General features: G+C 62.6%; 6 protein-coding genes across 27 annotated transcripts; 5 read left to right on the forward strand and 1 right to left on the reverse strand.

Moving 5' to 3' along the window:
- Positions 1–9,460: 9,460 nt before the first annotated feature.
- On the forward strand, positions 9,461–11,973 carry SYT8 (synaptotagmin 8). Of its 2 annotated transcripts, XM_047774076.1 has the most exons (8): positions 9,461–9,978; positions 10,084–10,250; positions 10,538–10,636; positions 10,761–10,928; positions 11,002–11,169; positions 11,251–11,356; positions 11,452–11,585; positions 11,684–11,973. In XM_047774076.1, the coding sequence occupies exons 1-8, from the start codon at positions 9,885–9,887 to the stop codon at positions 11,915–11,917; spliced, it is 1,170 nt and encodes a 389-aa protein (XP_047630032.1). In that variant the 5' UTR covers positions 9,461–9,884; the 3' UTR covers positions 11,918–11,973. The 2 variants fall into 2 exon arrangements, with proteins under 2 accessions (XP_047630032.1, XP_047630031.1); XM_047774075.1 differs by having other exon boundaries at positions 9,827–10,250.
- A 1,327-nt stretch (positions 11,974–13,300) lies between these two features.
- Positions 13,301–15,702, forward strand: TNNI2 (troponin I2, fast skeletal type). The gene is made up of 8 exons (XM_047774077.1): positions 13,301–13,380; positions 13,979–14,008; positions 14,206–14,212; positions 14,670–14,711; positions 14,791–14,919; positions 15,007–15,096; positions 15,194–15,370; positions 15,512–15,702. The coding sequence occupies exons 2-8, from the start codon at positions 14,001–14,003 to the stop codon at positions 15,605–15,607; spliced, it is 549 nt and encodes a 182-aa protein (XP_047630033.1). The 5' UTR covers positions 13,301–13,380; positions 13,979–14,000; the 3' UTR covers positions 15,608–15,702.
- A 7,074-nt stretch (positions 15,703–22,776) lies between these two features.
- On the forward strand, positions 22,777–57,240 carry LSP1 (lymphocyte specific protein 1). Of its 2 annotated transcripts, XM_047774923.1 has the most exons (12): positions 22,777–22,829; positions 23,795–24,034; positions 47,202–47,339; positions 48,307–48,468; positions 50,144–50,318; positions 50,640–50,729; positions 50,949–50,992; positions 51,146–51,227; positions 52,178–52,312; positions 52,587–52,664; positions 52,777–52,879; positions 56,634–57,240. In XM_047774923.1, the coding sequence occupies exons 1-11, from the start codon at positions 22,792–22,794 to the stop codon at positions 52,864–52,866; spliced, it is 1,272 nt and encodes a 423-aa protein (XP_047630879.1). In that variant the 5' UTR covers positions 22,777–22,791; the 3' UTR covers positions 52,867–52,879; positions 56,634–57,240. The 2 variants fall into 2 exon arrangements, with proteins under 2 accessions (XP_047630879.1, XP_047630881.1); XM_047774925.1 differs by lacking the exons at positions 22,777–22,829; positions 23,795–24,034 and adding an exon at positions 34,616–34,790.
- Positions 53,326–60,447, reverse strand: PRR33 (proline rich 33). The gene is made up of 2 exons (XM_047774922.1): positions 58,789–60,447; positions 53,326–55,607 (listed from the first exon to the last, which is right to left on the reverse strand). The coding sequence occupies exon 2, from the start codon at positions 55,596–55,598 to the stop codon at positions 54,234–54,236; it is 1,365 nt and encodes a 454-aa protein (XP_047630878.1). The 5' UTR covers positions 55,599–55,607; positions 58,789–60,447; the 3' UTR covers positions 53,326–54,233.
- Positions 60,448–60,711: 264 nt separating this feature from the next.
- TNNT3 (troponin T3, fast skeletal type) lies at positions 60,712–79,056 on the forward strand. 19 transcript variants are annotated; one of them, XM_047774946.1, is made up of 17 exons: positions 60,712–60,797; positions 63,717–63,749; positions 63,851–63,864; positions 64,264–64,281; positions 65,667–65,705; positions 65,861–65,902; positions 66,958–66,978; positions 67,183–67,197; positions 69,969–69,987; positions 72,861–72,906; positions 74,826–74,942; positions 75,043–75,120; positions 75,371–75,484; positions 75,564–75,673; positions 75,746–75,836; positions 76,775–76,815; positions 78,877–79,056. In XM_047774946.1, exons 2-17 carry the CDS (start codon positions 63,733–63,735, stop codon positions 78,929–78,931), a joined length of 837 nt encoding a protein of 278 aa, XP_047630902.1. In that variant the 5' UTR covers positions 60,712–60,797; positions 63,717–63,732; the 3' UTR covers positions 78,932–79,056. The 19 variants fall into 19 exon arrangements, with proteins under 19 accessions (XP_047630902.1, XP_047630882.1, XP_047630885.1 ...); XM_047774926.1 differs by lacking the exon at positions 76,775–76,815 and adding an exon at positions 77,411–77,451 and having other exon boundaries at positions 60,714–60,797; XM_047774929.1 differs by having other exon boundaries at positions 60,714–60,797; positions 65,688–65,705.
- Positions 79,057–109,409: 30,353 nt separating this feature from the next.
- Positions 109,410–115,535, forward strand: MRPL23 (mitochondrial ribosomal protein L23). 2 transcript variants are annotated; one of them, XM_047774954.1, is made up of 5 exons: positions 109,410–109,465; positions 111,132–111,254; positions 112,044–112,126; positions 112,643–112,719; positions 115,334–115,535. In XM_047774954.1, exons 1-5 carry the CDS (start codon positions 109,449–109,451, stop codon positions 115,487–115,489), a joined length of 456 nt encoding a protein of 151 aa, XP_047630910.1. In that variant the 5' UTR covers positions 109,410–109,448; the 3' UTR covers positions 115,490–115,535. The 2 variants fall into 2 exon arrangements, with proteins under 2 accessions (XP_047630910.1, XP_047630911.1); XM_047774955.1 differs by having other exon boundaries at positions 112,646–112,719.
- The last annotated feature ends 456 nt before the right edge of the window (positions 115,536–115,991 follow it).

Below are 115,991 nucleotides of genomic sequence, written 5' to 3' on the forward strand. Positions count from 1 at the left end.
AGGACCTACCGAAGATGAAGGCGGACCTCAGGGCCTGTGTGACACACGGGAACGTCCCGGGTCCAACACGTGACAGCCCGGTCGCCGTGGGGTGCCGCGTACGAGGAGCTGACACACGTCGTGGCAGGGGCACCTGGCGGGAGCCCGCCCGGGGGCCTGTGACTTGCTTCCGACTGGCCGGCAAGGGCAGGGGCGTGGGATTCTCGAGGTAGCGGGGATCCCGTGACCCATCCAGGGCAGCTCTCCTGGTGGCCTGGCTGGTCTGGGCGCCAGGCCTCCCCTGGACTCAGAGACTCAAGGCCGTGGACGTCTCTCTGGGGCTGGCTTCGAGGGAGCTCTGCCGCCACCAGGCCCAGCCGAGCCGCCAGACCAGGGCCCGGCCCTCACGCACCTGGACCTCGCCCTGGGAGGCCCGGCGGACAGGGTCCTGAGTCACGCCTCTGACCCACAGAAAAGCCTGATCGAAAAGGCGTGTGGTTTTAGTTCTTTAAGCTTGTGCTGAGCCTTCATGATAAAACCACCCCATGTGTGAGACATGTTTAAATAACATATTTAAATAACGAGTTCATAATTCTCTCTCTATATATAAATGATCCATATCTTTCTACTTTTTCTACCGTCTCTGTTCCAAATACGCCATGTGGGGAAATGCGTCTTTACAGAATTCTTTTTTTTTTTGCCTTTTCAGGGCCACAGCCATAGCATATGGAGGTTCCCAGGTTAGGGGTCAAATTGGTGTTACAGCTGCCAGTTTGCGCCGCAGCCATAGCAACTCAGGATCCAAGTCTCGTCTGCGACCTACGCCACAGCTGGATCCTTAACCCACTGAGCAGGGCCAGGGATCGAACCTGCAAGCTCATGGATGCTTGTCAGATTTGTTTCTGCTGAGCCATGACGGGAACTCCTACGGAAGAATAGTTACAGAGAAATGTGGAAGAGCTGCTCGGTTTAGAAAACTGCCCTGGAGTTCCCGCTGTGGCAGCAGGAACGAATCCAAGCAGTGTCCATGAGGATGCAGGTTCGATCCCATGCCCCTCTCAGTGGGTTAAAGATCCGGTGTTGCCGTGAGCTGTGGTGTAGGCTGGCAGCTGTAGCTCTGATTCCTCCCGTAGCCTGAGAATTTCCAAATGCTGCAGGTGCAGCTCTAAAACAAAAACAAAAAAGAAAAAAGAACAAAAGCAAACTGCCCTCTGCAGGCCTGAGGATGTAACGTGTGTACGCCCGCAGTACGCAGGCTGGGGCGATTTTGTCCCCAGCACGACAGCGATCAACACAGGAGACATTTTTGATGCAATAGAGGGGGTGCACCTGGCACGGGGGCGCGGGGGTGCCGATGGACACCAGGGGAAGACAGTGACGTGCCCTGTGGTGGGCGGGTCCCAGACCACTCCTGACCCCGCTGACGCCTCCTGTAATCCCGCCCCTTGGGAAGGGACCCCTCATCTTCTTCTTGCAACAGAGAGCGGCTGGAGGATGGGGTCACTCCTGTGACCAGGTCTCACTCCTGAAGGCGCTGGGGTCACCCTCTCTCCTGCCAGCCTCGCAGGCGGCCTGTAGGGGGCCACGCGACCGGGACCGGTGCCCGGGGGAGGCGAGGACCTCCTCCCGCGACCCCGAGGGACGAGGGACACGGAGGTAGACCCTCTCCCCGTCAAAGCGTCCAGGTCGAGCTGAGCCACAGGGTCCGTGCGCAAGAATCGCCCGTGTGAGCTCTTAGCCACCAAGGGTGCCGTGGTTTGTCTCAGCCCCGAAAACGCACACACGGGCCCCAAACGCCCGCCGCTCGTGCTGAGGCTGAGACTGATCTCCAGCGATTTGCTGTTTCTGTCAAGAGCCGGATGTAAACACCTCCGGCTTTGCTGGCCACACGGACTCTGTTGCGACAACTCGGCCGGTTGCGGTGTTGCCTCTCTGCCATCATCTGACAGACGACCAGGGGTCCAGCAGCCCAACAACCCGTGTGCGTTAACTGGCTCGCGGTTCGCAGGACCCAGGTCTGGGCCATTCCGCCAGGATCCCCGCCCGGGGACTCAGGGGCTGGAGTCAAGGTGGGCGCCCCTGCAGGCTCAGGGCTCAGGGCCCATCCAGGCAGCTGGCAGAGCTCAGCGCCCTGTGGTGGCAGGACCGAGGTCCCTTTCTCCGGGCTCGGTCATGGTCGGCGGGGCCCCTCTTGGTGCCTCCCACGCGGCCCCTGTGGCAGCCGTGAGAGCCCTCCCTCCTGCCAGACCTCTCTCGCTTCCACTCTTGCTGACACCAGCTGGAATTCGCTTACACCCACCTGGGCCTCTGTCGATTTTAGAGCCGAATGATGAGTAGCTGTAGTTTCACCCTCGGGATCCTTCTTGCAGGAAAGTAACCCATCTCTTCTGCATATTCCCAGTTCTGGGGATGAGGGCAGAAGACCCAGACAGGCGGGGTTTCTTCGAATCCATCCCACCACGGTGATCAGACCACAAAAGAAGCCACAGAGAGTCCGTGGACCAAGGATAGGCCGTGCTTCCGTGCAACTTAATTTACAGAAGCAGGTGGCGACTGGGTCACCGTGGCTTGCCAACGCCAGTCTAGCAAGGGTGGACCTAAAGGCACGGGGACCTTGACGGCAGGTGGCCTTGGCTGGCACCCATCCACTGACCCACCCGCTGACCAGTTCTTGGGGAGGTCATGCCGGCCACCACACGCCTCCTGCCCTGGTGCCACGGGACGTGCCATTTCCACCTGCAAAGCGACCTCGCCCAGAGACTCGACCTCAGACCAGTGAGGTCTAACGAGAAAGACAGAGCGTGGAAAAACGTGGGGAGAACCATGATATCCCCTAAAAGAGACAACCTAATCCTTCACCAGAAAACTGCAAGGATTAGGGGAGTACTTAGCGTCAAAAGGGTGGCTTCGGAGACACAGCAGCGATGCCTGTGTGAGTTCTGCGTGGGTTCCGCTGGAAGAAGTCACCCATAAGATCCACTTCTGAGACTGCTGGGAAAATGTGGACCTTGTCTGCATGTTTGATGCTGGGACAGAGCCAGGGACACCTTTTTAGGTGTGGCAATGGTGTGGGTCTTTTAAAAAAGACTTCGTGTCTTTTAGAGGCAGGGGCTGCCGACACCATTGAAAGACGAAGCATTCCTGGGTGAGATCGCTTCCAGTAATCCAGAGAGCGAGTTAGGGTGGGCGCAGAAGATGCTAGACCGGCCGCTGGGGGTGCACGTCAGATGCGGGCAGGAGTCACGACGCTCTCTGTGCTTTTGGACCTGGACGGAATTCTCCCAACCAGGCTGAGAAGACAGCCGCCTTCTGATTGTCCCATAGGTTTCATAGGTACCTTCTGACTGCAGCCTAGGTTTCAAATGGACAGGCCTGGGTGGGGAGGAGAGGCCCTGGGAGCTGCGGGGGAGCTGGGACCCCAGGGGAACCGCAGCAAGGACGCCCTGTGGCCCAGCCGCTGGGCGGGCAGCCAGGATCCAGGGACCCTCGCGACGCGCTGAGTGTTTCTGAGCTGGGGCAGCGTGCGTCTCGGGACTGTCGGTGGCCGTGAGACCCTGGCCCTCCGCGTGACCTCAAGGGGCACTGTCCCTGTTCCCAGAGACCCAGCGGGCCCTGAAGTTCGCCACAGTCACCCTAGGACACGGGGCCCAGGGTGCTGGGTGAGAGCCAGCGCGAGCCTCCTCCAGGGCCGCCGGTCTGCCTCCCCACTGGCCTGCGTGAACTCCATGTGGCGGGAGCTGCCTCTACGTCCTGGCGACGTCCCGGGTCACGAGCGGCTCTGGCGTCCCCTGCTCTCCCAGGGGCTGGCTGGACCCTTGACCGATCTTGTCACCTCCCACCCAGGTCCCTTTCGGTGCACAGCGCTGAGATTCCGAGGTGCAGGAGAGAAGACCCTCGGGTGCAGGAGCCGGAGTCAGCCTGTCCCCCGGACCTGGGCTCTTTTAACCCAGAGTCCCAGCTGTAGGGTCCCAGGCACCCTGATGCCAGTGCTGCAGCCGAGCTGCCCCTGGGCCAGGCAGAGGGGCGCCGAGCCCTCAGTTTCTCAGCCTGACGGGTATAAGCTATCAAGGTGACAGAGGCTGAGAGCGCTGGGCGACGTAGAAGCCACCCTCTTCTCCGGGGAATGGGGTGCAGGCCCCAGGACCCCAAGGACAGACTTTGCAAGGGCTCCAAGGCGCGCTCAGGGAGGTGGGCTGGACAACTCAGCTCTCCAGAGGCGTGGAATAGGGGTCCGGGGACCCCACCCATGGGGTACAGCACCCAGACCTTCAGAATAATGGGGACTAGGACCCGGACTCTCAGAAAAATGGGGTACAGGGCCCAGGCACCCAGAATAATGGGGTACAGGACCCTGACCCTCCGTTGTCAGGGTTCAAGACCAGACACTCATCCTAATGGGTATAGTCCAACACCTAGACTAACGAGCTGCAGGACCCACGCACGTCTGGTTTGGGGTCCAGCTCCAGTGAAGCGTGGGTACTGCCCCAGACACCTGGGGCGGGGCGGGCAGGGACCTGGCACGGGAGTGAGGAGCCCGTAGAACTAGGACATGGGTGAATGGGACACACGCCGGCGGGGAGGGGTCAGTGGGGCACCAGGCCTGCCAGAGCAGGGCCATGGGGCCTGGCCTGGCACTCACGCCTGTGTGGCCCATGCCCGAGGGGGATTTAGGTCCCCAGGGGCCCGACAAATGGGTACAGGCTTTCCAGGAACTGGGCAAGCACAGAACAGAGACCCCGGTGCCCAGACCAGTGGGACGCGGGCGCCTGGGCTTGGCTGTGAGGGGAGAGGCTGCCCGGAACCTCAGATGGTCGGGTGTGTTCCCAGGTGTTTGCAGGAATGGGGAAAGGCCAGGACGGCAGGGGTTCCCTGATGAACAGGCGCCTCAGAGGACATGAAGGGGCCCCAAAGCAGCAGAGGAGCCAGGTCCCAGCCAGCGGGGTCCCAGAGGCCCCTGGAGATGCGGTCAACGGGCCTGGGGGCAAGTGGCCCCTGATGCCTGGGTCCCGGAGAACACCCGTCCTCCAGTGTTCTCTGACAGGCCTGGTGAGTGGATCACACACGACAGGTGCCATCAGGGACGGTGTGTGTTCCCGCGGGCTCCAGTGGGTCTCTGTGAACCGGGTATAATCCACCCAGATACTCCAAGAAGCCGACCCTTTGCGTCCCACGGCGGTCCGACCTCCAGCCGCCATGCACGTGCTCACACGTCGGGGAGAAGCTCCAGGAGCCGTCACCAGGGTGCTGCTGCTCGGAGGGGCCGCACAGAGCGCCACGCCTGCTGGGGGAGCATGCAGGCTCCTCGGGGGCTCCTGTCCCCCAACGCAGGGAGGGTGAGGTGCAGGCTCCCTGGATATTCAGATGATGGGGTGCAGACATCCAGATGAAGAGGCGGGATGACCGGGGCACCCAATCCACAGAGGACTGGCGTGCTGAGTGCCTACCCGGTCCTCAGTGTGGGCCCAGCCGACCTGCCCACAGCAGCCAGTCCACACAGGCAGGGTGCACGTGTTCTGTCCCGGCACCGCCCACGGCTCCCTGCCAGCAGCTCCTGGCTCCCTCAAGAGCCCCCCAGGCCGGCGACTGCCACGAAGTCCAACCTCAAACATTCCCAGGCAACCTCAAAGGAAGCAGCCCTGTCCAGGGGCCCCGCCAAGCTCTCCACGTGGCTCCTGGCTGCCGAGCTGCCGTCTCAGGGGCCGCAGGGCTGGCCAGGGGCTGCCAGCTCTGTTTGGTTTTCCCCTTCCCGCCCTGGAGCCTCAGACGCCTGTCTCGCTGTGGAGGCACCCGTAGCCTGGGAAAGGCACCAAGGCCCTTCACACTCAGGCTGGGGAGACCCGCACGCAGGGCAAACGCGCAACAGTCTTGCCCTGCCCCACGTGTGCCCACATCGCGCCCGCCCACGCAACCTCGTGAGCCCTGCTGCCCCCCCAACAGGCTTCCTCTGTGGCCCCAGAACGGCTTCTTCCAAACCTCCATCCCTGGGTGGGACCCAGCCTTGTGCAGGAGGACATGTGCCCAAAGGGACAGGCCCGCTCCCTCTGGGCCACGAGCCTCCAGAGCCATGCGTGACCAGCCTGGGCACACACGGCCACATGTGTGTGCACACATCTCACCTGCCGTGTCCCCAGAGCAGCCTCCGAACCTGGGCCTGGTCTCCTGGAAGTCCGGCCCAACAAGCGCAGCGGGCTGGCTAAGCATTAACCAACTCCACGATAATGAGAATGGGTTTGGAGAGACACCCCGGCCTGGGGGGGCCACTCAGAGCTGGGCCCAGGGGAGGGCCCGGATCCCGAGTGACCGGACCAGATAAACCGGCCCAAGGCGGGGGGAGCTTGGATTACAGGCCCTGCTGGGCCCGCCGAAGCAAGAGGTACTCAGGGGAGACCAGAGCAGGACTTCCGCCCACAGGCTCCACCAGCCACGGGCAAAGGCGTGGACAGAATGACCTCCAGAAGGTTCTCTGGGTTCCGGAAGCCCAGGTCGTTGCCCAGTGAGAGTGGCGCCCGGCCAGGCTGCCCGCCGGCACACACTCCCTGCTGGGTGCTGTCCCAGTGGCTCCCCTCCCGACCCAGACGTCTGGTGACTCAGGACACCCTCCGGGGGTGCAGAGCCTCTGCAGATCAAGGCCGGCCTGGCCTCCCTCCCGCTGCCCCCATCCAGGGTCAGTGCAGCTGGGCCAGCACCTGGTCTGGCAAGGCCTTGGGAGGACTCCGGCCGCCCCTGCAGGTGGGCCCGGGCCCAGATGCTCACCCCTGGGTCTTCGGGGATCCCTCCCCGAGGGGAGTTCCCGGCTCCCAAGGGCCAGCATTTCCGGGCTGAGGTGGGGCTCCCCGAAGCCCTGCCTCCTGCACCCCCTCCCTCTCCAGGGAGAGTCTCCCGGTCACCGCAGGCTGAGCAAAGTTGCCCTGGCCGCGGGCTCCAGTGCCCAGGGTCCTAGGGAAGGCCCGGCGGCGGGCGGGCGTCAGGAAGCACAGGCATCAGGTGAGAGAGTGTGGCACCTGGGGGCTGCCACTCCTTCCCTGGGGGGATCTTGCTTTTTCGGGGGGAGGCCCAGAGAAACCCTGGCCCATCGAAGCATAGAAAGTTCCAGTTCAACCACAGGTGGGAGGGGTCCATTAGTCTGGCTTTCAGGGCCGCCTGTCCCCCTGGCTGACAGGGAAGGCCTGTCCCCCAGGAGCGCTGGCATTCTGACTGGGGTGGGGCGGGGGCGCACAGAGTGGAATCCAGCACCACTGCCCGCAGTTCTGAGGGCTGGGAGTGACCAGGGAGGGCTTCCTGGAGGAGGTGGGGCTCACCCAGGTCTCGAAGGCCCAGTAGGATGGGAATGGGGTCGGGGAGGGCCCGGAGGAGGGGAGCAGGGCTTGGCAGTGCAGGATGTGGTGAGAAGGAGGTGTCCTGCCCGGAAGGAGGGAGACGGGAGCAGCAAGGCCGGGAGGGGGCCCCGGGGAGGCGGCGGGGCCCAGGACTCCATTTAGGAAGGACGCCTGTCCCCTTTTGCTGGGAAAACAGCCTTAGCACCTGGAGAGGGTTTTCCTCAGCTGGGCCACAGAGGGAGGCGCCTGGAGGGACTTCCCGCCTTCTGAGAGGTGGGCAGAGGTCCCGCCCAGGGGCAGCCGGGCTTCCAGAGGCATGGCATAGGGGCAGGGAGAACCGGGCAGTCCGCACAGGCCTGGACGGCCGCCCCTGGGCCACCTGCCCACCTGGGGCTCCTGCCAGCTTTGCCCAGGCACCCTGGGCCCAGGGCGGAGACGCCTAGCTGGGGCCAGTGGGGGAGATGGCGCCACCTGGTGGCTGTGTGCCAGCCGGGACCCTCACCACCACCAGACCACCGTCCTGAGGGGCCCCGTCGCGGTCGCGGATGGTTGGTGTGCTGGGGACCCGGGACCTCTCAGGCCAGCTTCCAGGCACCCCTGTGCTTCTGGGCTCAACCAGGCTGACCCAGGAACCTGCCAGGCCAGCAGCACCCAGTCCCTGTGACGTGACGCTCATCCTACGCCCGGCAAAATCCCAGATGAAGAGGCCAACGAAGCAGGGGTGTGGGGAGAGGCCCGCGCAGGCACCCACGCACAGTCACAGGCGCGTGCGCACGAGCAGGATTGCACACACACGCGCGCGCGCACACACGCACACAGGTGGAAATTCTACGCTGACCGCTGATCCCGCCCTTTCAACCATAAACGTCTCCAAGGAAGCTGTTTTAATTCCAGAACCCTCGGAGGCTCTGACAGTCAATGATTTTAAGTCCCACACGGGAGCCAGGCCTCTCTGAATTTGCCCCCAAACCCGTGCTGCTCCAGGGACCCCGACGGACCCTCAGCTCTCCGGCCAGCCTGTGCCATCAGCTGCCACCAGGGGCGCTCGGCCAGCCACGTGGGCCGCCCCGCTGACCTGGAAGTGACCTTGGGAGGTCGTGGAGGCAGGAGAGCGGGCCGGGGTCAGAGGGGGTGTAAGGCCTGTGAGGGTCCCCTGAGCAGCCCTACCTCCATTTCTGGGGGGTCTCACCCAGCAACTCGCCGCCCAGGACCAGCTCCGTAACTGGCGGGGCCCGTGCGGAAACCAAGCAGCCTCTTGTTCCAACGTGGTTAGAATTTCAAGTCGGCAGCGGCGGGCACTAGGAAGCAAGCAGGGCCCTTCCTCCTGAGCACGGGGTCCGGTGTACGGCTGCCTCCAAGTCCCTTCCTCGGGGTGTGTCTCCCCAGGCCTGGCCTCTGCCTCGCTGCCAGCCTCAGACCTCTCATTGGTCTGTGACCTCGTAGGGACACCAGGGTAGGGGTGGGGGGACAGAGCAGGGCCTGGGAGGCAGAGCCCTCGGGGCCTGGACACCCACTTGGAGCCGTGGCCCTCCTTGGAGCCGGTTGGGTAGCTGGGAGCGGGACTCTGAAACCTGTGCCTTGTGGGGGGCATCTCTGAGATCATTGGGGGGCTCCCTCCTCTCCCTCCCCATGCTCGGCACCTGCATGGGCAGGGGTGCAGAGTGAGGGGAGACGGCTTGGACGCCTGATTATTCCTGGAGGGGGTGGGCTGGATCGAGACACAGGGGAGCCCCAGGTTTGCAGGAACCGTGACTCCTGCTGCCGATGCTCCCAGGAGGTCGGGAGGCCAGCAGGGGCTGAGCCAGAGACTGCACGTGGGCCTGGGGTCCCAGGGTGGTGGACCCCCGGGGCCCTGCTGTGGGAGGGACGAGCCAGCCTCCTCGGGCCCCAGGCAGGTGGGCTGAGCGGGGCCCACCCTCCCTCCCACGAGCCGGGAAGCGAGAAGTGTGGCGAGGCAGGTAGGCAGGACTGTTCTGTTTGCCAAGAACGTTCCGGCCGCTCCCAGCCACACCCTCCCCCTGCGGGCCCCCACCGCGACCTCCTCCTCCACACCGGGAAGGTGCCTTCAGCCCCGACTTGCCCAGGCGAGCTCCCACGGGCCGCCACCCCCAACTCCCCGCCCGCCCACCCCCCCATGACCCCAGCAGACCCCCCCCCATCCCCAAACTCCCTGGTCCCTCCGGGCCCGGGACCCACAGGTGTATACCTGATCCACGTGTGTCACTGGCAAACCATGGTGTGCCCAAGGTCAGGGGCAGGGTTGAGACTCCAGCAGCGACCCCCAGGAGGGCCCAGGGGTGGGGGGAGGCCAGGTGGGAGGGGCTTCCTGGAGGAGGAGGCCCTGTGGTGAGGACCAAGGGAGGGCTGGACCCGCTCGGCTGTGCAGGGGCTGGGGTAGGGGGCCAGCGCCCAGCCTCACCTTGGCTCCGCTCAGAACCCTCGCCCCCGGCCACCCCAGGCTGCCTCCTGGTTCCGGCAAACCCAGAGCTGCTGCTGGGCAGGTGGGATGGTGGGCAGGGGCCCCCGGGGCCGGCCTCACCAGCGACCTGGCCACCCCGGCCATTTGTTCCAAGCCAGCAGGGCAGGGAGATGGGGCCCCCCCCAGCACCCCCCAGCGCCCCAGCCCCGGCGGGCACCACGGCTGTACCCGGGCTCATTCCAGACCTCGTTGCCCGGATCCCCTGTGAGTCTCGGGACCTCCAGGAGGTGCGTGGGGCTGGCCCGGCCGGTGGGAGGCAGCTGCTGCCCCCAGATGCCGCTCAGGCCTGTCTCTTCGCCCCGCCCCCAGGGCCCCGCTGGGCACTGGTTGCCACCGCCGTAGTGGTTGGGGTCCTCATTATTTCCTGCCTGCTCTGTGTCATCTGCTGCTGCCACCGCGGCCGCCACAGGAAGAAGCCCAGAGACAAGGAGGCCGTGGGCCTAGGCAGTGCCCGTGGCACCACCACCACGCACCTGGTGAGAAGCAGGCACGCAGCTCAAGCTCCAGGCTTGGGGGAGCGCTCATCCGCAGGAAGGGGGGGGCCATGGACAAAGGTGGGGGAGGGCCAGGCCACGGGAACCACAGAGGTTCTGGAGGAGGGCGGTGGTGGGAGAGGGAGAGCGGGGGACTAGAGCCTGGCCAAGGGCGCGGGCCCTCTGGCCGCCTGGCCTGGAGGTCTGACCCACCCTGGACCCGCTGCCGGGGCTCGGATGGGGGCACGGTCCCAGCAGCGCCTGTCACCAGCCCCTGCCATGCCACCCAGGTGCAGCCCGATGTGGAGGACCTGGAGGCTGACTCCGGGGGTGCCCAGCAGTGGGGGCGCCTGCTGCTGTCCCTGGCGTATGACTTCAGAAGCCAGGAGGTGAGGGACCCGCTGGCAGACCTGGGGCGGGGGGCGGGGTGGGTGAAGGGCGGGTTGCTGGGTGGAGTGGGGCAGAATGCTGACTGGGGAGGGGCCCCTGGCTGAACCCACCCCTGGCTCCTAGATCAGGGTGGGCCTCAAGCAGGCAGCAGACCTAAGGGCTGGGGACAGAGGCGGCACGGCAGACCCCTACGCCCGCGTCAGCCTCTGCCCCCCCGCTGGGCACACGCACGAGACAAAGGTGCACCGTGGCACACGCTGCCCTGTGTTCGACGAGACCTGCTCCTTCCACGTGAGTCTGGGCCGGGCGGCAGGCTGAGGGGGTGGCGGACGGTGGGGCTCTGGGCCTCACGCTCTCCCTGCAGCTGCCGCCGGCGGAGCTGCCGCGGACCAGCCTGCAGGTGCAGGTGCTGCACTCCCGGCGCGTCTCCCCGCCCGAGCCGCTGGGCGCGCTCAGCCTGCCGCTGGGCACCGTGGACCTGCAGCACGTCCTGGAGCTCTGGCACCCGCTGGGCCCACCCAGCGCCCCCGAGGTGAGGATCGGATTGATGGCGGGCCTCAGCTGTGCCCCACCCGCTGTGCTGGGGAAGCTGAGGCCCCTCTCCCTCCTGCAGCCCGAGCAGACGGGCGACCTGTGCGTCTCACTCCGGTACGTGCCCGGCTCCGGCCGGCTGACCGTGGTGGTGCTGGAGGCCCGAGGCCTGAGCCCGGGGCTGGCAGGTGAGAGCCAGGCCGGCCCCTCCACGGGGCCAGAGGGGAGCCTGGGCTCGGGCCTCAGACCCAGACCGCCCTCTGGTCTCCCCCGCTTTGCCCAGAGCCCTTCGTGAAGGTCCAGCTTGTGCTGAATCAGAGGAAGTGGAAGAAGAGGAAGACGTCGCCCAGGAAAGGGACGGCCGCCCCTTACTTCAACGAGGCCTTTACCTTCCTCGTGCCCTTCAGCCAGATCCAGGTGGGCTGCCTGGAGGAGGGGGACAGTGGGCCCGGGCTCAGGGCCAACCTGACTGCTGTCCTTCTCCCCCCCACCGCACCCTGCCTGCCTCTACCCAGAGCGTGGATCTGGTGCTGGCCGTCTGGGCCCGGGGCCCTCAGTTCCGGGCCGAGCCCGTGGGCAAGGTTCTGCTGGGCGCCCGGGCCTCTGGTCAGCCCTTACAGCACTGGGCAGACATGCTGGCCCACGCCCGGCGACCCATTGCCCAGTGGCACCGCCTGCGTCCGGCCAGGGAGGTGGACCGGGCCTTGGCCTTGCAGCCCCGCCTGCGCCTGCCCCTGCCAGGCTCCTGAAAGCAGTGTCCTCGAGGGTGCAGGCCGCCCCGGGGACCACACAATAAACGCCTTCTCCCGCCTCTGCTGTGTGTCCTTCCTGAGCCTGAGGACACAGTAGGGTCAGGGGCTCCACCACCACGTCCCGGACCCCTCCAAGGACAAGGAGGGGGGGTCTCCCCTCCAGACTCAGCCAGGCCCTGCGGCCTCTGACCAGTGCCTGACCCTGAGTGAGGGTGAAGGGGCCCCTTCGGGCCCACTGGGGACGGCACTGGGAGATGGGGAGCCCTCCCTGGCTGCGGGGGCTGGGGGCCCATGGGATGGCCCCACGCAGACATGTTGGGCAACGGGGAGACATCTGGGGGCGGTGACAGTGTTGGAGGGGACCTCAGCCCCAAGGACCACCCCAGCCCCCTGCCAGGCCCTGAAAGCCTCGGGCTGAGGCCTCCCCTGCTCGAGCAGCAGGGGGCAGTAGATGCCTTCCGAAGCCGCCCCAGGCCTTTGGGGGCTCAGCCTGGCCCGGAAAGCGGCGCTAATCCCCGCACATCTGGCCGGCTCCTGCTCTCCCTGACCCTCCCCACGCTGAGAGGCCAGCGGGGCTGGGGCCGCGCGCCCCCGGCTCCGAGGGTGCCAGGCCCTGGTGGGGTCTCCATGCCTCCGCTGGGTGGGGGGCCTGGCCGGGGGCGAAGGCCCAGGCCCCAGGCCCCTCGGGTCAGGGAGAGGTTCCCAGGTGGGTGGTGCCGAAGTCCGAAATCTGGGGGTTGAAAGACACATTCCAGGCCGTGCAGGGAACTGGCCTGCAGGCAGGGCGTTCCAGGCAAGGCAGCACGTCCCTCCGTCCCGGGGCCCCCAGCCTGCTCCCCAGCAAGAAGCAGGGACCACGCCCGCGGAGGGCAGGCGGCCCCCACCCCAGAGACCCTGGCTGCTGCCACAGGCACCAGAAGCTGCGTTTGGGGGTCCCGACTTGTCCCAGTCCAGCTTGGAGCTGGCCAAGCTAAAGAGGCCAGTGAGCACGGAGAGGGGCTGTTGTCCCCAGGGGGCCCTGGGCCCTGGGGAAGCTGACCACGGCGGGGACCTGAGGCAGGGCAGGTGGGGCTGGGCTGCAGTGACCCCTCGGCTGACCTGAGCTGCGCACTGTGGCCGGCGAGGCTGGCACACTGTCCTCAGGCCTCTCACAAGAACAAGGGCAGCATCTCGAAGTCGTCACTGAGCCCTAAATAGAGCCACCCAACCTCGGCCCCCCCACCCCCCGTCCCCAAGACTCCTTGGCCTGGACGGCAGCACGCGGACGCGGCTGGGCCGGGCAGGCAGCCTGGGCAGGTGGGCAGGTCCCTGTGCCCCCATTGGTCTGAAGAGGGCTCCATGCCCTTTCTGAGCGGGGGCCCAGCCTGGGGGAGGCCATTTATATCCCTCCCCTGGGCCCACCAGCCCAGCTTGCCGCTGCCGGCCTAACCTCAGCCCCAGTGCTGCTGCCCAGACGCGAGGTGAGGTGGCCCTGCCAGCCGAGGCCAGGGACAGGCGCTGCTCAAGCAAGCTCACAGGAGGGCTTCCCAGGGCTGGGGGGCCGGAGGCGGGGGCCGCAGCCTCTCGGGGGGCTTCCACAGAGAGGGAGCGGGGGCGGGGGGTGTGAGAGAGAGAAGCATTGGAGGCGGGCCAGGGTGGCCAGGGGTTCTGGGCAGCACCCCGACGGCCAGGCCTCACCTCTGGGACATGGGAGGGGATCTTACGGGTCAAGGGACCCCAGGCCCAACTGGGGAACCGTTTCTTGTGTGCACTGGGGCCAGAAGCTGAAGGAGCAGAGCTAAAAATAACTGGTGGCTTTGGCGGCCACCTGCGCTGGCCGGACCCACCCTCCCTTGGGGACAGCTGCAGCCCCCCCCAGGCCCGCCTGGGACATATTGGGAACACTTTCTCCTCTTACTCCCCCCCCCCGGGGGGGATTCCAAGACACAGCCCTCCAAGGAGGTGGGGGGGCGGGGCTGCAGGGGGCGGGGTTCGTGTGAGGGCCGAAGCCTCTGGACAGCTGGGGTCCAGGGAAGGCGGGGCAAGGGCCCTAACAGCCCTGACCTTTCTCTCCCACAGGCTCTAAGTCCAGGAGCTCAAGATGGGGGAGTAAGTGCAGCCCCCCAGCCCGGTGCCCTCGCCCCGCTCCGGCCCGCGCCCCTCCCCTGCCCCGCCCTCTCTGGGCAAGGGGCTCTGCATCCCCACCCTGGCCATTGCCCGCCCGCCCACCCCGTCCATCACACAGCCCCACAGCATGGCCCTAACTTCTCTTCTCTCTCCTCCCCCCACCTGCCCTCCTGGGACAGTGAGGAGGTGAGTACCTGCCCCGGGGTGGGACTTCGAAGGGATGGCACCCCCCCCACACATCAGGACAGGTTGGAGCTTCAAGGCAGCCCTCCCTTCCCCGTAAAAGGGCACCCCCCCCCAGAGGAAGTGTCTGCTCCATGTGGTGGCGCGGCACAGGGGAAGTGCCGCCCGGCCCCGTCACCGGGAAGTGGCTTCTTCTTTCTGATGGCTGCATCCCCTCCCCCACCTCCTGGGCCCTGCCAGCACTCCCCCCCCCCCAACTGCCTCTGAGGCACAGCCACACCTACTCCACCTAACCTGAAGGGACACCCGGGCAGAGGGTCACTGTGTTGCTCCATGTCCGGGCCCCAGCCTCCCCACCAGGCCCAGTGGACCCCGGACTGGGCGGGCACGAGCCAGACAGGATGCAGGATGCTGGCAGCCCGGCCAGCCCTGACTCTGTCTCCTCTCCCCTGCCCTGCAGAAGCGCCACAGGGCCATCACGGCCCGCAGACAGCACCTGAAGGTGGGTGCGGGCCTGGGTTGGGGGCGCCGAGGGGGCCGAGGGCCTGCTGCAGCCCCTCACCACCTGCCTCCCCACCCAGAGCGTCATGCTCCAGATCGCGGCCACGGAGCTGGAGAAGGAGTTGGGCCGCCGGGAGTCGGAGAAGCAGAACTACCTGTCTGAGCACTGCCCCCCGCTGCACCTGCCCGGCTCCATGTCGGAGGTCCAGGTACCCAGGGAGGGCGGGCGGGGTCAGGGTGGAGGGAGGCCCAAGGGTGGGGCCGGCCCCCCGCCCACCCACGGCCCCCACCCCCAGGAGCTCTGCAAACAGCTGCACGCCAAGATCGACGCGGCGGAGGAGGAGAAGTACGACATGGAGATCAAGGTCCAGAAAAGCACCAAGGAGGTGAGCGGTCGCGCGGGGACGGGGGCGGGGGCGGGGGGACGCGCCCCCCCACGGGGGCTGGCTTCCGAGCCTCCCCGCCCCTCGCCCACGTCCGCAGCTGGAGGACATGAACCAGAAGCTGTTCGACCTGAGAGGCAAGTTCAAGAGGCCCCCGCTGAGAAGGGTGCGGATGTCGGCCGATGCCATGCTCAAGGCGCTGCTGGGCTCCAAGCACAAAGTGTGCATGGACCTGCGGGCCAACCTGAAGCAGGTCAAGAAGGAGGACACGGAGAAGGTAGGCCAGGCTCGGGACCCGTCGGCAGGGACCCTAGCCCGGGGGCGGCAGAGGCGGCGGGGGGGGGGGGGGTGTTGGGCTCGTCCCCGGGAGGGGTCTGGGGAGCGGGCGCTGAGCCCTGTGCCCGTGCGCGCGCGGCAGGAGCGGGACCTGCGCGACGTGGGCGACTGGAGGAAGAACATCGAAGAGAAGTCGGGCATGGAGGGCCGCAAGAAGATGTTCGAGACGGAGTCCTAGGCCCCCGGGGCCCCGGCCGCCCGCGCTCCCGGCAGCCGCGCGCCCCCTGGAGGCCGCTCGGCCTCGTGGTCAATAAAGGCTTCCCATCCCCAGGACTGCTGCGTCTGGCCTGGTCCTCTCTGCCCACGGGCCGTCTGCGGGGGGCCCCTGAGCCCTGAGTCGGTGCTGAGAAGCCGGGGTGGGCTCCGAGGAATTTCGGCTGGGCCCGAGGGCCGCGTCCAGGCCGGGGAACCCTCCTCCCCCACTCGCCCCCCCCCCGGGGGGCGGGGGGCCTGCTTGGCGACATCGGGCAGACCCCACAGGCCAGACACAGGTGGCCCAGGTCCTGTCCGAGATGCTTCTCCAGACGACCATTGGTCCACTGTCGCTGTCATCGCAAAGGTCCCGGAGCCTGTCCTTGTGGCATAAGTCAAGGGAGGAGCCTATGTGGGCAGCCCCCCACCCCAGCCTTCCTCCCAGGCTGCTCCTCCTGAGACCCCAGCCTCCCGCAGGGCACGTGGGGACCGTCCTGGGTCAGATGGCCTTCCCAGCAGCTGGAGCCCCCGACGCAGGCGTACGCTGGGCTGGGGCCTGTGCTCCTGCCAGAGACACCACAGGCCAATCGGCTCCAGGCTGGGCCCAGTGGGGGCGGCAGCGGCGGCGGCCGGGGGGGGGGCTCTTCTTTCTGCCCAGCCCTTGCCTACCTCACACACCAAGGGACGATGTCCCCATCAGGCCCAGACGTGACTGTCATGGCAACGCCGCACCAGCCTCCTCCGTGAGGGATGATGCTCAGGTCCGGCGCTCAGGTCTTTGGTGGGGAGCCGGGATGCTGGGCCATGGCCGTAACGGAGTGGCCATCTAGCCTACCCTTGCCCTGTGGAGGTCCCATCGATTGATGTGCCAGGGCCGGAGATGCGGCGAGCAGCTGCCTTCAGCCTTGAGCCTCAAGGGACAGGCGTCAGCCTGCCCGGCTGGCCTTCACGAGTACGGCTCCCCACCCCTGCTCCAGCCCAGGCACCGGGCGCAGGCCACCCTGCAGCTTGGGGCCCCCGGCCTGGTGCCTGGGCTGCCCTTCCCACTCCCGTAGGCGGGTGTAGGGCCCGGGTCATCCCTGCGGAGCTCCGAGCAGGCCGGGCGGGCAGTGGATTCAAGGGGTGGGTTTTGGCGCCCACAGTGCAGAGAGATGGAAGCGGTACCCTCCTTGGACCTGGCAAAAGGGATGGGGCAGCTGGGCTGGGGCCGTGCCCACCAGGAGAGGGGCCGTGAATCCATCCTGGGGGCCGGCCGCAGGGCTGGGCTCCCACAGCAGGATGCAACTGTGGGCAGGGAAACGCAAGGAAACGTCCAGCACAAACTCCCAACGGTGACTCCCGGGCGTGGCGGCCAAGCAGGGGCAGAGGGGGCGGGAGCACCAAAGGGGAGGCAGGTTGGGGATGTTGTAATTCTTGGGGGGGGGACAATGGGTTTACGGGTGCCCTTGTCACATTTTCCAGTGAATGAATGAAGAAAGAGAACCCTGCAAACCAACCAGGCCAGCACACGTCCAAACAGCGCCACACCCCTCTGCCCCTGTCCTGGTGGGCCACGCCGCTCCACTCAGCTGCAGGGAGGGCCAAACGGGGCAATCCCGGGCAACAAGCCTGTAGTGCAGCATCCAACACCTGCATGCTGAGGGTGCTGCGTTCTCTAGAAAGATCTCTACAGGGCGGGGAATGGGCAAGGCCGGAAGGAACAAGAGCAGCCACTGCCACCTCCTGGGAGGGCAGGCGATGGTGACAAGATTCAGGAGGCAGAGCCCCCAGGACTTGGTGGACAGGGAGACCCCGGCTTAGGCTGAGAGGGGAGGAGGGTGCGCGGTGCTCGGGGAGGAGACCGGAGCCGGTGAGGGGCTGGCTTTGCATAAGACTTGGGAGCGGGGGAACACGGCAGTTTCTAGGCATGGCAGGCTGGGTGCAGGGGTCTGGGCTGGAGATGGGGTCTGGGGGTCATCAGAAGCAAGGCGGCGTCCCTGACAGTGGGGGGAGGGGAAGACAGCAACTTCCGGTGGACCCCTGACGGCAGGGGGTGGGGAGCAAAGGCGCAGGGGACGTGGCCCACCCTGCTGCGGTGGCAGGCGAGGCTGGTGGGAGAGCACCTGCCTGGTGCGGGGTGAGTGTGGCTTCCGGCCCGCAGCCCCCTCCCCGCCGTGCCCCTGCGAGGTCAGGCAGCAAGGGGTGTGCCGCGGCCCGGGCCTTGGTCCCTGACCCAGTCCTCTAGGAAGGGACCAGGGCTCCGAGTGCAAAGGCAGCAGGGGCAGAGGTAGCTCGGACCGTCTCGGTGAGCCAGAGGCAAGGGGCAGGATGAAACAAAAGCAAGGAAACCCCAGGGAGCTGGTCACAAGGACACAGGAGGCCAGCCGGATGACAGGGGCGTTTCGTAGTCACCGGCCTGAGGTTAGTGTCTGCACCGCGGTCAGGGAAGGGGGGGACGGCTCCTGTTTTAGGAGGGACACCAGGGGGTCTTTAGGAGCAGGCCTGGGGCGGGGGGGGGGGGGGGGAAGACGGACAGACAGCGTCATGGATGTGCAGATGCTCTTTGCATAATCTTGAAACTTTTCTGTAAGTTCGAAATTATTTCCCCGCAGTTAAACTTTTCTTTAAATGTCAAAACAAAACACTCTTATGCAACCACAAAACAGAAGAAGCAAAATCAACAGAGATGACACGCCCAGACTCCCAGACGTGGAGATGTGGGCAGAGGGAGCCCAGAGAGCTCAGCGACCCGGCGGGGGTGGGGACTGAGGGCCAAGGAAGCAGCTTGACTGTGGGGGGGCGGGGGACCCAAAGAGGGTCTCGGGTGGGTTCTGGATGCTGGTCTCCAGCTGCGTTAGGGGAGTGCCTGGGCCAAGGAGTGGGTACAGGGCGCCGCACTGCCTGCTCCATTTGGAAGTGGGCGGGGCTGCGAGGACCACAGTGGGGTGTGGTCCTGCATTGCCGGCAACTGTGGGACAGCCCCCCCCCATGTGGCCCAGGGGAAGCCAGAGCGACCCGGGCACTTTTCCTCTGCAAGTGTCCACGTGTGCCCCTGCCCAGTGCCCCACTCTCTCTCCAGCTTGGCCCTTGACAGCCTGCCCGCAGCTGTCCCCTTGCTCCCCAAGCTCCATCTGGGCCCAGACTGCTTCTGCTTCAACAATAAGCCACAGGCATCCCTGTCACCCTCCTCCCCGACGGCCACTCACTCCTCCTCCAGGCACAGATTGCCGGCGGCTGGGCCTCGGCTTACCTGACTACAAAATGGGTGTGTGTGTGTGTGTGTGTGTGTGTGTGTGTGTGTGTGTGTACCTGCCTCGCAGGATGGACAGCTGAGCAGGGGCTCTGGCACCCCTGGGAGTGGGCCCGGCTGTCCCCAGCCTCTCAGGCACCCCACAGCCGACTGGGCACCAGCCCCGGAAGCATCCTCCTGCCTATCCCCAGGCCACCTCCCCCAGCACCCTCTTGGGAGCTTCCCCTGCTTCCTGGGCCTGCCCCCTGGCTCCTGAAGATTCCGGGCTCAGCTCACTGCAGTTGCCCCTGCCAGGGAGACAGAGCCGGGCGCAGACAGGGCCCAGCCCACCCCGCTGTCTGCCACCACTCCCGGACCACCCTTCTCTGCTCCCCTGTCTCTTCCTCGCTCACCTGTCCCCCTGGGGCTCCCGGAATCCACCCGTGTCCCTGGGCTCCCACCTCGCCTGCCTCGGCATGTGCTCAGGGCGGCTGCTCCCCGCTTCCCCGGTGGTCCACTCTGGGGTCCCGGTCCCCGCCCCGTCCCCGCGTCTGCGCCCCACCCTGCCCCGCCTCGCCCCGCCTCCTTTGCTGATCCTCCGGCTCCCAGGCCAGGGTCCCAGTCCCAGCTCACCCGATGGGGAAGCAAGCACCTGGCTCCATGTGCGGCCCCCTCAGGGCCAAGCCAAAGCCCGATGGCGCCGGCACGTGCACGCGGCGTGATCCAGCGGAAGCTGCGCACAGGCGCAGGTCGGGGTCCGAGGCTGAGGCCGGGGCCCGTCCACCGTCTCCCTCCACCGCGTCTGCCGCCGGAGCACCCAGGCTGGCTCCCCTCACGCCCCAGACCTCCTGCTTTGTGTCCGCGCTTGCGGATGCCACCCTTGGACCCCCAGCGCTTCCTGGGGACCCCGACTTCTCGCTCCCTGGTCTTTGCACCTCGCGGTGGCGGGAACCGGCTGGCTTCCCACCCTACCGCCTCCCTGGTCCTCCTGGGCACACAGTCTGAGCACAGGTGAGGCTGTGGACCCCGCTCCCCCAGCCTCCCTCAGGGTCTCCCTGTCGTCCCCGCCCCGCGCTGCCAGCCGGGACTCCACTGTCCCTCCGCGCCCCGTGGCCCCGACTGGGCTGAGGACAAAGTTTCCTTGCGCAAAGGCCCCGAGGTGCTGCTTGTGTGTTCCTTCCCTGAGCAGCGCCATCCTTGTATCAGTGGCCGGGACACCCGCCAAAAAGCGACCCAGATGGGGCGGCTCAAACAACGGGTTCATTTGTCCTGGAGGCTGGGGTCCGAGCCCCAGGGGCGGGCAGGGCTGGCCCCTCCCGAGGCCTCTCTCCTGGGCGTGTGGACGGCCGTCGGGCCCCCGTGTCCTCGCAGGGCCGTCCCTCTGTGCGTGGCTGTGTCCGACCTCTTCCTCTAAGGACCCCCGTTATATAGGATTGGGGTCCCACCCCGGTGACCTCATCTTGATCATCTGCAAAGTTGCTCTTCCTTTTTGTTTCGGCCACGCCAGCAACATGCAGAATTCCCGGGCCAGGGGCCCAGCCTGCGCCACAGCAGGGACAATGCTGGGCCTTTAGTCCACTGAGCCACCAGGGAACTCCAGAGAGCCTATTTCTTAATGAGGTCGCAGAACCTGGGAATTGGTGGGGACACCACGCGGCCGTGGCCCCGCGCCCTCTCCAGGCTGCTCCGTCGTTATCTTCAGACCCTCAGCGTTTCCCTCCTGGGTCCTCCAGGTGCCCTCGTCCTCTGTCTGCCTTTCCCAACCTACAGGGACCCCGGCTAGCCCCCAGATCGCTCCGCGTTCCAACCCTTGGCCACCCACCCTCTTCCCGCTGCCTGCCGGTCTCAGGCCTCTGCTGGCCGACGGGAACCCTCAGTGCCACAGCCCTTCGGACAGGCCTCTCCTCCGGCCTGGCCTCTTGGTGCCCTGTTCCTGACTCCTCCCACTCTCTCCCACCCCACCCCCAGCATCCGGTCACCCAGTGTCGCTCAAGGCTGGGGTCCCGACACCACTCTCCCTGTTGAGGCCACCTGTCCTTGGACCCAGCTGCCCCTGGACTGTCCGCCTTAATGTCCTACAGGCAGCCCAGAGTCCGTGTGTCTCTTTTCCCTCTGTCCCCGTCTGCCTTGCGCAGACCTCCTTGCAGCGCCCCAGGCCTGCGCCCCCCAGCTCTGACCCCAGGGCTGGAAGCGCCCGGCCGTCCTCCCGCAGAGCTTTCTTCGTCCTGGCCTCCGGCCAGCTCGTTGCTCCCTCGGTCCTTCGCTGTGTCGCTGGACGTGGCACCGGGCCTGGGCCCAAGGCGGGGATGAAGTCGTCTCCGCCCTCCCAAGGGCCGCCCTGAAGTTCAAGTGACAGAGGCCAAGGGTGTGTGCCTGCTTCCTGGGGGAGCTCTGGGTGCCCCCGAGGAAGGCCCTGCTCTGCTCCAGCTGCTGCCCAGCGGGGCACAGGGGCCCTCGCCGTGCCCTGCGCAGCTGGATGGGTGCTGGCTCTCCCAGCGATGCCTCAGGCTTGGCCCATGCCTGCTGGTCCAGGCCGACTGGAGGGAGAGGCGGGGCCCTGTGAGACAGGCGGGGCCGGGGGGCGTTGTTTGTTTCTCAGGTGTAAGAGTCTTTGGGTCGCAGGTTAAATTGGGGCAGGCGGCGGCGGGGAGGCTGGAGATGGCAGCGAGACGGCCCTGGGGTCTGGGGAGAACCGAACATCAGCTCAGGCACTGGAACTTGGCAGAGGGGGGATGGGGCCAGACCGAGAGAGGACGATTCCTCTGAGAAGCGGTGGGTGAGGATGAGGAGGGGAGCCCCGGGGTGACCATGAGAGCTGCATCTGAGCTCCCTGGGGCCCTCGGGTGCCCTGGAGCTCCCTGGGGTGTGGCCGCCACATGCTGCCATCTGTGCTCTTGGAGAACAGGTATCCCCCAACTCTTTGGCTCTTTGCAGGACCCACAGCAGGAGGGAGGGTTTCAGGGTCACGGGGCAGCCACAGCAAAGCCCCACAGACGGCCCCGTTGGAACAGCCGCTGCTCAGGCCTCACGGCCCTGGAGGCCGGAAGTGGGCCCAGGTGTCGCGGGAGGGAGAGGCCGCTCCGGGCCCCTCCCCCAGCTTCTGGTGGTTTCCTGGGGATCTTTGGTTTGCAGAAGCACCGCCCCATCTTGCCTCCATCCTCTCGCGGCGTCTCCCGCACGCACGTCTGTCTCCAGATTTCCCCTTTTCATAAGCGCGGCAGTCACGCCGTCCCAGGGTCCACCCAACGGCCCCGTCTCCCCTCGGTACTTCTGCCTCGACCCCTGTTTCCAAATAAGGTCGCGTTCTGAGGTGATGGGACAGCCTGTGCGTTTGGGGAACACAGTTCACTCATAACAGGAGGGGCCAGGGGTTTCTGGGCCTCGGAGGATATGACGATGGGCCCGGGGAGAGAGGCGCGGCTTCGAGCCCGGGATCAGGTGGGCGTCTGCAGGGCTCAGGAGGAGAGCGGAAAGGTGCTTGGCCGGGCGGGCTAGGCCTTCAAGGCCTGTCCAGGGCCTCGGAGTTTACCCTTCAGGCAGAGCCTGCTCTGCGGGCCTGGAAGGCCCCACACCTGGCTTCATTCCGGTCCCACTGACTCCCTCTTGGAACTCCTAATAGCTTCTGAACCAGAGGTCCCCAACTTTCGTCTTACACTGGGCCTCACCCGTGGGGCGGGGGCACCCAGGCCACCCAGCCCCTGCCTGTTCTCCCCCACCCCGTGAGGCCCCGGAACTTCCCAGCTGTGATGCTGGGCTGACCTCAGCCAAAGCCAGAGGACGGTCCTGGACGGCAGGTAGACCCAGGTCGCACCTGCTGACCGGGTGCCTGGAGATGCCGGCCCTGCCCGGCTGGACGTCCAACCCCATGTCCGAGCTGGCCAGCAGGTGGCCCGAGGAAGCGTAGAAGGGGCAGCAAACCCGAGCTCACGGGACAAGGCCCGAGGGGCCCCTCTGCGGCCTGGATGCAGCCTGGCCTGGCCGTCCAAGCTTCTCCTGCAGGGTGAGCCGAAGGCTCCTTGGTGCCTGTGGTCAGGGAAGAGGGGCTTGTCACCTCCCAGGTCGGCTTGTCCCCAGGTGGGGCTCACCCTGATGGACAAACTGCCCTGGGCCTCAGGGCCTCCTTCCGGGTGGCCTCAGGCCCACCGCGGGCCAGGGCTTGGCAGGCTGGCCGGCCGCCCCCTTCCCTGCTCATGTGCCTGGGGATTAACCTGCATCTTGCTACTTCCACGGCTGCCCCCAGCTTGAATTAAGGGTGACAACTCAGGGCCCCCAGCTTTGGGTTCTGGCCCCCCCAAAGGCCCATCACCCCTTCCCGATTTCCCAGCCCCTGGTCCGGCCGCTCCCAGAGTGGGGGGCCACGAAGCACAGAAATGGCCTCCATCTGTCCCCCATCCTGCTGGTGCCTCCTGGGAAGCCCCTGGGCCCCTGCCCTCCAGAGCCTGGTGACCAACCACCCGTGTGGTCAGTTCTGAGCTGCTTGAGCATGGCAGGGGGCAGGGGGCGGGGGGTGGCAAAGTCGAGGGACAGAGGAAAGGCCAGGGACCCCAACAGTTGCAAAGAGTAAAGAGAGCGCTAAGCATGGAGGTGAGGCCTGCAGATGGGGGGCTGCTCATGCTGGGCCCCAGAAATCGCCCAGAGAGCAGGGACCTGCGAGGGGGGCTGGGTACCCGCCCACCGCCTGGGGGGCCCTCCCAGAACACCGCCACTGGGGAGGCCGCCGTGCTTAATGCTGAGGCTACGGGGCCAGGACAGTGTCCTGTGCTTGGGGCTCTACCTGCTTCCCACGGGTGGACTCTGAGGCTGGGGCCACAGGGACCCTGGAGGAGCGTGGGGGGGCTCGCGGTGCGGGTCCCCCAACCCTGCCTCTGTAAGGTCCCTCTCTGCCCTCCAGGCCCCTGCGACTTGCCTAATGCTTCCTGATGGCTGGTTTTTTGGTTGTTTTTTTTTTTCCCTCTCCTGTTGCAGCAACAGATTAGAGAACAACACCCCAGCCCAAGCCCCAAGATGGTCCAAACGTCAACCTGCTGCGGAAGGGGGAAGTGAAACCTGCTGGGGGTGGGGCCCCGGCCCGCCGCCCCAGGAAGCGCCGCGAGCCGCAGTGCACACGCACGGCCGAGACCCGCCGGACGCCGAGCCCATGGCGGAGGCGCCGAGCCACCCCGACTCCGAGGAGCAGCAGGAGCTGCTGGTGGAAGAAGGCTCAGGGTAAGGCCCTCGGCCAGGCCTCGGGCGGGCCGCCTTCTGCCTCGGTCTCTGTAATTACCCCGGGGGCGGGGGAGGGATGTGCAAACCAGAGGTCCCTCGACGGCACCCCAGGGGCTCGGGGGAGGCGCACAGGCTGCAGGGCCCCGTCCTGGCACCCTGTCTCACCCCAGGCCGGGGAGAGGTCTCCTCTGTCTGCCCCTGCATCTGGGCCTCCCTGGGAGAGGCCGGGCTCCCCACCAGCTAGTGGGGTGCACACCCAGGACAAAGAGGCCGGGACGCCTGGTAGGGAGCCCCGGGGAAGAGGCCAGGCCTTGGGCGGACAGGGCTGAGGCTGGGGAAGCCTGGCCAAGAGCGGACCCGTGGCCTCGGGACCCTCAAAGCCTGTGCTTGAGGCCCAGCTGGCCCCTCCCCCAGGCTGCCCTCCCAGCGGTGAGGGCGGAGGCCGAGGATGCGGGCAGGCGCGCAGCACGGGCGGGCACAGCTGGTCGGCTGCGGGACGCGAGTGGACATCAGCTGAGACCATGTGCGGGTGGCCAGTGAAAAGGGTCACCTGTGTGGCCACGGCCAGAGCTGGGCAGAGAAACTGTGTGAGCCAGGCCTCCTCGGGAAGCCTCTGTGAGCCTGTGCAGCGGCAGAGGGACAGGTCTCTGGCTGGAGGAAGGGCTGGCGATGGGCAGGTGCCCAGGCTGAGCCTCGCCCTGGGCGGAGCTGGACTTGGGGATGGACAGATGTCGTGACAGGGATGAGGAGCCCTCTGGAGAGAGAGGCCGCGGGCCCCGGAGCAGGACGGGGGCGCTGCTGCCCAGGCGATGGAAGGGAAGCAGCGGGGGCCCCAAGACCGGAGGGAGGTGTGAGACACCCACAGGATGGAGACGGGCCACCCAGGGCCGACTCCCACCTGCCCCAGAGCTGCTGCTGGGGGAGGGGGGACGCACCAGGACCCCCGCCTGAGCGGCCATGTGGGGAGGGCTCCGCACAGCCTCGGAGTTGACTTGAAAAGGGGATTCTGACCCCAGCTCTTCTGCCGGAGGTCCTTGACTCTGTGATGTCTAGGCGAAGGATGCAGGTGCCTGCGGGGGTGTGTGTGTGTGTGTGTGTGTACGTGTGTGTGCCTCTGTGTGTGCACGTGTGTGTGCCTGTGTGTGTGTGCTGTGTGTGTCCCTGTGTGCATGGCTCTGTGTGCCTGTGTCCCTGCGTGTGTGCTGTGTGTGTGCCTGCGTGCGTGTGAGAGGCCCTCTTCTTGCTGTATCCCCTGTGGGGCGCTGGTGTGGGGGATGCAGGGCTGAGTGCCGGGGACGGGGAGGCCGGGCAGCGGCCGGGCAGTTGGGGTTTGGTTGGGCTCAAGCTGAGTGTGCCCCCTAAGGGTTGTCGGGGGCTGAGTGGGAGGGAGGGCGGCGCGGCCGGGCTGTGGGCCCCGAGGAGGTGGCCTCGTCCTCCCAGGCAGGCAGGTCACTTCAAGTGCAGCAGGTGACTGGGCCACAGCTGTGTCCTTGCTCAGAAATGGCTCCTCACGTCAGCGCCGTCTGAGCCCTGGGCCCCTCCAGTCATTTCCTGCCCATAATAGGGCACGACTTGAGGAGCCTGGCCAGGCCTTCCCCTGCCTTGGCCGCATCCTTGCCCCCACCCCTACCAGCTGTCGCACATGCCCAGGAGACAGAGCAGGCGGTGGCGGGCACGGCCACCAGCCCAGGTCCAGGCGGGTGGCTGGTGCCTGTCCTGGGGGCTCGGGCTGCACCTGCAGGGTGTGTTTGGAGCTTGCCTGGAGAGCTGGCCAGATGCACCCCCGGCCCCTGGAGCCTGGGGCCTCCCCCCTACACCCCGACCTCACCCCCCGGTGCGGGGCGCGGCACTGACCTTTCAGAATGAAACTGAGACCCAGGGCGGGCAGGGTTCTCGTTTCACAAGGTGACTAAGGGAAGTGGGGGATTTCCTGGGTAGAAAGCGGGGGGAGACATCCCCGATGCCCAGGCAGGGACCTGCGGCCTGGGAAGTCCCACCTGGGGCCCCCAAGACGGCCAGGAATGAGCAGGGTCTGCTGGGGCTGGCTTGGAGCCCAGGACACCCACCCCAGCCCTGGGCATGCTGCCCCGGGGCGGGAGGGGGGCGGACGCATCAGGGTCTCTGGACCCAGGGCAGGCTGTGCCCCTCCACCTGGCCAGGTGGGCCAGCCCCTCAGACTGCCCCAGGCTCTCGGATGCCCCCAGGCACCCTGACCCCTCCCCCCCCCAGAGCCATGCTGGGTCTTCCCTGCATTTGTACCATATGCAGAAATCTTGCTGCCACCTGCAGACAGGCTGGCCAGAGGCCCGGCCTCCCCAGCCGCAGCCCAGCCCCTCCCTGCTGGGCCAGGACCCCCTCTCTCCGCGAAGCTGCCCGACCACCTCCTCCCATGCGTGGACCATTCCCCACAGAGCAGCCAACGCCCCGCCCCAGGACGGCCAGGCTGACCTCGCCTCCCCCCAGGGTCTGGCTTTCCCAGCTCTTCCCAGTTCTGGAAGGTGCCAGAATCATTGCAGACTCCTCACAGGTCCTTCCTCCACCGACCTGGCTGCCCCACCCCTTTCCCAGGCTACCCCCCTCCCGGGTGGCCACTCCCCAGCCCCCTTTGCTGCTGCCACTGGAGCCCTAGTCCTCTCCTCCCCACCTGGGGGTTGGGGGGGACCTGGGCCGCGGGGCCCCGGGTGACCCTGACTGGGGTGGGACCAGGTGCCCACCAGGCAGGCCCAGGCCCCTGTTCCAGGTGACGCTGCCTCCATCACTGCTCGTATGTGGAGCTAAGGGCAGGGCAGGGACAGCTTGCAGGGCCACCCCGAGCAGGGTCCCTTCCTGGGCCGTCTGTCCCTGCAGGCTCTCTCGGCCTTGCCCTCTAGCTCCAGGAACTTCGAGAGAGGCCACAGGTCCCCGTGGGCTGCGGGCAGCTGGCAGCTGGAGGCAGGGACGGAGCCGGCCCAGAGACCTGGACACCCTGGGAAACGTCCTCTTCCCGTCCCGCTGAGGGTGCCACGGGCGCCAGGAGCCTGGGATGGGAGGGGCAAAACCCTCAGGTTGGACCCCCCCCATGCAGCCAGGCACCCGGTGGCCCTCCTGGCCTCTTGTTCTCTGGCAGCGCCAGCACCACCTGGTGCAGCCGGGCATGCGGCCCTGGAGCTGTGGGCAGTGCCCAAGTCCACTCAGGAGGGTGAGCCAGGCAAAACCATGCAGCAGGCTGATGGGGCGGAGGGGTTGGGGCCACACCCTGGGGTTCCTTCCCCAGCCCTGCATGGGGTCCAGGCCCGGACGTGGCAGTCAGAGCCAGGTCAGGCCTCTGGACGCCCAGGTGGGCCTCATCTCCCCTCCCTCAGGTCGGGGGTCTCGGGCGCCCGGAAATGTCCCCGGGAGAGGAGGCGCTCAGCTCAGGCCAGATGATGGATGCCTTCCTCCTGCGCCTCCTCCTGCCCCCGCCATCTGGACCCGTTGCAGCCCCCCGCGGGGGAGGGGAGGTGGCTGCGGGGGGGCCCCCCCTGCTCACTAGGGAGGGAAGCAGAAACCCTTCCCTGCGTCCCCACCCCCTTCCCTTCCGGGTCCCCATCTGCCTCCTCATAAAACAGTCCTGGAGCATAAAACGGGCAGGAGAGGAGGGTCTTGGGGCCGGAACGGGTGGGCCCCAGGCAGGGTGGCACTGTGGGTGGGGGCAGTGCTGCCTGCTCCTCCCCGGAGCCCCAGCCTGCCTCTGCCTCGGCATCCCTCAGAGGGTGCCTGAGCAACAGGCAGAGACCAGAGGGGCCGGCAAGGGTGGGGCGGGGTGTCGCCTTTGTTCTCCTGGCTCTGAGTGCAGGGGAGGAGGCGTCGGGCACCGAGTCCAGGGCATGAGCGTGTGGCTGCTGCACCTGCCACACCTGGCCTAGTGCTCCTGGGGCGACTCTGCCTGGCCCGAGGCCTTGGCACTCTGTGGGCACCGTCACGGGCGCTCAGCGCCCAGGCCTCATGCCAGCCGCTTCAGACCAGGGTTCTCGTGGCTCAGTCTGAGGCAGGTGCCTCCAAGGGCAGACGCGTAAGGGCCAAACTTGCTGGAGGCTGCTGGCTTTGGGCCTGGGGCTTCCTCTCCCTGCTTCCCAGCAAGGGCTCTCTTTGGGGAGCACAGGCCCCTGGGGACCCTGCAAGGACTCTGGGTGGCTGGGCTGCCCCTTACAGGCACTCAGTAACCCCATGCACCACTGCTCTCTGAGGTCTCCCTGAAGGGGAAGAATGCCCTTCTCGAGGCTCCCCCCCCCGCCAAATGGGGCAAAGATCAGAAGACGTGCCTAGGGACTGTCCCCAGAGCAGAAATGGGACTCGGCCTGGCCAGCATGAGCTGGTCCCCCCATGGGGCCTAGAAAGGAGACCTCAGCTTCTCTCCCAGGCCCCAGCCTTTTGAAGCTGGGGGTCCCCTTTTCAGGGGCTCCTGAAGAGGCCTTCTCGGAGACTGGGGGTCCTGGGCCACAAGACAGCCAGCGGGGGGAGTTCCCAAACCTCTCCAAACCCTGAGTGCCCCCAGGGTAGACAGTCAGACCCAAGTTGATCATGCGTCAGAACTGGAGAGCTTGGAGAGCAGGCAGAGAGCCCGGGGGGGGGGGGGGGGGGGCAGGGCCAGGGAAGCCAGCCCAGCCCCCGCTCCTTTCCCAGCACCGGGGGCCGCAGAGAGGGGCAGGCGGGGCGTGTGAGGGTGTGGAGTCTCTAGATGAGGGGATTGAGAAAGTCATGCCTCCTGATATTGCCCAGCCAGCACGCCCTGCAGTGCCAGACAGGGGTAGGTGGTGAGGTCGGGGGTGCGGTGAGAGAGGAAGCCAGGCCTGTCTGTTCCCACTCCATCAGCTAACTGCCGCTGAGCTGGGAAGCTGGGAGTTGGTGGGATGGCGGGAGGAGCATGTCTGTCGCATTGGCCAGCAGGGAGGGGCTCTCTTGGGAAGGCAGGAGCAGCCTGTGTTCCCCTCCGAGGCAGCCACTTGCCCTGCAGGAGTGGGAGGGACTCAGACCTCTGATCGGGGCCTGGAGGGGGTCAGCTTGGGGGAGGGGAGGCATGCAGAGATCAGCAGCACAGCTGTCAGGGGGGTGGGGCGTGACAGTAAGCGGTGGGTAGTGGTGGTGGGTTCTGGAGTCTTGGCTTCCCCAGCCGTCGCACAGGATATAGGTGAGGACCAGGAGGGATCCCTGCTCTATGCCTGGCAGGTGGGATCTCAGATGCTGCTCCTTCCTGCTCCCAGGGAAAAACATGAGCCCCTTGCTCCAAAGCTGCCCGTGCCCCCTCCTCCCTAGACAGAACCTGCTCTATTGATGGTTTCCTTTCTGAGCTAACCCGAGGCTGCCTACTTACCCTCTCCTCCTCTCCCAAAAGATGAATGGGACTTGGAACGAATGGATCTGGTCAGCTGACCCCAGAGGGATTTGGAGAGAAGTTTGCAGCCTTTCTCCTGGTCCCAGCCCCTCCCAAGATCCAAGTGTCATCACTGTACCCACCGTGGCCCCTCTCCCTTTGCTGGACTGGGGCACATGTAAGACAGAGGAGGGCTCAGAAACACTGCTTTATTCAGAGTCACCCAGGAGCCACTGAGACCCCCAACCCTGACCCCATCCTACACGCCAGCCCTGTGGGGTCTCACTTCTTGTTGCACCTTTTATTGGGATACAGCTGTTCTGTGAGTGTGCCTGTGTGTGTGTGTTGAGAATGTCTGAACAAGAAGACAGACCCCTCCCTCTCCAGCCTCTATTTAAGTTCTGTTGGGGCAGCAGACCTACTGGAGAGAGGGTCTGTTCTCTTCTTCAGCCACATGCTTATAAACTATGTCACAATAAAAGAAAAAGAAAATGAAAGACTCAGTAAGAGAGACAAGCATGAATGAAAGAAAAATAGATGAAGAAAGGTAGGAAGCGGGAACGACTGGATGATGGATGGATGAATAGGTTGTGATTAGATGGAGGAGCTGATGTATGGATTAGTGAATGGATGGGTGGGTGGATAGATGGCTGATGAGTGAATGGGTGGATGGATAATGGGTAGATATATGGATGGATGGGTAGATGAATGGCTTGTAGATGAATGGATGAATGGATAATTGGAGGATGGATGGATGGATGGATGGATGGATGGATGGATGAGGGAGAAAATGGGTGGATGATTGGGTAGATGGATGGGTGGATTGATGAGTGCATGGGTGAGTGAATAGATGAATGGATGGATGATGAATCAAGGAATGGGTAGATCCATGAGTGTATGGGTGGTGGATAGATGATGAATGATGGGTGAATGAATGGGTGAATGGATAGATGGATGGATGAGTGAAAAGATGGGTGGATGGTTGGGCAGACGGATGGACGAGTGAATAGGTGGATGGAGGGATGATGAGTGGATGAATGGGTGGATTAATGAGTGTATGGGAGGGCGGGTAGATACATGAGTGAATGGATTGGTGGATGGATGAGTGAATGGATAGGTGGATGACTGACGGGTGGGTGGATAGGTGGATGGACACATGGAGTGGAAGGATGAAGTAGTGGATGGGTAGATAAATGGAATGTAGACAGGTAGATGACTGGACAGATGAGTAGAAGGTTTTCAGAATAGATGTGCATATAGACGGATATGGATAATGGGTAGATTGTTAGGTGAACCGGTGGGCAGATATGGAAAGGGATAGAGGAACAGAAAGATAGCCAGGAAATTTCATGTCATACATTATAGCATATATTTGGGCTTTTTCGTACCTACGAAATATCATTGTGGGAACGGAGACTGTTAATTCTGAACTCCAGTGCTTAAAAAGTGAATACAGTAAATGTTCAATACATGTGTTGAAAAAAGATAGAGAGAAGTGGAGTTCCTGCTGTGGTGCAATGGAATTGGCAACATCTCTGGAGCTGGGATGCAGCCTCGATAACCAGACTGGCACATTGGGTTAAGGATCTGGCATTGCTGCAGCTGCAGTGTGTCACCACTGTGGCTAGGATCTGATCTCCGGCCTGAGAACTCCATGCGACATGGGGCAGCCAACAAAGAAAAAAAATATGGATAAGTTGACAAATATGTAAAGATAAATAGATAGATGAATAAATATGTAGTTGGTTAGATGAGGTATGGATGAGTGAATAGATGGATGAAAATAATAGTAACTAACATTTATTGATATTTTACTGTGTTCCAACAATTGTTTTAAGTATTAACTCATTTGGATGGCCTTCAAGGCAGATGATAGACAAATATGTACATGGCAGGACAAACATATGTATTCATGCACAATTGGATGCCTGACTCTCTAGGTGGGAAGATGGGTGGATACACGGATGGATGGACAGGCATGTATATAAATGGGGGTAAGAATGGGAAGGATACATTGTAAAATGTTTGGATGTAGAGATAGTACAACATTTGGAGAGATAGAAGGATGGATTCAAGAGTGAATAACTAGTTCACTACTGGCTGGACACCTGGGCAGATAGATCTACAAATTGATGAATAAAAGATAACAGTAATTAACATATGTTATGTAGTTATGATGTTTAGGATGGATGGACGTAAGTGTTTCACATGTTTTACATGCATTAAGACATTTAAATAAATGGATGGATGTTGGATGGAGGGATAGATGAGTGGGTGGGTGGATATTTTCTCAGTGAAGAGATGTAAAGACGGAGGGATGGGCATGGGTGCGTATGTACTGATGGATGCTTGAATGGACTGAATGAACTGATGGAAGAATTTATTGTTTACATGATAATTGAATGGATGTATATCGAGAAGTTGGTGCATTGATAGTTGACATATGGAAAGACAGATGACTATACACAGAAGAAGGAGGATGGAGGATGGATGGATGGATGATAGGTGGAGAATGGAAGTTGGATGTATGGCTAGATGATGGATGGAGGATGGAGGTTGGATGGATAGATGGATAGATGTCTGGATGGACAGATGGATGGATGACAGATGGATGAATAGATAGATGGATAGATCGATGATGCACGATGGCTGGATAGATGGCTGGATGAAGGCTGGATGGATACATGGATAGATGATAGGTGGAGGATAGACGTTGGATGGATGGATAGATGATGGATGGAGGACGGAGATAGGATGGGTGGATGGATGGAGGGTGGAGGTTTGTTGGATGGATGGATAGATGGATGGATGGATGGATAGATGGGTGGATGACAGGCGGAGGATGGAAGTTGGATGGATGGACGGAGGATGGATGTTGGATGGACGGATGGAGAATGGAGCCTGTTTGGATGGATAGGGGATGGATGGATGGATGGATGGATGGATGGATGGATGGATGGATGGAGAATGGATGATGGATGCATGGGTGGAGGATGTATGGACAAGTAGAAGTGGAGATGACATCAGATACTCGACCCTATTGTTCCTGCTAGGACATGCCTTCGTTGTGAAACTGTGAATCCTGGCCACCGCATTAAAGCTCTCTTCTTGCTGCCTCCGACCCATCAGTTTCCGATTAAAAATTGTGCGATTCTAAGTTCTTAGAGACGGGGAACTTCTGCCATCCCAAGGCAGCCCTCTACCCTGTGGAAGTATTTCTCCTTCTTTTGAACTGAATACACCTTGGCACATTTTGCTCCTGGCTGTCGGTGACTGGGATTCCAGAACTAAGAGCACGAGGCACCGAGATGGGCAGGTCGAAGCCTTCCTTCCCCTGGGGGAATCTGCTCAGCCCAGGGCCTGGCCCTGCCGCCCTCCTCCCTCCTTCCGCCAGACTCCCGCGGTCTCTGCAGTGCTGGCTGGAGGCTGAGGATGCGCAGTGGGCGCCAGGGCCTTGTGAGGCGCACCCCACATTCCCTGGCTCCCCCTGGGTTGTGCAGGGGAGGAGGAAGCTGTGGGCTCCCCTCTAGACTGGCCATGGGATGCAGCCTGATATGTCTGGGGGGAGTCTGTGCCTGACCCCCACAAAGTCCTCGCCAGCCAGCCAGCCACCCCCCGGGGCCCTGTGGACCTGTGGGCCGTATGGACTTTTCCCATGGTTGCCGCCACCTCCAGTCCTCACCGCCTTCACACGGGGACTGACCCCCGTGTCCGCCCCCTCGATGTCTGGTCATAACCTCGCCTTTGTCCGCTCCCATCCCCAGGTGCTTCCTGGCCCTGACCTCCTGGTACAGCCTAAGGTCAGACTAGCTGGGGATGCGAGCGGGCCATTCCTCTGCGGAATGGGAGCGAGGGTGGCAGCTGGGCCAGTGCTGGGGCAGCTGGCAGGCAGCAGAACGGGCTGGTTCTCGCTCTGCCAGCGCTGGCGGTCCGAACTTGGGCCCCAGTCTGAGCTTCGGTGTCCCCGTGGCGGACACGGGTACAGTGGCGTCTGCCTCCCAGGGCAGTCGTGAGCATCAGTGAGCCTGGGGAGCTCCTGGACGTAGGACGGCTCAGTCTGGAGCTGGTGCTCGGTGACTCCCGGCCAGCCCGCGTCCGGTCCGCTCCCTCCCTCGTCCGGGCCACTAGCCTCGGTGTTCTCCAGTGAGTCACGGGGGCGACTGAGCCCAACCAGAGGAACCACGGGCTGGGCTGCTCCTTCCAGGGCTGTGGCCAGAGCTCGGGGCAGGGGGCGGCCAGGGCACCGCGCTGACCTTGTCCCACTGGCCACTTCTTGGGAGCATGGCCCTCCGACACCAACGGGAGAGCCTGTGGTCACCTCTGCCTCTCAGGGCCTTGGGGCTCGGACCTTGCGGGCAGGCTGGCAGGGATTGGGGAGGGCAGCAGAGAGGATTCCTGGGGTGCCCTGGCCTCCGCCTTGGGGGGACTACAGGAGCAGAGGGCTGGGAAGAAACAAAGGGAAAGTGGAGGAGGAGGAGGGAGGGGGAGGAGGGAGAGGAGGGAGGGAGGGGAGGGGGATGGGGAGGGGAGAGGAGGGGGAGGGGGGAGGGAAGGAGGGAGGCAGAGATAGAGACAGAGGGAAAGACAAGACAGAGGGGCTGAAGGTGGGACCCCCTCCGGGCAGGGCCAGGGAGACGCCGGAGCGGGGCCAGGCCAGGGCCCAGCATGGGGAGAGGCGGGCAGGCCTGGGGAGGGAGATGCGGGGACCAGGCACCCAGCGGGCGGATGGAGATGGGCGGCAGGGGGAGGGAGGAGCCCGAGGCAGGGAGGGCGGCCAAGGTGGCGAGGGCAGGGGAGGGGGGCGGCGGAGAGAGGAGGGAGGGGCGGCCAGCTGCCCATCACAGCCTCCCTCCGAGGTCCTGCTAAGCCCCCAGGCTGCTGGGCTGCATGCAGGGCGAGGGTTTTCTCTCTGACGTTTTACTAGTCTCAGAGGCGGGGAGGGGGTGGAGGAGCGGGGGGCGGAGAGGGGGCTGGGGGGGAACCAACGGGGAGCAGCTGCTAGGCGTCCTGAGGAGGAGAGGGGCCGGGAGACAGGGACAGAGGGGCACTCGGACAGCCCGGGGGCAGCCCGTGGGAGCCATCCCAGGGGACCCCCAGCGGCCACAGGGGCCAGGACGGAGCAGACAGAGGAGACAGGGGTGGCAGAGCCAGAGGCCAGCCGGCCAGACGGGAGAGACCGAGCCAGGAGGGACGTGACCGGGAGAGGAGGCAGAGAGGAGGGGGCGAGGGTCCCAGAGGCAGGAGGAGCCGTGGGAGGCGGCCGGCCACACAGGGCCGCGGGCAGCAGCCTTTGAAGAAGCGGCCGCAGCGTCCCCGGGGCTGGGGTCAGGCCAGGTCGCCAGCCAGGCGGGCGGCCGCCAGCATGATGAGCAGCCCGGCGCTCCTGAGAAGGAATTCTAGCAAACAGGGCCTGGAGAGCCTCCTGAGGTAGGTCCCTCCGCCCAGGCTGGGGCACGGAGGGCCGGACAGGGCGCTGCCCATGGAGGACTGGCACGGCGAGCTGGGTTGCCTGGGGCGCTGGGCTCCTCGAGCCTTTCCCAGGAGCCGGGCCCCAACCCCGTGGCTCTGTGGCACAGTGGCTGCGGGCAGGGTGAGGGGTGCGCCAGGCCACCCGGCGTGCGCACGTGCGTGGGTGCGGGCCTGTCCCCTCCTCTGTGCCCCGGGCACATGTCCTCCTCGCCCACCTGCACGGCCAGGCCTCAGGCAGCGGCCGCTCTGCCGGAGGACCTTTCCCTGGCCCTGGCCTCTGCCCTACTCCGTGGTCCCCTGTTGAAAGTGCATCCTCCTCACGGCTTCCGAGGCCTCCTCTGGTCCCGCTGGCTCTCGGGGACCTTCCAGTCACCCCTTACTTTACAGACGATGAAACTCGACTCGGCCACCACATTCGCCAGCCCATTGTGCAAGGCGCTGCGGGCCACCCGCGCTCTGGGGCCCGGAGTCAGGCCTTGCCGGAATGCTCTCCTGGCTCCTGCATCCTCGGGCCTCGGGATGTGCTTTCTGGGCTTCAGTTTCCTCCCCTGTGAGGTGGGGTGTGGCGGCACCTGAGTCACAGCGTCGTGGAGAGAGCAGAGCCGCAGGGCCGTGGCCGGGCCCCTCACTGCCTCCTTCTGAGCCACCTGCAACTCCCTTCCTCCCCGGCCGCCCTTCCAGACATCACAGGCGCAGCCGAAACACTGCCTCCTCCGTGGAGCCTGCCTCGGCTCCCGCTAGGCCTGCAAGCCTGCTTCCTGCCTCCTTTGGTGGCAGGGCAGGTGCCGAGCAGGCCGCCAGCTCCTGGAGGTGCAGGGCCTCCCTCCACACTCCAGGTCGACCCCCGCCCTGGTTCTGGGAGGGGAGGGGCCAGCTGTGCAGGTGGCCCCACGGCCTTCTGGGGAGAGCGAGGGCAGCCCCAGGCTCCCCCAGCTCCGGCCCACAGGGTCCCCGCAGACGCAGAATGATGGCTCTCCCCCTGCCTACCCTGGCGCAAGGGCTGGGACTCCAGGTCAGGACCAGTGAGAGGGTTTGAGGGGCCCTGCTGGGCGGGGTCCCTAGCAGCCCGGCTCTGCCCGCTGGTAAGGCCAACCCCGTGTGTCGTCTCCTGGGCGTCACACCCGTCCTCTCCTGGCTCTGCCCCCCTCCCCGTGCTTCTCACCTAGGGCCATGGGAGTCACCTGGAACTTCTGGTCCCCACCAGCAGGGGCGTGTCCTCCCAGGAGTCGCTGGGTCCGTCTCCAGCGTCACCAGCGCCAAACGGGGAAACTGAGGCCACGGGGGGAGCTGCCGAACTCTCTGGGGACGGCGGGGAGCCCCAGGGCCTGGCTGTGCCAGTGCCCTTGTCCCAAGCGTCCGTCCAGGTGTGGCTTTGGCTCGCTCCCCAAACCCAGTGCCCCGGGCGAGCAGGGGGCACACCGGAGGCACCACCAGGGCTCGGAGGGCACGACAGGCTCCGAGGGTGGGGATGGGCTTGGGTGTTCCCTGAGGGCCTGGGCAGGGGCAGGTGGGCCTGCAGGTGGCTGGCCAGCACAGGGACAGAAGGAAGCCTCCCTGGGAACTCCCGCCATGGGGGGCGGGGCAGGGGGCAAGGGAGTGTCTGTCTGTTCCTGTCAGCAAAGCCCCCTGCGCGGTGATGCTCCTGACACAACCCTTCCAACTTCTGACCCGGGGTGGGCGGGTTCCACGTCCCACACGCCCCCAAGGGACACAGCTTCCTGCCACCCTCTCCCCTGAGCCTCAGGGGTCTGCCAGCTCCTTGTTCCCAACCGGGGACAGAAGATCACTCAGGCTATGACTCGGCCCAGGTCCCCTTGGGAGTGGGGACCCCACCCCTCGCCCTGGCCCACTTGGCCCCAGTGCCTCACCTGGGGGGGGGGCGGCGGCAGAGAGAGTGGTCTTCTCTGTGACAGGTGCCCGAGGGTCTAGATTGAATTCCCTACCAGGGATAGATTGAATCCAGTTCAAGCAATTAAAGACACCCTGGGGCCAGGAGGAGACTCGACCCGCCTGCCCACCGGTGTTGCTCGCCTGTCTGGACCCACTGGTGCTGCGGCCATGGGGACACCCAGACGCTGCAGGAGGCTTTGCCCTGGCAGGGCCGCAGCCTGGCTGACCCCTCCTCCTGTCGAGCTCTGCGCCCCCCAGGGGGCTGGGGGGCACTTCCCCACCCCTCCTGCTGCCCCTGGGGGGTTCGCTGCTCTCCCCAGGCCCCTCTCCCACCCAGCCAGGGTTAGGGATGGTCGGGTCCAGTGAGGGGTCCCTGGGCCCCCTCACTTCCAGAGGGTGCCTGGCCTCTGTGCCACTTGCCCGGTCACACCGTCCCTGAGGGCCTGGCCGAGCTGGTGCAGTGCAAGGGGGCTCTGGGCCCCCCAGGGGACACTCTGGAGGCCAGCAGAGCCCTCTGCCCACCCGTCTCTATGCACGTCCCCTCGGACACAGGCAAGTTCTGTGCCCAGCCCTCCCACCCTGGGCAGCCACTCCAGGGAGGCCTCTGGGTACCTCGGCGTGGCCAGCAGGGCCCGGGGTGGGACCGGCTGCCTGCTGGGCTGGCCTGAGGGGGCTGTGGAAGCCAGGCCTGCAAACCACAGTGTCCGAGGGGCGTGGCTGCCTCAGGCCCACCCAAGGCCCCGCATCTGGGGGTGGGGTAGCCCTGCCCGGGCAGGGCTGGGTGTCTGGTAGGCGGTGCTGCCACGGGATTGGGTGGTCTGCTTTTTGGAGTGGGTGCTGCCCTGGGAACCCCGGGCAGGCCGGCAGCAGGGGGTACAGGGACCAAGTGGCCCAGCCCCCTGGGCAGGGCGTCAGGGCCAGAGCCCAGAGCGCTGAGGTTCAGGCCAGGCTCCAGCCCCAGCCCGCAAACCAGAGTGGGACAGAGTGGCCAGCAAGCAGGGGCCAGGGTGCACCAGGCACCTGGGACTGGTGCGCCTGTCCCTGCCGGAGCCTCGGGAGGGTGCCCTGTTGCCCCTAGCCCCCGAGGGATGGCTGGAGGGGACGCGGCTCCCAGGAATACTCCTCGGGCTCAGAGTGGCTCAGCACAGGTTGGTAGCCGGGGGTGAGAAGCCAGGCGGCTTCGAGGGGCAGGGAGAAGGGTGTGGGGCCTCGGCCCTGGGCACGGAGTGGGATCAGAAGTCGGGCAGGCTGGGGATGGGTGGAACGGCAGCTGCCCACCGCAGGCGGGGGGTCCCCAGGCTTGTGGAGGTGAGACTGCGCCGTTGGGCATGTGCCCGGCAGGTCCCCAGGCTCTTGGCTGAGGTGTGTCCTACCAGGTGGAGGTGGGAGGAGGGAGCGGGAGTGGAGAGGGTGAGGGGCAGAGGGACCTCCCCAAAGAGACAGAGGACAGGTGGGCACAGGCCGGGATGGGCGGCAGGGGCACAGGGCCACGGTCAAGAGGAGGGAGATGCAACAGAGCAGGGGTGGATGAGGCAGGAGGCGGGGATGCTCGAGGGGCCTCAGGACCCTCCAGCTGCAAGGGAGGGAAGGGCACCCAGGGCCAGGTGGGCTGGGCACTGAATATGGGAGGCGGGGGCCACGCTGCCCAGCGACTGCCCCAGGCCCCCCTGGGAAGGTGGGAGAGGCAGGCGGCTGAGAGAAGGAAGGAGGAGAGAGAAGCTTAGAAAGTCGGGAGACTCAGCAGGGGGAGGAGGCACGGGGCCTGGGGTGGGGGGGGGGGGCGTTCCTGCCCTGGGCTGGGCCATCAGGATGGGGTCCCGTTGATCACTGCTTTGTTTCCCACCCTGATCTCAGGGCCGTGGGCTTGGAACCCCGGCTGTGTCTGCTGGGGCCCGGGGGAGCCCCCAGTGAGACCCTGTGCCTCCTCATGGAAGCAGTGACGAGGGAGGACCGTGAGAAGTCACGCGCTGGCTGGAGAGGGTCACTTTGCCCCGCAAGTGGGGCTGTTTTCTGTCCGAATCCCGGCTCTTGGCTGAGACCTTGGGGGGCGGGGGGCAGAAGACCAGGGCAGGTGCCTCCTGATCACAGCTTGTGGGTTATCTGGGAGCAGAGCACCTCCAGCACCCCCCCCCCGGGGCGGGGGGGGAAGCCGGGATCTGCAGAGTCAGAGGGTGCATGGCCAGGGTGGCACAGTGAAGACTGAATTAGGGCTGGTTCAGTGGCAGAGCCCCTGCACTCCCAGAACGACCAGTCCTGCAGGGTTGGGGTCTTCAGGGGAGGGGCTGGGGGCCAAGCAGGGCACCTGGGGCTCCAGCAGCAATGGTGTGGAGACTTTAGGCAGAGGGTCCCGCCGCACCTGCCCTTGGGGGCCTGGGGCGCTCTCTCTGGGTGGGGGGTGGTGGAGCCAGGAGCTGATGGACAGGTGTTCAAGCACCAGGCTGCACCGCCTGCCCAGGTGGGCAGGCGCGAGTTTGAACGATGCGCAGACCCTGGACTGGACTTAGGAGGAGAGCGGCTCTGGCACCGACCTGGGCAGAGCCAGGCAAGGGGCCTTCAGGAGTGGGAGGTGGATCCGGGACCGGCGCAGGAGGAGAGGGGAGGGGATGGCAGAGGCCACAGCCGGTGCCAGCCACCAGTCGCGTGTCCCGGAGCGTGCCAAAGCCTGGCCTCATGAACGCTCCAAGGACCGTGCCAGGCAGTCCCAGCCGGGCGAGGGAGCGATCGGCCCCCCTGGAGGGCCGTCTAGCGCCAAGAAGGGACTGGGCCGGACCTGGAGATGCAGCCAGGGCTGCAGCTTGGTGGGAGTGCTGTGTGGTCAGCCCTTGTCCAGTCATGGGGGGCTCAGCCCCGGGCGTGCCATGTGTCAGCGGAGGGGTGGGCACGCTGGTGTGACTCCCTGAGCTGAAGGATGGAGCGGGGGCTCCCCGGAGTTCTCCGGGGCTGCCTCGGCACTTGGCCCACTGGGGTCCGTGACTTGGAAGAGAAAGGCAAGACCCTCGTGTGAGGTGCGTGGGGCAGAGGGGGGAACGGCGAGCACAGGGCCGGCATGGGCCACAGCCATGCTGGCGTCCAGCAGGCAGGACGAACCCCAAGGCCTTGACCTCTCACCCGCCCGAGCCTGGCCCGGCAGGCTGGCCTGAGCAAATGGGGGCGGAAATAGAAGCGCCTCGGTGACAAGGCGAGGTACTGACCGTGGAGCATGTCACAAGAGGTAGGACACCCAGCAGAGGGAGGGGATGGGCTGGGCAGAGGGACGTCAGGCTTGGCTCTGGACCCCGCTCTGGGCACCCAGCCTTGAGGAGCAAGGGGAAGCCTGAGAGTGTGGCTCAGGGGCCCAGGGGCCCCCCGTCCCAGTCTCGGCAGGTCTCCAAGGCCCAGGGCTCAGGGCTCCGCAGGGCTCCGGGAGGACCTTCCTGGACTCCCCTAGGCCAGAGCCGTTTGCTGGCGCGTGAGCACGTGGGTGGCAGGGACCGCCGTCGCGACACCCTTCCCACCTGGCTGGCTGCCCAACCAGCCGGGGCGCCTTTGGGGCCAGAGGTGTGATGGGCAGGCCTGCGCTGCGGCCGCCCCGAGCAGCGTGCAGAGCCTGCTGTCCCCTAGCTGCGTGGGTCCTGAGGCAGCCGCTTCGACCCAGGACCAGGACGAGGATGGCGCAGGAGCCAAGGGCCGGGCACCGCACAGCGGGCAGCGGTACCAAGGGAGGGAAGTGGCCCCACCCGGAGTCCAGGCTGAGGTCTCGCTCCTCTGGTCCTGGCGGCTCCCACAGGGCGGGCGACGTGTGGGCAGCGCTGGGAAAGCGGGCAGCAGCTCCAGAGGAAGGGGGTTGGAGCAGGTCTGGGGCCCGAGCGGGTCTGGAGCAGGATGTAGGGGACGGGTCCACGGGAACAGATGCCCCTCCCACCCCCGAGGGTGGGGGGGCGGGAGATCAGGGTGCGCCTGCGTGGGAGGCGCCGGACTGTGGGTCGCCCAGGAGGGGGTGGACTGGGCATGTGGGCTGGGGGAGGATGGAGAGAGAAGGGAGGGGTCCCAGCTCCGTCGCTGTCATCTCTGTCCCCCACCCCCACCCCAGCCCCGGTCCCCTCACCAAGTCTCCCAGGCTGCGGATTTGCTGCCCCTGCCTCTCCACCACGTCCCTCCTCCCTCTGGGCAGGGGGCAGCGAAGCTTCGAGTAAGGGTCCTTTTCTGTGGCCCTCGAGCCACCCCATAGGGTCAGAGCTGGTTTTCTTGGCAGCTTCTAAGATCTCTGAGGCCTGGGAGGAAAACCCTCTCATCTGTGGGTCCCTAGCACCCGACAAAATACAGTGCTGGCAAGGAGTGGGGAGAGGACGGGGCGGGGGGATGGAGGGAGGCCCTGGGGGCGGAGGAGCAGCAAGGATGGGGGTTACCCCAAGCAGGGGGGAGCGGGAACAAACCTGTGCTGGCTGGGAGGTTATGGGGCAGGGGGCGGATACCGGGGTGTCATCTGGGGAGCAGGCCCAGGGGAGGGAGGCTGGGATGGTGATCGGGTGGGCGTGGTCTCCCTGCCTCCCCTTCCCCGGGCGGGGGGACCTCAGGCATGTAGCATCCCACCGTCTCTCAGCTGTGAAGGGGGTGCCAAGCTGGCCCCGAGGTGGGCAGTGGGCCGTCCCGGGCCGAGTGGGGTCTGGAGCGGCAGACGTGGCCGCCGGGGCCAGTGGGGTGAAGGCCCCGAGGAGACGAGGGCAGGGGCTGGGCCCGGGAGCCCCTGGTGGCTGGAATGCCGAGGCAGAGGCTGCCCCTGCGGTTGGGGGGTTGTGGAGAAGTGGGTCCTGGTCTTGGGGGCTCTGGGTGGGGCAGTGAGGGACTCCCCCCTAATGAGAGGCCCTCCAGTGCTGCCCCAGTGTGGGATGACGAGGGAGGCCCCTCCTGCAGAGGCTCCGCCCGGGGCAGAAAGCTGTGCTAGCTGGGGCTCCGGGCTAAAGGCCCTGTGGGCGAAGAGCACCTGCGGTGAGCAGGGTGGCTCCAGCCCGTTCCTGGAAGTCCCCTGCCCGGGCCACAGGGCCCCCTCCCCTGCCTGGGGGCTGGGGAGCCCCAGCCCTGGCTTGGAAAGGATGCTCAGCCCTTCGTCTCCTGGCTGCCCTGGGGGTGCTCTGGCCTCGGGGCACGTGGCACGTGGGGCGTCATTCCAGGGCTGGCTCTCCTGCCAGACGTGGGCTCCTGAGGCTGCGGCTGTGCCCCTCCCCTGAGCTCTGGACCCGGTGCCCTGGGGACACAGGCTACTCGGAGCCTCCTCCCCCCACCTCAGGGCCAGCCTGCACCCCATGGGCGCCTTCTCTGAGGTTGTGGGGAAAGTCCGCTTTGCAGGCAGAGGTACCCTCATCCAGGGAGGCTTCCCAGATGTGACCTGCCCACGGGCCAAGAGGGACATGGTGTGGGGTGAGGGCCAGGGCTGCCCCTGATGGGACTTCAGCTCCTTCTTGGAACACAGGTCTGCCAGCAGCGCCCGCCATGGGGAAGTGGGAGCCGAGCTGGGCTGAGGCTGTGGGGGGGTCTCAGTTCTCCGCCTGCCGAGTTTTCCCAGCTAGGGAGCTGAGGCTGGGCCTGAGGTGGCACTCTGGGAAGGAGGAGGGCCTGACCGACCGGCCAGGGCCTCAGCCTGGCTGGGCACCCGCCTCTCCTCCCTGGCGGGGGCTGGGCTGCTTCCGGCCCCGCCCTCCCGGGTGGTGGGCCCGCCCCCTCCAGGGTGACTGACAGCCAGCCTGGCGGGCGGGGCAGTTCCGCCTCCAGCTGGTCCTCCCGCCCATCTGTGCCCCGCCCCTGCGGAGCTCCTCCTCTGACCTCCGGGGCTGACAAGGGGCTCCATACCCCAGGTCCCCCCAGTCTCCCCCGGCCCTGCCTGGAACCCGCAGGGTCCCTGTAGCCCATGGCTTGGTCTCTGCACTGAGCCGTCCCGGGACCTACTGCCGGCCCCAGGCCCCTGAGTCCTGCCCCCTGGTGCTGCCCCTGGGAGTGACAGCTGGTACCCCAGCACGGGCGGGCCCCCAGGCCCCCAGCGGAGGCTACAAGCTCTGTGCTCCCTCTCCCTGGAGGCGCCTTGTTGGGGGGGGGGCAGGAGGGAGGGAGACCCGGAGCCCCTGGGGCTTGGTGCCCCCCAGCCGTTCCCTCCCATCCCCCCTGCTCACTCCCTCAGGGGCTGTTCCTCCTGGGTTCGCCGCGGCCCCTCCCCACTGCAGTTCCCCCCTACCGGCTGTATCCTCAAGGTCCCTGTGCACCTGCTCTCTGCACCCCCTCCCAGGCTGCACCTCTCCGGGGGGCGTTCTGAGGGCCTGTCCTTTTGTCCACAGCAGTGTCCCTGGCCTGTGGCTTCTTCTTCCCACCCCTACACCCCCCCGCACCTTCTCCATGTCCCTGCTGGGCCTTCTTCTCAGATGCTGACCTGACAGCCCCTGTGCTGGCGTGGGCTCGCCAGGGCTGCCCCCAAGGGACCCAGGCACCTGTCCAGGGCCCCCTCCCTGGCCGTGGCCGCTCTGAGCTCTCCTGCCCAGTGGCCGTTCCTTTGCTCTTGCCCTCAGCCTCTGGGGTCCCTCCCACAGACCCTTGCTCATCTTTCAGACGCCAGTGCAAGGTGGCCTCCTGAGCTTCCCTGGACAGCTTGCCCTGTGGGGTGTCTCCCCCAAAGCCCGGCAGGGCACAGACACACCAGGAAAGTGTTGCTGGAGGGGCGGGAGGGGGCGGGAGGGGGCTGGACCTGCGCCAGGGCAGTCAGGAGGGTGGGGGGCCAGGTTCCCCGCAGCTGCCGCTTGGGGCCCCCACCCCTGCCAGGGGCAGCGTGCACAGCCCCTGCCGCCCCCACCCACCTGCTCGCTCAGGGCTATCTTTGTGCTGCTGGCTCAGCCCTCACAGCTGCCTCCCCAGCAGCCGCTCTGCCAGGGTGAGTGACAGCCAGCACCCTGGCGCCACCACAGATCCGCCAGCGAGGGGCACCCCTCGAGTCGTGGGGCATGGGTGGTGCCCTTTCCTGAGCCCAGCGGGCAGAGGCCCTGCACGGGGGCGAGGGAAAGGGGAGGTTGGGGGGGTGCTCTCAGTGAGCGGCTGGGGATGTGTACTGTGCCATCAGCCCTGGAAGCCAGGCCGAGTGGCCACTCTGTGGCCCGAGTCCCCCACGCCCTGCGCCTTCTCAAGCTCCCTGCTCCCTTGAGGGCCAGTCGCTCACCTCAGCCTGAGCTGAGGGCCAGGTGTTCACCTCAGCCTGTCAGTCTCCCAGGCGTGGGGCGGGCCGGGACACCCCATACCGTGGCGGTTGCAGGGGACCGTGACCAGGAGGGCGCCCTGGGGGCCGAAAGGGAGAGCTCCCCACGTTGGGCCTGGCCTGGCCCTCCTGCCTTGGGCCCCGGCCCCCAGCTGAGCCCCCAAGCTCTTCCCAGGGCTCTGAGCCAAGCTTTAGGGCCGAGAGGCAGGTGGGGCTCCTGGGAGCTGCCTGCAGGGGGCAGAGTTGAGATGGGACGGAGGCTTGAGGCACCTTCTGGAGCCGCCGGGCGGGCGGGCAGGGGAGGAAGGAGGTTGGACAGCTGGGAGGGCGGGGCCGGGCCCAGGACTGGCACCATCGGAGCCTCGGTGGAGACGGGGGCTGCCGAGGAAGGGAAGAGGGGGCTGGGAGTGGTGGACGTGGCCGCCAGGGCACGCAGGGCAGCCGCTGGCCTTGGAGACCCCTGCTCAGGAAAGGGACCCCTTTGGGGTCTGCACGCCCTGGCCCTGGCGCGGGGCTTGGGGGGAGGCCCCGCGCTGGAGCGTGACACTGGGGGCAGAGCCCCACTCCGCAGCCCCTCGGGCTGAGCCCTGGGCGCGCCCGGAGCCAGAGCAGACGCAGGAAAGAGATAATTGCATCTGTGCAGGAACAGCAAATCCCTCGCAGCTGCACGCGGGCTGAGCCAGGGCCACGGGCGGGCGGCCGACGCCAGCATCCTGACAGCCCCGCCGAGCGTGCCAAGGGGTCTGGGCCGCTGGCCGGGGCGCCTTTCCCAGGCCAGAGGCCCCCACCCCACCCCGGGAGAGCCGCCCCCCTCTCGGTTCCCAGAACGAAACCCAGCTGTGGAACAGTGCGGGGTGAGGTCATGGGAGGGGCCAGGAGGGCCCCACATGAGTCACATCCTGGGGCAGCGGCGGGAAGGGAGGAGGCCCGGGGGAAGGGGCTGAGCCGGCGCCTGGGCCGGGGGCGCTGGGGCGGGGTGGGGCCGGCGTGGCGCTGTGGGGAGACCCCTCCCCGGCACCCCCGTGCTGCCCACCACCCCCCCTGCCGTGAGGGCTCAGGGTGACCCTCAGAGGGGCTGGCTCCTTGGGGATCGTCTCAGAAAGCCTACGCCTTGGCCCCGAGCCAGGGCTGTTGTCGGGCCGGTGGCAGGAAAACAGACCGCCTGGCGCGAGGGCACCCTGGCCGCAGCCCTCTTGCCCTCGCCCCCTCCCCCGTCAGCCTGCCGGGCATGTGGACATCTGTGTGCATGTGCGTGTGCACGAGCGTGCCTGGTGGGGGGGGTGTGTTGGACCCACGTGTGGCGTGTGTGCCGGCATGACCCGAGGGTCACACTCGGGGGAAGCGTGTACTACCCGTGCGCGTTCCTGCCCCATGTGCATGCGTGTGTGCAGGGGAGGCCGGCTGGGCGTCGTGGGCCTGGAGTTGAGGCCTGGCCTGCGCAGGTCTGTGGTGCCCGGGACACACGGTGGGCTGACTGGGCAGTGTGGTCTCTGCCCTCCGCTGTGCCTGTGCAGAGTCCCCAGGGCTTGCAGGCGTCCGGGGAATAGGAGCAATAGTCCTGAGAGAGGCCCTCCTGGCCCAGGGCACACACCAGGCCCCACAGGCACCCCCCGCCTGGGCCCACAGGCACCCCCTCACCTGGGCCCATAGGCACCCCACCGACTGGGCCCACCCACACAGACCCAGCACCAGACATTGGCCAAAATCCCCAAACACCCCCACATGAGCACACCCGTGGACGTGTGCCGCTTGAACACGGGAGTGAGGGGAGGAGACGCCTCCGTGGGTGCCCGTGGCGCCGTCTTTCCACCCACAGCCGGGACCCGGCACCGAGGTCCCCTCAGCCCTGCTCGGCCCCCGTCCTCCGTGTGCAGGCACTGGTGGTGCCTGTGGCGGAGAGATCCCAACAGTCCCAGATCACCCCAGGCTCTTCCCTCCCCACAGAGGTCGTGGCCCCCCAGCCCCCGCCGCAGGCCTGGAGTGGGAGGCCAGGCTGCTCCCGCGTGATGCCAGCCCGGTGTAGGTGGAGTGGCTCCTTGGGGCACAGAGGGCGGGGAGAGTGGAAGGCACTTCGGAGATGGGGGCGGCAGCCCAGGGGTGCGGGGGTCTGAGCAGGCAGCTTTGTGTGCGTGGCTGGAATCCCATGTGGCTGCGGGGGGGAGCGGGCCTCGCGCTGGGGCTGTGCAGGGGCCTGGCTTCTGTCTGAGAGGCTCTGAGGAGACCTTGGAGAGATTAGATCATGTGCTGGCAGGACCGCGAGACCACAGAGCCGGCCCACCCTGGCCAGGGGCTGGGGCCTGAAGGAGCGGGCTGCGGGGTCAGGCGGCGGACACCCGCCAGAAGCCGCTGAGACCCCAGCTTGGGGCAGTGGGCGCTGCAGCCGCGGAGGCCCAGGACCCTCTCTTGCACTCTGGGAGAGCTGGGGGAGCCAGGCTCGGCCGACGGGCTGAGGTCTGCGGTGCCTAAGGGACACCGGTGGCCCAGGGTGGCCAGGCCCTGGACCCTCGGTCTTGGGTTGACCTGTAGAGCCCCAGCACAGACCCCCGAGAAGTGTGGGTGCTGCACGTGCTGAGGGAGGAAGCTCTCCGTGCCCTGCGCTGCAGTCTCAGGCTCCCCATGGCAGGTGCAGCCCAGGGACGCTGCACAGAGGGGGTGGCAGTTGGCGTTGGGTGAGCCATGTGGGTCTGGCTGAGGGCTGCTCCTCTCTATGTCCATGGGGCCACCCCCTCCCACGGGCTGCGCTCCGGGGGGCAGGAAGCAGGGCCTTGGGCGGGGTGGTCAGGCTATAGAGGGAGACTGCCCAGCTGGGCCACCTCTGGCCTGACCCCACCCCAGGCCACCACTGCCCCGTGGCCAAGGCTGCAGCCACTTGACTTGTAGGCCGAGTGATACCAGCTGACCAGTGGCCGTAGCCATCGCCATTCCAGCCCCTCTTTCTGGCCTCCAGGGTCCTGCCTGCGGCCAGAGCTACAGGGACCGGATCCCTGGCCCTGAGGTGGCCCAGGGAGCCGGGCTGCGACAGGAGGCTGGGGGGTCCACCATTCTGGGGTTTTACTGGCCTGACCCTAGAGCCCCTTGTCACCAGGAGGCACAGGACGTCCAGACGCTGTGGAGCCCTGGGACCTCCCTGGCTCGAGGGCCACGTCACAACCCGCTCTCATGACCTCTGCTTTAAATCGGGGAAACAGAGGCCTAGAGAGGCCCCGCGAGGCGTGTGTGGACAGGGAAGCGGGGCCGCGGGCCCTGGTGTGACGGCGTCCCATGTCCTGCAGGCTCGCCGCTCAGTGGAGCCTGGAGGATGAGGAGGAGGCCGCCCGGGAGCGGCGCCGGCGCGAGAGGGACAGGCAGCTTCAGGACCAGGACGAGAATGAAGGCGGCCCGGGCCCAGAGCAGCCGGAGCAGGAGAAGCTGTGAGCCGACCCCGCTGGCCGGCCTGTCCCGCACGCCTGGGCAGGGGGTTCAGGAAGCCCCAGAGCCAAGGAGGCGGGGTGGGGGCCCAGCCCTGGAGCAGGGGCAGGTGGGGGTGAGGGTCGTCACGGCCCCGGGGGCCAGGGGAGTCTGCTGGACCCCCGGCCTGAGATGCCTGCAGCCGCTGCATGCCGGCCAGCCTCCTGGGGTCCTGATCGGGCTTTGGTCCCCAGGCAGGGTCCCCCTTGCTTGGAGAGACTCTGAGTGCAGCTGTGAGGCCCTGGCCCCCAAGCCCCCTGCCCTAGTCCTTTGCTGCCGGTGACTCACTGTGGCCACGTCCAACTTGGCGGGCCGAGGGCCGGCTCGCTCCCTCCGGGGGCCCAGGAGGCCGCTGTGGCTGGGCTGTTTTTCCAATAACGCCCCCTCCTCCCGGCCTCGTTTGGTTCCATTTTCTCCGAGTCAGCAGCTCTGGGTGGAGTGGGGTGCTGTAGCGGTCAAGGCCCCTTGGGCCAGGTGCCTGGCCTAGCAGGCAGGGGCTGGGGGTGCAGGCAGGGACCTCCAGGCCAGGACCACAGGCCTGCAGTGGGGGACAGGGTCGGAGGGGGCCAGAACCCTGGTCGCTCAGCGGGGGGGGGCAGGACCCTAGACCGAGGGAGGGGGCATAGCCATCTTTGGGGAGCCCCAGACTGAGGGGGGAGGCCCAGACCAGCCCCTGGGGAGCCCCAGACCGAGGGGGCAGATGTAGCCCTGTTCTCGGGGGGCCCTGGCTTGATAGGGTGTGGCAGAGTCTTGACCTCAGGGACTTTGTGTCACAGGGACACTCAGCCCAGCCCTGAGTGTCTCCTGTGGCAGACAGGGTCTCCCACACTTGGAGCCCAGGGTCTGAGCCCAGGGTGTGGACGGGAGGGAGGGCCCCCTGCCCTGCGGGGCCAGCCCGGCCCTGAGAGCCTGCCTCCCTTTCGGCCTCAGCCTGAAGCCCCCCGATGCCCCCGAGCTGGATGAGGATGAAGGTTTCGGCGACTGGTCCCAGAAGCCGGAGCAGCGGCGGCAGCACTGGGGGCCCGGGGAGACCTCGGACAGCGGGGACCCCCTTCAGGGCGAGAGTCCGGAAGGGGAGCAGGAGGAGGACAGGCAAGTGGGGGGCCAGAGTGGAGGCGGGGGCTCTCTCCAGGCCCCTGACGGGGTCCCCCCAGCGCCCTCGGCTCCCCCTCCCCGCAGCCCCCCGAAGTGCCCCCTGGCCGAGGGGGCAGGAGGAAGAGCACGAGACGGCGGGCGGGGTGGGGAGGGCTCTCATTCCTGGGCTCCCCAGGGCCCCGGGCCCCTTCCAGACCAGCTGTGGCGGCCAGGGGGCTGCTACATCAGCACACATCTGCAGCCCGCTGACGTCAGGGAGGCACTCGGCCCGCCGCCGCCGCCGCCGCCGCCCCTTCCTCCCTCGGGGCGGCCCAGCTCCATTCCCACGGAGGGGAGCAGGTATTTCCAGATGTGTGGCCCCGTGTCGGCCTGGGGGGGGACAAGCTTTCCAGATGTGCAGACGCCTGAACCAGGGCGGGCCCGGAGGGGGAGGGGTCTGGGGCTGGGGGCTGCTCCCAGAGCCTCACCCCACCCCCCCTCCGAGGGTCTCTGCACCCTGCCGGCCCTTCTCCAGCCCCCCACCCCCACCCCCGCTGCCCACTGTGGCCAGAGCCCCAGCTCTGCTCAGGAGCTCCAAGCGTGGAGACCCTGTGGCTGTGAGTGTCACCAACCCAAACCTCTCCCCTCTGAGGCCCCTAAGCAGCCCCAGGCTCTAGCTAAGACCCTCGCGACCTCACCGCTTCCCATCCCGCCAGCAGCACCCCCACCCCCGGCCAGCCGCACAGCCAGGCCCTGGCGCTGCCCTCTGCCCCCCGCCCTCTGCCTCCCGCCTCCAGGCCTCCGTTTCCCCCGTCTGCCTCTGGGGGGGTCCAGGCACCCCCTCTGCATTTCTGAGATAGGCCTGGCATCAGCACAGGGGCCCGTCCACTGGTGTTGGGGTGGCCGCAGCCCTGCCAGCCCTGTTCCCTTTGTCCCCAGCTGGCCGCCTGACAGCAGGGGGCACTGTAGCTCTTCTCTGGACCCACCTGCTCCGGACAGGCCTCCCTGCCCCCCGCACCTGCCTGGCCATGCGTCCCCACCGCCACGGCTGAATGGGCCCTCTGTGCGCCTGCTGCTGGCTCGGACCCCGGCCCACCTTGGGTGGTGGGTCTGGGTCTTGGCTGGCACGGACACCAAGGGGCCTGAAATCATGGAAAATGCGAGGACTTCCCATCTTCTTCTCCAGGCTCAGTCCTGCCCAGACGCAGAACCGTGCAGACTGCCAGCAGCTGGCCTCCCGCCCCCACCTCCGGCCTATCAGCCCCTCTGCTTGGGGCTGCAGTCCTAGCTCTGACCCCTGCCAGTCCCCTGGCCTCCTGCGGACCAGCCCCCAAACCACCCCCACATGGGGTAGAGCAGGAACAGGGAGCCCAGGCAGGCTTGGGGACCAGCCAGCCTGGACCAGCAGGTGGACCCCCACGAGCCAGACACTGGCTGGGGCTTGTCCCAGGGCCTGAGACGGATGTGCCGCGGTGGGTGGGGGCCCTCTGTCCAGAGAAGCAATGGGGCAGTGGGCACTGCTCGCCAAGAAACCCCAGCGACGGAGGGGGTCTCTGAGGTCCTTGGGTCCCTTCCCCAAAGAGGAAGCTCAAGTTGTCTGACTGCCCCATCTTACAGACGGTGGAAGCCAAGGCTTGGAAACAGAACCAGACAATCAAGTGACCCTTGGGGTTGCCCCCCTCTCCCCACACAGGCCCGGCCAGCACGTCTGTGGGAGCCCAGCCCGGGTGTGTCTGGAGGAGCTGTGCCTGAGCCCCGACTCAGAGCTTCAGGAAGAGCTGGGATCAGAGGCCTCAGAGCCCAGAGGCCCCGCGGGACCCGTGCAGGGCAGCCCAGGCCTGGCAGAGACAGAGGAGGGGGACGTGCAGGTCAGCGGCCCCAGGCTGGTTCTGTCTCTCCTGCCAGCACGCTCTGTGGGGCACGTGGGGCCAGCACGGGGGGAGCCAGCACCCCACCTGCAGAACACTTGGGGGGGTGGGGTGGGTGGCCCTCGTGGTGGAGTGATGCGTCCCTGGACTCTCTGTCCCTACTGCAGAGAATTCCAGAAGCAGAGCTTGTTGGGGCTGGAAGGGGCCTGAGTGAGGCCCGGGAAGGGGGGGAAGCATTTCCTCTAAGAGGCTCCGGGGAGGCAGGAGGGACGCCAAAGGCATGCTCGTCCAGATGCCACAACCCCAGGTGTTCTGTTCTAGCCCCAGAGATGCCAGCAGCCCCGGACCCCCAGCCCCTCTGTCTTGGAGGGGACCTCACCAGGCTCCCCTCCCCTGAGCCCCAGCACCAAAGTAGGTTAAGTCCCAAAGCCTTGTCTGCCCTCTTCTCCAGACCCACGGCCTGCGGCAGCCCCAGGGAGGGCCCCCGGGCAGCTCTTGCTGGGCAGAGCCCTGTGCAATGAATAAGCCAGGCCATGGCACGGGTGGGTGGGGGCAGCTGGTGGGGGGGGGGGACTGTGGATCTTGCTCTGGCTTCCAAGGCTCCGTCTCTGCCCACCCCCCGCCCCCCAGCTCATCGACAGAACTGAGTCCCTACACCGCTCCATTCAGAAGAGGTATGTCTGCGTCCCGACGAGGGCGTGGCCTTCCCCAAGGGAGGACCGAAGAGGGGACCCCGAAAAGTGGAGATCTGGGTGCCTGAGAGCGCACCGATGGGCGCGGAAGCTGAGTGAGAGGCTGTGAACCATGACCCTTCTCCTATCTTCCAGTAACAGTGTGAAGAAGTCCCAGCCAGCCCTGCCCATCTCCAAGATTGACGGGCGGCTGGAGCAATACACCCAGGCCATCGAGGTGTGTAGGTCCCTTCTCCTCTGCTGGGCCCCTCCTTCCTCCTGTCATGCAGCCATTGCTCCATCCAAGCAGTGTCCCTACATCCAACCAATTGCTGTCCATACACACTCTTCCGTCCAACACCCTGCATCCAACCAACACCCCTCCATCCAACCAGCACTCCCTCCATCCAACCAACACCCCTCCATCCAACCAGCGCCTCCTCCATCCGACCAGCACTCCCTGCATCCAACCAACACCCCTCCATCCAACCAGCACTCCCTCCATCCAACCAACACCCCTCCATCCAACCAGTGCCTCCTCCATCCGACCAGCACTCCCTGCATCCGACCAGCACTCCCTGCATCCGACCAACACCCCTCCATCCAACCAGCGCCTCCTCCATCCGACCAGCACTCCCTGCATCCGACCAGCACTCCCTGCATCCGACCAACACCCCTCCATCCAACCAACACCCCTCCATCCAACCAGCACCTCCTCCATCCAACCAGCACCCCCTCCATCCAACCAGCACTCCCTGCATCCAACCAACACCCCTTCATCCAACCAACACCCCTCCATCCAACCAGCGCCTCCTCCATCCAACCAATACCCCCTCCATCCAACCAATATTTCTTTGTTCAGCTGATGTTTCTCTCTACAACCAACACTGCTCCTTTCAACCAACACCCTTCCACCCGCCCTGCTGCTCCTCCAGCCCTGTGCCATGAGCAGCATGCCTCTCGTACCCCACCATCTCACCTGTGCTCTCCAGAATAAGGGGACTTTCGCAGGTTCCCCGGATGGAGGAAGCCCCATTTTCTTCTGCAAGCTCGCAGCCCTCCCTTCCCTCCTGGGGGAACAGAGTACAGAGGGTGTCATCTGTGGGCTGGAGGGTCTCACCCAGGCCTCTCGGATGTGTTCCACGTGGCTGTCCAGTAAGGTGGTCCTGGGCTCTCTCTCCTATGCAGACTGCTGGCCGGGCCCACAAGCTGACCCGTCAGCCATCTATTGAGCTGCCCAGCATGGCCGTGGCGAGCACCAAGAGCCGGTGGGAGACGGGCGAGGTGCAGGCTCAGTCCGCCGCCAAGCCCCCCTCCTGCAAGGTAGGACCCCATCCCGGGGCGGAGCTGAGTGCCCTGGGGAGGCTGCCCTGAGACTGTCAGGCTGAACGGTGGGCAGGCCGAGTGCCGGGCTGGCCCTGCAGAGGGCTGTGTGGTGGCCCGGCCTTCCCTGTCCCACCTCGTCCTCGGGGCTCTCACCCATGGAGGCAGGTGGGCAGGCCTTGGGCCCCTGGCCCTGCGAGGCCGGCAGAAGCGCCCAGGGCTCCGAGCCGCCGGGTCAGGGCTCTGCCCGTGACCTGGCCCTCTTCTGCCACAGGATATTGTTGCTGGAGACATGAGCAAGAAGAGCCTCTGGGAGCAGAAAGGGGGCCCCAAGACTTCGTCGACGGTTAAGGTAGGTCGGAGAGCGGTTGCTGCCAGGGGGCTGGGGGGTCCCAGTGTGAGAGCAGAGGGGCCGTCCGCCGCCCCCGGCCCTCACCTTCCCTCCCGGCCCCCACGCCCCCCAGAGCACCCCATCTGGGAAGAGGTACAAATTCGTGGCCGCCGGACACGGGAAGTACGAGAAGGTGCTTGTGGACGAAGGCTCCGTGCCCTAGGCGGCCCTTCTCGGTGAGTCCAGGCCAGCGGCTGGGGTGGGAGGTGTTGCGTGTGAAACTGGCCGCTGGGCATGTGGCGGCCGAAATGGGGCTGCGGGCGGCCGATGAGGCCAAAGGCCCAGCCTCGGAGCTGCCCAGAGCCTACCTCCGCCGCCCGGCCTGCCCTCCTGCCCTGACTCGGGCCCCTTCCCCGGCTCCAGCCCCTCCCAGCCCCATGGGAAGCTCAGGCATCCTTCCAGGAAGAGGCCCCAAGGTCCCATCTGGGCTCCTAAGCCAGGTGAGGGTGTCCCAGCCCCTGTGGGGATGGTGCTGGGAGCTCGGGCACTGCCTGGCGCTGTGCTGAGGGTCTGAGAGGGGCTAGAACCTTGTCTGGCCCAGCCGTCCCAAAGGGGAGCTTCTCCTTTGTCCCCCACCCGTCTCGTCTCCTGGCGAAGCGTCGGAAAGGTGACCCGCGGCCGCGACGATACACACTTTTATTAAAATCCATTTACAGCCCCAGCACGTCCTGGGCGGGGCAGCCGGACCCTCAGCCCCTTCTTCCCCTCCCGAGTCCTGCTCCCAGGGGCTGCGGCCAGAGTTTTCCCAGCGCCTCCGTGGCCCTCTCACGTGGCAGCTGGCCCCGTCACAGCCCTGGCGCTCGTCCTGAGTCAGACCCCAGCCGGGGGCAGATGGGGGCCCCCAAAGCTGCATGAGGCCCAGGGTCCCCTTGACCACCCTGGCCAGGCCACAGCCCCTCCCTGTCCCCGCAGCTGGGCTGTTCTCCCCGAAGCCCGGCCCCGGCCGACACGGAGACCCCACCCCTCTCCCATCGCCCCACTCTGCACAGCTCCCTGTCACCTGCAGTCTTTCTTGGCAGAAGGGAGGGGGCCCCGGAATCCTCCCCTGTCAAGTGTCAGGACTCAAAGCTGCTCCCTGCCTGCAGCTTCCCTGGACCCAGGCGGGCCCTCCCGAGGGGTGGCCCCGCTGGGGACCACCTCCAGCAGCCCTGCCCCCAGCCCAAGCAGAGACACCGGCTGGCCCTGCCCCACAAGGTCAAGAACCCCGTTCCCTGCCGCAGGGAGACTCATGTCCTTCCCGACTCCCCAGGGGTTCACCCCACAAGCACCCCCTGCCCCACGCCTCCACAGGCTCCTCTCAGCCTGTCCTGCTGACACACCCGGCTCCCCCTCAACCCCACCTGCTCCTGCCACCTCCCACCTGCCATGACCATCCTTCAGGCTTCCATCTGCCCAGCCCGCCCCGCTCCGGCTCCCCACAGCCTCTGTCTGGCCCCGGGGCCCTCTTCAATGGCGTGGCTTCCCAGCTGGACCCTCAGCCCCTCTTCTGTCCACCCCACCGTCCTGGGCCCTGGGGGTCTCCCCGTCTGTTCACTGGAGCCTCCAGCCTGCTGCCGTCCGGTTGAAGTTCTTGGGCTGGGGGCTTAGGTCCAGGATAGGGTGGATCACAGGAGGGGGCCGGGAGGCCGCCTCCTGCAGCTTCCGGGCGTTGAAGCGCGGCCGACAGAGGAAGGGCAGGCGGCCGAGGCCGCCCAGGGTGCTCGCCCCATCCCTGGGCCCCGCCTGGGCGCCACGGGACTCGGCCACCGACATACGGTACAGCACCGCGTCCCACATTCTGGAGGCCCGGGAGGCGGGAGGCCGGGGTGCCGGGCTGGGAGGGGCCATCACCCCTTGCTCCGCGGGTCCTGGGCTCTGGTGTGAGGGCCCTGGGGGGCTCTGCTCCGGCCCCAGGAAGGAGGGCTCCTTCGCCTCCTCTAGCAGCTGCTTCTTGAGGCGCGTCCAGCCGCTCAGCCAGGGCTTGGGCGCCACTTTGGGAACAGGGCATGGGTGAGGGCCTGACGGTGGGGCACGGGCCGAGGCCCCGTGGGGGCTGGAGACCTGTTCGGCTTCAGCAGCAGGGTCAGCCATGGGGGGCTCCTCCAGGCGCCCTGCTTCGGGCGAGGGTCCTGGAGAGCGGTAGGTGGGGGCGATGGGCACCACCACACGGGTGCTGGCCTCTCTGGGCACCGAGGCCTGGAAGCCGGGCGGCGGCCTGGGCACAGGGGGCGCCTCAGGGCAGGGACTGGCAGCCTGGGCCCCGATGGGCAGTGGGCGGATGTGGGCCACTGGGATCAGGGGCTGAGCCCCAGGAGGGCACGGGGCATCGTTGTCTTGATCCCGACCGCCGAGCCCCCCATCCAGGGCCGTCTGGGGGAGCTCCGGGGTCCGGGCCCGCGGGGATGGTGCCAGCCGGATGTGCACCTGGCTGATGTGGGTGCCCCTCGCGGCGGGGGCCGGCACCTGGGTGAGGCCGCTGGGGGACCGGGCGGGTTCTGGGGCCGGGGCCGCGCGCTGGGGCCCCCCGGCCTTGAAGTGAGAAGCCAGGCTCCTGCGTTCGGTGAGGCCGAAGGAGAAGGTGGACCTCTGCAGGGGCGAGGCCACGTGGTGGATGACGGGGGTGTGGGGGGAGCGGGGCAGGGGGGCCTCCGCTTGCGGGGCCTGGGCTGGGCATGGGGCTGGGGTCTCCGGGTCGTGGCTGGCCTCGCTCACGGGGGACAGGGCGGTGCGGAAGGCCCCGGGAGGGGCAGCGGGCCCAGCCCTGCCCGTCTTCTTCCGGGCCGCCTTCCTCAGGAGCTTCTGCAGACGCAAGTTGTCCTTCCCAGGCTTGGGCAGCAGGGGCGGGGGGGGCCCGGGGGAGCCCTGGGGGCCCGGGCCCGCCGTCTCAGGGGCCACGGAGGCGGCCGAGATGAGCATCACTGCGCCCTAGGGCGAGAGGGACAGCGTGAGCCCAGCCCTCCTCCTGCCCAGGCCGCCTCCCCGCGGGGGGCACACGGCCCCCTTGGGGTGCAGGGGTCCAAGGCCCAGCGGGGCCGCAGCCTGACCCTCAGAATCCCCTCCCCAGGAGCCCGGCCCCCGAGCGCTCGGCCCCTGCGAGGTGCACGCTAGGTCTGCGCCCTCAACGGTCTGGGGGCGGCTCCGCCATCGCCCAGTTTAGAAATGAGCCACCGAGGCCTGAGGCGCCTGGCGGGTGACAGACCAGGGCTGGCACCTGGCTCCAGGCCCCGATGTGCGCCGAGCCGGCCTGGAGACCCACGGGCGAGCGCCAAGTGGGAGGCACGTGCTGGGCCGGCCGCCCGCGAGGACAGGAAGAGCGCCTGCCGCAAACGTGAGGGCCGCCTGGCCGTCGCCGGCCTGACCACAGGCGCGTCCGCTGCGGGCCAGCGGCGAGGGGGCGGCCAGGGGCTGGGGGCTGGGGCTGCATCATCAGAGGTAGATGGGGGGGAGGCGGGAGCGGTTTTCGCTGAGCTCCGCTAAGTGGGAGGTTCCCGCAGACATCCTGGCAGGGTGGTCCTGGCCAGGCCACACGCCCTGGTTTCTGGGCGCCACGTGCTTGCAAGGACGTTGACAGATGGTGGCTGGGCCGAGCCGGGGCCGGCGGTCGGGGGAGGAGGGGGCCTGGGGCTGCGGCCGTGGGGGCCGGCCCTGTCAGGCAGGGGCCGATCTGCCTGTGGAGGGGCCCGAGGGGACTGTGGGCCTCGCTCCGGGCGGCAGCCACCCCTGGGGGGGCCGCAACCCCAGGAGCAGCGGGGACCCTGGGCCTAGCCTGGGGGGCTGCCAGGCTAGCAGGGAAACTGGTGGTGGGCAGTGTCTCTGCACCCTGCGTCCCCAGCGGGGCCCGGCACTGGGGCACCAGGGCAGCTTCCAGGCTGGTGGCGGGCCCAGAGAGAGATCAGGACCCTCCTCGGATGACAGCCTAACCCCCCACCCCCCTCCATGCCTGTGTTCCAGCTTTCTGGAGACCGCTGGTACCACGGGCAGGCTGGCGGCACCACCTCACTCCGGATCCACGCGCCTAGGAGCGGGGCTGGCCAGACGCCCCCAGCTCTGCTCTGCTGCTTCTCACAGCCCGCCCAGTCCCCCCACGCCACCCACCGACAGCCGCCACCACGGCCGCCTCTCGCTCCTGGACTCCCAGCCTCACCCTCTCGCAGCGCAGGAAAGGAAGGAACCCTGACTGCCGGTCGCTAAGGGGCGGCCCCCAGAGAAGAAGCCACGAGCCCCCCGGGAGGGCACGTGCCGGGGCCTCCGGGTCAAGAGCCACCAACCTCTCCGCTGCCCCCCACCCCCACCCGCCCGCCCGCTTACGGCCCCTCCAATCTGCGCAGTAAACCTCCATGTGTCTCCACATGCTGGCTCTGGGGTCACCTGTGGGGGCCATTCCCCCTGCACAGTGGGCGGCCCGGGCCTCTGCCCTGTCCAGGGGCCGCTGTGTGTGAGACTCCGGGGTCCGAGGTGTGTGGTTGGGGTGCAAGTGACGGGGGGGTTTCTGTTCTCTGCCAGGATGTCTGTGGCCCTCGCCCCCACTCCAGGCCCATTATAAACCCTACAGACCCTGGAACAGTGTGCGCTTCTGATCTGGGCGCTAGACTGTGCACCCTCTAGGGACGAGACCCCCGTGGAGTCCCTCTCATCCTGCGCCAGGAGGTGCTCAGGGAGACGGGCGGAGGGTGGGGGATGGACGGGAGGGTGGTGGGGAGACGGAAGCGGGTGGGGGGAGAGGAGGACGGCGGGCGAAGGTCACGGACAGGCAGTCGGACCAAGGCATGGCGCGGGCTGTGGGCAGAGGGCTGTTGAGGGGGTGGCCGGGAGGGACCAGGCCGTGGCCGCGAGCGCGCAGAGAGCGTGGATGTGCGGCCGGTGGGTGGGCCGCGTGCGGGGCGGGGGGAGCCGGGCCGTCGTCCCCAGTCCGCCCTCCTCTTTCCGCCTGTGGACAGGCCCGGCTGCCCTCAGGGTCGGGGGACCCCCTCCCAAAAGCAGGCCCCCCCCGGCCCCTGGCGTTCTCGACCTGGCCCCGCTCAGAACCCGGCTTCTGAAAGGGCCATCTGCCTGCCTCCAGAAGGGGAGAGCCAGCTTGTGTCGACTGTGGCCCACCTCGGGGGTATGTCCAGGGCCACTCTGCCAGCAGGGGCGCGTCTCCCCGGGGGCAGGTCTTCTCACACTCCCACCTGGCTGAGTGGGACATCAGCCGAGGACAGCAGGCAGAGACAGCCACGTGGTCCATGGCTGGGAGGTGAGCTGCCACCAGGCTGGACGGCCCTGGCGGGGGCAAGTGGTAGGTGTGGTGGTGCCAGTGACGCAGCTCTGAGCCACCCCAGCCCCTCTCAGGGTCCTCGGCTCCCAGCCTGGCCTCGGGGACCAGGACCGAGGGTTTGTGTCCTCCGCTGCTGTGATATCCCGCCCCTGCCTTGCAGAACCTGAGGGTCGGGGCCTGGCCACTGCAGAGGCCCAGAGGGGCCTCTGCCACCTGCCAGGGTGCCTGAGGGGCCCTGCCAGATGCCCACCTGCTCCCCGGCTCCAGGCACTGAATGCCCATCCCTTACAGAGCCGGCAGGTGATTGATCAACCCTGCAGGAGCTCGCAGGGCGAGTGTGGTGGCAGCTGTGTGGGGCTGGGAGAGGCTCACCCTCAAAGTGCTGCGCCAGCAGCTTCTATCTGCGGCCTGGCAGAGCCCGAGCCATGGAGCTCAGGCTGGCACCAGCGCCGGTGCCCGGGTCAGCTCAGGGATACCAGGCGAGGTTCAAGGTCCCTGGACCCTGCCACCCCTCGCCATGCACACCCAGATTGAGGGGACCCTGCCCTCTCCCACCACCCTGGGGGTCCCCCCTGCAGAAACCCGGAGTCAAGACTCTGGAGGCTGGTCCCCCATGGCTGCCTCCTTGCTCTGTGGCTCCCCTCAGCTCTGCAGACCTGAGAAGCCCACCCCAGCCCCGATCCCTGGGAAGAGGCCCTGACCAGTCAGCCCTCGAACCCTTCCTGGGGTTGAGCTCAGTGCCCACCCTCAGCCAGGCTGGACCCCCTCCGGCCCCTGGGGAGGCTCCTGCCCTGCCCCCCTCTCCCCCCCACCTCAGTCCAGCCAGGCCAGGTGGACCAGGGTATGGATTACCTGTCGCAGGGCTTCCGCAGCCGATGGCCCGTCCAGCAGCACCAGCTCGATGCTGTCCGGTCGCACCGCGGGCCTGGTGCCCCGAGGGGGGAGGTCGCCGAAGCCCGAAATAAAACCTGCCCTGCTCTGACCTCAGTGCCCTCTCTCTGGCTTGGCCCACTCAGGGGAGAGCACCTGCCAGAGGCCGAAGCCACTGAGCAGGCAGCCACCCTCCTCTGCTGGCCGAGCGGGGCCACTGCAGGGCCTCTTGAGTGCCAGCCGTGGGCGCAGCCCCCAAGAACACCGTGGGCCTGGGCGGGGTGCGACCAGCAGCCCCCAGGAGCGTGACATCCACAGGCAGCGGGCTGGGCTCGCCCAGGGCTCCCCAGTCCAGAAGCTGCCTGCTGGGCTTGGCCCACCTGTGTACCTGCATCCGTATGTTGCAGGACTGGGCCTGGGGGTGGGGGGCGGTCCTCCGTCAACAGCGCCAGAGGAGCGACAGCCCAGGAGCTGCTCGGGGCCCTTTTCAGAAGTGTCTCTACTTCCTTGGACAGGAAGTTGGTCAGAGTTGGCCGAGGATCGGGGTTGCATGTGGCCCCCCCAGACCTGTCCCCACCGAGGCCCAGGATGGGAGGACAGGTGCAGGAAGGCAGGAACGGCCTGGAGCCCAGGGAGGTGGGCTGGGAGCTCTGTCCTGCCCAGGGCCCTGCCTCCTCTGCTGTGTGACGGCAGGCACGCCCTGCCTACCTGGGGTCCCTCTGGCCTTATCTCTGACCTGCAGAAATTGGCCGAGGTGCCAGGGGAAACCTTCCAGAAGCTTCCGAGGGCCCAGAGCAGGCGCAGAGACTGGGAAGGGGGAGCTGGGGTTGGGGGGTGAGCCAGCCATTCCGATAACCCGGGCCTGGAGTCGCCAGAGTCCCCAGGACTGACCCCTGTCCTGCGCCCTGCCCACCTGCTGTGGCTCTGCATCAGGCCAGTCCATGGACCCACTGTCCATGCTCGGCCAGCACCTCACCTGCAACCTTCCAGGTCTGAGGAGGGTGTGGGCTGCCTGGTCTCTCTCACCCAAAGGGTGGGGCTGCGGGGGCTCCTGGCCTCCCTGGAAGCGCAGGGACCATGGGAAGCCCTGGGTGAGGTGTCTGCTGGTTGGATGGTGGCACCTGTATTCCTATGGAAAGAAAGACTGAGCTCCCTGGCACACAGTGGGCAGTGGGCAGCACTTGGACCCCGGCTGGGGGCAAGAGAGGCCAGCAGGGTCTGGACCCCCAAACAGGGAACTCCCAGGCCGACCGAAGAGGTGTGGCCCCTGGTGTTGGAAGCAGCTCCACTGCGGGGAGGCCAGGTATCCAGCCATTGGACTTGGTTTTCATTTTTCTTGCTCGTTTATGCTCCTGTCCCAGCGTCATCACCCAGGAACCAGGTCTGGCTACTACGTGGGACTCAGGGGGCTTGGCCGGGACTCACAGGGTTCTCCATTCCATGGGGGTCTCGGCGACCTGGGGCCGCTCCCTCTGATGGGTGGCCGGGGCCCTGGGGCGTGTGGGATGCAGCCTGGCTGGGCGGACCCCTTTCCTGGGCAGACCCCCCTCAGAGGGGTGGGGGCAGCTGCCTCTGAGGACCCCACACCAGCCAGGCCCAAGGAGAGAGCTGGGCTGCACCCCCAGGGCCACCCAACACCTCCCTGCCCCTCCTCAGCCTGTCAGGGATGTGCCCACTGTCGGGGGCGGGGGGGCGTTAAAAATAGCAGCTGACACTTCCCAGGGAGGAGGGCAGCCTTCGCCTCCTCCAGACACGTCGAGCCATCCTCCTCCTTGGGCCTCCTCCTCTGCTATTCCTATACTTGGTAAGGGGCCTCATGGCACGGCCCCCTTCTGCCCACCCCACGCGCCCAGCCATCCAGCCCCTGGCCAATGGGCTGCCAGCAAAGATCGAATGTCACTATAACATGAGGGCGAGCGGCCGAGCGGGCAGTGCCTGAGCCGGTCCTGTCCACAGGGAGCTCCTGCCCGTTTCTCCAGAACCAGCCCCAGGTCAGTGCAGCTGCGAGCAGCCCCCGGGGCCCGCCGTGTGCGGGCTGGCCTGGGCGCGGCCCGGGGTCCCAGGGTGGACCCAGTTCCAGGACGCCACGCCTCTCCACTCGAAGCACAGCATCTTGGAGAACCCAGGGGGCCGCCCCAGGTCCCGAGGGTCTGGGGTGCTGGCATTGTGGGGTGATGTCTGGCACGTGGGAGCAGCTGCCCCAGGCCAGAACACGGGGCCAGCGCCGACCCGGAGGAGGAAGGCGGGGTCCCTGGAAGGCCCAGGACGAGGAGGCCCGTCCCAAGGCAGACGGCTGGAGAGAGGCGAGGGAGGAGGCCAGGAAGGGCACTGCCCAGGGCTTTGAGGCCGCCCGCTGCAGGCCGCCCCGTAGCTGGCTTGGCCTTTTCACGGGACTCGACTAAATTGAGGGCGCCTCGGTCTGCGTCTCCCAGACGCCCGGGGGCCATTGCCTTCAAGGCCACCATTTGTAAAGACTAAGATGGGGCTGGCTGGATCCCCCACAGGAGCGGGTCTCTGGGGAGGGGTGGCTGGGACCCCAGCAGACTTGGGGTGGTGTCTAGAGGTCAAGGACAAGAGTGGACGGGGCCTGGGCTGGGGCAAGGCTGAAGGAGCGGTGGGGAGCCCACCTCTGCCTGGGCGGGAGAAGCACGTGCTCCCGGGAGGCCCCGCCCGCCCTGCCCGAGCCCCTGGATCCGCTCAGGGCCCTCCTGACATCACAGGACAGGGCGCCCTCCCTGGGCAGCTCCCATGGGTGCCCTCCCTGGGTGCCCTCCCCAGGTGCCCATGACCATCCTGGGAGAAGACGGGCAAGGAGCCACTGCCAGATGGGATGGGGGCCGGGGTCACGGAACACTGTCAAGGCCCAGGGCAAGAGAGCGACAGGGACCCCTGCCTCCCGCCCCCATCTTGGGAAGCAAGGAAGGGGGGAGTGTCCCCAGGGAGTGGTGACCTCTGAGGGCAGAACATTCAATGGACAGCTGGTGGCCTTCTCAGCTGTTGAAATGCCTCCCTGCCCCCAAGCCGAGCCCACCCAGGGCACCACCCCAACGACGATGAGGGATGGATGGAAGGCGGGGGCACTGAGGGCTTGGGGGCAGAGGAACCCAGAGGGGCTTCAGCTTCCCTTTGGGGAGGGAAGGGGCACCTGCCTGGGGTGTGGGGGCCGCCCGTGTGCCCCCTTGGACTCTGGCCCAGAAGACGGGGCAAGACAGGGAAGCTCAGGGGCGCAGGAGACCTGTGGGGTGGGGGGGCAGGGGAGAGAAGGGGGTGGCTGAGACCTGAGCAGGCTGCTGCCCTCCCAGCCCCCCTGCCACCGTCTTGGGTTTCTGGGCAGAGGTGTCTTGGCTGATTTCGGCGCCTATTCCTGGACTCCTCAGCTGCTGCTGGCTCCTTAAAAATAACCCACCCCTGGACTCAGGCCATGGCCACCCCCTCTCAAGGCGGCTGACAGGTGTCAGGCCTGCCAGGGGGAGAGGTGGGCATGGGAGGGCGAGGCCTGGGCTCTTCCAGACCCTCCCCAGCTGCCTGGGTGGGGCGGGAGGGGGGGCCATCTAGTGAGAGTAGCCTGGGCGGGGTGCGTCGGGGGCTGGGGTCCAGGGGCAGGCCCACCAGGAGGGTCTGGGCCACGCTCGGCACAGGAGACCCCGACTACAGACCAGCAGGAGGCTGTAACTTGGAGGGGGGGGGCAGCAGCGGCGCAGGGAGAGAGTTTAGGATGGGAACGGGCTGCTTGGCTTCCCGGAGGGGTCAGCAGAGATCCGTTGCTTAATTTTGCACGGAGCTTAAATTGCTCTGGGAAAATTAACATTCTTGACAGAGGCTTCGGAAAACTGTTCCCACCTTAGCAATGCGACGTGAATGCATCTTTAGGTGATGAACTTGTGTTTTTCTTACGCAAAGCTCCCAGGAGGGGCCGTAACTGTTGTCTTCAAGTGAGCTGTAGCCTCTTGTCCTGAGCTCTGCGTTTCCAGCCCTGGCCCACATTCTGACGCAGCTGCTCGGAGCCTTCCCAGGCACCGGCCGCCTCAGGCGCGGTGGCCAGCTCACGCATCGGCAGTGCCTGAGCCGCTGGCCTGGCGTCAGCCACGCCTGGACACGTGCGGCCAGGCCCGGGCACGGAGCTTCCCCACAGACGGCGACAAAGTGCGAGCATCCACAGGGCCCAGCAAGCAGAGCCTGCCGTGCTCCGCGCCTTGCAGGGGCACGGGGGGTGGGGGTGCGGGAGGCACCACACAGAGAAGCAGCCCAGACCCCGCCCCGAGCTGGAGCTCCGTCCACCGTCCGATGGGTGGGGGAGGGGGAGGACGGCGCGTGTGCGCTTGGGATTCTGGAAGAAGCCTTTTCAGAGGGGACCGCTGGGCACCCCCACAAGAGGACCTGGGTGCTCACAGGAGACCATCCGTCAGAGGAGGGAAGCGGCCCCCCCCCCCCCCGCCCCCGAGCCTCCCCCCTCCCCCTGAGGCCCAGGGGCAGAGACCACCAGGATGGAGGCTTGGAGCAACGTCAGCAGGACGGCTCCTGGGTCCAGAGCGGCCTGGACGGCCTGTGTTTCTGGACGACCCTCCTGGGGAACGCTCTAGAGAGGCTGGCGGCCCCGCCTCAACCTTCCAGCTTCCCGGCCCGGATTCCAAGGCCCAGGCCGGAGCCAGGGCAGGGAGGGGGCTGAGTGGGGTCAGATCTGGGGCGACGAGGGCTGATGGGGGCTGGAGCCGTGGAGGGAACGAGGCAGCCTGATGAGGAGGCCCCCTGTGCGGCGGGGCCCACGCAAGGCCAGAGCTGGCCCTCGGGCGTGTCCACGCTCGGCCCCTCTCAGCCCAGCTCCACGCGCCTGCACCCCCCCAGCCCAGCGCCCCCCCACACCCCGGCCAGGGCTGCTCCTGAGTCTGTCCTGGTCTCCTCCCTCCCCGCAGAGACCACCCACCCACCATGTCGGACGAGGAAGTGTGAGTACCCGCCCCGCACCGTGCCCCCCGGACCTCAGCCGTGCTCAGAGGCCAGAGGAGCCGCTGAGAGAAAGCCCCTAACCCCCCTCTCTCCCCCACAGAGAACACGTCGAGGGTAAGTGTGAAGGCCCCGTCTCTGCATCAGCCTCTGGGCAGCAAACCCAGGTGGGAGGCCCTCCCGCTGCTACCAGCACCTCTCCCGGGGGCCCGCTGGGAGCTGCGTCTAGACCGACGGACCCCCTCCATAGATGAGCCTCCCGCTCCTGCCCCACGCCCCTCCTCCAAGGACAGGTCCCCGAGCCCAGGACCGTCCGCACCTGCCCTCCACCACCCAGCCTGGCAGCAGGCTGTGCACCCCATGGCAGGACCTGGGCACCCGCGCCCCTCCCCGCAAGCCGTGTCACCGCCAGAACCCCTTCTTCCTCCCGGCCTGGGATGGGGCGCCACCTCCTCCCCTTCCGGGCTGCCCCTGGGGCCTCTAACTGCTCCTCCCTCTGTTCTACCCCCCTTGCAGAAGAGTACGAGGAGGAAGGTAACTGGCTGCCCCCGGAAGTGCCCTTGTGCCCCAGGGCTCCCCCAAGCCACCCTCCCCCACCCCGCGCCGCACGTCCAGCCTGGCCCCCCAGGCCTCAGGCCCCCCGGGGGCTCGCCAATTAACGTCCACCCTCCTCGTCACTAATCCGTTGCCATCACCCTAACTGTCCACCTCGTTAGTCGATTAATAGAAAACACTCACTAATCCCGCACTGACACTTGTGTCTTATTATGTATCATTGATACATAATAGTCTCATCGTGCGTCCAGGGGCGTGGGTCGTAAGCTGGGGTTTGGGTGTGAAAACTCTCACCTCATCAGTAACAAGATTGGGTGTGTGAGCCCTGCCTGCATCTGTCTGTCTGTCTGTCTCTCCGTCTCTGCCTTTCTGTGTCTCTGTCTCTTGCTCTCTGTCTCTCTGTCTCTCTCTGGGTCTCTGTCTGTCTCTGTGTCTCTGTCTCCCTCTCTCTGTCAATCTGTCTCTCTGTCTCTGCCTTTCTGTGTCTCTGTCTGTTTCTGTGTCTCTGCCTCTCTCGGTGTCTCTGTCTCTTGCTCTCTGTCTCTCTGTCTCTCTCTGGGTCTCTGTCTCCCTCTCTCTGTCACTCTGTCTCTCTGTCTCTGCCTTTCTGTGTCTCTGTCTCTCTCGGTGTCTCTGTCTCTGCGTCTCTCCGTATCTTGCGTCTGTGTGTCTCTCATCCTCACCCCCTCCCCCTTCCTGTTGGAGCTGTCACCCTCGGGGGTCTGGAGGCCCCCGCCCTGGCCCCCGGGGGCTGTGGGAGCCTGGGGGTCGTGCCTGCAGGCGTGGGAGCGGTACCTGGAAGGCGGCACAGGCTGTTCCCTGCCATCTGCCCAGAGGGCTCTCCTGGGGGGCATTCTAAGCACTAGGTTTTGACAATATTTTGAAAACACTTGGCTACCCTAACAACGTGAGCAAGACATGTCTTTCTGCTGAAAATGTGGAATAACTCCTTTCTGAGGGGTGGGAAATCTGGTCCCAGGAGCCACCCTTCCCTGGGGCAGGTGGTGGCCTGGGCGGGTCCCCGCAGTGTCCTCCAGCTGGGCCTCTATGTCACCCACGGACAAGGCCTCTGTCCTCACCTCCGTTACCTTCAGAGCCAGACTTAGGGAGACCCTCCCTGCACAGAGCCTGCCGTCAGGGGAGCCTCCCAAGGAGGGGGCGGGCTGAGCCCCCAGGACCTGGCCGAGTTGCTGCAGAGGCAGCACCCAGGCCCGAGCCACCCCAGGTCCTACAGGCTGGCTCTGCAGGGCCAGTCTCCCCTGGTCCCTGGGCTGCCCGCTGCCTCTGCCCCCGAGGGGCCCCTTTCCTGCCACTCCTAGCCCCAACCTCTAAGCCTAACGTCTGTCTCCGTTCCCTCCCTACTGCTCCCTTGGCTCCCACCTCAGAAGAGGCCCAGGAGGAAGGTAAGTGGGGTCCGGGACCCCGGCCCAGGACCCCGGTCCAGCCCTCTGCCTCCACAGAGCCTCCCGGTGCCCCATGCCCCCACCCCGTCTAAGGACGTGCAGTGTGTGCTCCCAGACTAACCTCTCGTCTCTCCTCCCGCCTCCCGCGCACCCAGCGCCCCCCCCGCCTGCAGAAGTCCATGAGGTCCATGAAGAAGGTATGAGGGCACAGGACTTCTGGTGCCCATGTGGGGCCCGGGGCTGGCTGGGCACGCCGGGTGGGGGAGGATAGGCCAGTGGGGTGCCAGCCAGCCAAGGGGCCCCCCATGTGGCCCCAACGTAACCCACTAACCGTGGCCAATGCTTGACCAGAGAGGGCCTCCTCGAGGGCCAGCACCCACCCCTACAGGGGCTGGGCTGCAGATAGGGGTCCTCCACCCCCCAGCACAGGGAGGGGGTCAGTGGGGGCTGGGCTGCAGATAGGGGTCCTCCACCCCCCAGCACAGGGAGGGGGTCAGTGGGGGGCTGCTGGACTGGATGTTGACCCAGCTGTCCCCAGGGACATTGCCGAGCCAGCCTTCCACCCCAGGGTGGGTAAAAGCCCCGAGGTGCTTGACGCCTCGGCAGGGTCGGGTGGGGCCCCAGACCAGACCTCAGGGGATCGAGGGGCGATAGTGGAACAGCCCCTGCAGCCTGTGCTCCCAGCCAGGCCCATCAGCCCCCAGCTGAGTCCTCGTCACTTCCCAGTCCCCCCCCAGCTTGCCCCCGTGGGGTCCGGGTAGACGGCGGGAGGGGAGAAGGCCAGGCTCAGAGCAGCGGTCGGAGCAGCTGAGGGCTGGCGCCCGGGGTCGCAGGCCAGGAAGAAAAGCCAGCGTGTCCCCCATTCTGGGGCTGGGCCACGAGTCCTGGGCTACAGGCCCTGTCCCTCCAGGCCCTGCGGGCCACCCCGCCGGGCCACGTGGAGTCCTTGAGGGGGGCAAAGAAGCCGGCAAGCGGGAGGCAGCAGAGGAAGGCAGGACCCCGGTGCCCCAAGACCAGCACGAGCCTCAGGACGGAAGACCTGGCCCGGAGAGCCTGTGTGCGAGGCAGGGACAGGCCTGGGGACGCTGCCCCGGCCGACATTGACCATGTCTTGCTCACTCCCCGCACGCTGCCCACCCCTCGGCCTGGCCACTGACCCGCCCGTGGCGACCTGCTGTTTCCATTAACCTCGGATCCCTTCTCCTTTGACCTCTGACCTGGGCATTGCCTCTTGTTCCATGGCCCTCCTTAGTCCATGAAGTTCATGAACCAGGTATGTGCCATGACTTCAGTCTCGTGTGGGCGCGTGTGCACACGTGGTGAGTGTGAGTGTGAGCCTCAGCCTGGCCGAGAAGGAACAAGAGGGCCCGCGTAACCCACTCACGGTGTGTTCTGCTGGCCTGCTGCCTCCCCCATCTCAGCCCCAAGTTCACGGCTGGTTCTCTCTCCCCCTCCCCCCACGGTGCTGCTTCTGCAGAGGAAGTTCCAGAAGGTACGCGGCCCCCCAGCCCCGTCCCACGGCCTGAACGCCGCTGCTTCCTGCTCCCAGCTGGCATGACTCGCCGCTGTTCCTGTGGGCTGGGGACAGGCTGGGGACAGACTGGGGACAGGCTGGAGACAGGCTGGGAACGGGTTAGGGATAGGATGGGGACAGGTTAGGGACAGGCTGGGACAGGTTAGAGACAGGGTGGGGACCGGCTAGGGACAGGTTAGGGACAGGGTGGGGACCGGCTAGGGACAGTCTGGGGACAGCAAAGGCCTGGAGTCTGGCTCAGGGTATGGGCCGAGCACTCAGAACGAGGGGACAAGGCCCTTCCTGGGCTCCCGGCAGAAGACAGGGTCACCAGCCTTGAGGCTAATTGCAGAGTCGAGTAGAGCCCGAGAAGGGTGCAGGCCTTGGGAGGCTGTGCTGGGGTCCACTGGGACCCTCGGGATCCAGCAGGGCGGGGTGGAGAGCGGAGCAGAGGCAGGGCGGGTGGCCCCCCCTCGGCCCCAGAAAGCCAGTGGGTGGGGGGAGGGGGGAAGGAGGGGGCTGGAGAGGCCAGTGGAGTGAAGCAGAGCGCGTCAGGCTGAGGCCCAGGCGGGCACGTCAGGGACCCGGAACAGCCAGGGGCCTTGCGTGCCAACCAGCACTCTGTCAGGTCCGGGCAATGCACCCATGCCTGGGCTGGAGCCGGCCACACCCAAGCGTGCGGCGCCCCTGGTGGGCCTGCCCTCCGCGCAGCACAGCGGGGCTGCTGCCATTCCGGAGGGGTGGGGGGGGGGGAGCTATAGGCTCCAGTCAGGGCCTCGCATCCACATGCCTTGAGGGGCTGCAGGGGGGGCCTCGGGGCTGGGCCTGAATCCCGAGCGTGGCCCCCAGAGGACCTCCCTTCACTGGCCTCAGTGAGGCCACTTCGGTCTCGCCCGAAGGGATGTGCTGGGTGGACGCTGGGGACCCGGCGTCACAGGAACCAGGGTCCGGGCCAGGGCTTTAGGTGGCCCTGGATCCAGCCCTGAGGCCGACAGACAGACAGATAGACAGGCAGACAGGGTGGGGATGCCAGGCCACTGCCCACTTGCCTGCTGCCTTCGGGAGCTTCACCGCATGGCCCCTGTGCCCGCGGCGCTGCCCCCGCCCCGCCCCCGCTCTTCCTGGGCACCTACGCCCACAGCGCCCGCCCCTCCATCTCCCACACAGACTGCCCCCCACCATGTGCCGGGGAACTGGCCGGCCCCCCGGAAACCCAAGCAGCCCTTGTTGGGGGGTGCTTAGGACAGAGGGGAGACCCTGCCAAGAGCCCTCCCCACCCCGATGGCCTGGGGCGAGCCCAAGGGTGGGTGGGGGCGCTCGTGGTTCAGGCCGGCCGAGGGCCTCGCACGTGGACGGCCCTGTCGTCGCCACCACAGGGCCCCGAGCAGGCACTGAGGGATGGGCCGAGGCACTGCCAGGCCTGCTGCAGACCCTGGGCTGTGTCCAGGGCCCAGGAAGGCTGGGAGAGTCAGAGGGAGCAGCCCCCACGAGAGGGGAGGCAGGCCCGCTTGGCCCAGGCGGGCGGGGTCTCGGGTCTGAGGCTGCAGCCTGCGCAGGCCACCTGTCATCGGCCAGCCCTGTGAGGTGGCCTAGGGGAGGCAGGAGCGGGCCCACCCGGCCTCCGAAGGGGAAGGGGCAGGCTCCCTGGGGCGGGGGTGGGGATGAGGAGCCCCGCCCTCAGGCTGAGCGGCCTGGGCTCCGGGGCCCTGCGGGCTTCGGCCCGAAGGCTCCCTCGGTCCGCTTGGGCTGGGCTGGACCAGGGAGGCTTCTGCATGTCTGAGCCCCCAAGACTTGATTAGCTTCATTGGTCCAGACTTGCCTGGTTTCGACCCAACAGACCCCAGCGCTCAGGTCCCCAGAACTGCCTGCTCCCAGGGGAAGCCTTGAAGAAGCCCGCCACTAGCACCCACAGGCCCTCCTGGCTCCCCAGCCCCAGGGGGCCTCCTGGCCCCGCAGCCCCTCCAGATCCTCCCCAGACGGAAATCCTCTGGCCTTCAGCTGGGGTCCCCAGTGGCTTCCCGGCCATCCCTCGGCCAGGGGAGGAGGGGTCGAGCTGCGTCCCTCGGCTGGTGGCCCCCGCCCAGCCCCACATCCACGGCCCCATCTCGCGCCCCCAACGCTCCCCTGCAGCCTCGCTGGCTTTTCTCTTGCATGTGTGCTTATGGCCCGAAGACGCGGAGGAGGAGGAGGAGGAGGACGAGGCAGGTAAGGCCGGGCCCCTGGCCGCTCGCAGTGCTCCAGGCCGTGTCCGGACCGTCCTGAGATGAGAGGGCCCGCCTGCCGGGGTCTGTCTCCGGGGCTCTCATCCCTCTCCCGCGGCCGCCCGTCCATCTGTCTGTCCTCCTCGTCTCCCGCACGAGGCCTCCAAGGCCCAGGCCTTGCTGCTTCGCGCAGGCTCCGCGGTGGGGCTTGGCACTGCCCGCTCCCAGCTTCTGCCCGACGCCGGGGCGGGGGGGGTCAGTGGGCAGGGGGACACTCCCCTGCCCCAGTCTTTGCCCCTCCCTCCTCTCCTGCCCCTTGGCCCTGAGGCTGCTGGACTTCTGGTCTCCAGTTCCTCCTGGCCTCCATTTCCTCCTGGCCCCTGTCCCCATGCGGGCCGGAGCGCAGACAAGGCCCTCTTGCTCCTGGCAGGTGGGAAGGGGGGGGTGGTGGGCTCCGCTGGAGGGGCAGGCGGCCATCCTGGCCGGAGCGGGCGTCTCACCTGGCCTCTCTCCCCTCTCCCCTCCCCACGTCGGCGCTGTGCTGCCCAGAGGAGAAGCCGAGACCCAAGTAAGTATGGGGTGGGGGCAAGGCTGGATGCCTGGTGGGCAGGCGGGCGCTGGGTGAGAGGGCAAGACCTGGAGTCCACGCTTGGAGACACTGAGAGGGCAGTCTCAATGGGTGGGGTCCACTGGGGGAGCCACTCCCCACAGGAAGGCAGCATGTGGGTCCCGGGACCCAGACCCCTGCAAAACAGCGGCCGTTTCTCACTCCTCGCTGTGGTGTTCAAGAGTCCAGCTTCTGATGAGGCACGTGGTGCGATGGGGTGACAGGGGCAGCCAGAGCCCCCCAGGTGGGGTCAGAGACCACCTGCTGCTTTACCCCGGGGGCTGCACAGAGATGACTCTGGGGTCCAGGCAGGCATGGCTCCGCCCCAGCCCATCCGGTGCAGGCCAGGAGGGCTTCCTGCAGGAGGAGGCCAAGGGTGGAGGAAGGACGTTGGGAAGGTGGGGAGACGGGGCGGAGAGAGGGAGGCCCAGGGAGCCCCCAGGCCCTCTGTGCCAAACAGGTGGGAGTGGGGCCACGGGAGGGAGGGTCTCGCCCCGAAACCCACTTCAGAACAGAACCTTGACCCGAGCCCCGATCCTTCCCGGTGCCAGGGCATCTGAGCCCCCAGGAGTTCCAAAGGGCCCCATTCCCTCATCTGACCCACTCAGGAGGAAGTGAGGGATTTTTTTTTTTTTTTTGGTCTTTTTGCCTTTTCTTGGGCTGCTTCTGTGGCATATGGAGGTTCCCAGGCTAGGGGTCTAATCCAAGCTGTAGCCGCCAGCCGACACCACAGCCACAGCAACACCAGAGCCAAGCTGCATCCGTGACCTACACCATAGCTCACGGCCATGCCATATCCTTAACCCACTGAGCAAGGGCAGGGACCGAACCCGCAACCTCATGGTTCCTAGTCGGATTCGTTAACCACTGCGCCACGACGGGAACTCCCTGAGGGATTTTTTTTGCCATATTCCGACTGTTCCGCCTTTTCTGTTTCTGATGAGTTCCAGCACAGGGTCCCCCCACCCCGGGGAGCGGGGGGCATTTGCGCTGCCTCAGCTCCGCAGAGCTGGACGCCTCATCAGCGCACGTCCAGCTTCGCCCCCACGGCGGGAAGCGCTAGGGATTCTCAGAAGAAGCCTGGAAATAGACGGAGGGTTAGCCAGCACCTTCCGACTCCGGGACTTTATTTTTCAGCAATTTTAAAGAAAGCTGCCGGGTCGCAAGATATTTTCTAGTTTTAAAAAAAATGTTTGTGTTTTCATTATGAAAATAAAACACCTCATTAAAGAAAATTTGGAAAATACATAAAAGTCCAACCAAAAAAAAAAAAAAAAGTCATCTATAACTCCCCCACCCCGCCAGCCAGACTGCGGAAAGGAGTAGAGAGAAATAAAAAGGCTTATTTCTTCCTACCCTTTTTCCATGCATAGGGCTCGGAAAAAAAAAAAAGATTGAAACGCTGAGCTGTTTTTCAAACATCGTACTGTCTATACAGCCTTGAATTCTGCTTTTTTGAAATGCAGCGCTGTTCCTAAGTATTTTTCCATGTTTTTACATAGTCTTCTTAAATATTTTGAATGGCCACATAATATTCCATCAATCGGACAAACCCTAATTTTCCTAACCATTCCTCTAGTGCAGGATATTAAGGCTTCCCCCAATATTTTACTATCATAAATAATGCTTGGTGGAAAGCATTTTCTGTCTTTCGGGTTATTTCCTTAGGCCGCATTCCCAGAACTGGAATTACTGGGTCAAAGAGTGGGAGCATTCTTAAGGGTTTTTGACAGCCTCTGCCAAACGGCTTCCACGAGGGCCGCCAGCGCGGTCTCCACACCGCATGGCCGGGGACCGCGACGTGCCTGCACATCGCGGCCACTGACAGAGGGATGAGAAATGGCCTCGCTGGCTTGTTTGCCTTCGCATTCCTTTGATGGCTTGGGAGCCTTTCCCGCGTGTGTTGACTGCCGGTCTTTCTTCCTGGGGGCTGCTGGTTTATGCCCTTTGCCCATTTATCTAACGGCGGAGGCGTCTCTGTGTTTTTTTAATCATCGGTTTGCATAAGGATATAAGTCTTCTCTGTATTTGCTGAAAATATTTTTCTAGTCTGGTTTTCTCCCCCCTTCAAGTTGTGCCTTTTTCCACATACATAAGTTTTTCATTTGCATGGAGTCATCTGGCCGCATCGCTCCCTGCTCAGGACCTTCCGAGCTTAGAAAACCCTTTCCCGCGCCAGCATCCTGGTCCACTTTCAACTCCGCTTTCTTCTTGTTCTAAGACATTGTTGTTGTTGATTTAACTCTTTGCGCCACCTGGAATGTCCTGAGGGAGGGCGCGGGACCGTGGCTGTTGTAGACAGATGGGCGGCGGCGGTGGTGGTGGAGGGCCTCATTTCTTCTTCACGCTGCTGTCTGTGCAGCCCCCTTCCTCTGGGTCCCCAGAAAGAAAGATCAAAGCAGAGCCAGGGAAATGCAAAGTGTCATCCGAGATGGCTGTTCCTGCCCGCAGAGGCCAAAGGCCCTGGGGGGCCTGCGGTCACCCCCCTGCCTTCTGGTGTGACCTGGCCACATGTGTTTATTTGTCGGAGATGGAAGGCAAGGCTACCCTTCCTGGACAGATGGGTGGGCAACAGCCCTCGTGAGGTCCAGAAGCTGCAAGACAGAAGGGTGCTAAGAGGTTGACACCTTCTCCTGGTGTCAAGCCACTCTGGGGACAGTGGGTCATGCATCCGACAGGAACAAAGTTCAGGCCATGTACTCTCAGACTGGTGCCAGGGCGAGAGGGTTGGAGGGCCAGCTCGGGGCCAGGCCAGGTGGGGTCAGGCCAGCCCTCCTGGTGGGATCCCCATGTGCCCCCACTCATGAGCCTCTCTCTCTCTCTCTCTGCTTCAGACTCACTGCTCCTAAGATCCCGGAAGGGGAGAAAGTCGACTTTGATGTGAGTTGACGGGACCCAGGCCTATGTGGTCTCCCCCCAGCCCCCTGCCTTCAGGCCCCAGACTAAGCCTGAGAGGGCCGCCTCCTCCAGAGCAGCCCAAGCTGGGGCTTCCTGGTGCCAGGCATTCTGCTTTCATTCATCCCTGGACCACAGGGGGCTCCTCCAGTAATGATATCTGTCTCCCTCCTCCCCCACTCATTCCACCTGTCTATCCATCACTCATCCAGATACCCACCCACTCATCTGTGCACCCCTGCTTTCCTCCACTCACCTACCCACCCACCTATCTGTGCACCCACCATCTGTTTTTTCCTGTCTCCACCTGCTTATCCACCCGATCCAACCATCCATCCACGCACCCATCCATCTACCCATCCATCCATCCACCCATCCATCATCCTCCCATCCACCCATCCATCCATCCATCCATCCACCCATCCATCATCCTTCCATCCACCCATCCATCCATCCATCCATCCACCCATCCATCCATCCACCCATCCATCCACCCATCCATCCACCCACCCATCCACCCACCCATCCATCCATCATCCTTCCATCCACCCATCCATCCACCCACCCATCCACCCACCCATCCATCCATCATCCTTCCATCCACCCATCCATCCACCCACCCATCCACCCACCCATCCATCCAGCCATCCACCCATCCATCCACCCATCCATCCACCCCATCCATCCACCCATCCATCCACCCATCCATCCACCCATCCATCCACCCACCCATCCACCCACCCATCCATCCACCCATCCATCCACCCATCCATCCACTCACCCATCCTCCATCCATCCATCCATCATCCATCCATCATCCATCCATCCATCCATCCATCCATCCACTCACCCATCCATCCATCCATCCATCCATCCACCCATCCATCCACTCACCCATCCATCCACCCATCCATCCACCCATCCATCCTCCATCCATCCATCCATCATCCATCCATCATCCATCCATCCATCCATCCACCCATCCATCCACCCATCCATCCACCCACCCATCCTCCCATCCATCCATCCACTCACCCATCCATCCACCCATCCATCCATCCATCCACTCACCCATCCATCCATCCATCCTCCCATCCATCCATCCACTCACCCATCCATCCACCCATCCATCCATCCACCCATCCATCCATCCATCCACTCACCCATCCTCCATCCATCCATCCATCCACCCATCCATCCACTCACCCATCCATCCACCCATCCATCCACCCATCCATCCTCCATCCATCCATCCATCATCCATCCATCATCCATCCATCCATCCATCCATCCATCCATCCATCCATCCATCCACTCACCCATCCATCCATCCATCCATCCATCCATCCACCCATCCATCCACTCACCCATCCATCCACCCATCCATCCACCCATCCATCCTCCATCCATCCATCATCCGTCCATCCATCCACCCATCATCCATCCTCCATCCATCCATCCATCATCCATCCATCCATCCTCCCATCCATCCATCCGCACAGGCACCCTTTTCTCCATCCACCATCCCTCACTTTGTTCCTCCCCCCCTTTCTCCACTCACCCACTCACCCATGTTCAAGACACAGTCTCGCCCCCCCAGTTTCTTCTCTGCTTGGCCCATGAGGGGCTTCTCTGAGCATGACGACAAGGCCAAATCAGAGCCGGTCTATCCCAGGGTTGCTGATGACCGACCTCAGGGCTGTGCATGGCCTGGACTCACCCAGGGCCGGGGTTAGGGGGCCATTCCTGCCCTTCTGCTGATGAAGTAGGCAGCCCCTGGCCCCCGGAAAGGCAGCAACTCACCTGAGGGCTCCCTGCTGGTGCACAGGCGGGCCAGCAGCCCGAGGAGGAATGGGTTCAAGAGGAGGGGTGGGCTTGACGGGCCTGTCCCCCCACCCCCACAGGACATCCAGAAGAAGCGCCAGAATAAGGACCTTATGGAGCTGCAGGCCCTCATCGACAGCCACTTCGAGGCTCGGAAGAAGGAGGAAGAGGAGCTTGTCGCCCTCAAGGAGAGAATCGTGAGTCCCTAGTCCTGGGTGAGGGGGGCGCTGCTGGGCACTGGTAGGGGCAGCCAGGCTTGGCAAGGCCAGGCTGACCCGCTTCGCCCCCTCTCCACAGGAGAAGCGCCGTGCCGAGAGAGCCGAGCAGCAGAGGGTCCGGGCTGAGAAGGAGCGGGAGCGCCAGAACAGGCTGGCGGTGAGGCCGGTGCCCACCCCCCCACCCTGAGCCCCAGAAACTCCAGGGGCCCAGGCCTCCCTCTCCTGACCCTCCCTTGACCTTGGCCAGTCCCCGGGGCCACAGGCTCGGGGCCCCAGGCTCTCAGAACCCCTGCGGGAGGGCAGACCCAACCAGGACGTGGACCTTCCAGAAGGGGCCAAGCCCCGGCAGGTCCCGAAGGGGACAGGGCATCCCTGAGGCCTCGCGGGGGGGTGGGGGGTCTCCACAGGAGGAGAAGGCCCGGCGGGAGGAGGAGGAAGCCAAGAGAAGGGCGGAGGACGACCTGAAGAAAAAGAAGGCGCTGTCCTCCATGGGCGCCAACTACAGCAGCTACCTGGCCAAGGTGAGCGCGGGCTGCGGGCCGCCCCCCCTCCCCACGGCCCGGGCTGCTGGCGCGACGCCCCTCCGCTGTGTCCCCTCAGGCTGACCAGAAGCGAGGCAAGAAGCAGACGGCCCGGGAGATGAAGAAGAAGGTGCTGGCCGAGCGGAGGAAGCCCCTCAACATCGACCACCTGAGTGAAGACAAGCTGAGGTGAGGCCCCCGCCCCCCCGGGGGGGCGCTGGCTGCTCCTGGGCCCGTCCCCAACCTCCCCTGTGGCCCCAGGGACAAGGCCAAGGAGCTCTGGGATGCCCTGTACCAGCTGGAGATTGACAAGTTCGAGTACGGGGAGAAGCTGAAGCGCCAGAAATACGACGTGAGTGGGGCGCCTCCCGCCTCGCCTGCCAGCGGGGTCCCCCACCCCAGGCCCCTGGGACCCCCACCGCCTGCCGGGAACATGCCGGGGCCTCCTCCAGGCTGGCCTCCCCCTCAGCCCCGCCCCGGGGCCGGCGGGAGGGCGCCACGGGCCAGTGTCCTCAGGGCCATAGAAGGCCCGTGTGAGTCCTGAACCCACCCAGTGGCCCTAAGTTCCTCCCCAGAGCCCGCTCTGCCCACCCACCCCGGCCATGCCCGCTCTGGGGTGGGCGCCGGGGATGTCCGAGAGCCCTGGGCAGACTCTGTCCCTGGGGGTCCGCCCCAGCCTGGGGGTATGGGTGCCAGTCCTGGGGACTCATCGGCCTGTTGAAACCCGGCCCGCTCCTGCCTTGCCAACGCAAAGGTGTGGTGCCCACAAAGCCTTGGTGCCCACGCTTCCTGCTGCTCCAGGGTCCCTGGGGAGGGACCGTCTGCTCCCAGGGCGCCTCCCCCAGCTTCCCCTACGGGCCAGCGAGTCGGAGGGAGCCGGCAAGCAGGGCGACAGCCGCGTGAATCCTGATGCCTCCTCAGGGGCCCGAGGGCGAGTTGCCTGGTCCTTCTGCGTCTCCATTTCCCGTAACTGAGGGAGGACTGGCTGCCGCCAGGGGCACCCGCCGGCCAGCAGGGCCACACAGCTGGCAGGACTGCTCTCTGCCGGTTGCGCCCTGGGAGGGCCGGCCCCCTAAGCAGCCTGACCGCACAGAGCCCCAGACATCCCCATTGTGTCCATGGGTTGAGCCAAGGGCGCGCCGCCTCCTGACACACCCGTGCACGGCCCCCGGAGGGTCCCCGGGAGTTAGGGGACCCAGCAGGGCCCTGGCCCAGGCTAGCGCAGTGCAGGCCAGGGCGTCTGAGCCTCCGCCTCACCCACCAGCCCCGTAACCGCCTTGGTCTTTCTAGATCATGAACGTCCGGGCCAGAGTGGAGATGCTGGCCAAGTTGTAAGTAGCCAGAGTCCACCGTGGACCCGGCTTGAGTGTTCACGCACGGTGGGCCTCTCGCATGGCAAAAACCTGGGTCGTTGCGGGCGTCGGCGGCCGGGGGCACGGAGCCCACGGAGGCCCCCCTCCTCTCCTCCCGCCCGCCTCCTCCCCCCCTGCCCGCAGCCGGCGACTTCTGAGGCTGACCTGCTGTCCTTGTGGGCAGCGAGGGCCAGGCCTGGCCTTCCCTGGCCTCCCCGGCAGGCAGCAGGCGGGAGCAGCTGGGCCAGGGAGCCAGAGGCTGCGGGCTCCGAGCTCAGGGGCCACCAGAGGCAGGGGCTCTGAGTACGAAGCCTCCCCTCCGCCGTGCCCCCCGCCCCACGCCCCGCGCAGGCAGGAAGGTAAGTGGCCAGCTCCAGGGCTGCTGTGTGTCATAGCCCCGGTCTCAGGCTCAGGCCACCACGAGGGAGTCAGAGGACGTGCCCGGAGGATCAGGGACACAGTAAGAGGACCGAGCCCGCCAAGGCTGCTGAGGGGCCGGCGGCGCGGGAGGCCGCCCGCCACCCAGCCTGGTCCTGCGCGGTCGCGGCAGGTAAGTCGTCTGTGTCGTTTGCAGATCATCAACCTCAGAAGCCGCATCGACCAGGCCCAGAAGCAGTGAGTAGCCCCGTGTCCCTTGCTCTGTGCAGGGCACAAGGCCCCAAGGGTCGGCCGCCACCACCCCACCGGGGGCCCGGCGACCTTAGCCTGTGCCGGTGGCAGCTGGCCCTCAGCAGAGCAGTAACCAGACTAACCGGCCGGCCGCGTGGGCCAGTGTGTGGGGGCCCTGCAGCCCTGGACCCGCAGCCTCCTCTCACCCCCGCCCAGAGCCCAGGAGGACGGCAGGTTTCGAGGGGTGGGGGGACCTCTGCGAGGGCGCCAGCACTGCCTTTAGAGTGGCCTAGCAAAGCCAGTCTGGGCTCCTGGACGTCCCAGGAGCATGTCACCTCAAAGGGGACCAGGGAGAGGAGTCGGGAGGCGGGGTTTTGTCCCCAGCCCCTGTGAGATCACTGGGTGAACGTCACTGTTCCTCAGGACAGCGAAGGGTCTGCTGTAAGGCTACCCTCTGAGGGTCCACGGGGATCCCTGCAGCAGCTGCTGGAAGAGGCCCGGAGTGCCTGTGCCCAGGGGCCACCCGCTCTGGGCATGTGTCTCCGAGCCTGGTGGGCTGGGCTGGCACACCCTCCGCGGAGGGTAGTCGGGGCTGGCGAAGGGGACACCCTCCTCCTGGGCTCCCCTGTGCAGGGCAGGAGTTTCTGCAGGCCCCTTTGGGAGCAGGCTATTCAGCCAGTTGTGCGTGTGTGCGTGCGTGTGTGCATGCGTGTGTGCATGCGTGTGTTGGGTGTGTGTGTGTGGCTGGCAGGGCCTCAGCTGGCTCCTGCTGAGGGACATAGGCCATGGCCCCCCGCACCAGGCCTGGGGAGCTGCAGGGCCCATTCCAGCCCAAAGTTGTCCCAAGAGAGCCCTGAGCCCCTCACCCTAACTCTGCATCCAGCTCTTGCCCGGCTCACTGGCCTGCACAGGGCCTCAGAGGCGGGGCAGGCTCCTGAAGCCACCACCTCTTAGGGTTCCATTCTAACCAGTGGCCAAGGGGCTGAAACTCCAGAGCAGGATAGAGGCCTCCTGGGCCCCGAGTCCATTGGGCTGGGACTGACGACCTGGAGGAAGGGCCCAGAATAGCCCCCTGCCCAGCTTCCCTTGCAGCAGACACAAGACAAAGTAGCTGGGGAGAGAGCTGCCTTCAGGGTGGTTTCCCGGCCGGCTGGCAGGCTCAGGTCCTGCGGTCTCGCTGCCACCTGCGCCCGGTGGGGTAGGGGTGGGGGGACCAGGCCCTCCTTAAGCTCACTAACTGCCTGGGCACTAAGCCACCCAAGCCCGGTTGGGCAGGTACAGGTGAGTCACGGCTGCTGGACGGGAGCTGGGTGTGCCGGGGTTTCTGGGGCTGGGCCTTCGCCCTCCCCACAGCCCACTCAGGTTCAAAGGCCTCGGGGCCAGGATCCCGGACAGCCTCCGGCTCAAGACCGACTCGCTTCCCATTTACAGCAGCAAGAAGGCCGGGACGACGCCCAAGGGCAAGGTTGGCGGAAGGTGGAAGTAACGTGGCTGAAGAGATTCCCAGAGGCAGAGACCCACACGGTGGCATCTGGCCCCGGCAGCCCTGCGTCTCTATCCTCGCTCCCCACCTTCTGGGGTCTGTGAATAAAGCTACCAGACTCCCCTCTACCACATGTTTGCTGGCTCATTGGGTGGGAGGGGCTCTGACGGCTGCCCGAGGGCAGAAGCATCACGGTGGCTGCTCTGCAGCTTGGGAGCCCGGGGGCCACTGGGCGCCCATCCGGGGGTCAGGTCCAGAGACTCCCGGGCTGTGGCTCTACTGGGCCATGGGTGCCAGGCCCCGGCTCCCCGCCAGCTCTGCGTGCGGCTTCCCCTTCTGTCGCTGGAACTTTTCACCCCTCGAACCTTCTGCCCCCATCCAACAAGCCCACATGCCACTCAGCCCTCCACCTTGGCCGGGGTCGAGGCTCCCAGGAGCAGCCCCCGCCCCGGGTCGGCTCTGAAGCCGGCTTGGGCAGAAGAGCTTGGCCTTTGCAGGGGGCCCGGGAGGAGGCCCAGGCACAGTGGGACACTTTACAATCGTCCCCCCGAAATGGGGCAGAAGCAGGAGGGGTGCACGCAGCCCCAGGAAAGGGGCGGACAAGCACGTTCCAGAGAGCCGCCCAGCACACACAGACTGCTCTTTCTATATTATACCAGAACACAGTGCTCGCTCTGTAGCAAGTCTGCAAGTCCTGACCAAACAGAATTACGGAAAATATAAATCACAAAAATTGGATCAAGACATAGAGCCTCGCACAGCCAAGTATCCACAGAGGAAGCCGCCCGAGTCGGCAGCCGCCCCCCGGGAGGGCTCGGCAGAGCGGGGGGGGGGGGGGGGGGAGGTAGGGACCATCCCCATTTGGCCTGCCACGGTGGGGGGCGGGGGGCGACAACCAGGTCACGGACCCCGATGGCACGGGCACACACACAGTGGGCACCCCACGCCACAAGGGCCTGTGCCCTCTCGCATACCCCCACCCCACAAACATCCGTACAGATGCCTGCACCCCACCCCGGGTGGCACAGCTGTTTGCAGATGGTGTAAATACTCTGAGCCCAGCCCACACGCTTTCCTGCAGGGGTTCCAGGATATGCACCCCTCACGTAACGGATGGTGGGGTCTGTGGCTCCCAGCACCGTCCCTCCGCACGGAGCAGACAGGACGGAAGCCACCCTGGGGAGAGGCCATGAGCACACGTGGGTGGGGATTCTCCCGTCGGGATGGGGCAGATGCAGGGCAAGGGGAACTGAATCTCAACCGGGGGAGACGCAGGGAATGAGCAGGTCTGGGCGACTTTCGAGCAAGTCTCGTGGTCACAGGTCGGTCAGGAGAGACAAAGGCAGCAGGACAGACACTTGAGACTCCAACAGAGCCGTCAGGCTGACGGGAGAACGTGGCGCCACGCTGTGCCTCCAAACCAGAGGGTGCGTGAGAAGCATCGCAGAAGAGGCTGCATGGAGATGCGGGTCTAGAGCCGGTTTCAAACTCGCGTAGGACTGTCCCAGCCCATGGTCAGCCCTCTGCCGCCCCGCCGGGACCCAAGGCAGGGAGCTTATCAACCCGAGGTGGTTGAGGGACCTCGGCGGAGACTGGGCTGGAAGGCGGGAGGCGCCGCCGAGGGATAACACGTCGTCACAGGGCCGAACTCAGGCCCCAAGCCCTCAGGGAAACGTCAGGGCCCGAACGCTCACATCAGAAAGGGGAAGGGGCAGGTTGTTAGCAAGGTGAACATCAAGTTCACGACGTGAGAGGAGGACTTCCTTGGCGGGCGGGCGGTTAAGAGCCGGCGTCGGCGCTGCTGTGGCACAGATCGCAGGCTGAATCCCCGGCCCCAGGATCTCCCGCATGGCGTGGCACAGCCAAAAAGAAGAGGAGGGAGAAGGAGAAGGAGAAGGAGAAGACAAAAGAGGAAGAAGAGGAAGGATGAGTAGTAGAAAAAGAACAGAAACCTAAAACAGAGGGAAAGAGAAGCACGGGGATACTTAGGAAAAGAGAAATAGACGGTAACATAAAGGAAGCCGCAATTGACAGGGGAGAGGAGCAAAGTGAAAAATTGGTTCTTCAAAAGGATGTTGAAACAGTCCGACATCTGGCAGGAAAACCAGGTAGGAAAGGGAGGAGGCGCTAGCTGCCTTGAAATGGAAAGAGAACACCGGACTGCGGCAGAGATGGAATGAGCCGTAAGGGTGCAGCCCAGACAACTCCCCGGCAAGCTCCGGGAAAGCCAGATAAGAGGTCCAGGGTCCAGGGAAGTGGACTACCGCATTGGAGTATGAAACTTGAACAGACAGTTCATTCAGAGATGGTGAGCCAGCCGCTAAACCTCTCCCTCCCACCAAACACTAAGATTTTTAAGTCCCCCCATCTGGACGATTTGGGGGCGGGGGTTCTACCTAGTGCAAAGGAGTTTCCTGTTAGAAAACCGAGTGGAGCGGTGATTCATGACACACAGTTTAAAGGTGGGGGATTGGATGACATAGAACAGAGTCCACGAATTCTTAGTGAGCAGCGACCAGAAGGCATGTTTCTCCACCTGAGAAAGGCATCTTTCAAAATCCTCCAGCAAGCGTCATCCCAAGAGGGAAAGGTTAGAAAGTTATCTTTCAGATCAAGAGTAAAGGTCTTGTCAGCTTCCCTGGTCTCTTGCCTACTAGCCCCTTAAAAGAAACTGCCTTTATTCCCAACCGAATAATTGCCTATAAGGAAACCCAGAGAAATCTGCAGTTCTCAATCTGTAGAATTAATGAGAGGGAGGACGGGTGCATGTGAGCACAAGAAAGAAAGTGAGGAGACGTGCTCAAAGATGCCATTTACAACAGAAACGTAAAAAACCTATGATAAGAATAAATCTAACGCGAGGGAGGCAAGACAACCAGAGAGATCATAACATCCTTTTATTGAAAACGGTTGTGGGACATCTACATACATCGCTGGAGCGGTAGCGGTGCCCAGGAGAACGCGAATTCTCTCTAAGCCAATCAGCGGATTCAGGCCACTCACCCACGCTCTCATACGGATTCACAGGCAAACTGACACTGATGCTAAAGTTCCCACGGAAGGAAAGGGGCCTGAGTATTGGAAGACAGACAGACGTTGGGGGTCTGTCCTACCCGCCACCCTCCCGTGTGAGCCAGCGTCTAAGCCGCTGGGATGTGAGCTCCTAGGTGGACACAGAAAAGAGAGTGAAGCCCCACACGCAGGGGAACTTGACGGGGCGGGGCAGACATGGTGCCAGGAATAGCAGGGGAAAGGGTGGGCTGGGGCGGCTGCCATAAAAATGCACCACTTGAGAGCTGTGAGTTTCCGTTTTATTGGGGTCTTACTAACAACTATGGCCTGGGAGACAGCCTCTCAGACAGTGCTGAGGAGCTGCTCCAAAGAGGTGTGGGGTATATCATGTATGTACATGATTTGGGTGAAGGGATACGTGTAATCAAGCCCACAGCTCAGTGGAAAGCTGCTGCTGGTCACGAGGAACAGGTATCTCAGTTAATGATTTTAGTGCTTTTCTAAGTATGGGACGATGCAAGAATCCGGGTTCATAAATTTTCTCCTGAAAACATCTACCCATCTGAGGGCCTGTTCTGCCTGTTTTCCCAGAACACAGAGGGCCTCCTTCCTGATCTTTGTGCTGGATTCCTTTCAGGGTGTGTTGTAGGTAGAACTTGGGCAACATTCTTTTACAGCTGAAACAGCTGCATATCCACTGAGGGTAAAATCAAATCAGAGTGCTGGCCTCCTGCACATCCACCAAATCAATCCGCAGTCGTTTAAAGACCGAAACCTGAAAATGAAGATACTTAGATTTTCAGGGAAAAAAAAAAAAACTGGAGGAGGAATTAGAACGCTCTTCTATCGTGGAAAAGTTCTTAAACCAGGCATACACACCACACATCATAAAAGAAAAGATGGATCAAATTCAACAAGAATACAGTGTTTTAAAGATTAAGCTTCTCTGCATCAGAAGTTGCCGCACGTGAAGATGCAAGCCGTCCCTTGGGAGGAGATATTCGTAAGACACATCACTGGTGAAGAATTAGTATTCCGTGTGTACCGTTGGCCCTCCACACATGAGTCTTGAAAAAACACTTGAAAAAAATTCCAGGAGGTCCTCAGAAGCAATACTTGCCTTTGCCGCATGCCAGCTGCTATTCATGTAGAACTGACATCGTATTCACAAGTACGCACATAGCATTTGCACTGTAGTAGGTGTTTTTTAAAAATGCAGAGTTTTTTGAAGTGTACAGAAGCATGTGCACAAGTCATATGCAAACTCTTCACTGTGTTATATAAGGGACATAAGCAACCCTGGATTGTTGTCTCTACAGGGTCCTGGAACCAATCCCTCTTAGACACCAAGAACAGCTGCATGAGAAATTTTCGGAGACCATTAGGAAAGCAAGCAGGTGGACAGGAAAGTGGAAGTCGTCCGTTCACGGCGAAGAGAACCTGAGTGACTGTGACCGTGGCAGTGGGAAAACAAACTTGAACCACCACAGGGGGCAGTTTAGACCCATGACGCGAGCAGGTTACAGATGTCAGTGGGGGGAGAGGAAAGTTCGTCTTTACAGAAGAATGCAGCTAGTAGATGCAGAGGGAGTGATGGAACAAGAAAAGGGCTGGGAGTGATACTTGACCAGGGCAATGGGCGTCACAGGCTGCTGATGTGACTGGAGGGAAAGTTCATGGATACAGAACACTCGGTCTCTAAGGAACACCTGCCCAATTATTACCTTGGCAGAAACACTCAAGCAATCTGCAATAGGAATAGCTTATGTGAGCCAAAGTAAGGGTGACAGCCCAGAAGACAGCCTCCCAGATGACTGTCCTCAGATGACTCTGAGGATCTGCTCTGGATAAGCATGGGTTTCAGCGTGGTTTTACGCCTCGTCAGAACAAAGACCATCAAACAAGTCAGGGAGGCATTCCCTCAAGGTCTGAGAAAACACCGATGAGCACGTCCACAGTGACTCGGGGTGGCTTGGCGTCTGGGAAGGGAGCCTTATCATCACGGGAGGACCAGCATGGGCGCCCCCAGAAGAGGAGGCACTGATCTTTATCTTCGACCTGGACAATCTTTCCTTCGGTCGATACGCCCTTTCCTTCGATGATTAAAGCAGAGGTGCAATGTCTGTTTTGTAGGCCACAGACAGGCTGTTTTTCTTCGCATAAAATTCAAGTTAGTTCACGTATAAGCTGGAATGATTTCCCCATATCTGAATATGTGAAACTTTCTGCCCTTATGTCTCCCCTTTGGTTGTGGGGAAAGTGTGGATGGTCAAAATATGTGTCCCTTGACGCCAAGGTTGTTGCTCTCTGCCCTGGGCCCATCTTGTCCCTCTGCCCTAGGCCTCCTTTGTTTGTTTGTTTGTTTACATGTGTACAGCGATTTGCCTAGTTATCTGGGTTGGGTGGAAACTAATCAGACATCATGAACAAGCACAGAGGTATGTGAACAGGGAACTGTTTCATAGGCTCTACGTTTGATGAGCAACACAGAATTCGCACAAACATTGTACATGTGCTTGTAGCAGTAGACATAGAGCAAGCAGTAATACATGTCAAGAGTAGATTGATAGCTAGGAGAAGAATGATAAACACATGTTCTGAAAAAAATAATCATCTGTTAACGCAGAGTGGAAGAAATTGCTTATTCCTGAAGAGTGTCAACTAAACAGGTCATTTAAAGGGTCGGTTTTTCTCACATTTCATAACTAACTTGCCTTTTGGGCAATTCTTTTTAGATGAGTCTCAACTCCTCCAGAGGTAAGTGCAGTGAGTAGTGTGAGCAGTAGCACAAATACTTCCTTGTTTAGCTGGCAGAAAATCTAAGGTAACCCTGTTATCTCACACGACACAGGCTGAGTTTAGGGGTGTCTGCTTTTTGCAGCCTCCTCAGCTATTGGGCCACCAGTTGCTGATAGATTTCTGATCATCTCTCTGTTTGCATCTACGCCTGCACTAGGAAGTGAGACTGCTGAGAGAGTTTGTCCCCAGGTATGTTGGCATCCTGCTGACATGGGCCTCTCGACTCTGTCATGGGGAGAGAAAGGAGTTCCATCTCTTTCCTTGTGTTCCGACGGTGGGGTAACACAATGACCCAATAAGCATAAATCTACTTGCCAGCTGCTAAAACATTAATGTGCCCGCCCTTGGGAAGGCAGATCCGTTCCAACACGACACATGAAGACAAAACCTGGGGGAGCAGAGGGTTCCCTCCCAGAGTGTTCTCATTGGTAGCCTCATTAATTGGAAGTTTGGTTAAGACATATTATGCCATGGGTCATTTCTCCTGCAGGCTTCCCCAAAGCCACCTGCGTGTTATTCGACACGGAACAGCTGGGATAATTTACTTGTGTTTTTCTCCTTAAGACATTTGTTAATTAAGTAAGGGACAGAGTAGGGTGGGGAGGGGTCCTAGGGCAAGTTGCGCTTGGACGGAGAGGAGTGTCAGGCCATAGAGGAGCACGTTCCTGTGCTGAAGAGTTTGAACCTGCAAGCTCAGGCCGGAGGGAGTCGGTCTAGGTGAGTGGCAACATCGGGAACATCTGAAAAGTCGGTGACAGGTATTCGGAGGGACCTCCATCAATCTTGTGTTGACCGAGGAATTTGATGACAGAGGCAACAGGTGGTTAGAACATCCCCAATTGCTACATTTTGTGGCTTAACTTTATCAAAGAGTTTTCTTTCCATCCTGAGCAATGGGGCCAAAGTATCGCAAAAACAGCACCTTTCCGTTTGGACAGGGAGAGAGACCCTGGGTGAACAGCACACCTGCGTGAGTAGAAGGCTCTTAAAGTCCTGGTCTGGATTGTTGGTCATCTCTCTCCGCTCTTGTCTTCTTCTCGTCCAGGTGTGATGGTCGTTTCTAGGTGAGTTTGAGGCCACCAGTCCTTGCTATAGACCCATCCAATGCAGAGGCCCTTTTTAGATTGGGACATGTGAATTCAGGAGTCGATGCCCTTCGGTTTCCCTGCACAGGGGCTGGTTAAGAGTGCCAGGTAAGGGTCCTGACCGCTGGGTCAGAGAGGGTCCTTCAAATGATGTCCCCTCCCGCCTGCACCGTCCTCGGGGTGCAGGTCGTGGGCCATCTGATCTTCATCCAAGACAGATTGTTATGGTAAGCTTCAGAAATGAGCTCAGAACATCCTGTTCACAATTCAAAACTCAACTGACGGTCCTACTGTACCTATAGCACAGGGAACTCTATCCAATCACTTATGATACAACAAGAGGGAAGATAGCATGAGATGCAGAATGCGTATATGCATTGGTATGTAGACATGTAGGTATGACAGGGTCATTTCGCTGTGATAATAATTACAACTGCGATGTTAAAAAATCAGTGTTTTAGAAAAAATACATAAAATGATTCAACTAAACTGTAAAATACTGTAACATGGTAACCAGGAGCCACTTAGGAAGTGAGTTTTAAGAAGAAAATACCAAACCTCAAATACAGTACCACTAGAACTTTATATCCACAAAGGTCTATTGTTGAAACACAATGCTTTCTCTCTAAAATCATCCTAATTTCTAACAAATACGGTCAAATGAAGACTGTTGCAGCTGCAACACAAGTCTGATTCCAAGATCCTTGACTCGATCACTTACATGAGTGTATTGAATATATGGGTTCTTTTATTTATTTTTTACTAAGGTATCGCTCAATTGCGATATTAGTTTCAGGTATACAACAGGGTGATTCAATGTTTTTATAGATTATACTCCCTTTACCATTATTACAAAATAGTGGCTGTATTTCCCCGTGCTTTACAGTCCATCTTTGCTGCTTGTCTCTCTTACACACAGCAGTTTGTATCTCTTAATTTCATGCCCCACGTTGCCCCTCCCACTGGTGGCACTAGTTTTTTCTCTACACCCGTGAGTCTGTCTCTGTTTTGTTATAGTTATTTGTGTTTTCGGTTAGATTATACGTATAAATGATAAAGTAGCGTGTCTCTCATTGACATTTCACTAAGTGTAATACTTTCTAGATCCATCCACATTGTTGCAAATGGCAGAATTTCGTTTTCATGGCTGAGTGGTATTCCACTGTGTGTGTATACACACACGCGCGCACACACACACACTTATCTTCTTTATCCATTCATGCATCACCAACACGTGGGGTACGTCCATGCCTTGGATGTTGTAAACGATGCTGCTAGAACACTGGGGCACGTGCAGGTTTCCACATGCTTTGTACACATACCCATACGCGGAATTTTTGGATCGCGTGGTAATTCGGTTTTCCGTTTTTTGAGGAAGCCCCACGCCGTTTTCCGCAATGGCTGCACCCGTTTACTTTCCCACCAGAAGCGCCCAAGGGTTCCCTTTTCCTGCGTCCTCACCGACATTGGTCATTTGGGTCTTTCACGGCGGCCACCGTGATGGGTCATGTCTCGCCGAGGGCGACAGCTCGTGCTGTTGACTCGCGTCCCTGACGGTGAGTGGCGCTGAGCATCTCTTCATGTGCCTGTTGGCCATCTGTGTGGCTTCTTTGCAGTGATGGGTTCTCTTAAGTTTGTCTGTGCGGGAACTATTTATGAAGAGTCTCAACTTTCATTTTATTTTATTTTGTATTTTTGCTTTTTTAGGGCCACACCTGCAGCATAGGGAGGTTCCCAGGCTAGGGGTCGAATTGGAGCTGCAGCCACTGGACTAGACCAGAGCCGCAGCGACGTGGGTTCTGAACTGTGTCTGCGACCTGCACCACAGCTCACAGCAAGGCTGGATCCTTAACCCACAGAGTGAGGCCAGGGATTGAACCCACAACCTCATGGTTCCTAGGCAGATTCGTTTCCCCTGCACCACGATGGGAACTCCTCGGCTTGAATTTTAAAGGGCTGCTCTGGCCAGGAAAGCCATGCCAAGGACTTTCCATCCAATTCTGCACAACGTCTCCAGATTTAGGTGGATTCCTCTCTTTGCAGCATCTAAAACATCTTGGGGTTCCTGCACCTGCCAGGAAGTGGTCTTCCTTATTCACTTTGAAAGGCTGCCGGGGAGTTCCTGTTGTGGCCAGTGGTTAACAAACACGACTTGTTTCCATGAGGACACGGGTTTGAGCCCTGGCCTTGGTCAGTGGGTTAGGGATCCGGCGTTGCGGTGAGCTGCGGTGTAGATAGATCGCAGATGCTGCCCAGATACCATGTTGCCGTGGCTGTGCTGTAGGCCTGTGGCTAAAGCTCCGATTCAGCCCCTAGCCTGGGAACCTCCATATGCCGCAAGTTTGGCCCTAAAAGCATCAGGAGGAAAAAAAAAGGCTGCTGGAAATTTCCAAATTCTCTCAGGATCAGACAGAGAGAAAAGATAAATGTTTCAGTTCTGTTTATGAAGGTATAATTTACTGCATTTCTATAAGTCATAATTACCTTAAGGGGGAAGTTTCCCTTATATCGGAAAAACAAAGACTAAATGCCAGTAACACTTCAGACAAAAAGTCATAAAAATTATAATCATACTTAATCAGTTCCTCTAATGCCGTGTAGTGGGCTTTTGTTTGGTTTGGGTCCAGAATTTCCATTAGTTTGGATGACCTTGCCTGTCGAGGGTGACGGCGGCAGTGACCATTCCAAGAAGGTCGAGAGGGTCTTTTGGTTTGTTTTTTGTTTTGGTCTTTTTAGGGCCACACCAGGGATCGAACCTGCGTCCTCACGGATGCTCGTCAGATTCGTTTCCACCGAGCCACAACCGGAACGCCGTGCGTTTTTTGTTGCTGCTGTTGAGGCTCCTACGATTTGCCCACCGAAGTGGGTGCCTTGACCACTGGGGGCTGCGGGAGGTGTATCCCAAGCAGAAAACACAGGTTTTAACCATGGCTTTGTCATCGTGAGGGCATCGGCCCTGCAGCAGCAGAAGGCTCTAACCCATCAGATCAAAAGCGTGCTTTGCCAGCGGAGACAGGAGGAAGCCAGAGGCCGTCTCGAATTTTCTACAGCCCTGGGTAACTTACAGCCGTTGCTTGCCCGCATTTCTCTGATTTGGGAGCAGAAGGGCCACGTGTTCTCAAGACATCAGGAGAGCAAAATCTAACAACGCAGGGTTAATTCTGTAGACGCAAAAGGCACTTTACCCACAGGTACCACACTCGTAACTCAGTCCGCTGCTGCCTTTGCGTGAACGTTAGGGCGTTTCCCTAATACCCAGTCCCGTTAGCGTGAGCTTCCGTGTGGCTGGCAGACAACACTCTGTGTCAGGACATGTAAGACAGCCAGGAATGTCATAGCATTTCTCGAACGCTTTATATGTATGTACAGATAGACAGAACACAAAGAAGGCTTAAGGTAACTTTTCATTCGACAGTGCCTCCCATGTAATTTAACAAGCCGAATACACCAAATTTGTTGAAGAGCTCTCTTTAAAATGCTTCAGGGCCGAGAGTCCCTTGTGGCTCGGTGAGTTAAAAACCTGACATGGTCTCTGTGAGGGTGTGGGTTCGATTCCCAGCCTCGCTCAGGGGGTCAGGGATCCAGAGTTGCTGCGGCTGCAGCGTGTGGCACCTGCTGTAGCTCCGATTCGACCCCTCGCCTGGGAGCATCCATGTGCCACAGGTGCAGCTGTAAAAAGGAAAAAAGGCTTTAGGGCAAACTCGCTTTCTTTTCTCTTAGCAAAGTGCGTTTCCATTTCTCATACCTTTTTTATTGAAAATGCACATCTTACTTTCCTTGTGTGATGAAACATACCCCTTATCATTTTTGGTAGAATTAGTTATATATAATTTTTAACCCTTAAAACACCTGAATCTCTAGCAGAAACTAAGAAGCCGGCACGTGTGACCTGTTTGTCCTATCAGCGTTTCTAGATGTGCCAACTTATGCTCGTGTTCCTTGACCTGGAGAAACATACATTTTCTCACAGCTTAAACGCTTCCCTCCGTGTTGTGCAAGACGTGTGTCCGACAAGCCCAAACATTTTCAGTTTTTCTCTAATAAGGAGACAAAGTAGGAGTTCCCGTTGTGGCTCAGTGGGTTGGCAACCCGATGCTGTCTCCAGGAGGATGCAGGTTCGATCCCTGCCCTCACTCGGCGGGTTAAGGATCTGGCGTTGCCATGAGCTGTGGCCTAGGTCACAGGTGCACTGCGGTGGCTGTGGTGTAGGCCCGGCAGCCGCAGCTCCGATTCAACCCCTGGCCTGGGAACTGGAGCAAGAGAGGAAGAGGAAGAGGAAATTGGAAATGGTTTGGATCTTCAGTGAATTCACATCGTTTAACTTAATTTGGCAAAACTAAAGTTTCAAGTTATCCAAATGCGGAGAAACTATGTTTTTTTTTTTTGTCTTTGTCTTTTTAGGGCCACACCCGCGGCACATGGAGGTTCCCAGGCTAGGGGTCGAATCCGAGCTGCAGCTGCCGGCCTCCACCACAGCCACAGCCACGCGGGATCCGAGCCACATCTGCAACCTACACCACAGCTCACGGCAACACTGTATCCTTAACCCACTGAGCGAGGCCAGGGATCGAACCTGCACCTTCGTGGATGCTAGTCGGGTTCATTAACCACTGAGCCACGACGGGAACTCCCCGGAGAAACTATTTTTAAATAGACATATTATAAGACATAACTATTCTTGAGCAGTTCACCTAAGAACTTTTATCTCATACACCTCTATTTCATTACTTATGAAGATATCATCGTACCAAGTCAGAGATCTTGTTGAAAATTTTTGTAACAGATAAAAAATTTTGTAACATGAGCTTATGGGCTTTTAGTAAAACCACGGTACAGAAAGAGCATGAGATTAACGCTGATGACTTGAAGACATGCTATGAGTTAATGAAACCGGCAGGTTGAACTTGAAGACATGCTATGAGTTAATGAAACCGGCAGGTTGAACTCATTTTCATCCATTAAAGATGAATCACAGCTCACAGGATTCTTTGAAACACTGGGTTCGTTTTTTGTAATATTTAGAAACATCTGATTTGTAAGCCCTTACATGTAGGGCAACTAAATAGAGCTTTTTTACAAATTACTTTTGATAATATGATTCGCAGGTAGAAACAGGTCCTATGTATGTACTATTTATGATTTTGACTTTTCCATTATAGTTGGTTTATAGTGTTCCGTCCATTTCCTACTGTCCAGGAAAGTGACCCAGCTACACATACGCAGACACATTCGCTTTCTCACATTCTCAGGCTCCATCACACGTGACTAGATCGAGTTCCCAGTGCTACACAGCAGGATCTCATTGCCTATCCACTCCAAAGGCAATAGTTGGCACCCACTAGGCCCAGACTCCCAGGCCATCCCACGCCCTCCCCGTCCCCCTTGGCAACCACAAGTCTCTTCTCCAAGTCCGTGAATTTCTTTTCTGTGGAAAGGTTCATCTGTGCCGGATATTAGAGTCCGGATATGAGTGACGTCATACGGTATCTGTCTTTCTCCTTCTGACCGACCTCACTCGGTGTGCGAGTCTCTAGCTCCGTCCGCGCTGCGGCAGGTGGCGTTAGTCTGCTCCTGGCTCGGGCTGAGTCGCAGTCCCTTGTGTGTATGGACCACAGCCTCCTGACCCACGCGTCAAAACGGATCATCGTGAGAAGCGCACCAGGGCTCACGCCCATCCAGAGAGACCAGAAATCTCATAGGTTTCCCGCTTGAGTTTTCAAGTTAACCCTTTATTTTTCTCAGTCTTAGGTTCTGCTAACTAAGCCAAGGCCATGGTCTCTGGCAAGGCTACCGTGTCTGCATTTCAAGTACATGGTGAGACTACAACACTAGGCCTTCTCCCAGGAGGACTTTTGTTCTCTCAGGGGCAGAATTTTGGAATGATGTTTTATTTATTCATTTCTTTCTTTTTTTTTTTTTTTTAGGGCTGCATCCGCAGCATATGGAGGTTCCCAGGCTGAGGGTTGAATCGGAGCTGCCAGCTTCCACCACAGCCACAGCAGCGAGGGATCCTTGACCCACTGAGCAGGGCCAGGGATCGAACCCGCATCCTCACGGATGCTAGTTGGATTCGTTACCCCTGAGCCACACGGGAACTCTGGAAAGATGTTTTATCAAGGCGGCTTTCGTTACCTGCATGTGCAAAAAACGCATTGTGGAATGACTCGTCCAGGCCATTTGGAGGGTGGATGAGTACTTGTCTGCCCTTCCAGGGTGTGGCTGCCCACCTGGGAGCCTCGAGGCTTTAGAAGCACAATTTCCCACTTTGTTTTTCGTTTCATTTCACTGGAACGTACAAAACAAATCTTGCTAATTTTAAGCACATTAAACAACAACAACAACAACGCAACGGTCAGCCCAGCCAGGTCCCTCCAAATTTCCTTCCAGGCCTTTCCTGCCTAGAAATCCCCCAGGTCCCTCTCACCCTGGAAAGGTTCTGGCGCCCCCTCAGGACTCCGCGTCTTAGGGCCCCAGCTGGAGTAGAGGGATGGGCCCGTGGTTCAAGGAAGCAGGGGAGCACCTGCCAGGCGCGGTGAGGCGGGCTTGGGGGAGGGGTGGGGTGCCTCAAGGGCCAGGGCTTTTGGGTCCCCAAGCGGAGGCCACGTGATCTTGGGCGGGGTTTCTAATATCCTGCCACCTACCCCAAGCAGCAGCAACGGAAACCATCCATAAACCATCTAGAGGAGTTCCCGTCGTGGTGCAGTGGTTAACCAATCCAACTAGGAACCATGAGATGGCGGGTTCGATCCCTGGCCTTGCTCAGTGGGTCAAGGATCCCGCGTGGCTGTGAGCTGTGGTGGAGGCCGGCGGCTACCGCTCCGATTAGACCCCTAGCCTGGGAACCTCCATATGCCGTGGAAGCGGCCCTAGAAAAGGCAAAAAGACAAAAAAAGAAACCAAAAAAACCCACAAAAAACCCCCCATCTAGAGACAAGCATTTTATTTGGGCCAAACAGAGGACTTAGCTCAGAAGACAGCCTCTCAGATGTCTCTGAGCCTCAGCTCCAGAGAAGCACGGTTTTCAGCACAGTTTTACGTCTGTCAGAACAAAGACCGTGCAGCGAGGCAGGGAGACGCTCCTTCGAGGTTTCCAGAAAGTGGGTCAGCACGTACGCAGCGCGTCGGCGCAGCCTGGGCGCCTGGGAAGCAGATGTTACCACCCGAGAAGCGAGTTTTACCCCGGAAGAGGGAGGCATCACTTGTTTCGAACGAGGACGCTCAAAAATGGACATTTCGGTCCCGGCGTCCTTGTCTTTAGTGATTAAAGCAGACGTACCACGTGTGTCTGAGAGGCCACAAACAGGCTGGTTTTCTTAGCACAAAATTCACGTTCCCCATACCTCAATCTGCCAACAACCCTTCCACTGCTTACAAGGTTAAAAGGGGGCCTTTGCACCCAAAACTAACACAACGTTGTAAGTCGGCTGCCCGCCAACAACTTTTTAAAAAAATTTTTGGTCTTTTTAGGGCCACACCCGCGGCATATGGAGGTGCCCAGGCTGGGGGTCAAATCGGAGCCACAGCTGCCGGCCTCCACCTCAGCTACAGCCACGAGGGATCCGAGCCGCGTCTGCAACCTCACCACACAGCTCACGGCAACGCCAGATCCTTAACCCACGGAGCGAGGCCAGGGATCGAACCCGCAACCTCATGGTTCCTAGTCGGATTCATTTCCAGTGCACCATGATGGGAACTCCACGTTTTTGTTTCTGTTTTTTGTTTTTTTAATGGGACCTTGAAAATGGGGAGAACTGCGTGGCCCACCTTAAGCTGATGATCCGCGGTAGCACCGCCAACAGTGAGACCAATGGGCACCTGGCGCCAGGCCATGAGCAGCGGAGGGACGAGGCCCCCCCAAAGCCGTGTTCTGGCCCCAGATTCAAGCTGGGTCTGATCAGGAACAAACTCCCACAACTCGAATGGCCGGGCCCCTTCCGGACCGCTGCCTGGGCTGGCAGAGCTGCCCCTGACCAGGGAGGTCCCGTCGTGGCTCGGCGGTGACGAGCCCCACTAGTCTCCATGAGGACACAGGTGCCGTCCCTGGCCTCGCTCCGTGGGTTAAGGATCCGGCGTGGCTGCGGCTGTGGCCGGCGGCTACAGCTCCGAGGGGACCCCTCGCCTGGGAACCTCCACATGCCGAGGGTGTGGCCCTAAAAAAAAGGAAAAAGAAAAAAGAAAAGAAGCTGACCCCGACTTAAAAGCCAAAAACAAGCGGTGGCCCATCCCAGAGGAAGGGAGACAACGGGGCAGGACAACAAAGCCGCATGGAGCGCCTGGGGCCCCCGAGTCACCGGTGTGACCCTGAGACGTGGCCCAGGAGGTGGCCTTGTCCTCGGAGGTCTCCTGTCTGCGTCTTCCTTGGGGGTGGGGGGGGGGGGCTTGGTCTGCCAGTGCTCTGAGGCCGGTGCCCCCCGTCCCGGGAGGAGGCAGGCGGGGACAGGGCTGGGGCAGCAGCTTGGCGTGGGGATTTTGAAGGTTTAACGTGATTAACGTTGACTTACTGTGTCGTGTCGTCTCTGCTGTAAAACAAAGCCGTGCGGAGACCCGCGTCCGGCCGCACGCAGGTTATCACGGACCAGCGAGCAGACTGCCCGGCGCTCGGCAGGAGGTTTCTGGGGACCTCCCGTTCCATGTGCCAAAGCGCCAACCCCCAACCCAGCCCCCCTCCCCCCCACCCTCCCCTTCAGGAACCACACGTTTGGAACAGCCCGTGAGTCTGTTTCTGTCTTGTAGACGGGTTCATTCGTACCCTTTGAAACATTCCCCGTATAGGGCGTTCCCGTCGCGGCTCAGCAGTAACGAAGCCGACGAGGAACCATGAGGATGCGGGTCTGAACCCCGGCCTCCCTCAGCGGGTTGAGGACCCGGTGTTGCCATGAGCTGTGGTGTAGGCCACAGATGCAGCTCCGATCCCACGTGGCTGTGGCTGTGCTGTAGGCTGGCAGCTGCAGCTCCGATTGGACCCTTGGCCTGGGAACGTCCATAGGCCCTGGATGGGGCCATGAAACGCAAAAAATTTTTAAAAGTTCCACCTTTAAGTGAGATCACGTGACATTTGTTTGTGTCTAACGTTCTTCACTTAGTGTGAGAACCTCCAGGTCCATCCATGTTTCCGCAAGGGACACGATCTCATTCTTTTTTATGGCTGAATAGTATTCCCTTGTGTATACATACACCACATCCTCTTGATCCACTCCTCTGTCGATGGGCACTTAGGCTGCTTCCATGTCTCGGCTACTGCGACTAGCGCTGCAGTGAGCAACGGGGTGTGTGTATTTCTTCTTGAACTGTAGTTTTGCGCAGGTATATGCCCAGGCGTGGGATTTTTGGATCCTCCAGTAGCACTATTTTTAGTTTTTTGAGGGGTCTAAATACTATTTTCCGTAGTGGCTGCACTAATTTACATTCCCACCAGCCGCGTAGGGGGTTCCCTACTCTCCACGACCCTCCGGAGCTTAGTGTTTGTAGACTTCTTGATGACGGCTACTCCGCCTGGTGTGAGGCGGCCCCTCGCTGCACTTTGGCTTTGCATTCGTCTAATAATCTGTGATGTTGAACATCTTTCCATGTGCTTTTTGGCCATTTTTGGGTCTTTGGAGAAATGTCTGTTTAGATCTTTGGCCCACTTTCTGACTGGGTTTTTAAAATATATATATCTAGTATATATACTGGATATTTCTTATTATATTATATATATTATATCTTTATTATATACATAAAGTTGTATGAGATGCGTGTATATTTTGTAGATTAATCCCCTGTCAGTTGCTTCCTTTGCAAAGATTTCCTCACATTCTATGGGTTGTCCTTCCTGGGGTTTTTTTTGTTTGTTTTTGTTTTTTTAAATTTTTACGGTTTCCTTTGCTGTCGGGAAGCTCTGAGCCATTTGGCCTCCTCTGGGCAGCTGGAAGAGGCGTGACGGTTCCTGCAGAGTGTAGCTCCCTAATGGCAATTAGAGAAAAATCAGAGCAGCTCCAAGTCTTCTCCTAGAGAAGGCACAGGAAGTGGGTTTGCAGGTGGGATGGACACGGGTCAGCAACCTGCATCTCCAAGCATCCCCTGGCAAAGCTGGCAGTGGCGGAAAGGTCCCCCAAGGGAGAGCACCGCTGGCAGCGAGGTTCAGCGTATGGAACTGAGTCACACAGCCTGGATGTGACAACAAGTCTCAGAGGAAGGCCCCCCTCCAGCAGGGGGAGGGGCTCCAGGGCGAGGGTCCCGGGAGCCCTGGGGTCGGTCCTCCTGTCCTGCGGCTTCAGCCAAGCCGAGCAGCGGGCCCGCCGATGCAGGCTCCTCCTGTTTTGATTTCTGTTTCATGACAGTTAAACACTGGGGGAAGGGCATTTGCCGAAACGCAGTCCTTATTTCTCAGAACCAAACAAAAGCTCAATAAACTGTAGGAAATGATAAATAAGCCCGTCCGTTATCTGCCCTTGATGGTGGAACCCAGAGGCGTTGGCCGCCCAAGACAGGAACCGAACAAGCATGCCTGCTTTTCGCATTACTGTTCAGCCCTGGTCCGTACCCCGAAGACAATGCCAAAATGGGAAGCGGAAACAAGACGCACAACTTCTGGAAAGGAAGAGTCCCAAACACCGCAGTCCTGGGATCCCCGAGGGGTCGGGGCGAGAGCCTTCAGAACAAGCGAGAGAATTCAGGAAAGCAGCCAGATGCAAAACACGTAATTTAAATCAATGCTTTTATGATTTTCTTGCAAGCAGCAGGGAGAAGATAAAGCAGAATTTGAAAACATTTCATTCTCAAACGGAAGGAAAAAGCAACAGCAAAGTACATGAAACTGCTTCGCCCAAACCCTGTTCAGAGAGGTTTAGCATCAGTAGGAAGAAAAAGACACCCTTTGATGAGAAATGTAACCATGGAATTTGCAAAAGAAGAAAGATAGAAGAAAAAAACAACACACACATTATGTCCTTGGGTAGGAAATTTACACACATTAGATCTTCCCAATTTAATGGAGAGGTTTGCCAAATTCTGGTAAGATTTACTCGGGGGTGAGAGGTGAGCCGGGGTGGGGAGGTCACTGGCAAGGGAATCTACAATCCATATGCGGGGGAAAAAGAGGCCCGAATAGCCAAGAAAAGTTTGAAAGCTAAGAGCAGGTTTCAAAAGTGGAGGCACCGCAACACAGTTGATGTGTGTGGCGTGGTCCCTGCAGACCCGCCGTCGTCAGGCAAGGCTGCTTTGCCTCCGTCTCCTGAAATCTTCACAATAGCCCAAGGAGGTAAACAATCTCACACCTGTGTTTTCCAGAAGAGAAAACTGAAGTTCAGAGTGGGGAAAGCCGCGTCCCAGCGTCACACACCTTCTAAGCAGTGGACGCCACAATAAAGAGCCCAGGGAGGGTGCTTAACCCCCCATCATCGGCTCTTGTCGGGTGTGCAGTTATTTCAACTCTGCAGCATTTGTTAGCATGATGCCGTGACCATGTGAGAAGCTGGGAGCATCTCGTTTGAAGGTGGACAGTGCCAGGATATTTAAGGAAAGAGGTTGAGAAAACCGGAAGTGTATACGGGTGGAGAAAAGCTGACAGTGGGATTTTTCGGTCCTCACCCAATATCGAAATAAATGCCCGTAGAAGTAGAGTTCAATACGTTAAAAACATTGGTGAAAACAAAACCAGAGAGAAATGTAGGTGCCTATTTATCGGCTCTTGTGCTGAGGAAGCGTTTGCTAAGCTTACACTGAAAGCATCGTAGCAGAAAAGGAAAAGTCGCAGTAAATTTCACTACTTAAAATGTTGACGTCTCTGTAGGTCAAAAAATACTCATCAAAGTTAAAAGGCAGACATTTGCTTCTGGCCGAGATGGAGAAACCGGAACTAGATTTATCCTCCTGCCTGAAACACCCCCCAAAACAGAAAACGACGACGGGAAGCCACGTGATACATGACATGATGTATCATTCAAGGCTGCAGGGGTCGGGACGGCAGAGGACAAAGATGCGGCGCTCGCCCTCTCCCACAAACACAGCCACAACCAAAACCCCAACAGCCAAACCAACCCATCCACATGCAGACTGACCATCTCCTGATCTCTGCCAGAAGACCTCTGACCCCCGACCCCCAACAAGGGCAAAAGTAGGCATCAGGCAGGGAGGAGCAACGGTCCCTAGGAGCCGAGAAACCATCACGTCGAGTCTATAACCATCCACCTTCCTTCCTCGAGAGGATTTCCTGTCCTTGGTGCCGGGGGGGGGATTGAGGGGGAGCCAACAGAACCCCTGGGTTGATGAGAAAGAGCTGAGGGTTTAGGGAGACCTCAACACAAGTGCGTAAGATGATCTGAACCAGAGAACAGGGCACGCAGAGAGAGAGAGAGCCCTGGAGACGGCAGAGGGGCCCATCAGGCGCTCAGCCGCGGAAAGATCCGCACAAGCCCAGGGGGAGATGATTCGAGGCTCTGGAGAGAACCCCCAGGAGAACTGGAGGGACCATGCCCACTGCCCGCAGCGAATAGGACCTGTCCTCACCAATCGGACTGGAAAAATGGGTACTCCGGGGGGCCTTGGGTCCTCAGCCCTGGGAACAATTAGCCCTGAGTGGAGCGCTGGGCCAGACCCACCCCACGAATCAGAAAAAACAGACCAGAAAGGATCAAACCCTGTCCGGGTAACTACACTGCCTCCCAGAACACAGCTCCAGAATATTGGTAGAAGTATAAAAATATCCCGCACCGACTGAGGGGAAAAACCCACAGGGTCTGGCATTTGATGCAACATTATCACACAGGCAAAGAAGCAGGAAAGAGTGAACCACGAAAAGGAAAAAAAAAAATCAGCCAATCAAATGCAACTGTGAAGAGATAACTCCGTAAAAGAAAAGCCCTTAAGCACCCAGCACAGTAACAAAGCAAAGAGGTCGGAGCGGAAGACCCAAAACGCTTGGTGGATGCAGACGAGGAGGACGAGGACGGACGAGGACGGACGAGGACGGACGACAAGGCAGAGAGGAAGCAGAGGGGAGAAGAGGACTCTCCCACCTCCGGGTAAACACGTCAAGTGGAAACAGTCTGACCACCGCGGCGAAGAGGCAGTGATGCTCAGACCCGGTTTAACAAGCAAGACCCAAGCAAGTGCTCCTACGGGAGACACCCTGCGCGCACAAAGAGACACGCGCATTTAAAGAAATAACACTGAGTTCCCGTCACGGCTCCGTGGAAACGAATCTGACTGGTACCCGTGAGGACGCGGGTCCAATCCCCGGCCTTGCTCGGGGGTTAAGGATCCGTGTGGTGGAGGTCGCAGGTGGGGCTCAGATCCCGTGTGGCTGCGGCTGTGGTGCAGGCGGGCAGCTACAGCTCCAATTCAACCACTGGCCTGGGAACTTCTATATGCCTTGGCTGTGGCCCGAAAAAAAATTTTCCAAAAAAAAAAAAGGAATAACAGACCTTTGAAATATGCACAAAGCCAAACATGATATAACTGCAAGGAGAAGCAGACAAATCCACAACGGAAGTCAGAGGTTGCCATGTCCCCTCTCGATAATTAATAGGACAAGTGGGCGGAACAGGAGCAAGAACGCAGGATACTCGAGCGAGCGGTACCGCCAACCGACCCAACGGACAGACCGTTACAGACCGTGCCACCCAAACACACATGCTCCCCAAGGGCACTTGCAACAGTCTCCAACACAGACCACGTTCCGTCCGGGCCACAAAACGAGACTTACTAAGTCGACAAGAATTCACGTCACAGACATTATGTTCTTCGACTCTAATGGAATTAAATTTGAAATCAACAACAGAAAAATCCTTGGGAACGTCTCAAACGCTTGGAATTTAAAGAACACACTTCCTGGAGTTCCTGTCATGGCGCAGTGGTTAACGAATCCGACTGGGAACCATGAGGTTGCGGGTTCGGTCCCTGCCCTTGCTCAGTGGGTTAACGATCCGGCGTTGCCGTGAGCTGTGGTGTAGGTCGCAGACGCGGCTCGGATCCCGCGTTGCTGTGGCTCTGGCGTAGGCCGGTGGCTACAGCTCCGATTCGACCCCTAGCCTGGGAACCTCCATATGCCGCGGGAGCGGCCCAAGAAATGGCAAAAAGACAAAAAAGACAAAAAAAAAATTAAAGAACACACTTCCCAACAATCCTTGAGTCAGGGAAAAATAAGAAAATAAATTAGGAAGCAGTCTCAACAGAACGGAAATAAAAACACAACACATGGGGACTAATGCAAAGCCGCTAGAGAAGAACTTAGGGTGATGTTTCTACGGCTCAGGTGGCTTCGGAGGCTTGGGTTCAATTCCTGCCAGGAGCAGTGGGTTAAAGGATCCAGCGCTGCTGCAGCTGTGGAGCGGGTCGTGTACTGGAGAATAAGAAAGAGTCCCAAATCAATGACCGCAGCTTCCAGCCTAAGAAAAAGAGACACAGACACGCAAATTAAAAACGCAAAGTAAGCATGAGAGAGGAAATCGTAAAGATCAAGTAGGACACCTCGCAGAGGTGTCTTGGATCCCATGTTGCTGTAGCTCTGGTGTAGGCCGGCGGCTACGGCTCCGATTCAATCCCTAGACTGGGAACCTCCATATACTGCAGGAGTGGCCCTAGAAAAAGCAGAAAACAAAACAAAAAAAAGGATCAAGTAAAAGTCGATGAGATAGAATACAGAAAAGCAAGTGAAAAAAAAACAGGAAAATCAATCCAAAACTTAGTTATTTGAGAATATCAAATAACAATAATATCAAATAAAACTTGATAAACCACTAACCAATCTGACCAGGAAAAGAGGAGGAGGCAGAACTGAAATTACCAATAGCAGGAAGGCGGAGAGTGACATGGCTATAGATTGCACAGCTATTACAAGAATAACGAGGGAATATTATGCACAATTTCACAACAATAAATTTGACAGGTTAGAAGAAATTGACAAGTCTCTTCCTTTTTTTTTTAATGGCTGTACCCTCAGTATATGGGGGTTCCTGGGCCAGGAACTGAATCTGAGTGGCAGTTATGACCTGCTCCACAGCTGCAGCAACACTGGATCCTTTAACCCACTGTACCCGGTGGGAACTGAACCCAAGCCTCTGAAGCCACCTGAGCTGCTAAAGTCAGATTCTTAACCCCCTGAGCCACAACAGGAACTCCCCGATACGTTTCTTAAAAAACACAGTATACCAAAGCCCAAGCGAAGAGAAACAACCCTGGATAGTGCTCTCTCTCTACTTAAGATTCGAAAGTGTAGTATAAAACCTTCCCACAAAGAAAGCTCCAGGCCCAGACAGCTTCACGGGTGGACTTAACCAAACAGTTGAAGAAGAAATAAGAACACAGGAGTTCCCGTCGTGGCACAGTGGTTAGCGAATCCAACTAGGAACCATGAGGTTGCGGGTTCCATCCCTGCCCTTGCTCAGTGGGTTAAGGATCCGGCGTTGCCGTGAGCTGTGGTGTAGGTTGCAGACGCGGCTCGGATCCCACGTTGCTGTGGCTCTGGCGTAGGCCGGTGGCTACAGCTCCGATTCGACCCCTAGCCTGGGAACCTCCATATGCTGCGGGAGCGGCCCAAGAAATGGTAAAAAGACAAAAAAAAAAAAGAAAAAAAAGAAATAAGAACACTTATACACAAATTCTACCCAAACATTGACTCGTTCCATGAGGCCAGCATTACCTTGATACCAAACCCAATGACAGTACAGAAAAAAAAAACACAGACCCCTGTGCCTCATAAATATAGACACGAAAATCCTAAACATCCTTTTGCAACTAAAATTCAAATATATCATAGGGGTAATATATCATGACCGAGAATGGTTTATCCCAGGAATATGGGGTTGGTACAGCATTGGAGAAGCAATCAGAATAATTCACCATATTAGCAAACAAAACCCAAAAAACTACATGATCATTTCAAAAGATGCAGTAAAACCATTTGACAAAATTCAACACTCCCCTGATTTTCTTTTAAAGCCATCGGCAAACTAGGAGTAAAGGGACACTTCCTCAGCCCGATGAGAGTCATCCGATACTGAATGTTTTCTCACTTCAACCAGGAACAAGACAAGGATGTCTGCTTTTCACCACTTCCAGCCGACATTGCCCCGGAGGTTCTTGCCAGTGCACATAGGCAAGAAAAAGCCACACAGATTGGAGAGAAACAAGGAAAATTACTTAATTCTGGGGGGGGGGGCGGGGGGCTGCACCCACGGCATATGGAAGTTCCCAGGCTGGGGGTCAAATGGGAGCTGCAGCGGCTGGCTCATGCCACAGCCACAGCAACGTGGGATCTGAGCCACATCTGCAACCTACACCACAGCTCACAGCCGTGCCAGATTCTTACCCCACTGAGTGAGGCCACGCATTGAACCCACATCCTCATGGATGCCAGTCTGGTTCGTTACCGCCGAGCCACAACGGGAACTTTGAAAACGGCTTTATTCTTCGACAACTGATCCTCCAGAGGCACAGAGGCAGTTCGGGCAGAACGGACAGCCTTTCCAGTAAATCATGCTGCAAGAAAATACCCACATGCCAGAGAAGCAGAAGGGGGGCGGGGGGCGCGGAGAAGACGAAGCTGCAGCAGCGGGGGAAGGAACACTTGGATTTTATCTCATGTTACATCAAAAAATTAACTCAAAGTGGATCGTAGACCTAAATGCAACACCAGAACTGCAAAGGCATGTGGGAAAACCTCTGTGAATATGGACAAGGCGAAGGCTTTGTCCCTCTAATCCCCAGATCACGAGCCCTGAAGGAACACAGTGGGAAAGTAACATTGGTTCTTCAACGGACACCGTAAAGAGAAGGAGAAACAAGCCACTGACTGGGAGGAAATCTTTGCAAAGCATGCGTTTCGTATAGGGCTGATCCAGAATATATAAAGAACTCTCAAAACTCAATAATAAGAAAACAAACAACCGGATTTTTGAAAATGGGGAAAAGATTAGAGCAGACATTTCACTAGACAAGATAAACGGGCATGTGGAAAGACAGACAGCTCCAGCCGCTACTGGGGAAATGCAAAATACAAGCCAGGCTCCCACTCGGTAAGAAAAGCCAGCACCGCAAGGACGTAACCATCCCCAAAAGGCCAGAACGGGGAGGAAAGCCACGTCTCTGGTGGCACTGTAAACGGATACAGTTTGGCGGCATCTTTTCTTCTTTAAAAATTAGGGGGAAGGGATGGACTGGGGGTTTGGGACTGGCATCAGCACACAGAGGTCTGTGGAGGGATTGGCCGGTGGGCACCTGCTGTGGGGCACGGGGAACTCTTCCCCATCTTGTGGGACCCTCTACGTGGAAAAGGCGTCTGAGAGAGAATGGCTGTGTGTGCACGGATCACTGACTCACTTCGCCGCCCAGCGGAAATGGTCGCAGCCCTGTAAATTAACTCTACTTCAATAAAACTCACCAAAAAACGAAGCACACGCCTCCCACGTGATCCCATAATTCTACTCCTAGGCATTTCCCCACGAGAAAAGGAGATGTTTGTCCTTGCAGAGACTTTCACAGGAACGTAAATAGTGGCTTTATTTGTAATTGACAAAAACTGGAAACAGGTCAAACATCCATCAAGATGAACGGATAAACAAGTCCTCGGGGTACCCGTGCCACAGCCGTCGGGAGAGGGGCCCTGATGCACGCAAGGGCTTGGACGAACCTCAGCATCGTGGAGCTGAGAGAAAGAGGCCAGACCCAAAAAAGAATGCACGCCGTGTCCTTCCATTACCGAAAACGCTAGAAAATGCAAGCGAGTTAGGTCATCGGTTGCTTGAGAATGGGGCGGGTGTGGCATGGAGGCTACGCAACGCTTTCGGGGGCGCTGGACCTGCTCACTAGGCTGATGGTGGTGACGGCTTCCTGGGGGTCCACACGGGTCAGACCTTGTCACCTTGTGTGCTTTAGAAAGGGCAGTGTGTCCTGAGTCGACACCACGTAACTCAATAGAGCCGGTTTTTAAAAATTCAGAGGCAAAGAAAGGCCCAAACTGGGGAGATACTTTGAGTCACACAGGACAGACAAGGGGGTAATATGACTAAGACACTAGAGGCACTTGAAAACCCCTAAGGAGAACAGTAGCACCCGGTTGGCTTGCTAGAGGACAGAAACAAAGGCCCAGGGCCCGGGGCGGCTGAATATGACAGACTGTCATTGTCGCTGGTCCTGGAGGCTGGAGGCCGAGCCGCAGGGGTGGGAGCGCTGGTCCCTGCAGAGGCCTCTCCCCGGGGCTGCAGGCCATCTGGTCCCCACCCCCATGTCCTCACAGGGTCGTCCTCTGTGTGTGTCTGCGTCCTGACCTCCTCCTCTTCGCAGGACCCCGGTCACTTTAGACAAGGACCCACTCTGGTGACCTCGCTTGGCCTAACTTGCCTCCTTAAGACCCGTCTCTAAACACAGTCCCGTTCTGGGCTCCTGGGAGTCAAGCCTTCAGTATATGCAATTGGGGACACAATTCCGCCCGTAGCACAAGCTCACAGGGGAAAAAAAAAATGAGTGAAAGAAATAACCAGACAAGTTACAGGTTCAGAAATACAAATGACCAATTAAATGCACCAAAAAGGTGTCTAATCAAAGCATACATGCAAATGAATCAGATGCCCAGGCTTCCGCCTGCCTCCCCAGCTCTGGTTTGCAAAGGCTGCCCCAGTGCTGAGACCCTGGCTTGAGGTGACCCCTCTGCCTGCCGGGAACCAGACAAAGCTGCCGGGAGCCCCTGGGGAGGGACCGCGGGGCTCCCGGGGCGCCCTCCGGTCGGGCCGAGGCGAGGCCAGAACCCACAGCGCTTGATCTGGATATGGATGGAAGATACCTGAGGAGAGATTCCCACGGCAAAGGCAAGACCAGAAACATTCAACCTGAGGTTTTTTCCTCTGCCCCCCGGCCTCCCCCTCCCCGCCACCCTGTCCCAGTGGGCATCATGCATAAACCAGACCCACCAACAAAGAAATACCTGCGCGCCCATAAAATCTATTTTTCCTCTTTTGACGTCAGCCGTGCGGCCCTTTCAAAGATAACATTCCTTTCTCGGTCCTGCAAGGGGTCACGATGGCCCACCACTGGCCTCGTACGTGCAGGCGTCTTTGGTGGACTTTATGAGCAAAGGACAATATATCATTTCCCTTCAAGATAGAGCCGCTGGGACACAACAGAGCGGCCAGATGACCTGGGGCGATACGGGGCCGCGGCTCAGGGAAGGCCTTAGCTTACATACTTACTCGTGACCTTAGGCATGTCACCAGCCCCATGACTCCTATTCCGCCCGTTTGACAAGGCTGTTGTCTCTGGCAGGTTACCAAACAGGGGACGGAGCCAAACAACAAGGAAAGATGAGGAGGTGACTTGAAACGATGGATCAAGGACGTTGCGCCCCAAGACCGGGGACCGAAAGAGTGGGACTCGGGGTGTGGGACGAAGCCGCAGGCGGGGGACCTTGGCAGACGAGGGGGACAGGGGGCCCAGAGGCTCGGGGCGACGCTTAAGCGTGCCCAGTGACTGGGCCCTGCACAGGCCGTGCACAGAATCCTCGCCTGACGCAGGGACGAGAGCATTCCCAGCGCCCCCCAGACAAGCAGGTCACCAAACGCCTGCCAGGGCTCGGCTGAAAGGAAGGCAGGAAGGGAAGCGATTGTAAAAGAAAGAATGCGGCGGGCCGTCCAGCCCTACGAGAATTCAGTCCTCTCCCCCGCGGCCGCCGACCCGCGGCCCACCCTGCAAGGAGCTCGGGACAAGGACCAGGAGGCGACCTTCCGGGAAAACGGGGAGCATGGCCCTCAGATGGGGCTCCAGGAGGACACTTTAGGAACGCAGGCTCTCGCCTCTCCTCCTTAGAAAAACACCAAAACCCCTAAAAACATCCACCAAGACGGGTGCCCGGCCGCACGCACCCTTTCGTCAGCATCACACACATTCACCGCCGCCTCCCCCGACGGCCCCGGAAGGGCCCCCAGAGCTTTCTGGAAGGGTGGAGTCCTCAGGGGCCCTGGCACGGACGTCTCCATTTCTTTCATCGATGGACTAGGGATTAATCCTCTGTGAACACAACCCTTTCGGGCGCCAGGCCACGTCACCCCTGCTGTGCAGGCCAGGTGACTTCGACCTGCTCAGAGTCTCCAAGCGGGGACGGGGCCCCCGTGCGGTGCCGGGAGGGGCGAGCCTGGGCTGTCTCGCCGTTGCTGGTGACGATCGGGCCGCAGCGCTGTGCGGGGTCGCCTGACAATTATTTATTGAGCCTTTGATTCAGACGGAAGTGCTCCTCCCACACGTGAGGCGCTGAGGCAGGACAGCAAAATGCAAGGGCACGGGGACCCCTGGAGCTCCTGGGACGAGAAACCCAGGGCACCCCCACAAGGAGGGGCCGCCCTGGCTGAGAAAGAACAGATGGAGGCAGCTGGGCCAGTGGCGTCTGGAAGGGAGGTGGGGGGGTATAGGGGGTGCCCCCTCCGCCCCTAGGCCGGGTGGACCCTAGGCAGGGGGAGGCTGGGAGCCAGTGGGGGGGGGGGCAGAGGCAGCCCTGCAGTGAGGAGCAGGATGCTGGGGTCGCGGGAGGGGGCTGCTGGGGAGAGACAGGGCGTTTCCCGTGCTGCTGAACAGGCTGGGGACTGCGGCGCATAAGAAGCAGCCACCTGCTCTTTGTCCCCCATCCCTGGCTCCCGGCATCCTCCAAGACCCTTGAAATTCCCTGGGGGTGAGAGCAATGGGGGCACCTTTTGTTATAATATTTGGTGTTTTGACCTCCGTTCCCGAAGCCACTCCAGAGCCATGGCTGTGAAGAACGTGTCTTGTTTAAATCACATTCATTGCAAGTCCCTTGGCAGCACTGCTGGGCTTGCTAAGGAGGAGGCTCTGGGAAACACCTAAGGATGGGGGCTGACGGCCAGGAGAGCCGGCCCTGAGTTTGGGCGGGGGCTTCCAGGGCCCCCACCTCCACGAGGAGGGGAGATGGGCTGGAGATGGATCTGATGATCAATGGCCAGTGATTGCAGCCATTGGGTTTTGCCACGAAGCCTCCCCAAGCCCCAGAAGGATGATGTTTGGGCAGTTTCTGGGTTGTGAACCTGAGGAGGTTCTGTGGGCGTGATGCTCAGAGAGCCCCCCGCGCCCCACCCCTTCCCCAGACCCCACCCCACGCAGCACTCCGGTCTGGCTGCTGCTCAGTCTTTTTAGGAGAAACCTTTTGTAATAGATAAGGAACATGCCTCTCTGAGTTCTGCGAGGCACTCTAGCAAATTAATCGAACCCAAGGAGGGGGTGGTGGGCACCTCTTGGGTCAGGTGACAACCTGGACTGTGGCTGGGGTCTTGCGGGACCGAGCCTGTAACCTGCCCAGCCCCCTCTCCACCTCCCGGGAGGCCCAGGAGTCCTGGTGGGGCCCCGGGGAGGTATGTCAGATGCAGCAAATGAAAATGTCTGTAAAAATAAAAGCGTCCCTGCCTGCCTGCTAGAAAGGGCCAACCCCCCCCACCCCCAACACTACCAAATGCTGGTGAAGGTGCGGGGCAATGGGGGGGGGGTGCAGGCGAGGTGGGGCGGCCACCTTGGAAGACAGCTCAGAGGTTTCTTACAAAACTAAACCCACTTTCGCGGTACCATCCAGCGAGGCTCCTTGGTCCCTGCCCAGAGGAGTTGAAAACAGGTCCACGTGAAAACCTGCGCACGGCTGTTGCGAGCAGCCTACTCGTACCTGCTGAAGTGCAGGAGGCAGCCGATGCCCTTCAGGGGTCGAGGGGATACCTTCCTGTGGTCCATGCGGACCACGGGGTGCTATCCAGTGCGCAGGAGAAGTGTGCCGTCAAGCCGTGAAAAGACACGGAGGAAACGGAATGCAGATGACTAAGGGGAAGAAGCCAATCGGAAAAGGCTACACACTGCAGGCTCTCCACTGTAGGACCTTCTGGAAAAGGCAAAACCACGGGGACAGCAACAAGACTTGTGGCTGCCAGGGGTTGGAGGAGGGATGAACCACCGGGGCACAGAGGACGTGGGGGCAGGGAAACTGCTCTGTGTGGCGCCGTAATGGTGGACATGCGTCCTTGTGCCTCGGTCACAACCTGTAGAGTGCAGCCGAGGAGACTGCAAACCGCGGACTCGAGCTCATAATAAGGCGTCGGTATTGTAACGACTCGTAACCTCGGTTCTAACAAACGCATCCTGCCAGCGCAAGGGTGAACAGGCCCGGAGACTGGGCAGCGGGAGGGGGATGTGGAAATTCTTTCCTCTCTGAGCCATGTTCTGTAAACCTAAAATCACTCTAAAAAGAGTTATTAAAAAACAAAAAAAAAAGGTTGTTTTACTAGAGCTTCCGACGTAACCAGGCAGCTTCTACTCTGTCCGGCAAACAGACCCCTGAAGCCGTGCTGCTCAAACCGAGCAGCCGAAGCAGTGATGGGATGCAAGTGGTGCCGCAGGCCAGGGAGGAGGCGAGAGGGGCCACACTCGGTTCCCCAGGCGGTGAAGCCCCACCTTACACTCAGAGGTCTCGGGAGGAATTCTGTTGGCAGATGATCAGAGAAGCGGGGTCTTAGTGTTGGGGGCTCAGCACCGCTGAGACCCCATCTCTCCTGAGGAGGACCTTGGCCCTGTCAGCCTCACGGCTCCGAGCACCACCCACCAAAATGCAGCACAGCGCCTACCCCCTGCCCTCCCGTCAGCCACCCGTGGCTCTGAGCCCAAGTTCCAGCCACATCTCGGAGTGACATTAGAACCTTGTGGCTGGAGCACCGCTGCTCAGTCCGTGCTTTACAAAAAGAAAGCCCCCCCCCCCCCCCCCCCCCCCCCCCCCCCCCCCCCCCCCCCCCGCCTGCAGGTCCCAGGATCCTTCTCCCCTCCTCCTCGGCCCCTGCCAAGGTCCTCTGGCAGCCTCAGACCTTCTCCTGCTTCCTGGGGTCCCCTCTCTCCATGCAGCCTGCTGAATGACCCCCAGCTCCACAGAGCACTTGGGGTGCTGTGGGGGTGCAGAGGAAACCAGTCTGCTGGGGGAGAGGCTGGAAGCCGGGAGCAGAAGGACCAGGGAAGAGCGGGGGGCTGGGGGCCAGGAGGGAGGAGGGTCCTGCCCCCTCCCCCCCCACAGCTCTGCCGGCTTGTGTTTCCGGGGAGGGGAGTCGGCCCTTTGGGTGGGGGTCCCCAGTGAGGGCTGTGTGGGAGGCTGGAAGTAGGGTGGGTTGGCAGCAAGGCCTGGCCAGGCCTGGCCAGAACAGTGGCCTCACAGGGAGGCATGGCTGGGGGCACCAGCCGTGGTCTCAAGGGTGGAGAGAGGGGACTTCAGCTGGGCTTGCAGAAGGGCTGGGGCGGGGGGGGGGTGGGGGAGAGGAGTGGGGACCCAGACTAGGGAGGGAGGGGCCTCCAACGCCACCCCTTCCCCACTCTCCCAGTCTCCCACCTTGGCCGGCAGCCAGAAGGCTGGCAGGCTCTGAGTGGGCCCGACCCAGGGCTGGTGCGGGCACTTGGGCCAGGCGCGTGGGCACACAAGCGGGGCGAGGGGAGCAAGGAGTAGCTGCTGCGTGCGTGTGCGTGTGCGTGTGCGTCGGGCAGAGCGCGGCTCCGGCTCCGGGGCGGCCCAGGTGCGGCCCGGGTGCGCGGGCGGCGGCGCGCGTCCTCCCGGGCGCCAGGGGGCGCTGCGGCGGGGGTGGGGCCCGCGCCGCGCGCGCCGTTCCTTCCGCCCGCGGCCCCGGAAGCCGGCGATGGCGCGGAACGTGCTGTGAGTGGGGGGTCTCGCGCCGCGGGGGCGGGGGCGGGGCCGCGCCCGGGCCTTGGCTGCGGGGGCCCCGCCCCGCCCCGCTCCCCGCGCCGCCCCGCGTGTCGGAGAGGGGGCGCGCGCCCGCGGCGGGCACGAGCGCGGGGCCGGGCCGGGGGCCCCGGGCGGGGGTCGGGCCGAGCGTCGGCCCCGCGCGAACGTGCGATGTCCGAGCGGCCGTGGAGGCGGGGCGTGGGGGTCGCCGCGCGGGCCGCCCTGGGGGCGGGGGCCCGACGCTCAGCCCGGCGGCGGGAGGTTTGCGGGCGGCCCGGGGCCTCCGCCCTCCCGCTCCCACGGCTCCCCGGGGAGCGACTCTGACCCCCGCTGCAGTGCCCGCCGCCGGTCACCAGAGGGGATATGCGAGCCCCTCGGGCGGCCCGCTGCCGGCCCCGCCGCGAGGGTGGAACGAGGCAGGGCCCGCGCGGCCCCGCACTTGCAGAACCTCCTCCTTCCAGCCTCGCAGGCACCCACCCCGCGGGGATGCCGTGCCACGTGGGCCTGGGTCGCGAGGAGACCCCCGTAGACATTGGTAGACGTTACCGAGCCACTGCGCCCAGCACGGCGCTGCTGCAGGTGCCCTGTGTCAGGGTGCCTCACCCAGGTCCTCTGGCCCGGACCCCCTCATGCTCCCCAGACTTGTGAGGCCAAAGGACAGCGAGGGGTCTGGCTTCCTTGAGCCCCCTGCATAGTGTGGAGTGCCCTCCAAGGTGGGGGTACATGGCTGTGCTGCACACTGGTCACCAGGGGTGTGGTGGGACCCATGGTGGCTTCCTCTGCCCCCGTGCCCACCTTCCAAGAGCCATCCCTTGGGCTCCCAGTAGATCCCACGGACCCTGGGCCCTCGGCCCCTCTCCAGCTCCAAGGCCCAGTTGGGTCCATTTGGCACTATGGCCTCTGAAGCCCACCAGACCCACAGGGGGCATGGGCCCAGTGGGCAGGGTGCGTGGGCAGAGGCCGCAGGTGGGGGCTGCCGGCACCTTTGCAGCTGCCTTTGCTCCCTTTGGGGGTTGGATTGGGGAGGCAGGCGGTCACCTTGTAGCTGGTGAACTGCACAACCCCCCCCCCCCCCCCCCCCCCCGCCTTCTTTTATCTTTTGATCTTCCCTGTTGTCAAGGATGAGCTGCCGACCTGGGAGCGCGGGGGCGGGGGCAGCCCTGTCCCTGCCGCAGGGGTTGAGCCAGGGCTGAGCAAAGCCAGTTCTGACCGATTCCACCTCACCTGAGTGGGAGGGACTGGTGGGTGAGGCCATTGCTGGGGGGTGGGGGGGGCATTCCTGGGGGCCCATTCCTGGGGGGGGGGGGGTGACAGCCATGCAGGGGCCGCGTGCCTGCGGGACCAGCACTTTGAACAAACACGTGTCTCTGGGCCTGTTTACCAGGGGGGTGGGCGTGCTCCCTGCTGGCCTCTGTTTATGAATCATTCACTGGTCCTTTCCAAAGGCCGGCCATGGGGGTCAACAGCCCACACTGCCCGGGGGCTGGAAAACAGGCCTCCTGCATCGGGTGATGGGGGGCTGGCCTGCGGGAGCTGCCCCCTTGCTCCCTGGCCCTGTGGGCGTGATGACCTGTGGACCCGGCTGGGGCCTTGTGTTCGGAGCCTCTGACACGACCCCTCTCCCCCCCGCACGCAGGTACCCTCTGTACCAGCTGGGCAACCCCCAGCTCCGGGTCTTCCGCACCAACTTCTTCATCCAGCTGGTGCGGCCTGGCACAGCCCAGCCTGAGGACACTGTGCAGTTCCGGATCCCCATGGAGTAAGGCCCATCCTGGGCTCGGGCGCGCCCGGCCCCCACCCCACCAAAGTTCTCCAGGCGGAGCCCATGCTCCAAGGCCTGGCGTGTGTGGAGCGCCGCTGAGGGGGTGCTGGGCGCTCTGGTTCCACGGAGGAGGCGCGGCCTGGGACCCCCTGCTTTTTCTTGCATCAAGCCTGGCTGCCCTTCCCAGGAAGCTGGGCCGGGCTCCTGCCCCCACTCACCGTGGCTTCCAGAGCCTTCGTCCTGGGGTGGGTCCTTCACAGAGGCCCCAGTTAAGGAAGTAACGCAGCCTTTCTGCCTCCCGCCCTGACGTCCGAGGATGTGACGGCTCAGGCCAGGGGCCCCGGGGGTTGCCTTGAGCTTCTGGGTGAGCTGAGGGTTGTGCTGCCAGCCTTCAGAGGTGGAGGGCCATTGCAAGTGAAAAGAGAATGGGCCTAGCCCACTGTCCCCGCGAGTGTCACTTCTGAGAGGTACCTGCTGGGATGGTGCCCTGCGGGCCGGCCCTGAGTAGCCAGGGGCACTCGTAGACCGGCCCCTCCCTTCGGGGCACCCCCTGGCAGCTCAGGCCCCCGGTGAGCGGGACCAGGAGGAGGGTAGATGGTCCCCCATGTCCCCCGCTCTGCCGTGTCAAGGATGAACCAGTGCCACACGTCCGTGTTCAGCCGGGCCAGGCCTCGGCCCCAACCTCTCCCCGACGCGGGGCTGAGGCTGTGTCCCCGGCCCGCTCCCACTCATGGCTGCTTTTGACCTTGGCTCAGTTCAGACTCCCTCGTTTCTCCTTTGCCCCAGGATGACCAGAGTGGACCTCAGGAATTATCTCGAGCGCATTTACAACGTGCCTGTGGCCGCCGTGCGGACGAGGGTGCAGTACGGTGGGTGCCCGAGGCGGGCGGCTCTTCCCCAGAGCTGGCGCAGGGCCGCGTCCCGCTCGGGCCCCTCTGGCTTCTAGTCCTTGGTGTGTGAGGAAACTGAGCCTCGGGGTTGGAGTGGCTTCCTGGGCTGGAACCCGGGGGGCCTCGACCCCCCCGTCCACCTCTAAGGTCGCTGAGCAAAGTGCTTCTGCTCCGGCCCTTCCTGCTGACCCCTGTCCCCACCCCCAGCTGCCCAGGTGTAAATATGACGACCCCCAGGTCAGGCAGCAAGAGCCTTTGTGCCGACAGGAGAAATCTGGTTCTGGGGTTATTTTAGACCCGTGGAGGGGGGGGGGTGTTCACCGAGGGGGAGCTGCCGGTGGCGCCTGGCGCTGCGGGCCTGGCCCGTCGGCTCGGGCGCCGGGCTGCGCTCTGTAGACCGTGGATTCCTGTATGTTTGCTCCTTTCTAGAAAGCGGGTTCTTGGATTAGTGGTTCTGGAGAGTTCGTGCTGGAAGAAGTTTTGTCTCCCCCCCAGCAGGTTCCAACAGGAGGAGGGATCACAGGAACGTCAGGATAAAAAAGCCAGACTACAAGGTGGCCTATGTGCAGCTGGTGAGTTTGCGCCTCACCTCAGCCATGACCTTGGTTTCTAATCCCCATGAAACCCCGGAGGAGCCGGGGTTCAGAGCGCAGCTTGGCCGTGGGAGGGGGTGGTGGGGACCTTCTCGGGGTGGCCATGCCAGGAACGGGCGGCAGTGCTGGGTGGGGCGGGGAGCTCAGACAGAAATCAGAGCTGGCAGGCCTGGCCGCGGTGTCCTGGGGTCCTGGCTGGCCACTCCCCACTGGACCGCAGCATGGCGCATCGGGCCAGCTTCTCCTTCCGCGGCTTCTGCCTGGCCGGGGCCTCGGGGAAGGGGGCCCGAAACCCAGAGCTGGCGACAGTGAGACACACACCTTCCCAGCCCGGCTCTGGCTCCCTTCCCTCTCCAGGGAGCTCCTGACCCAGAACCCGCAGCCTTGGCCACTAGCGCCAAGGCCCCGCGGGCTCCAGGCAGGACCCGCCGATGGGCAGGTGACCTTGGACCTGCCGGGTGTCCGTTAACTGCCTGTTGTTTGATACCCTGGGTGGGGCTGGGGGTCCGTCCTCGGCTTTCTGGGTTGGGGGTGAGCAGCCTCCCGAGCTGGAGCCGGAGCCCGAGGGGCCTCGGCCACTAGGTGGCAGTAGCGCTATTGTGAAACCAGCCACGGCCCCGGGGCCGACCTGGGCCTCAGGAGGCGACTGTTGACAGACCAGGTTAGCAGGGCAGCTTTTCTGAAAAACAGCCACAGTTGTTCTAAACAGAGCCCCCCATTATTTGGCCTAATATTTGCTGTGCGTGAAATCAGCCAATCCGGGCAGAGAGAGCGGCCGTTGGCCTTATAAAGACGCCTGTGTCCTGTGTGCAGGCCAGCCATCTGTCTTTGTCACGGCCCCCCGGTTGACATCCCATATGTCGCCTTTGCCACGAGGCCCTTCAGCAGGAGCCATAGTTACAAGTGGCTTTTGAGTCACCCGAGCCCTGGCGTTTCCCGGGCCCCACCGCACTCCGGAAGCTGAGCCGAGGGGCCCGGGGTCTGGGGTCTGCAGCTGCCACTAGCCTCCTTTCTCCCCTGTGAGACTGGTGGCACAAGTGGGGGCACAGGCTGTCCCTGCCGGGCATGCGTCCCTCGCTTCCAAAACCAAACTTGCAGCAGACCCTGGAAACTGGTGGGGAGGTTGGGCCCTTGCCCCCTGAAAGGGTGGGGTCCCTTCTCTGTCCCCCGTCTGCTGGGGCGTCCTCCGTGTGTCCCTTGGGGCCCTGTTCCCGGGGCTTCTGGTCTCAGCCGACCGTGAAGCCCACGGAGGGTCCATCAGGCAAGTTCAATCCCCGCGGTTGTTTGGAGGTGGCTGCTTGAGGAAAGCTTGTCCCACGAGGTGGGGGGGGGGGGCGGCGGCTCCCCCCCACAGCCTGATAAACGTTTCTTTGGCCCAGAGTCCAGAGCCAGTAAGTCACCCCCCAGCAAGGAGCCCCGCCGGCCCCCAGGCCCGAGCCACAGCCGGCTGGTGACAGAGGCTGGCCCCTGCCCCGGCCCCTGCTGGCCTGCGGCTTCCCTTTTCACTGGGGCGCTTCCCTCCCTCCCTGTTCTTCTCTGCTCATCAGCTTTGCAAGGATGGAGGACTTTGTTTCCGAAAGTCGGAGGCGAATTTGTCCCGGCCACCTCCCCCCCCCTCCCCCGGGGGCTGCCGTCGGCGCCCGCACCGGCTCTGGGCTCCGCAGGAATGAGGAATTCCTGTCAGCCGCAGCCTCTGTTTTTCCCCAAAGGGCCGCAGATTGCCATCTTTGTCTTAATGCTTTGAAGTGTCGTCTTGCCCCCCCCCCCCAGAAAACCAGCAGCATCACCTCGGAATATTAAACAGAAAGCCCCGTGCCGGGCAGGCCGCCCTGCATGCAGACTATCGCCCTTTGGCATCTGAGAGCCGAGGAGCGCGACCCCCCACCCCGCAGGCTGGCTACTGAGCGCCCCGCGGCCGCCTCTCCCCGCCCGGGGCTGCCCTCGGCCCGCACCCCTGAGCCGGATTTACGGCCCCCCGCGCAGGGCGGGGGCCGCGGGCTGTTTCAGAGCGCGCTTGGCCGCCTGCCCAACTCCAGATTTCTTGACAAAACAAGGGTCTCCAAGAACCAAGTGCACTTGACCGATTTCACTTATTCAAGTTCTCCAGCATCGGGCGCTGTCCTCCTCCTCCCTGGGAGCAGCGGCCCGTGTCCCTCCTCCGGAGCCGCTCCGTGCGTGTGGCCCTTGGAGGTGGCCCCCGTCCTCCCTGCCGCCACCGGCCGGGGGCTGGGCTGGGGCTCCGCGGACGCGCGCACTGTGCGCGCACACACACCTTCTGAACTCTTAGCGGAAGATGGGAACGCACTTAATTGGCAGAGCCGGTCCTGGTGTCGACCCTGCGGGGCTCGTACCATCCACGCCCTGGTCGGCCCGCTCTGAACCCAAGCAGGGTTTGTCTTTCACGCGGGCCCCTGGGTGGACACGGTGGCAGCGAGGCGCCCGCTGCTGTGCCGTCCTCGCTCCAAGCCCCCCGGCCGGCCGGCTGGGCTGGGGTCTCCTGTTGGCAGGGGCTGCTCCGCGGGCGCCGGGCAGGGCTGACCTCGAGGAGAGGGCCCAGGCCGTGCGGCGCGCTGAGCCCCGTCTCCCTCCCCAGGCGCTCGGACAGACCTTCACCTTCCCAGACCTGTTTCCCGAGAGGAAGGGCGCCTCTGTGGACGTGGACGTCCGGGACCAGGTCCTGGAGGACCAGCGGCGGAGGCACAGCCCCGACCCCCGGCGCGGGGGGGTCCCCAGCTGGTTCGGCCTGTGACGTGGGGCCGTGACAACGTGAATAAAAGTGCTGCCTGTGGACACTGGCCCGGACTCTGAGGGCTCTGTCCCCCTCCCCCAGTGAGCAGGGCCCCCAGTGGGTCATCCTGAGCCGCTCTGGGAGAGAGCGCCTGCTGGGTGGGCGAGGGGTGCCAGCTCCAGGAGGGAGCCTGTCCAGGCCGCGGTCTGGGCTGGGGGTCCAAGGAGTGCTGTTTAGGCCGCTGACCCAGAGAGAGGGCTGGAGGCAGGAAACAGACCACGTCTGGGGAGATGGCCAGGCCGAAGGCGTGTGGGTAGGAAATGGAGTGTGGCCAGGGATGGCCAGCACGCGGGGGCGGCTGGTGGGGAAGAGGGGCTGTCTGGGGGCGCCCAAGGTGAGTGCGGCTGGAGGTGGTCTGGTCCCCTGCTTCTCGGGGTCTTGGGATCTGCCTGCAGCTCGAGTTCTCTTAGGATCACGCTTGGCACTGAGCCTTACCGAGCGCCCCCAGAAGCCAGCGCGCGCT

The sequence above is a fragment of the Phacochoerus africanus genome, chromosome 4 (genome assembly GCF_016906955.1).
Source record: "Phacochoerus africanus isolate WHEZ1 chromosome 4, ROS_Pafr_v1, whole genome shotgun sequence".
NCBI classification, from domain to species: Eukaryota; Metazoa; Chordata; class Mammalia; order Artiodactyla; family Suidae; genus Phacochoerus; species Phacochoerus africanus.

What these genes read in the sequence shown, in the direction of transcription:
- SYT8 (XM_047774075.1), top strand. Translation starts at nt 9,885, where the DNA reads ATGGGGCCCCCCCCAGCACCCCCCAGCGCCCCAGCCCCGGCGGGCACC. An exon ending in GCACCACCACCACGCACCTG is followed by an intron (nt 10,251 to 10,537) that starts GTGAGAAGCAGG and finishes CATGCCACCCAG; the next exon opens with GTGCAGCCCGATGTGGAGGA. An exon ending in GCCCACCCAGCGCCCCCGAG is followed by an intron (nt 11,170 to 11,250) that starts GTGAGGATCGGA and finishes TCCCTCCTGCAG; the next exon opens with CCCGAGCAGACGGGCGACCT.
- TNNI2 (XM_047774077.1), top strand. An exon ending in CCCGCAGACAGCACCTGAAG is followed by an intron (nt 14,712 to 14,790) that starts GTGGGTGCGGGC and finishes CTCCCCACCCAG; the next exon opens with AGCGTCATGCTCCAGATCGC. An exon ending in GCTCCATGTCGGAGGTCCAG is followed by an intron (nt 14,920 to 15,006) that starts GTACCCAGGGAG and finishes CCCCACCCCCAG; the next exon opens with GAGCTCTGCAAACAGCTGCA.
- LSP1 (XM_047774923.1), top strand. Translation starts at nt 22,792, where the DNA reads ATGCAGCCTGGCCTGGCCGTCCAAGCTTCTCCTGCAGG. An exon ending in CTGGTGGAAGAAGGCTCAGG is followed by an intron (nt 24,035 to 47,201) that starts GTAAGGCCCTCG and finishes CATGTCCTGCAG; the next exon opens with GCTCGCCGCTCAGTGGAGCC. An exon ending in CAGCCGGAGCAGGAGAAGCT is followed by an intron (nt 47,340 to 48,306) that starts GTGAGCCGACCC and finishes TTTCGGCCTCAG; the next exon opens with CCTGAAGCCCCCCGATGCCC.
- PRR33 (XM_047774922.1), bottom strand. Translation starts at nt 55,598, where the DNA reads ATGCTCATCTCGGCCGCCTCCGTGGCCCCTGAGACGGCGGGCCCGGGC.
- TNNT3 (XM_047774946.1), top strand. An exon ending in AGAAGAGGCCCAGGAGGAAG is followed by an intron (nt 65,706 to 65,860) that starts GTAAGTGGGGTC and finishes CCGCGCACCCAG; the next exon opens with CGCCCCCCCCGCCTGCAGAA. An exon ending in CTGAGTGAAGACAAGCTGAG is followed by an intron (nt 75,674 to 75,745) that starts GTGAGGCCCCCG and finishes CTGTGGCCCCAG; the next exon opens with GGACAAGGCCAAGGAGCTCT.
- MRPL23 (XM_047774954.1), top strand. An exon ending in CAGTTCCGGATCCCCATGGA is followed by an intron (nt 111,255 to 112,043) that starts GTAAGGCCCATC and finishes CCTTTGCCCCAG; the next exon opens with GATGACCAGAGTGGACCTCA. An exon ending in GCGGACGAGGGTGCAGTACG is followed by an intron (nt 112,127 to 112,642) that starts GTGGGTGCCCGA and finishes TCTCCCCCCCAG; the next exon opens with CAGGTTCCAACAGGAGGAGG.